General features: G+C 50.4%; 4 protein-coding genes and 1 non-coding gene across 21 annotated transcripts in view; 2 read left to right on the top strand and 3 right to left on the bottom strand.

Moving 5' to 3' along the window:
• Positions 1-943: 943 nt before the first annotated feature.
• On the bottom strand, positions 944-57,902 carry LRSAM1 (leucine rich repeat and sterile alpha motif containing 1). Of its 5 annotated transcripts, none has more exons than XM_033191703.1 (26): positions 57,721-57,902; positions 57,302-57,457; positions 53,713-53,816; positions 53,269-53,325; positions 52,704-52,748; positions 50,949-51,056; positions 48,511-48,579; positions 46,009-46,093; positions 44,988-45,109; positions 39,388-39,478; positions 32,731-32,861; positions 27,737-27,766; positions 27,189-27,311; positions 26,715-26,854; positions 25,431-25,475; positions 23,627-23,697; positions 20,510-20,609; positions 18,565-18,652; positions 16,822-16,896; positions 15,042-15,122; positions 13,443-13,538; positions 9,933-10,031; positions 9,270-9,401; positions 7,767-7,848; positions 3,604-3,737; positions 944-1,673 (listed from the first exon to the last, which is right to left on the bottom strand). In XM_033191703.1, exons 3-26 carry the CDS (start codon positions 53,782-53,784, stop codon positions 1,548-1,550), a joined length of 2,202 nt encoding a protein of 733 aa, XP_033047594.1. In that variant the 5' UTR covers positions 53,785-53,816; positions 57,302-57,457; positions 57,721-57,902; the 3' UTR covers positions 944-1,547. The 5 variants fall into 5 exon arrangements, with proteins under 5 accessions (XP_033047594.1, XP_033047601.1, XP_033047597.1 ...); XM_033191710.1 differs by having other exon boundaries at positions 50,949-51,026; XM_033191706.1 differs by having other exon boundaries at positions 57,302-57,470; positions 57,721-57,888.
• A 49-nt stretch (positions 57,903-57,951) lies between these two features.
• On the top strand, positions 57,952-61,701 carry RPL12 (ribosomal protein L12). Of its 2 annotated transcripts, XM_033191715.1 has the most exons (7): positions 57,952-58,114; positions 58,591-58,664; positions 59,641-59,739; positions 59,988-60,069; positions 60,934-61,020; positions 61,365-61,477; positions 61,649-61,701. In XM_033191715.1, exons 1-7 carry the CDS (start codon positions 58,078-58,080, stop codon positions 61,652-61,654), a joined length of 498 nt encoding a protein of 165 aa, XP_033047606.1. In that variant the 5' UTR covers positions 57,952-58,077; the 3' UTR covers positions 61,655-61,701. The 2 variants fall into 2 exon arrangements, with proteins under 2 accessions (XP_033047606.1, XP_033047605.1); XM_033191714.1 differs by having other exon boundaries at positions 61,365-61,699.
• Positions 60,727-60,856, top strand: LOC117074017. Its single transcript, XR_004433494.1, has one exon. It is a non-coding gene; the product is annotated as a small nucleolar RNA SNORA65 (small nucleolar RNA).
• Positions 61,702-64,326: 2,625 nt separating the features above from the next.
• On the bottom strand, positions 64,327-85,481 carry ZNF79 (zinc finger protein 79). Of its 8 annotated transcripts, none has more exons than XM_033191645.1 (7): positions 84,777-85,481; positions 83,624-83,719; positions 81,079-81,184; positions 80,792-80,880; positions 73,913-74,039; positions 73,136-73,231; positions 64,327-65,668 (listed from the first exon to the last, which is right to left on the bottom strand). In XM_033191645.1, the coding sequence occupies exons 3-7, from the start codon at positions 81,086-81,088 to the stop codon at positions 64,500-64,502; spliced, it is 1,491 nt and encodes a 496-aa protein (XP_033047536.1). In that variant the 5' UTR covers positions 81,089-81,184; positions 83,624-83,719; positions 84,777-85,481; the 3' UTR covers positions 64,327-64,499. The 8 variants fall into 8 exon arrangements, with proteins under 8 accessions (XP_033047536.1, XP_033047544.1, XP_033047528.1 ...); XM_033191653.1 differs by having other exon boundaries at positions 83,649-83,719; XM_033191637.1 differs by lacking the exon at positions 83,624-83,719.
• A 17,035-nt stretch (positions 85,482-102,516) lies between these two features.
• SLC2A8 (solute carrier family 2 member 8) overlaps positions 102,517-105,023 on the bottom strand; it is an 11,142-nt gene continuing 8,635 nt past the window's right edge. For 3 of the 5 annotated variants that reach the window (XM_033191586.1, XM_033191596.1, XM_033191578.1), the window contains one exon: positions 102,517-103,314. In XM_033191586.1, the coding sequence (XP_033047477.1) occupies positions 103,177-103,314 (138 nt within the window). In that variant the 3' untranslated portion in view covers positions 102,517-103,176. The remainder of the gene's footprint in view (positions 103,315-105,023) is intronic. The other 2 variants (XM_033191606.1, XM_033191617.1) reach the window with 2 other exon arrangements.

Genomic DNA, 105,023 nt, shown 5'->3' with positions numbered 1-105,023 from the left:
CCACCTGTCTCAGTCTCTCCCCTCTTGGCCAACTTGAGCCCAGGAGGGTGCTGGGAGGAGGGGGAACTGTGGGTGGGAAAAGGCCACCCAGCACCTGCCCAGGAAACGACTCAGATGACAAAGGGTGTTCGCCTGCCCCGTTCAGTGCACAGGACTGATGATCTCAGTGAGAGGGAAGCAGGCCCAGGCGTAGGGATTTTTCTGCCACCCCAGGACCTGAACTCTCCTGCCTGCTCCTGCGGGCACTGTACTTGGGGCAAGCACTCAGCGCCCCCTGGAGGCCACCAGCTGGTCAGGGCCGCATCACGTCCTGTGTTGAATGCATAGGGCAACTGAGGGCAACTGGGGCCCAAACACTGGCCACGACCACTGAGTAAGCTGGAGGCAGAGCCCAGGTGCTCCGAGCAGGCCTGCCACGAGCCCAAGGAAGAGGCTGCACCTGGCTCAACACCATCTGCCAGAAAATGTGTAATCAACGTGCACCCCTGCAGCGAGTGCAAGTGTATATGGCTCCTAGAATTTGCAGTGACCAACCTGCACAACTGCACGGGTTTGAGGGTGAGAATGCTTCTGGGCCTCAAACCCCGCATCACCATGTCCCAGTTGCAAGGCCCTGGGCATTTACCCCCAGTCAGCCTCAGCTGCCTCACTGGGATAATGAACGGAACACACAGGGCTCCTCTGCTCATGGAGGCACAGGCCGCAGCCATCACGGGCCCTGGCTGCCTCTGGGCCCCAGTTTCCACCTGTGAAGGGGGGGCGCTGGGATAACGTGACATTCAAGATGGCCCTACCTGACCGCTCCTTTCGATTGCGGTGCGGCACGCTCCTGCCTCCTTCCCCGAGAAGAGCTGCCCACTGCCCTAGCCCCATCCCCAGACCTCATCCCCTCCCCTCCCTGGGCTCCCATGAGGACCCAGCGATGACTCAGGCCAGAAGCACGCTGAAGACAGGTTTATTGACACTCCTGCTTCAGATTGAGCTATATGGGGTAAGGAGGGACAGATGTGGAGAGCAGGAGGGCCCCAGGGTCCTGGGGAGCAGCAGAGAGGGAGGCCCAGGGGTGCTGGTGCCACGATGAGTACAGGCCTGCACCGTATGCCTTCCCAGGACGGCCTCCGCTCACCCAGCCAGGCCCTCCTGCTCCCTTCCCACATGCAGAGTGGGACAGGACTGTGCATGGTCCCCAGATGAGGACCAAGCTCCTGCAGGGGTGGTGACCTTCACTCAAGACAGCTGGGAGACAGCAGATCCATGATTAGGCTGGGGCGCTGGCTCCCAGGCTCGGGACCATTAGACCAGTGGTGCAGTGGCCTCTCCAGCCCCAGCCCCCGGGACCATTTAGACCAGTGGTGTCATGGATTCGGAGCGCCTCTGCCTGGCCCAGACATGCTTGGAGCTCAGGGTGGGGGCTCCTGGGCGGTGGGGAAGGGGCCCAGGGCAGGGGGGGCCTCATACGTGTCTGGCTGGCACAAGGCTGAGCAGGAGCCCGGGGCTCACAATGGCCGAGGCAGGGCCAGGCCCAGGCCCAGGTGGGTGGGCAGCACTCAGCTGCTGTGGTAGATCCGGAGGCGCTGGGCAATGTCCTGGCGGCACAGCGGGCAGGTGCGCAGTGGCTGGCAGCACTGCTGGCAGCAGCAGACGTGGCCACAGTTGAGGAAGATCATCTGGGCCTGGGGAAGGAGAGCGGGAGTGTATGGCAGGCCCTGCTGGGTTCCAGGAGTCCCAGGCCCCGGGCCCCTTTTTTTTTTTTTTTTTTTTTTTTTTTTGAGGCGGAGTCTCGCTCTGTTGCCCGGACTGGAGTGCAGTGGCCAGATCTCAGCTCACTGCAAGCTCCGCCTCCCGGGTTTACGCCATTCTCCTGCCTCAGCCTCCCGAGTAGCTGGGACTACAGGCGCCCGCCACCTCGCCCGGCTAGTTTTTGTATTTTTAGTAGAGACGGGGTTTCACTGTGTTAGCCAGGATGGTCTCGATCTCCTGACCTCGTGATCCGCCCGTCTCGGCCTCCCAAAGTGCTGGGATTACAGGCTTGAGCCACCGCGCCCGGCCTTTTTTTTTTTTTTGAGACAGAGTCTCACTCTGTTGCCCAGGCTGGAGTGCAGCGGTGTGATCTCAGCTCACTGCAACCTTGGCCTTCCAGGTTTAAGTGATTCTCCTGCCTCAGCCTCCCAAGTAGCTGGGACTATAGGCGCGCACGACCACACCTGGCTAAATTTTTTGTATTTTTAGTAAAGACGGGGCTTCACCATGTTGGTGAGGCTGGTCTCGAACTCCTGACCCCAAGTGATCTGCCTTCCTGGGTCTCCCAAAGTGCTGGAATTACAGGAGTGAGCCACTGTGCCGGCTCCCTTCGTTATTCTTTAGCATCTTTACCATAAACACCTGAGAGTGGGGCCTTTGGGCATCTGAACGCCACAGAAACAGAACAGGCACGGCCGAAAGGGGTAACCAGGTCCTTCTGTTAGCAGTTTGCTGTCTATTTCTCTATAGTTTGTAAAAAAAATATAAATACCCATATAAATGGCCCAACTGTTTCTTTCTTAAATAAAACTGGGGATTCCATTCCTGCCCTCTGGACAGGGGACGGAGGCCTGTTCAGCCGGCCCCTGCAGGAGGGCACGCAGGGTGTTCAGGCTTCTTTCTTGTTGATGCACTTGCCCAGGCCCTGAACTCCTCAGTCTACAAATGATCCCAACCCGGAGCAGCAGCCACTGACTCAGGACCACACTTTGCCTCAGCATCTCCTGCTTTCAGGAACTGATCCAAGCTCCGCTCAAAGCTGTCTGTAATGCCAAGGGCTGCAGAACAGGGATTATATTTGGAAACAACAGGTCCATCCATATCATGGCATGAGCTGGGTCAACTGGAGACCCTGGAATCATCAAACTACAAACATGGCTGCTTTTCTAAGTAGGATCCCTCAGTGGAGGCAAAGAAGGATTTGTATTTCATTCACCGCTCTCTGTAATTTTTACAATAAGTGTTAATGAATTTTTAAAAGATGATTTCTTTTTTTTTTTTTTTTTGAGATGGAGTCTCGATCTGTCTGCCAGGCTGGAGTGCCGTGGTGGGATCTTGGCTCACTGCAATCTCTGCCTCCCAGGTTCAAGCGATTCTCCTGCCTCAGCCTCCCAAGTAGCTGGGATTACAGGTGTGCGCCACCAGGCCTGGCCGATTTTTGTATTTTTAGTAGAGATGGGGTTTTACCATGTTGGCCAGGCTGGCCTCGAACCAACCTCAGGTGATCCACCTGCCTTGGCCTCCCAAAGTGCTGGGATTACAGGCGTGAGCCACCGTCCCTGGCCAAAAGATGATTTTCTAAAGCCTCTGCAGGGTAAATCATGTTGTTGATATTTCATGATTTGGGAAATTTTTTTCCTATTAAGTAGGAACAAAAAGAAAAAAGATCTGGAAAATGATGTGAGTGCAGCTCATATTTGGGTCACGGCATCAGGCTCATTTTTATTTCCTGCATTCTTTCTAGATGAGCACAGTCTACTTAGATAACTGGAGAAAACACGTTCAGAGACAACCCTGTACCTGGAGAATTTGAGGAGGGTGGCCGCAGGCAGGGCAGGCGGGTGGGGAGGGCCCCAGACTTACCTCCCGTTCCAGGCACACGACACATTCTGAGGCCTGCACCTCCAGCTCTGCAGGGGGAGCGGATGGCCTCACAGACTCAGGAGGCTCCTGGGGGGCTGTAGGGGTGAGGACCTCACCTGTTGGTGGTTTCAGCTCTGTGGGGACCAGATGGACAGACTGAGCCACGGTCATCTCCGCTGACCCCAACCCCTAGGGGCTCATCGTGGCCGTGCCTGTCCCCATAGTGAGTGAGCTGGAGGGTGGGGGAGCCTCTGCTCTCGGATCTGAGGGAAGTGCTCTCCTTGCCAACACACTCTCTTCTTCTCTTCTCGGAGCCTCATCTCCCATCTGCAGAATGGGACTGAAGTCTCTGCAGGGATGGCCGCAGCGCCTGGTAAGTGGGTCCTCTGATCTCTAATGTCCCCAGGACCCTTCAGAGCCACCCTGCAAGTAGGGCTCGACATTTTCAGAGATGAGACATTTGAGCCTCGGCGGCGGGAAGTCACTCACCCAGGGCCACGCAGCCATCTGGTGGCGCAGCCACAGCCCTGGGGCAGGAGCTCTCAGTGAAGGGCCAGCTCTTGGCTTCTCCACCTGGTTGCCCAGGAGACAGGATGGGCTGTTGCCCATCAGGTGACCCAGGGGAGCAGAATGAGAGGCCCCCCAACACTGCTCCCCTGCCCCCAGCCCCACAGAGTCCCCAGCATGCTGGCTGCTCTGCCCTGGAGCCAGCATGCCCTGCTAGGACATCAGAAGCAGCCCTTAGAAAATGCTAAGTCTCTTTTTTTTTTTTGAGACAGAGTCTCGCTCTGTTGCCCAGGCTGGAGTGCAGTGGCGCCATCTCAGCTCACTGCTACCTCTGCCTCCCAGGTTCAAGCAATTCTCCTGCCTCAGCCTCCCGAGTAGCTGGGATTACAGGTGCCTGCCATCATGACAGGCTAATTTTTGTATTTTTAGTAGAGACGGGGTTTTACTATATTGGCCAGGCTGGTCTCAAACTTTGGACTTCAGGTGATCTGCCCATCTCGGCCTCCCAAAGTGCTGGGATTACAGGTGTGAGCCACCGCACGATGCCACTAAGTCTCTTTTTCTATCATGCAACGTGAGCCACCCACTTCTTTGATTCTATCCCTGGTTCCCTTCCTGATCACGGTTCACTTTATTTATTCTATGGCTTGAATTACAAGCATTATTTTTTACAGCAGGAAAAACACTAACAATTTTTTTTTTTTTTTTTTGAGATGGAGTTTCACTCTCGCCAGGCTGGAGTGCAGTGGCGCGATCTCAGCTCACTGCAACCTCCGCCTCCTGGGTTCAAGCAATTCTCCTGCCTCAGCCTCTTGCATATCTGGGACTACAGGCATGCACCACCGTGCCCAGCTAATTTTTGTATTTTTAGTAGAGATGGGGTTTCACCATGTTGGCCAGGATGGTCTCCGTCTCCTGACCTCGTGATCTGCCTGCCTCAGTCTCCCAAAGTGTTGGGATTACAGGCGTGAGCCACCATGCCCGGCCAAAACTAAAGATTTTTAAAAGGCTGTTACAACACTAGACCCTCTAAGGGTATCAGTGTTGCCCCCAAGCCACCATTTTTTTTTTTTTTTTTTTGAGACGGAGTCTCGCTCAGTCGCCCAGGCTGGAGTGCAGTGGCGCGATCTCGGCTCACTGCAAGCTCCGCCTCCCGGGTTCACGCCATTCTCCTGCCTCAGCCTCCCGAGTAGCTGGGACTACAGGCACCCGCCACCGCGCCTGACTAGTTTTTCACATTTTTAGTAGAGACGGAGTTTCACCGTGTTAGCCGGGATGGTGTCGATCTCCTGACCTCATGATCCGCCTGCCTCGGCCTCCCAAAGTGCTGGGATTACAGGCGTGAGCCACCGCGCCCGGCCCCCAAGCTACCATTTTGAGGGAGCTCTCATATATATATATATATGTATGTGTGTGTGTGTGTGTATGTATGTGTGTGTGTGTATGTGTGTGTGTGTGTATATATATACATTTTTTTTTTTTTCCCAGACAGGGTCTTGCTCTGTCACCCAGGCTGGAGTGTAGTGTTATGATCACAGCTCACTGCAGCCTCAACCTCCCAGGCTCAAGCAATCCTCTCACCTCAGCCTCCGGAGTAGCTGGGATGATGCCTTGCTAATTTTTTGATTTGTTTTGTTTTGTTTTGTTTTTGAGACAGTCTCACTCTTTCCCAGGCTGGAGTGCAGGGGCACAATCATGGCTCACTGCAGCCTCGACCTCCAAGCTTAAGCGATCCTACCACCTTTGCCCCCCAAGTAGCTGGAACTAAGGTGTGCACCACCGTGCCCAGCTGATTTTATTTTTTGTAGAGAAGTGGTCTCTCTATGTTGCCCAGGCTGGTCTCAAACTCTTGGGCTTGACTGATCCTCCCGCACAGGTCTCCCAAAGTGCTGGGATTACAGCCCTGAGCCACTGCACCCAGCCTCTATATTTGCTTTTTTCTTTTTCTTTTTTGTTTTTTGAGACAGAATTTCACTTTGTCACCCAGGCTGGAGTGCAATGGTGCAATTTTGGCTCACTGTAACTTCTGCATTCTGGGTTCAAGCAATTCTCCTGCCTCAGACTCCCGAGTGCTGGGACTACAGGTGTGCGTCACCACGCGCAGTTAATTTTTGTATTTTTAGTAGAGATGCGGTTTCACCATGTTGGCCAGTCTGGTCTCAAACTCCTGACCTCAGGTGATCCACCCGCCACGGCCTCCCAAAGTGCTGGGATTACAGGTGTGAGCCATTGCACCCGGCCCCAGCCTCTATAATTGATATAAAGTATACCGATTTCTGGGAGTAATAAGAGAATTGTTAGGAAATTGAGGACTTCCCTTGCCTTCTGGAACTCGGGATGGATCCCACCATGGCCCCTTCCCCAATGGGCACAAGCAGGAAGCCCTGAGCAGCCCAGGCATCCACTCTCTGCATGTGGCCACAAATCCTCACGGCTGATCTGCTATAGAGAGGAAGAACCTGCTTGTTTGCTCCAGGGATGACTCAAACAGTGAGAAGCAGCCGGTCCTGAGGACCACTAGGCTCAGAGGCACTGCACCCCGCTCAGGGTGAAGGGCACCTGTTTGTGACTCCTGCTCACGTGAGGCTTGTCTGCTAGGGGTGACCCCAACTCCTGATGGAAATCTCTTCTGATCTCCAGTCTGAGAGCTGGAGGGTCAGGAACATCCAGAAGGGGTCTATTCTGCACATAAGAAGTTTAATGACTTTTTGGGGGTTGAGTCAATGTCCCTGGAGTAAAAGTGGCTGCAAAACTGGTGCCTGAAGCTATCCTGGGGCTGCAGTCAGCCCAGCCCCCTGGAGCCCCGGGGCCTCCCCACTGAGGTCCAGTCCAGAAATCCACCTTCACCTTGGCTCCTTTGCCTCTTCCTTGGCTCTGGCTAAAAATGCCCTGCCCAGAGCCTCGCCCAGCCCAGCAGCACAAGCCTGCCCTCTCCTTCACCCCTGCTCTGGCCCCCCACCTCTTCCCCAGGGAGGCAGTGAAGCCCAGTGGTTCCACCATTTGCCAGCAGTGGGACCTGACGGGGGACATGCTAACCTCTCTCCACTTCAGTTTCCTCATCTTGAAAATGAGGACCACAACAGTGCCTCCTTGCGGGGTTGATCCGGAGGTTCCGCAACGTGGTTCATACACAGCAGTGAGTAGGTGCCAGGCCCCCGGGTTGTGCTCAGCACATGGCAGACCCCAGACTCCACACCTGCCCGTTCTCCCCATGGCCCTCACGACCTGCCTTCGCCCCTTCACAGCCTGTTGTGGACATCTCTCCACATCCACAGGTGTGCCTCAGGCCCAGCACTGGGCACACTGCAGGCCCTGGGACGGGCTATTTCTCCCTCTAGTCCAAAGTCCCTCAGTGTGTGGATCCCAGCATCTGTAGGGTGAACTGAGGGAAGGCTATGGGACAGGGAGCTGGGAGGGCCCCTCCACTGCTATGTGGAGGTCTCCTGTTCTCCCAATTTGGTGGCCAGTTTTTCCCACCTGTAAAACGGGCTCACTGATCCCTAAGCCTGCTCCTTTGGAGGGAACCTTACCGACCAGCAGGGGCTAGAACCAGCCCTCAGGACTCATCCTGAAATGTAAGCAAATGACTGTCCCCACCAGAGCCCACACATATGGCTGGGAGCCCTGTCTGGAAGAGGCCAGAGCTGTGCTGGTACCTGGCTGGATCCTGGCTGCATCCAGCAGTTTCTGGACTCTCCGGAGGATCTCATGCTGTAGGCCAGCTTCTGATACGCCCACCTGTAACAGTTCAAGGAAGTGCTAAATGGCATGAATTACCTGGCACAGGCCTAGGCCCACAGGACCGCTGGCACCTTCTGCTGGAAATGTGGAAGCCTTCCAGGGCCTGGTGGGGTCCAAGGTCAGGATGAAGCAGTGCGGCACCATAGCTGTGAGGGCAACCTCCCCAGGCCTCAGCCCAATCGGTGTGGCAGGGGTTGGGGGGAAACTGAAGCCCAAAGGGAAACCAGCACTAGCAACAGCTACAGTTTAGCAACCGTTTCCCGGTGCCAGGCTTCACCTGCACACCTCAGCCACTTCCCCATCAGGTGGGGCAGAAGAGAAGCCTGGGAGGCCAAGACACAAGGCAGCAGCAGCACATGAGCCCCACAGTCCCTCAGCCTCCAGAGCCTGAGCGGCACAGCCTGTGACCCCCAGTGCCATCCAGTCCTTTCGGACCCTGGTAGACGTCTACATCTGTCCAGGGAGGGGCAGGACAGTCTCACGGCAAAGAACACGAACTCTGGGGCCACACTGCTTTCTGCTGTGTGACCTTGGGCCAAATTTTTTTTTTTTTTTTTTTTGAGATGGAGTCTCGCTCAGTCGCCCAGGCTGGAGTGCAGTGGCATGATCTCAGCTCACTGCAAGCTCCGCCTCCCGGGTTCACGCCATTCTCCTGCCTCAGCCTCCCAAGTAGCTGGGACTACAGGTGCCTGCCGCCACGCCCGGCTAATTTTTTGCATTTTTAGTAGAGACGGGGTTTCACTGTGTTAGCCAGGATGGTCTCGATCTCCTGACCTCGTGATCCGCCCGCCTCAGCCTCCCAAAGTGCTGGGATTACAGGCGTGAGCCACTGTGCCCAGCCGGGCCAAGTTATTGCCTTACTGGGTCTCATCTGAAAGATGATGATAATGGTATGTACCCCACTAGGCTGTCAGAAGAATTCAGTGAGTTCGAATACAAAAAGTGCTTAAAATGGTGCCCAGCAGGTGCAGGTGCTACAAAGTTAGCTGGCACAGTGATGATAATTCTGTTTTGAAGAATAAGTGGATTAATGTGCTGTAAAGAGCTCAGCTTGTGCCCAGAAAGGAACAGGGGCTCAGGCAGTGCTGTGGCCACGACAGTCTGTGACACCATGGGGCAGGGCAGACGCTGGATCGGATAGTCCCCAAGGGCCTGTCTTGTCCCTCCAGTCTGAAGATCTAGTCTGAGCAGGTCAGCAGGACCCACCTCCCCAGGATTTCCCAGTGAGACAGTGTGTAGGGCACACACAGGCTGGGGCAGAAGGGCAGGTGTTCTGGCCATCTGGAAGCAAGGTGGCCCTGGGCCATTAGGTAAGGACAGGCCTCACTGAGGACTACACAAGGAGCAGGTCAACCCCCGGCTGGTCAGGACAGCGGCCTTGCGCGCCCCTCCTCTCCCTGTGGACGGCTGCTGCCTACCTTGGCCAGGTCCCCGGGGCTCATTTGGCTCAGCAGGTCCAGTGAGAGGCGGTGGTGCGCAAAGATGGGCAGGTAGTGCTCAGCTGACAGCTCCTCCAGGAGAGCCACCAGCTGGCGCTCCATGCCCTCTTCCTGCAAGAAAGAAATGTGTACCATGAGCGGGCAGGAAGAAAAGAACCCCCTGTTTACAACAGAAAATGAAGGGTTTGAATATACATAACCTAATACATAGAATGTACTCGGGATTTTTCCTACAAAAACTCATGTGTAGGCACACAGAGAAAGATAGGCCCAGGGGTTCACTGCCGCTCTGTCTGCAAACCTGAAAATAGTAAGCAACTTGAACATCCACCAAGAGGGGGCTGTTTCAACCGCCTCTCTCCCTGCAGGTGCTGGGCAGACAGTGGCTCCTGGCACAGGCTTTGCTCTACTGTGGGCAGGTCTCTGGCCCGCACAGCAGTGACCAGTGCCTTGTCACCCCCCTCACCAGAATGAACACTCCCTCGCTCTCACTTCTGTCTCCACTGGGGCTTGGCACGGGATCTGGCATGCTAGAGTCACCAGGAAGGTAACAAGAGGCAGAGCATGGTGGAGGCACCGCAGGCGCCTCTGGGAGGAGGTCCCCGGGGCTCCCTGGCCGGGGCAGGCACCAGCAGTCCTTACTTGCAGCTTCAAGGACAAGGGCTTCTGGTTCAAAAGCCGTTGATACTGAATCAGCCAGTAATTTTCCTGCCTCGTTTCACTTTTGGCTTCTAACTCCGTCTGCCAGGAATGAAGCAGGCAATGTTAGTTTCAAAACGGTAATATAACCTGTAATAACAATGATGGTGGCCGGGCATGGTGGCTCATGCCTGTAATCCCAGCACTTTGGGAGGCCGAGGTGGGAGGATCACCTGAGGTCGGGAGTTCGACACCAACCTGACCAACACGGAGAAACCCCATCTAAACTAAAAATACAAAATGAGGCTGGGCGCAGTGGCTCATGCCTGTAATCCCAGCTCTTTGGGAGGCTGAGGTGGGAAGATCACGAGGTCAGGAGATTGAGACCATCCTGGCTAAATGGTGAAACCCTGTCTCTGCTAAAAAATACAAAAAAAAAAAAAAAAAAAAAATTAGCCAGGTGTGATAGCTGGCACCTGTAGTGCCAACTACTTGGGAGGCTGAGGCAGGAGAATGGCATGAACCCGGGAGGCAGAGCTTGCAGTGAGCCGAGATTGCACCACCACTGCACTCCAGCCTGGGCGACAGAGTGAGACTCTGTCTCAAAAAAAAAAAAATTACAAAACTAGCAGGGCATGGTGGTGCATGCCTGTAATCCCAGCTACTCGGGAGATTGAGACAGGAGAATCTCTTGAACTCGGGAGGCGGAGGCTGCAGTGAGCTGAGATCGCACCACTGCACTCTAGCCTGGGCAACAAGAGCGAAACTCCGTCTCAAAAAAACAAAAACAAAAAAACAAAGAGTTATGAACTATGCTCCTCTGAGCGGGTGGACAGCACTTGGTACTTTTTTATTTTATTTCACTTCATTTCAGTTCATTTCATTTTTGAGATGGGCTCTTGCTCTGTCACCCAGGTTGAGTAGCTGGGACTACAGGTGTGCGCCACCACGCCTGGCTAATTATTGTATTTTTAGTAGAGACGGGGTTTTGCCATGTTGGCCAGGCTGGTCTCAAACTCCTGACCTCAAGTGATCCGCCCACCTCGGCCTCCCAAAGTGTTGGGATTACAGGCGTGAGCCACTGTGACTGGCTGGCACTGAGTATTTTACAGAGAACTTTCCCATCCGCTTATTGTCTATAGTTTAAACTATAGAAATGAGAAAAGCAGGAAGCATCACTCTCTCCAATTTACTGCTGAGACGATCTCAGAGAAGGTAGCTGACCTGCCCGACGCCACACACCGGGTCAGGGCGAGCGCCTCAACCTGAGCTTCTGCCACCTGGTACCACACTCTGCCATTCCCTGTGGGAGGTACTCCCTCTGTCTGCCTGTGGGAGAGCAAGCATTACCCAGCCCGGGCTGCCTCCTGGGGCCCAGGCAAGGGGGATACAGGTGCGAAGGATACCTTCAGCTTCTAGAGCGGGCTTCACTGTCTGACAGAGCTGAAAAATGATCAATGTGCTATTGATCATGATTCTTTTTTTGTTTTGAGACAGAGTTTCACTCGTCACCTGGGCTGCAGTGCAATGGCACGATCTTGGCTCACCGCAACCTCCACCTCCCGGGCTCAAGTGATTCTCCTGCCTCAGCCTCCCAAGTAGCTGGGATTACAGGCACCCGCCACCACACCTTGCTAATTTTGTATTTTTAGTAGAGACGGGGTTTCTCCATGTTGGCCAGGCTGGTCCTGAACTCCCACCTTAGGTGATCCACCTGCCTTGGCCTCCCAAAGTGCTGGGATTACAGGTGTGTGCCATCGTGCCCGGCCTGAACATGATTCTTTTATTCCGCCATTTGATAACTCTTCGTTAAGTATTGTTCTAGGTGCTGAGAATACAGCAGCGAACAAACGATGCTGATAACGACCATAGTGACAACAGGCGTAGCTGACGTGTTCACAGTACCATGTGCCAGATCATGCTGTGCACCTAAAGATGCCATTCATTAATCCTCACAACTCTGTGAAGGAGATTCTACCTCCCAGGTGAGGGAACTGAGGTTCAGGGTGATGAGTAACCTGCCCAGGGTGGGGCCAGGAATCAGATCCAGGCCTGTCTTACTCCAGAGCCCATGCTCAGAACAACGGAGCTGCTCCGTGAGGGCTGGCGTGACTGGGGAATGGGATCAGCGCAGGCGTTTCCCAATCCCTGCTGGGCCTGACTGCCCTTTGGGGGCCCCCCCGGACCTGGCCACACCCACTGCTCCCTTCCGTCTGGGCTGCAGCCCCTCTCTTCCAGCGCCCAGGAGCCAGACGGGCTGTGTTCTGCTGGGGCGGTGCTTCCTCCTTTGGTGGTGACCCCCAAGGCCTACAAGGGCAGGAGCACCAGCCACAGCCCCTGGCTGCTACGGCACAGCGCCAAGCCACCATCTGCAAAGTAACCTGATGCATAGGAGATGGCAGTAGGGCACCGTGAGGAACAGGCAGCTTCCTCTGATGGGCACAGGCTTGTTCAGGCCTCCAGAAGAAGCTGGTCTCTTCTAAACCTGCACAGGGCCCGGCCTAGGACGCAGCTCAGAGGGCGTCTGGTGCATTCACGGCGACACAGGAACGACTCGTTCTTTTCCACCCCAGATGGTGGGCCTGGCCTTTGTCCTCATTGCTTGGGTTCCCACTGGGTCTAGAGGAGACACTCTCAAGGGGGCCTCTGCCACACTGAAAATGTGCCAGTGTCAAACCCATCAGGGGACAGGGGACGGCTGGGCCACTCCTACCAAAAACTTATCAAACGGCCTGCCCTGGACACAGCGAGTCCTGTCTGGAGTGAATTCTCATGGCTGCTCCTGAATACTCGACTACAAAGGCAGTCGGAGAGCACCACCTAGAAAAGTTTAAAAACCAGAAGGAATCCACATACTCAACAATACGGGCCAAGCACAGTCTTGAAAAAGGACATCAAGGAATAGTTTAATGACTTGAAAAGAAATGTGGAGAAACAGGCTGCTCGAAAAGGGTATGTACCATGTCACGTTTAAAAGGCACACACATGAATAGCTATAAAGATGCATCACAATGTTTGGAAAATATGCATCAAAACAGCAGGAGAGGCTGGGCGTGGTGGCTCATGCCTGTAAAACCAGCACTTTTGGAGGCCAAGGCAGACAGATCATTTGAGCCTAGGAGTTGGAGACCAGCCTGGGCAACACGGCGAAACCCCATCTCTACGAAAAATAAAAAAAATTAGCCAGGCATGGTGGCATATGCCTGTAGTCCCAGCTACTCGGGAGGCTGAGGTGGGAGGATCGCTTGAGCCCAGGAAGTCAAGGCTGCAGTGAGCTGAGATTGCACCACTGCACTCCAACCTGGGCGACAGAGGGAGACCCTGTCTCAAACAAACAAACAAACAAAAAATGGCAGGAGATAACGCTTGAAATGCAATTATTTTCCTTTGTACTTTCCAGTTTTTCTTTGATGAACAACTCTTACTTGAATAACAGATGTTTCTAAAAATGGCAAGTCTGTTAAAGAAAAGTAAACGCATGTGTGACGCTGAGCACAGAAGCCAAACACATACCAGGATTTCCCGGAGCTCTTCCTCTCGCTGTTGCTTCTCTTTGAGCAGCTGCTGGAGCAGGGAGCTGAGGGCCCAGCGCTGCTCCGAGATCATCTCCTGCAAACAAGACCACACCCCACACCACCGTGAGCTGGCATCAGTGCAGGAGTCCCGCGGTGGCAGGATGCAGAAGGGCCTGGCCTCCTGCTCACCTGGTTCTCTGCCCAGCGCCTCCAGGCTGAGCTGGGGGACAAAGCTAAGAGGCCCTTCTGCCCCCCTTCCCCTAAGCCTGCATCTCTCTTCCTTGCGGGGTTGTCAGGCATGGGATCCTGGTGACTGATGGCAATGGGATGGTAAGAAACATCAAACAAAAGAAATGACAAGCCCCCAGTGCCTGCCTGGGTCTCCCAGACAACAGAGCACAGGGGCAGAAGCAAATGGCAGGGAAGGGTGTGGGGCCCCACACAAATGGAGGTGCGTGCAAACCAGAGCCTGGGGTCCCTGCTCCCCTCCCACACCTGCTCTTGGAAACCCCATGGGGGCCCCGACAGCCAGAGCCCTGCCACACTCATGGGCAGGGACTAGGGCACCCGCCAGGCACGATGGCTGCAGCTTCTCTGAGAGCAGCCCCAGTCCTCTCATCTCTGAAGATCATTTCAAGGCTCACAAAGGGCTTTCCCTTGTTAGCTCAGCCTTCTCCGATGGCCTGATGGCACAGGCTGGGCCTGGAGGACCGCTGTCATCTTACAGAGTAAGGGAAGAAGGCCTGGAGGGGCAGAGGCCTGCCTAAGGGCACACAGCACACCTGCGGTGCACCTGAGACCAGGGATCCAGACCCCAGACCCCTCACTGCACTGAGGAGTCCATGGGACAGCTTGAGACTTCTCCACTGAGAACAGACACAGGGATAGTGACAGACCGAAGGCTCTGCTCAAACTCTTGGCACGGGCACATGTCCTCACACACCACCCCATCCAGCCCTCCGTCTGCAGCTGGAGAGGCTGAGGTTCAGAGAGGGAAAGGGCTGCCCCTCCTCCCCAACCTGCCAAGGTTGCACAGCAGGGTTGCACCAGGCCACACCCGGCTCCCAGGCATCCAGTCCAGGAGGCCAGCTGCCAGTCCCCGCTGCCCTCTCATCTGTGTGGGCAGGACCCCGGGCTGGAGCCCCAGAGATGCTGCCTGCAGGGAATTACACAGATGCGGCTGGGCCCTCTCCTCCAGACATCCCGGGACACCCAAAAGCTCCAGCTCTGGAGGATGCCTGCCCAAGGGCCTAAAGCACGGCCTAGAGAGAGAGACAGGAGCTCAGCGGTGGGCCCGCACCCAGCACAGGAAACGCAGTGATGGAGATGGAGTGGGGGAGCCTTGGCAATGAAACCCTCCTTCCTCTGACCCTCCTGCCTCGCAACAGGCTGATCACCTCTAACCCTGGCCTGCGCTGGGCCTTCTGGGGCTGGGGGGTGTCCTCTGGTGTCACAGCCACAGAGGAGCTCTGCCCTCTGTCTGCTGGAGAAACCCTTGACTCCCAGGGGCTGGCGAGCAGCTGCCAGGGGCTGGGAGGGAGCACCAGGTGGGGGTCTCACCACGTGAAGGAGGGCAGGGGCAGGGAGCCCTACATACCTGGAGTGTCTCTGTGTCCAGGGACTTCCTCTTTAACTCCAGCTGTGTCAGCTGCAATAACTCAGTTTCTATTAACTTAATCTAAACAGAAGACGAGACAGGGTTTTTTTTTTACTCACATTAACCACAGTTCAGTTTTGTGCTGCTACTCTCTGGTGACCAAGTGGGGTCTAAGAAGGCTTTCTGGGGGGCTAGGGAGGCTCTGGAATGAGGTGAACCTGTAGGCCTGGGAACCTCATCAAGGGGCTTGAACAAGAATTCGTTCCTTCATGGCCTTGCGTTCCTGGGGTCATGAACGTGTTTGTCATGGCCAACACTGTTTACCAAGAGCCCAGCACAGGATCTGTCCTAGAGTGGGCACAGGATAAAGTCTTGTGCAATGGAGAGGGGGCTTTCCTTGGGATTCAGGCCAGAGTGAGGCATAGACAGAACTATCACCCAGCTTCCTGCTGGTCAAGTTCTCTTGTCCCTCTCGTCGCTGTTGCAGGGGAGAGCAGAGGGTAACGGAAGTGACTAACAATGGTAACACTAGCTGGTATGTCTGGAGCACTTGCTGTGTGTTAGGCCTGTGCTGCACACTTGATGTGTAATATTTCATCAATTCTCTGACTGTTAGGAGGTATTATTGCCTCTATTTTACAGACAAGAAAACAAAGGCTCAGAGAGGTTAAGTCACTTGCCCAAGGACACAGAGCAGGTAAGTGAGAGATCCCTTTCTCTGGGATGCCCCAGCTCAGGGTTTGAAGGGCAACAGCTGACCTGGTCGAAACCATCTGCAGTGAGGATGTGGGGGGCCCTTGCACACTCTCCAGGGTGTGTCTAGGGGATTTTAGCCCTGGGCGGTAGGGGAGGGGGAGATCAGACGCCACAGCCGGTACTTCTCTATCCTGTGCCCATGACCCAGTGACCCTCATCCCTAAGTCCCTATGACACCACCAACCCCTGGTCAGAGGAATGAGCTTCATGTCCGGCAATGTGGAATTGAAATTAAAGAGGGAAATTAAAAAGGTAAATTGGTCCAAAAAAAAAAAAAAAGAAAGAAAAATAGAGAAAGAAAGAAAAAAACCATGCAAAAATGCAAACTTCAGTGTGCTGAACATGATGCAGGAGCGCTCCCATAGCCTGACGTCCACCTCAGCCCCAGTCCCAGACCCACTCCACAGGCGGTGGCCACCAGGCCACATAGGTGGGCTTGCCCAAGGACAGCCTGAAGGTCAGCAGCCGGCCTAGGGGGGATCTTGTCACGTGAGGGAGGGTCTAGGAGGAGGACTTCCTCCTCCGGGGCCAAGGTCACTTTTCAGCAGGTGTCAGGACCACTGTGGCTCACAGCCCCACCTGCCCTCTTCTGGGGAAAATACCACATGCTCCCGAGATGCCTCTGTCGGTCTGGGCTGTAAGAGCGCCGGGGCCTGCACTGGCTGCTTTTCCTAGTGGGGAAGTCCTGCCGGGAGCACCGACAGCACAGGTAGCCGGAGTAGTCAAAGCCACACATCAGCACCGCCCTCCCTGGCCCAGGCGTGGTGGAGACCTGAACAGGCCACGCTCACTGGCAAGACCCTTGCCAGACCCCAGAATAGGAGGCCTCCAGGCACCCTCCCAGCAGCCCTGACACAAGGCTGGGAGCAAAGGGAGGTTCTGAGGGCAAGGCCTCGACCTCTTGCTGGGCTAGCAAGCCAAGGAGCTGGGGTTCAAACCGCAACTGCTATGACCTGCCGCCCTGGAGGGCTACTCTGCAAGTCTCTGAGAGGGCAGGTCCAGGGACCACGGCCCCAGCGCTCACCTGGCTCCTGATCTGCCGATGCATCAGGTCTTTCTTCACTTGGAGTGCCTCGAACGCAGCCTTCTGCATCGCACTCTGCAACACAGACCATCAGCCCTCAGCAGGGGCCGTGCCCACATCTTTCCCTGCAGCCCCATCTCTGTGAAAAGCAAAAGCTGTGTACAGAGCACCTTAATGGATGGGTTTCATCTGAGAGACAGACTTCATCTCACTTGTGTAAACCTTAAAATGATATTAGGGGCTCATTTCGGGCTGGCCTCTACTTGATGCACTTCCGGCATCACACCCTGACTTTCCACCGCAGTGGACTGTGTGGGTGCTTTTACTGCCCCGTTTCACAGATGGGGAAAGTGACACTGAGAGGCATGAATCAGCGGCGCTGGGACACACACCAAGCCTATCCAGCTCCCGAGCCCCACTTAACCACAAGGCAGATGCCTCCTCTGAGAAACGGAGAATTTTCCTCAGACAAGCTCCACAGACACTAAGTCAAACCATTTTAGAACAGAGATTAAAATTAGGCAGAAAGGAGCAGGGTGGGATGACAAACACGCAGAGGACAGGCGAGAAAGGGGAGGGAAGAAGGGAGGCAGTGGCGAGACTCCCACGAGGCTGCAGGAAAGAGCTGAACAGGCCAGTGCTCACGTCTGTAATCTCAGCACTTTGGGAGGCCGAGGCAGGAGGACTGCTTGAGCCCAGGAGTTTGAGACCAGCCTGGGCAACACAGGGAGACTCTGTCTCTACAAAAAATCAAAAAAATTAGCTGGGCATGGTGGCCCTATAGTCTCAGCTACTCAGGAGGCAAAGGTGGGAGGATTGTTTGAGCCAAGGAGTTTGAGGTTGCAGTGAACTGTGATCACATCACTTCACTCATCCTGGGCAACAGAGCAAGAACTTGTCTTTAAACAAAAGAAAAGAAAAAAAGGAAAATAAAAAGCTAAACAGGCCAGGCGTGGTGTCTCATGACTGTAAACCCAGCACTTTGGGAGGCCAAGGCGGGTGGATCAGCTGAGGTCAGGAGTTTGAGACCAGCCTGGCCAATGTGGCAAAACCCTGTCTCTACTAAAAATACAAAAATTAGTTGGGTGTGGTAGTGGGTGCCTGTAATTCTAGCTACTTGGGAGGCTGAGGCAGGAGAAGCGCTTGAACTTGGGAGACAGAGGTTGCAGTGAGCTGAGATCACGCCACTGCACTCCAACCTAGGGAACAAGAGGGAAACTCCATCTCAAAAAAAGAAAACAAAAACACTCAACAGAGTAATGTGGACACTGAAGGGGAGGAGGTCACGGGGGCCCTTCGTTGCATCCACTCAAGGGCCCTGCCAGGCACCTCCCGAGCACCGCAGAGGTGGAAGAGCAGACAGCAGCACAGCAGGTCTAGACATGAGAAGAGGCCAGAGGTCCCACAGCGTCCTCTGTGGCCTGACCTCCATGGTGTGGTCACCATCACCTCCTGCCACTTAAGTCCTTCCAATGGAGCCTTCTACACAGGATGGAGGTGGGAGCCTCCTAGGGAGCAGGTGGAGGTGCTTCTGTGGATTTTAATGACCAGAAGACCATCCCCCGGGTCCCCCCTCGGCCTCTCTCTACCCCTCACCCTGATCACTTGTACACGTCTATGGTCACAAACCTCTGGGGCCTTACACACTGTCTAGGAAGGGCTCTGTGTAGAGCTCGGTGCTCTGTCCTGGCTCCTGAACCTCCCTCCTGAGCCCCCACCCTCAGGCCCTGGGTGAGGACTCACCTCCTGCAGGATCTGGCTGATGGCTTTGTTCTGATCCATTTGCTGCCACGACAGAATCTGCTGGAATCGTTCATCCATTTCGGCCATGCTGCCAGAAAGACAAGAGATTCATTCATTCTTGGAATGTTTCCTGAGCACCTACTATGTGCCAGGCCCCTTGGAGGAGATCAAGATAACCCATTTCTTCACTGGATCATACTCATGGAGTACCTGCTGGGAGCCGGGCCCTGGGTGGGGCACAGACATGGAGTCTGTCTGAATCCCATTCCCTGGAGGGGAGGGGATCGAGTCGGGAGCTGGGAGAGAGACGCTTCCAGGTCCTCTCACCCAACCCTCCACCAGAATCCCCTCCACAGCACCCCCCGAAATGGATGCCTGGCCTCTGCCCAGCCACCTCCATGGGTGGGGAGCTCCTGACTCCCAAGGGTGGTAAGCCACCAAAGTGTGACAAAACTGTCCTTCCTGGCATTTTCACCCTGGGCAGGAAGCAGGGAGCAGCCCTTGATTTGGGCACAAGAACCTGCAGCCTCAAGTATGTCTGTGCTTTGGTACCATCTTGGTTTTTTTTTTTTTTTTTTTTTTTTTTGAGATGGAATCTTACTCTGTTACCCAGGCTGGAGTGCAGTGCAGCGGTATGATCTTGGCTCACTGCAGCCTCTACCTCCCAGGTTCAAGCAATTATCCTGCCTCAGCTCCCAAGTAACTGGGATTATAGGCGCCCACTGCCACGTTTGGTTATTTTTTTGTATTTTTAGTAGAGACGGGGTTTTACCATGTTGGCCAGGCTGCTCTCAAACTCCTGACCTCAGGTGATCCACCCACCTCGGCCTCCCAAAGTGCTGGGATTACAGGTGTGAGCCACCGCGCCCCGCCACCATCTTGGTTTTGTTTATTTCATAATAGCAATTATTTTTTTTCCAGTGAGGTCCCTGCTTCACCACAATAGCAAGTATTCATCGGACCTGTATGCACTAGACATCATGCTCATGAACACTCATCAAATTCTCCACCAACTCTACAGGTAGGTACTACGATTTATCTGATAAGGAATTGGAAGCCCAGGGAAGGAAAGAGACTCCCCTGAGGCCTCACGGTTAGTAAGGAGAAGTGGGACCTGGATCCAGGTCTGTTTGACCCCTATGCTTGCAACGCCTAAGCACAGTGTCATGTATCAGGAAACGGGCGAGAAATTCCCACATCTGCAGGGACCCAGAGGAGGCTGGCACAGTTCAGGTGCCCTGGAGGGTGGCAGCTGTGCCAGCCACCTGTATGGGAGGAGAAACAGGGCATCCAGGGCTGCTGGCCTGTCCCCGTCTGGGGATCCTGAGCACTGACTGTTTTCTCCCCGCTGGCTCTGCTGGGTGCCTGTGGAACGTCCAACAAACCCACAGCGCCACAGTGAGCACAGGGAGCCGGACCCCAGAGTGGCCATCAGCATGAAAGCAAACCCTTTGCTTATCCCTCCAGGGCATCCCAGTCCCAACCGTGGGAGTCCTCGGACACTAACGAGTGTACCCCAGTCAAGAGCACACCCCTCCCCTCTGCTGGGCTCAAATCCTGGCTCCACCGCCTGCTGGCTGTGCTTCCTTGGGTGTGTTATACAGTTTCTCAGAACCTGAGTTGCAACTGTAAAATGGGGTTAATAACAATACAGTCCATCCTAGAATCAATCAGCGAGTGCGGTTCATCGCTTAGCTGAGTGCCTGCCACACAGGAAGTGCACAAGAAATGGGAGTGACTGTTACTACTTTAACACAGCCCAATGCTGAATCATGGATCCAGCTAGAAAACTCAGGAAGAGCAGCCATCACTTGTCCCTAATGGCAGATAGGAGGCTGGGGTAGACCAGGGCGGGAGGTTTAGTTCCTAGCTCTCATCCCACGGTCTTGGGCCCTGAGCCAGCTCCCCCAACTCCCTCACCTGGGACTCCTCTTCCTTACCTTACCTGGAACAGGCCTGCTGGACCAAGTTCTGCCTCTGAGATTCATAGGCCATCTGGATGAGCCGGTTCTTACAGCTCTCAGTCAGCATCTGCTGCATGGCGGCTGCGGGAACATGAGGTGGGGACAGCTGAGTGGGGTGGCTGTTCCTGGGGCACTTGGGCAGGGATGCAGCAGGGATTTCCACGGGAACTGAGGAAGAGGCTTCCTTGAGGCCTCACCTGGTTACCTACCTGAGAGTCACCTTAAAAAAACCTTTTTTCTTTTTTCTTTTTGAGATAGAGTCTCATTCTGTCGCCCAGGCTGGGGTGCAGTGGTGCGATCTCGGCTCACTGCAAGCTCTGCCTCCTGGGTTCACCCCATTCTCCTGCCTCAGCCTCCCGAGTAGCTGGGATTACAGGGGCCCGCCACCACACCCAGCTAGTTTTTTGTATTATTAATAGAGACAGGGTTTCACCATGTTAGCCAGGATGGTCTCGATCTCTTGACCTCGTGATCCACCCACCTCGGCCTCCCAAAGTGCTGGGATTACAGGTGTGAGCCATTGCGCCCAGCCTGTTCTTTTTAATTATAAAAGCAACATATGCTTGGAAGGCTAATTGTAAAACACTGAATAGCACATACATAAAATCTGTGATCTTGTCATCCAGAAATATTACTCCATTTTGATATATATTCTTCTAGTCAATTTTTATGCATTTAGGAATTTAAAAAATTAAAATAGGCCAGGCGTGGTGGCCCATGCCTATAATCCCGGCACTTTGGGAAGCTGAGGCAGGTGGATCACTGAGGTCAGGAGTTCGAGACCAGCCTGGCCAAGATGGCAAAACTGTGTCTCTACTAAAAATACAAAAATTAGCTGGGCATGGTGGCAGGTACCTGTAATCTCAGCTACTTGGGAGTCTAAGGCAGGAGAATCGCTTGAATCCAGGAGGCAGAGGTTGTAGCGAGCTGAGATCATGCCACTGCACTCCAGCATGGGCAACAGAGTGAGACCCTATCTCAAAAAAAAGAAAAAAAAAAAAGAAAAATCAAAAAATTAAAATAAAAGAACTGAAAGAAGGGACTAGAATAGATATTTATACACACAAATTTGTAGCATTATTCATTAACAGTCAAAAAGTGGAAACAGCCCAAATACCCATTGATAGATGAATGGATAAAGAAAATGTAGAGACTGGACATGGCAGCTCACACCTGTAATCTAAGCACTTATGGGAGACCAAGGTGGGACGACTGCTTGAGCCCAGGAGTTTGAGACCGGCCTGGGCAACAGAGTGAGACCCTATCTCTTAAAAAAAAGAAAAAAATGCCGGGCGCGGTGGCTCAAGCCTGTAATCCCAGCACTTTGGGAGGCCGAGACGGGCGGATCACGAGGTCAGGAGATCGAGACCATCCTGGCTAATACGGTGAAACCCCGTCTCTACTAAAAAAAATACAAAAAACTAGCCGGGCGACGAGGCGGGCGCCTGTAGTCCCCGCTACTCGGGAGGCTGAGACAGGAGAATGGCGTGAACCCGGGAGGCGGAGCTTGCAGTGAGCTGAGAGCCGGCCACTGCACTCCAGCCTGGTGGCAGAGCAAGACTCCGTCTCAAAAAAAAAAAAAAAAAAAAAAAAAGAAAAAAATTAGCCAGGTGAGGTGTCGTGTGTCTGTAGTCCCAACTACTTGGGAAGCTGTAGTGGGAGGATTACTTGAGCCCAGGAGGTGGAGGCTGCAGTGAGCGTGTTCACACCACTGCACTCCAGCCTGGTGACAGAGCAAGGAAAAAAAAGAAAGAAAGAAAGAAAATGTGGCATATACAGGCAATGCAACATTATTTAGTATTGAAAAGGAAGAACATTTTTCCCTGGTGGGCTTGTGTTTAGAAACAAAGAAATAGAAAAAAAAAAAAGGGAAAGAAATTCAAACACATGCTACAACATGGATGAACCTGAGGACATTATGCTAAGTGAAATACGATAGACACAAAAGGAGAAATATTGTATGATTCCACATATAGGAGGTACTTATAACAGTCAAATCCATACACAGAAAGTAGAATGTTGATTCCCAGGGGCTGACGGGAGGGGGCCATGGGGAGTTAGTGTTTACTAGGGACAGTTTCAGTTGAGGAAGATGAAAAAGTTCTGGCGATAGGTGGTGCTGGCAGTTGTACAACAATAACGCCACAGAACTAATCTATTTTAAAATGAAGGCCGGGCACAGTGGCTCACGCATGTAATCCCAGCACTTCAGGAGGTCGAGGCAGGTGGATCACTTGAGGTCAGGAGTTTAAGACCAGCCTGGCCAACATGGCAAAACTCCGTCTCTACTAAAAATACAAAAATTAGCCTGGTGTGGCGGTGTGCGTCTGTGATCCCAGCTACTCAGAGGCTGAGGCAGAGAATTGCTTAAGCCTGGGAGGCGGAGGTTGCAGTGAGCCAAGATCACACCACTGTACCACTGCCTGAGCGACAGAGCGAGACTTTGTCTCAAAACATAAATAAAATAAAGTGATTAAGATGGTAAATTTTACATGATGCATATTTTACAATAAAAAAAATGAAAATGGTATCATCCCACTTCCCACTTTTTATGAACACTCCCCATGATAACATGTTAATGGGATGCTAATACCAGAGCGCCACAGCACATGGATCACCAACATTTATTTAAATAATCCTCTTTTTGGGAACATTTGGACTTTCTTTTTGTTTTTTTGAGAAACAGTCTCGCTGTGTTACCCAGGCTGAAGTGCAGTAGCGTGATCACAGCTCACTGCAGCCTTGAACTCCTGGGCTCACGTGATCCTCCAGCCTCGGCTTCCTAAAGCACTGGGATTACAGGCATGAGCCCCCACACCTGGCCCATTTCCTCCATTTTGTAGCTAAGAAAACCAAGGCTTGGAAAAGTTGGGGAGCAGTAATGTCCCTAAGGTCACATGGTGGGTGTCTGAACTGGGACTCTGAATCCACGTCTAGGCTGACTCCAGAGCCTGTGCTCCATGGCGGGACTTGACTGCCCCTCTCGAGGGCCAACACTCAGTGCCCCCTCCATGCATGGCCAACAGAGGGAGGGCCATCTACCCTGCCAGCCCAGCCAGCAGGCAGCGTGCTCACGAGCTCCCCATCCCGAAACTCACAGGCAACCTCACGTCGCCGCAGGTTCTCAGTCTCCTCCTGGGTTATGGACATCAACTGTTCCATTCTTATTCTAGAAAAAAATCCGTCCATTCATTCAGCAAATTAAACATTTCCAACAGGAAATCCCAGCAGATGAACACCACCTCCTCCAGGAAGGCCTCCTTGATTTGGCAACCTACACCTGGATGGGCTCTCTGGATGCCTAACACATCACAAGCAACCCTTGGGGCCCTGTTCGCCTTCAGCCTGTAGTTCGAGTATCTTGTGTAAAAAGATGGACACTCCCTTAGAAAATGGGCAAAAGAAACAAATAGCCAGTGCTGAAATTCAAGTGATCAATAAACATCTGGAAAGATGCTTAACATTACTGGTAACTAAAGAAAGTAAAACCTTTTCACCTACTAGGTTGGTTGAGATGAAGAAAACTGGTAACTGCTGGTGCTGGTGAAGGTGATGATGGTGGAGAAATGCGCACTTTCCTAGCCTGCTGAGAGGAGTGTCAACTGGCAGAATGTTTTTGGGAAGGTAAGCTAGCACCTAGCAAAATGTCCTTTAAATATTTCCTTCACAAATAGTCATATGGCCGGGTGCGGTGGCTCGCACCTGTAATCCCAGCACTTTGGGAGCCTGAGGCGGGCGGATGACTTGAGGTCAGGAGTTTGAGACCAGCCTGGCCAACATGGTGAAACCCCATCTCTACTAAAAATACAAAATCAGCTGGGTCTGGTGGCACCACGTCTGTAGTCCCAGCTACTCGGGATGCTGAGGCAGGAGAATCGCTTGAACTAGGGAGTTAGAGGTTGCAGTGAGCTGAGATCGTGCCACTGCACTCCAGCCTGGGCAACAAAGCGAGACTCCATCTCAAAAAAAAAAAAAAGATATACGAAAAATTCTGCTTTAAATATAGCCTGTCACTTTTTCCATTAGCAATATGTTAGGTTTTCCCTTAATGAGGAATATTATTCAATAAGACATTTAATGGCTGCAGGTTATTCCTCCATACATAATTTATGTAACTAAATAATTTTTCTTTCCAGAAATGTAGATTTCTTTTCTGAATTTTTTTTTTTTTCCTGGAACCACAGGCGCCCACCACCACTCCTGGCTAAGTTTTGATTTTTAGTAGAGACAGGGTTTTGCCATTTTGGCCAGGATGGTCTCGAACTCCTGACCTCAAGTGATCTGCCCACCTCGGTCTCCCAAAGTGCTGGATTACAGATGTGAGCCACTGCGCCTGGCCTTAACTTTTTATACTAGGAATACAGTTGGACATTATAAATATAGCCTTATTCATGTCTCTGAATGTTTTTCAGGAGTTTACATATGTTTTAATGAACTTGAAGGGAATGATTCTTTGTAATTAAATATCCTCTAAAGAGGTGAATCTCCTTATAGCTTTAGGGAAATGTCCTGGCACAATCCTCTGGAGAATCACAAGACATTCCCTCCTCAAAGCTGCCCTCCTCGGCTGGGCGCGGCGGCTCACGCCTGTAATCCCAGCACTTTGGGAGGCCGAGGAGAGCGGATCATGAGGTCAGAAGATCGAGACTATCCTGGCCAACATGGTGAAACCCCATCTCTACTAAAATACAAAAAATTAGCTGGGCGTGGTGGTGCACGCCTGTAGTCCCAGCTACTCGGGAGGCTGAGGCAGGGGAATCGCTTGGACCTGGGCAGCGGGAGTTGCAGTGAGCTGAGATTGCGCCACTGCACTCCAGCCTGGCGACAGTGCAAGACTCCATCTAAAACAAACAAACAAACAAGCAAAAAAACAAAACTGCCCTCCCCTGGAAGAACACTTACCTTTCATTTTCCAGCGATTTCAAAATCTCGGAGCTTTTCTTTTGTCTGTGGAGAAAATCATAAAAGGTCCCGGCAGTCCCCAGCAGGCCTGTTTCCTGTCTCACTGCCCTGGCTGTGCGGAGGGGTGTAGGAAATGGGCTGGGGGCACCTTAGCTCTACTAGCTGGGAGCTCTGGGTTCTTAGCCAGTTACTGAAATCACTCAAGTCCCAGGTTTCCTCACCTAAGAAATTAGAAGAATAAAAAAACCCAGCCAGGCACGATGGCTCACATCTGTAATCCCAGCACTTTGGGAGGCTGAAGTGGATAGATCACTTGAGGTCAGGAGTTCGAGACCAGCCTGGTCAACATGGAGAAACCCTGTCTCTACAAAAATTAGCCAGGTGTGGTGGCTGTGGTCTGAAGAGCAGAGCAGGAAATGGGATATCTGAGAGCTGAGCCTGTAGTCCCAGCTCCTTGGGAGGCTGAGGCAAGAGAATTCCCTGAACTGGGAGGAGGAGGTTGTAGTGAGCCGAGATCGCACCACTGCACTCCAGCCTCAGTGACAGAGTAAGACTCTGTCTCAAACAAAACAAAACACAAACAACCCAGCTTCTTGGTGAATTTGTAGAGTTAATGAGGAAATAGATGTAATAAGCTGGCACATAAGAAGCACCCAACAAGTGACCAGTTACCTGAACTCATGCAGGTACTGTGAAACTGACAGGTGATGGAGGAACAAGTGATTCAGGGTTAGAAAAAGGAGGCCTGGAAGCAGCAGGGCATATGGCTAGAGCCTGTTTCTGGAATGGTCCTGCAATGGACCCCCTCACTAGACTTCTTAGGCTTCTCTGGCACCATGTCTCCCCAGCCCCATCAAGATCTGCTCTCAGTAGCTCCTACCTTGCATAGAGTTTGTTAAGGCAAATCTCACTACAGGTGAATAGCTGACCTCAGTTCAACCGGTTACGTAGAACCCAAAATACTGGAGCAGATGTGATCCCAACTATTGAGTCAAACCCACTCACTTTATAGATGGGAAGCTTGGGACCCAGTGGGGAAGCACTTGCCTGAGGCCACAGGTCCAATCTGGTAGCAGTCTCATGCTAAGAAACCAGACTTTGTAATGCCTGGGTCAGATTCTTTTCTCTGTACGCTGGTGCCAGCTGAAGCACCCAGACTGGATCCTGACAAGGGAAGCCCAGGGCAAGAGCAGAGGTGGTGACGGAAAAACACACTCCTCCTGGCTCCTCAGGGGACTGCCTGGGGAAGGACTCTGGGGCTGGGGCCGAGGAGCAGAGCCCAACCTCTGATTCTCCTGCAGCAGCTTCTGGATCCGGCTGGAGATGTTCTGTTCTGTCTGCTTCAGCTGCTCCTGCAGCCGCTGCCGCTCTGCGTCGAGGTGGCGCTGGCGCTCACTCAGGCCCTGCTCCAGCCGGGACTGCTCCTGCAGCAGGGGGTGGGGGTCCTGAGCCCCTGGGACCCCCTCAGATGCTGTGAAGGGTACTGACTGGGGTTAGGAGGCTGTCTTTCCACCCCGCCTTGCCAGTCCTTTCTGTGTGGCTGCGGGACAGCTCCTCCTGGCAGGCCTCAGAGTGTCCATCTGCACATGGGGAGGCTGGCCTGGGTGATCCGTAAGGGCCCTCCCAGGTGCTGGGGGACAGAAGGAAGTGACAGCTTCATCCCACTGCCTTTCCACACCCCAGGGACCTCGCCCCAAGCCAGGAGGCCACTGGTGGGGGGGTGCAGCCAGGCTGGACCCCAGCAGGCAGTTCACAAACCTCCTTGACCGTCTGAAGGATCTCATCCTTCTGGCTGCTGCTCTGCTGAAGGAGCTGGGCGTGCTCCCGCTGCCCCAGTTCCAGGCGCCGTTCGAACTCGAGTTTCTCCAGCATCTTCTGTTCCTGCAAGACACAGATCCTGGTGACTGTCAGCACAGGCCCTGGGGCAGTTAGGACACAGAAGTAGGGAGAATCCACCCCTTAACACCAACAGTGCAGGTTCCAGGTCTTCATGCTGAGCAACCCCCACGCCCCTCCTTCCAGGGCCCAACTGTAATAAAATAAGCTGTTAACAGGAAGAGGCTGGTGGTCTAGAGCCTGGGGCTGGGCTCAACCCCTCGGAGCCTCAGTCTCTGCACCTGTCACATGGATGCTCTACCACCCACCCAAGGCACGTGAGGATGCAGCAGACCGTGCGTCTAAGAGGAAGGCACTACTGTGACCTCTAATTCTGAGCTGGCAAGAAGTCATTTTCTCAAATATTTTCTGAGCTGATTTGAGATCTTTAATGAGAAAAGAGTGACAGAAGGGTAAAGGCATTTTCTTACCTTCCTCTTCTCATAGTCTGAGAACCTGTTCTGGGAGGAAAAAAAGACAGTGGTCAAGAGAGGGTGGCAGCAGCGGTTCTCCCTGGCATGGGCACCAGGAACCCCTGGGTGGCCTGATGTTATACAGACTCTGGCCCACCCCAGACTACTGCCTCAGAATGGTGGGGTCAGGGGATGAGGGGATCCGTATTGATCAAGGGCATCCGGTGGTTCCAGTGGACACCTGATGAGAACCCCTGGGCTGCCACTGTGTGCGTGACACCATAGGAGAGGGCTCTTCAAGACAGTTGTGGGATGCAGCCCTGAGCAGGGATGGTGGTCTGAAGAACACAGCAGGAAATGGGGTATCTGATGCCCATGGATGTCTGCGTAACACACCTACAGTCCACCAAAATATTCACAATGCACAAAGGTGTGGGGACAACTTCATGTAGAATTATTCAAAAGAGCAAAAACACTGGAAATAACTCACACATCTATCAGCGTCTGTACGTAAGTCATGCTGCATCCATAGACTATTACACAACTGCCAATGGGGTGAATGTGTGTGATCCCTCACCTGTGTGTAGCACGATTCTACTTTTGCAAAAACATCATCAAGAAAACTCAACTTTCAGCATATGTGTGTATGTATTGAGTCAAAGGTCAGGAAGGACAGTCATTAATCAGTCAACGATGACTACCTCCAGGCAACGGGAGTGCAGGGTGGAAGGGCTGACATTCACTTGGTTTGTAATTGTCTGTATTGTTTAAATTTATTATAAGGAGCAGGTATATTGTTGGAGCAACACTTAGGAGCAATTCTATTATTGATGTTTAATTAATTATTGATGTAATTAAACATCAATACATACATACACAAGAGTTAGGTTTTTTTTTTTTGAGACGGAGTTTCGCTCTTGTTGCCCAGGCTGGAGTGCAGTGGCACAATCTTGGCTCACTGCAACCTCCACCTCCTGGGTTCAAGCAATTCTCCTGCCTCAGCCTCCTGAGTAGCTGGGAAAACAGGCACCCACCATCACACCCGGCTGATTTTTTGTATTTTTAATAGAGACCAGACTGGCCAGCATGGTGAAACCCCATCTCTACTAACAAAATGCAAAACTTATCCAGGCGTGGTGGCGGGTGCCTGTTATCCAAGCTACTCGGGAGGTTAAGGCAGGAGAATCACTTGAACCTGAGAGGCAGAGGTTGCAGTGAGCTGAGGTCATGCCACTGCACTCCAGCCTGGGCCACAGAGTGAGACTGTCTCAAAAAGAAAAAAGAAAACAATTCTATCATCCTCGAAAATTCCCTCATGCCACTTCATCATCAAATCCTCTTCCCACTCCAGCCACTGGCAACTACCTATCTGCTTCCTTTTTTTGTTTTGAGTTTTCTTTTTCTTTTTTGAGACAGGGTCTAGCTCTGTTACCCAGGGTGGGGTGCAGTGGCGTAATCTTGGCTCACTGCAAACTCCAACCTCCTGGGCTTAAGCCATCCTCCCACCTTAGTCTCCCTAGTAGCTGGGGCCACAGGCACGTGCCACCATGCCTGGCTAATTTTTAAATATTTTTTGTAGAGACAGGGTCTCGCCACATTGCCCAGGCTGGTGTTTATTGAGTTTTCTTTTTAAACATAAGAATGGAAATAGACTAGCCCATCCTGTTCTGCAATCTGCCCTTTTCACTAATCCATGCATCCCGGCGAGTCGAGGCTCAAATGCTCCATCTCATGGTGTGCACATGACCCAGGGGCAGCCTCTTCCCACCGACAAACATTTGGGGGGCATCCAATACTACAAATAAGGGTGCAATAAACACTCCTGCAAATGTCTCCTCGTGTAAGCATTTCTCTTGGGTATACATTGAGAAGCAAAACTTCTGGATCACGGGCTGTGCCCATGAAAATTTTTGACATCTGGAGGGTGTGGTGGTTCACACCTGTAATCCCAGCACTTTGGGAGGCCAAGGTGGGCAGATCACTTGAGGTCAGGAGTTTGTGACCAGCCTGGCCAACATGGTGAAACCCCGTCTCTACAAAAATACAAAATTAGCCAGGCATGGTGGTGCATGCCTGTAATACCAGCTACTTGGAAGGCTGAAGCAGGAGAATTGCTTGAACCCGGGAGGTGGAGGTTGCAGTGAGCCAAGATTGCACCACTGCACTCCAGCCTGAGCAACAGAGTGAGACTCTGTCTCAAAAAAAAAAAAAAACAAACAAACAAAAAATTTTTTTTGACATCTACCGTCAAATTATCCTCCAAAGTAGTGATATCAATTTTCACTCCCAAGAGCAGTTTATGAGGACACCTGTTTCCCACACTCTGGCCAACAGAAATTGTCATGTCAAAATGTATGCCAATCTCGAGGAAGGAAATGGTATTTCAATGTTGTTTTAACTTACATGCCTCTCCTCTGATTACCAGCAAAGCTGGCATTTTTATTTTTATTTTTTATTTTTTATTTTTTGAGACGGAGTCTCGCTCTGTCACCCAGGCTGGAGTGCAGTGGCCGGATCTCAGCTCACTGCAAGCTCTGCCTCCCAGGTTTACGCCATTCTCTAGCCTCAGCCTCCCAAGTAGCTGGGACTACAGGCGCCCGCCATCTCGCCTGGCTAATTTTTTTGTATTTTTTTAGTAGAGACGGGGTTTCACCGTGTTAACCAGGATGGTCTCGATCTCCTGACCTCGTGATCCGCCCGTCTCGGCCTCCCAAAGTGCTGGGATTACAGGCTTGAGCCACCGCGCCCGGCCAAAGTTGGCATTTTTAAATGTTTGTTTGTTGAGGTGGAGTCTCACTCTGTCACCTGGACAGGCTGGAGTGCAGTGGCGCAATCTCGACTCACTTCAACTGCTGCCTCCTGAATTCAAGTGATGCTTGTGCCTCAGCCTCCCGAGTAGCTGCGATTACATGTGCACGCCACCATGCCTGGCTAAGTTTTGCATTTTCAGTAGAGACAGGGTTTTACTACATTGACCAAGCTGGTCTCAAACTCCTGGCCTCAAGTGATCCACCTGCCTCGGCCTTCCAATATTTTTTCTATTGGGATGGTTTTCTTCTTACTGATTGGAAAGAGTTCTGGCCGGGCACGGTGGCTCAAGCCTGTAATCCCAGCACTTTGGGAGGCCGAGACGGGCGGATCACGACGTCAGGAGATCGAGACCATCCTGGCTAACACGGTGAAACCCCGTCTCTACTAAAAAATACAAAAAACTAGCCGGGCGAGGTGGCAGGCGCCTGTAGTCCCAGCTACTTGGGAGGCTGAGGCAGGAGAATGGCGTAAGCCCGGGAGGCGGAGCTTGCAGTGAGCTGAGATCCGGCCACTGTACTCCAGCCTGGGCGACAGAGCGAGACTCCGTCTCAAAAAAAAAAAAAAAAAAAAAAAAAAAAAAAAAAAAAGGAAAGAGTTCTTTCTACGTTCAATCTATGAATCCTTTAGCAAGTGACTATGTTGCAAATATTTTCTGAGAATGTGAACTGGCACAATTTTCCCATACAGCCTTCTCCTTCCTCTCTAATTCTTGTTGAACTATAAAATAATAATAATAAAATCCCAGGGCCGGGCGCGGTGGCTCAAGCCTGTAATCCCAGTACTTTGGGAGGCCGAGACGGGTGGATCACGAGGTCAGGAGATCGAGACCATCCTGGCGAACATGGTGAAACCCCCGTCTCTACTAAAAAAAATACAAAAAACTAGCCGGGCGAGGTGGCGGGCGCCTGTAGTCCCAGCTACTCGGGAGGCTGAGCCAGGAGAATGGCGTGAACCTGGGAGGCGGAGCTTGCAGTGAGCTGAGATCTGGCCACTACACTCCAGACTGGGCGACAGAGCGAGACTCTGTCTCAAAAAAAAAAAAAAATAATAATAATAATAATAATAATAAAATCCCAAAAGCATTCCCAGCAGCAGTGGAAAATGGGAAAGGGTGGCATCTAGGAACCAGAGATTAAGAGTCACTGGAAGATATGAAGCCAAATTCCTGGCAGCTGGCACTCCTGCCCGGTGATGGCCTCCCCTATCTACCATCCAGCAGAGGACCCTGGATCGTGAGCCTTGGGGATGGAGGCAGAGGGTACACCCAGGCTAATGTGGCAAACCCTTTGAGCTTCCTCCTCCATGTCATCCTGTGCTAGCTTATCGCCAGAACCTGACAGGGCCAGCCAGTCACTGGTGCTCAGACATGTGCCTGTCTGACTCCTTCACTAGACCCAGAGCATGGTGGGTGTGTGTTCCAGACAGTGAGTGGCATTTGGTTCAGAAGTATTTGCTGAGAGATAGCAATGAATATTGCAGACACAATCCCTATTCTCACAAAGCTTCATCCAGCACGGGAGACAGACATGAGACAGTTCATTTCCCAGAGTTCCTCATCAATTTAGCACTGTGATAAGTGCTACCAAAGAACCATGCAGGGCACTCTGAGAACACACAACAGGAGACCTGACCTGGACTGGAGCTTCTCAGAGGATGTAATGTTTAAACTGAGAACTGAGCATGGTGGCTCATGCCTATAATCCCAGCACTTTGGGAGTCTGAGGCGGAAGGATCACTTGAGCCCGGGAGGTTGAGGCTGCAGTGAGCTATGATCGCACCTCTGCACTCCAGCCTGGGCGACAGAGCAAGACCCTGTCTCAAAAAAAGGGGGGAAAAAAAAAAGAACTGGAGGATAAGACAAGTGAGTGAGGAGATTCCAGACAGAGGAAGCTGTTTATTCAAAGGCCCTGAAGAGGGAAGGGTCGTGGTTAGTTCAGGGAACAGAGAGCAGCAGGGAACAGCTTGTGCTTGGCAAGCTGGTGGGATGAGGCTGCCACAGCAGGCCTTGAAAAAGCAGTTCAACTTGTCGGGAGGCCAGTTCTAGTTCTATGGAGGAATCCAGGAGCTGCAGCTCTGAACCACGCAGCCCCCTTCCATTCCCAGCTCCCTCAACATGCACATGCACGCACACGCACATGCACGCACATGCACGTCCACGCACACGTACATACACATGCGTGCAGCAGGCTGGCTTGTCTTACCTGCCACTCTAATTCCTCCCTTGAGAATCTGTCCATGGGCCCATCGGGGCTGTCCCGAGAGTTCTCGGTTCCATCTTGCTCCAGAACAGGCAGCAAGTACTGAGAAGGGGGGTAGTATTCCAGCCCTGACTCTGTAAGAGAGGAGACACAAGCTGACCAGGAGGGAGGAGACAGCTGAGGTACCCGGAGACACCCGCTCCCACTGCCAGGGCAGCCGGCCCCGCCCTGACTCAGCCACTGCTCTCCTCTTCCCTAGCCTGGGCGCTCTGTGGTTTTCACCGGTCCTAGCCCTGGGCCTGGAATGTGGCAGGGGCTCAGTAAATGTCAGCAGAGTGAGTCAATGGGTACTGGCTACAGCTTCCACCCAAGTCAGAATGAGGTGATGAAAAAGCCTGAGATAAGAAGTGAAACCTGGGTCCTAGATCCAGCTCTACCAATAATTCCCTGAATGTGAGACCTTGGGCAAGATGCTTTCCTTCTCTGGCCATGTATTGTTTTGTCTGTAAAACTCCAAAGGGTTCATACCTTAGACCCACTTCCTATTTGGCTGTTTGTCTTTTTCCTATTGATTTGTAGGTGCTCTTTATATATTATAGTTAATAACCTTAGGTCTATAATATGTTGTAACTATCTTCTTCCAGGTGATAACTGGTCTTCTAACTTTGATGATGGTGTCCTTCCAGGGTAAACAAGTTGTAAGTTTTGATGTACTCAAAGTTATCATTTTCCCCTCATGGGAAGGATATAGTCAGGTCACAAGAAATGCTAAAAATGGGCAGAATACATATGAAAAATATCCACAGAATCAAGGAAGTGACATTAGAATAATAATGGGCTCTCTTGTTATCCATCCAATTAGCAGAGTCTTTAAGATAATACTGCGTGTTACGCAGGTTGTGAAGGGGGAGAAAGGTCCTCCCAGCCACTCCTCATGGGATGGACACAGGTGGGACCTCTTCCCAGGGCACCCTAGGGTGCTCATGCCCTCTCACCCACCCTAGGGGGAAGTGCACACAGTGACAGAGAGGTGTCAGTTCAAATGTTCAGAAAAGCAGGAAACTGGAAATGCCCTCCGTGTTCACCACAGGGATGGCTACGAAGCTACTGGCACCACCATATGAAATCCTGTGACCAGTTCAAGGGGATATTCAAACCATATTATGAGACCGGAAAAAACCCAAGACTTTTCTTGAGAGAAAAAAAAGCAAGGCATAGAATCACATCATATGATATCTTTCATGGTTTCTTTAATGTCTATTTTTATTTTTATTTATTTATTTTCATTTTTTGAGATGGAGTCTTGCTCTGCCACCGGGCTGGAGTGCAGTGGTGCAATATCTGCTCACTGTAACCTTCGTCTCCCGGGTTCAAGCGATTCTCCTGCCTCAGCCTCCCAAGTAGCTGGGATTATAGGCATGCACTACCACGCCCAGTTAATTTTGCATTTTTAGTAGAGACAGGGTTTTGGCATGTTGGTCAGGCTGGTCTCGAACTCCTGACCTCAGGAGATCCTCCCGTCTTGGTCTCCCAAAGTTATGGGATTACAGGCGTGAGCCACCACACCCAGCCTCTTTAATGTTTTTAAAAAGGTCAAAAAACAAATTATATATATATATACTTCTACATAGTTTAGGTAAATTGAAAAATTATTTCTTGGCCAGGCATGGTGGCTCACGCCTGTAATCCCAGCACTTTGGGAGGCTGAGGCAGGTGGATCACGAGGTCAGGAGTTCAAGACCAGCCTGACCAACATTTAGTACAATATTTTTGTACTAAAAATACAAAAATTAGCCGCGTGGTGGCACATGCCTGTATTCCCAGCTACTCAGGAGGTTGAGGCAGGAGAATCGCTTGAACTTAGGAGGCGGACGTTGCAGTGAGCCAAGATTGCGCCACTGCACTCCAGCCTGGGTGACACCGAGACTCTGTCTCAAAAAATAAAAAAATAAAAAAAATTATTTCTTGCTGGGCGTGGTGGCTCAGGCCTGTAATCCCAGCACTTTGGGAGGTCAAGGCGGGTGGATCACCTTAGGTCAAGAATACGAGACCAGCCTGGTGAACATGGCGAAACCCTGTCCCTACTAAAAATACAAAAATTAGCCAGGTGTGGTGGCAGGCGCCTGTAATCCCAGCTACTCAGAAGGCTGAGACGGGAGCATCACTTCAACCCGGAGGGACGGAGGCTGCAGTGAGCCAAGATCTTGCCGCTGCACTCCAGCCTGGGTGACAGAGTGAGACTTTATCTCAAAAAAAAAAAAAACAAAACAAAGAAAAAAGAAAAATTACTTCTCAAGCTGTGTAGTAGGTATACATACGTTCACTCCTTTATTCTTTATGACTAGCATATATCTAAATATTGCATAATTTCATTTTTTTTCTTTTTTTTGAGAAGGAGTCTCACTCTATCATCCAGGCTGGAGAGCAGTGGCGTTCATTCCACCTCCCTTGAACTCCACCTCCTGGGTTCAAGCAATTCTCCTGCCTTAGCCTCGTGAGTAGCTGGGACTATGGGTGCCCACGACCGTGCATTTTGTATCTTTAGTAGATACGGGGTTTCATGTTGCCCACGCTGGTCTGGAACTCCTGACCTCAAGTGATCCACCCGCCTGGGCCTCCCAAAGTGCTGGGATTACAGGTGTGAGCCACCACGCCTGGCCCAAAATCCTTTTTTTTTTTTTTTGTTAAACACAAGGTCTCTCTCTGTCACCCGGGCTGGAGTGCAGTGGTGTGATCTTGGCTCATTGCAATCTCCGCTTCTTAGGCTCAAGCAATCCTCCCACCTAAGCCTCCTGAGCAGCTGGCGTTACAAGTGTGCCACCAAGCTGGCCTAATTTTTGCATTTTTTGTAGAGATGAAGTTTTGCCATGTTGCCCATGTTGAACTCCTGGGCTCAAGTGATCCACCCGCCTTGGCCTCCCAAAACGTTGGGATTACAGGTGTCAGCCACCTTGTTCAGCCCCAAAATCTTTTAAAGAAAATAAAAGCTTTGGTCTAGCTAACTCAGCCATTGGCCAGGGTGTACACTGGAATCACCTATTGCTCGAAGACTCTGATTTGCATATGTGCGGGCTGGTGGCTATGACTGTAGCCACCCCCCTGCACTTTCTGTTAAAGTAAAATATAACATACATAAAGAAAAGAGCACAAAATCTTTCTCTCTTTCTCTTTTTTAAGATTAGTCAAGTGCAGCGGTGAGAAGAGGGGAACGAGTAGAACAAGGACTTAAATCTGTAATTGACTGAGCAATCAATCGAGATAACTCATCGCCTTTGGGCCAACCGAGAGCACAGAATCTTCACACAGAGCTTGATGAATGTTTAAAGGTGAACACACTCTCATGACCAGGAACCAGTGCTGGTTCAAAGCTCTGTGGAGACTGACACGAGCACGTTTTCCTTTGTGTCTGGCTCCATGCACTCCACATTGTTTGCGGACTCATCTAGGTTGTTGGAAGGAGCAGTGGCTCATTCTTTCCACTTGCTGTGTGGTATCCACACATGAGTATAAAACAGTTTAGTTATCCATTCTACTCCTGATGGACATTAAAGCTGTTTCCAGTTTGGACTGGTATAAATAGTGCTGCTAGGAACATTTTTGCACATGACTTTTGGTATTTATTCATATGCATCTCCGTTGGGCATTGATACGGTCTGGCCCTGTGTTCCCACCTAAATGTCTGACTTCTAACCCCCACGTGTTGGGGGCAGGACCTTGAGGGAGGTGATTAGATCATGGGGGCAGTTCCCCCATGCTATTCTCATGGCGATGGGTGAGTTCTCATGAGATCTGAGGATTTTATAAGGGGATTCCCTCTTCTCTTGGCACTCATTCTCTCTCCATCTGCTCTGGGAAGAGGTGCCTTCCGCCATGATTATAAGTTTCCTGAGGCCTCCCCAGCCATGTGAAACTGTGAGTCAATTAAACTTCTTTTCTTTATAAAGAATTTCTTCATAGAAATTGGGAATTTCTCCATAGCAGTGTGAGAACAGACTAATAGAGGCATGTACCTAGGAATGAACTCATGGGCCATAGGATATTTGAATGTTCAGCTTGAGTAGATATTGAGAATAATTTTTAATGCAATTTTCACTTTATCTTCCCACTTGCAGTATATGGAAGTTCCTGTTGCTCCCACATCTTTGCTAATTCTTGGTATTGCCAGGTCAATTTTGGCCATTTTATTTTATTTATTTTTTTGAGATGGAGTCTCACTCTGTCACCCAGGCTGGAGTGCAGTGGCACAATCTTGGCTCACTGCAAGCTCCGCCTCCCGGGTTCACAACATTCTCCTGCCTCAGCCTCCTGAGTAGCTGGGACTACAGGTGCCCGCCACCATGCCTGGCTAAGTTTTTTTGTATTTTCAGTAGAGACAGGGTTTCACCGTGTTAGCCAGAATGGTCTCGATCTCCTGACCTCGTGATCCGCCCGCCTCGGCCTCCCAAAGTGCTGGGATTACAGGTGTGAGCCACCGCGCCCAGCCTATTTTTTGTTTTTTATTTCTGGTTGACTTGTCAGCAGGAAGTTTGTTTTTTTTTTTTCCATTGAAAACTTTTGGCCATTTTAGTGGGTGTGTCGAAGTATCTCTCTGCAGTTTTAATTTGCATTTTCCCATTGACTAAGATGATGTTGTGTACTTTTTTCAGATACAGTTCCTTATCTGTATATCATCTCTCTCTTTTTTTTTTCTTTTTGAGATGGAGTTTTGCTCTGTCACCCAGACTGGAACACAGTGGCACAATCTCAGCTCACTGCAACCTCCACCTCCCAGGTTCAAGTGATTCTCCTGCCTCAGCCTCCTAAGTAGCTGGGATTACAGGTGCCTGCCACCATGCCCAGTTAGTTTTTGTATTTTTAGTAGAGACAGAGTTTTACCATGTTGACCAGGCTGGTCTCAAACTCCTGACCTCAGGTTATCTGCCCACCTCAGCCTCCCAAAGTGCTGGGATTACAGGTGTGAGCCACTGTGTGGACATTCTCTTGTAAAAATTCTTAGTCAAGTCTTTTGCTAATGTCTTCCTCGTGGATCTGTAGGATTTCTGTTTATAGTCCAGATCCCAGTCCTCTGTTGGACATGTACGTATTGCAAATATCATCTCTAACTTTATGCCTTTCCTTTTCTTTCCCTAAATGGTATCTTTTGAGGAAAATAAATTTTGATTTTAATTAAACCATTTTTAATTTGTTTGTTTTTGTTTTTGTTTTTGAGATAGGGTATCGCTCTGTTGGAGTCTTGCTCCAGGCTGGAGTGCAGTGGCATCATTACAGCTCAGGCTCAAGTGATCCTTCCACCTCACTCTCCCAAGTAGCTGGGAACACAGGCACATGCCACCACGCCTCGCTGATTTTTGTATTTTTTTTTGTAGAGACAGGGTTTCACCATGTTGCCTAAGCTGGTCTCAAACTCCTGGGTTCTAGATCCTCCTGCCTTGGCCTCCCATAGAGCTGGGATTACAGGCGCAAGCCACCATGTCCAGCCTTAATTAAATCGAATGTACCAATCTTTTATAATGAGTACTGCCTGTCTCCTGTTTAAGGAAGAGGTTAAAGTTCATTTTTTCCACAGGGACATCCAGTTGATCCAGAATCAGCTATTGAAAAGACCATCCTTCCCCCCTGTTTTGCAATGGCCATAAGTCAGGTTATCATAGGCATGTGTGCATGTGTGTCTTGGTTGTGTTCTGAAAGTCCCACAGGTGACCAGAACCACTAAGAACTTCCAGCCTGACAAGGCATCCTGCTCTCCTCCCGCCTCCAGCCAGTGCTGGCTCCAGGTTTTAGCTCCTTCTGCTGTGCGTCTCTCTCCTGGATGACCCGACAGCCTCCTAACTGGTCCCGTCCTGCACTCTTTCTTTCCTCCTCCAATCCCTTCTCCTCCCTGCAGCCTAATGACTGATTACATGCTCTCCCACTGGACACTGGGCCTGGGCACAGTCTTTGGCTTCCCCCATCTCTCTTCTCTCTGCTTCCTCACTCCAGCTACACTGGCCCTCTCTCTGTCAAATTTCCCATCAAGGCCCTTCCATATGCACCTGCTGGCGGAACAGCTTTATGCTTTTTTCTAAATCTTAACCATGACTCGTGTCAGTGGAGCCACACTCTCAAAGACAGGCCTTCCCCATGGCCCCAAAATATATCAGCTGCGCCACTGTACTCCCATAACCAGTCTGTAACTCTTTCCCTGTCTAATCGCTTGTTTTGCCTGCTTCCGTTGCCAGACCTCGAACTCCAAACAGGTAGGCACTGTGGCCATTTCTTTTCTTTTTTTGAGACGGAGTCTCGCTCTGTCACCCAGGCTGGAACGCAGTGGCCGGATCTCAGCTCACTGCAAGCTCCGCCTCCCGGGTTTACGCCATTCTCCTGCCTCAGCCTCCCGAGTAGCTGGGACTACAGGCGCCCGCCACCTCGCCCGGCTAGTTTTTTGTATTTTTTAATAGAGATGGGGTTTCACTGTGTTAGCCAGGATGGTCTCGATCTCCTGACCTTGTGATCCGCCTGTCTCAGCCTCCCAAAGTGCTGGGATTATAGGCTTGAGCCACCGTGCCCGGCCACTGTGGCCATTTCTTTCTGTCTCTGCTGTTCCCCAGCCTGGGCTGGCACGGGGTGGCCGTGGGGGTCATGGTTCCTCAGTGAGGGGAGGAGGCGGTGGCCTGGCTTTACCTTTACAGAGGAACTGCAGGATGGCCGCGGTGCCGGCACCACACACCTCCCGCGGCGGGTAGACCATGGCCGAGGCGTCAAGGCTCAGCATCTGCAGACACAAGGGGAACCCGCTTTACAGTGCAGTTCACTACCAGTGCAACCAGAGACCACATGGTTTCCTTATCAATTTGTGTGTCCTCTGTCGCCTTCACCCAGCAGGCATGGCCTGACAGCAGAGGTGACTGAGCTATCTTGTTACTTACAGCTGCATTGCCAGTGCCTGGGATGACTGCAGGCAGGCAGTGTGATAACCTACCTTGTTTTAACCTGAGTGACTCTCTCCTAGCAGAGAGAGAGCCAGACAGACTCCATTTTAGTTTCTTCACTTGCAGCCCCTTTTACCTCCCTCCCTTAAGGGCATAACTAGTGTAAACTGACTCAAATCACATGCAGGAATGCACCTACTGATAAGATATAGAGGCAAGCTGCACCAGCAGCTCCTGGGGAGGCCCGCGAGGTGGATGACACACAAAACCCCAGCATTTATCTCTCTGTGATAGTTTAAGCCCCTGCACCTGGAACTGTTGATGTTTTGTAACTGCTTTTGTAACCAATTAATTTTTTAACTTTTTGCCAGCTCTGCTTCTGTAAAAATTGCTTCAGCTAAACTCCCTCCTCCCCTATTTAGACCACGGTATAAAAACAAAACTAGCCCCTTCCTCGGGGCCAAGAGAATTTTGAGCGTTATCCGCCTCTTGGTAGCTGGCTAATAAAGGACTCCTTAATTTGTCTCAAATTGTGGCATTTCTCTATAACTCGCTTGGTTACAACAGAAGCAAGCACTTTTTTACATTTTTCTAAGACAAGGTCTCCCTCCCATCGCCCAGACTGGAGTGCAGTGGCACGACCACTGCAGTCTCGACCTCCCCAGGTTTAAGCGATCCTCCCACTTCAGCCTCCTGAGTAGCTGGGACTATATGCACGCAGCACCATGCCTAACTCCTGTATTTTTTGTAGAGACAAGGTCCTACTATGTTGCCCAGGCTGGTCTCAAAGTTTTGGACCCAAGCAATTCGCCTGCCTCCCAACGTGCTGGAATTACAGGTGTGAGTCATGCCCCCGGCCTCTCAGTTCACTTTGGATAAATACGTAACTGAGTGAAAAAAAGGAAGTTATAGGACAGCATATAGCATATGATTCCACTGGCTGGGTGCAGTGGCTCATGCCTGTAATCCCAGCACTTTGGGAGGCCAAGGTGGGAGGATCACTTGAGCCCAGGAGTTCGAGACCAGCCTGAGCAACACAGCGAGACCCTAACTCTATTTAAAAAAAAAAAAAAAAAAAAAAATATATATATATATATATATATATGATTCTTCCTTTGTTAGATAATACATTCATACACTTTCACATTAATATTTTATAGAAAAAAATTGGAGGAATACATATCAAACTCAAAGTGGTTTCCTCGAAAAGGAGATTCTCGGTTACTATCTACATGAAATGCTACTATTATTATTATTTTTTGAAACAAAGTCTTGCTCTGTGGCCCAGGCTGGAGTGCAGTGGTGTGATCTCGGCTCACTACAACCTCTGCCTTCCCGGTTCAAGCAATTCTCCTGCCTCAGCCTCCTGAGCAGCTGGAACTATAGGCGCGTACCACCACACCCAGCTAATTTTTGTATTTTTAGTAGAGATGGGGTTTCACCATGTTGGCCAGGCTGGTCTTGAACTCCTGACCTCAAGTGATCCACCCACCTCGTCCTCCCAAAGTGCTAGGATTACAAGTTTGAGCCACTATGCCTGGCAGAAATGTTTCTTAATATTTGCATTTTTTTTTTTTTTTTTACAATATACAGTATGAATTTTAAATTCCGTAATGACAAATGTTTATCTGCACACACATGCAGATGCTTCCGTGTTTATGAAGCCCAGGAAGCAGGGGCCTCAGCTCACAGCCACAGAACTGCTCCATCCACGGTGTGAGTTGTGTTGGACCCAGACCTCCCCCTGCCAAACTCTGACTTCCCATAGGCCCTCTGATCCCACCGAGTGCTGGCAGGCACTGATATCCTCTATGCCTGGGTATCAGGGGAGTTCTGGAAAGGGAGAAGGCCTGGGAAGCTCTGATTTTGCTGTAGCACAAGTGGCTGGGTGGGAAGGGTGGCTCAGGTGCCCCAGCCCTGGCCAGCCCAGCCCTCACATGGTGGGTGTTGAGTGAACGTGCTTTGCACAGGGGAGTGGGAGACTGCCCCAGGGAAGAGGAACTGACCGCCCAGATGCTGAGGGCCCAACAGCAGAAACCCCCATACCAGGAAGCAAATAAACCCCACATGGGTGCTCGTAGTCACCATCAGTAAAGCGAGGTGGCTTAAGGGCACGGACTCTGGGCTATACCAGGATGCTGGCTACAAGCCACGTGTGGCCATTTACGGTTACATTTTAATTAACTGAAAATAAATCTGATTTAAAGTTTGGGTCCATGGTTGGTTGCAGTCACCACATTTCAAGGGCCCAGCAGCTACAAGTAGCCAGGGTGGCCATGTTAGCTGCATAGATGATAGAGCATTCTCATAGTGGGCAGCAGGAGCAGTGACTGAACACTGCTGTGCCACAGACACCACTGTGGCTTCAGATCCTAGCCCATTGCACGCTGGCCGTGTGTTTGCTTGATCAGGACCCTCAGTGTCCCGGGGCTGTGGTCCCCTCATAGCCAAACAGGCAGTATTACCGACCCGGTGAGCTGTTTGGTTTGCGCCGTGGGTGACACCTGAAGAAGATCTTGCACACAGTACGGCCTGAACTCAGAATGGTTATCTCGCCCTAAAAGAAGGTTTGTCCGAGTTGCCACCAAGAAACTCAAAAGATCTTTTTTTTATGGAATCAAAAGAAAATGAAGTGTCGGCCGGGCGCGGTGGCTCAAGCCTGTAATCCCAGCACTTTGGGAGGCCGAGACGGGCGGATCACGAGGTCAGGAGATCGAGACCATCCTGGCTAACACCGTGAAACCCCGTCTCTACTAAAAAATACAAAAAACTAGCCGGGCAAGGTGGCGGGCGCCTGTAGTCTCAGCTACTCGGGAGGCTGAGTCAGGAGAATGGCGTGAACCCAGGAGGCGGAGCTTGCAGTGAGCTGAGAACCGGCCACTGCACTCCAGCCCGGGCGACAGAGCGAGACTCCGTCTCAAAAAAAAAAAAAAACAAACGAAGTGTCTGGGTTGGGTGCGGTGGCTCACGCCTGTAATCCCACCCACTTGGGAGGCCAGGCGGGAAGATTGCTTGAGCCCAGGACTTCGAGACCAGCCTGGGCAACATAGTGGGACCTCATCTCTACGAAAAATAAAAAAATTAGTCAAGTGTGATGGGGTACACCTGTGGTTCCAATTTCCTGGGAGGCTGAGGAGGAGGATCTCTGGAGCCCAGGAGTTTGAGGCTGCAGTGAGCTATGACTGAGTCACTGCACTTCAGCCTGGGTGACAGCATGAGGCCCTATCTCAAAGAAGAAAAACACTGAAGTGTCCAGAACTCCTACTAGATGTCGAGGATGGCTTCAGGATTGGGAACGTGCTCTGAGCTGTGTTGTCTAAAATGGGAGCCACTAAGGACCCACGGCCATTTAAGTAGAAATTAACTAAAATTCAACAAAATCAAACTTTTAGTTCCTGGCTGTACACACAAGCCACATTCCAGGTGCTCGATAGATACACATGGCCAGCAGCTGCTGCTCTGGACAGCACAGTCACTGAACATTTCCATCATTGCAGAAAGTTCTAGTGGGCAGCAGAGAGGACAAGCCATGTTGGCCCGTCTCCCCAGCCGGCCCTTCCTCAGGCAGGAGGGCCCCAGCTGCTAAGGTCAGTCCTTCCTCTGCTGTCTCTGTGCTCACCCACACACTCTGACACAGAAGCTGAGAGTGGGTCAACTCCAGGCCACTCCGGAATGCTGGCCAGACTGCGTGCCACCATGAATGGAGAAGTCCCTGTTCCAGAAGCCAAGTTGTTCAGAGGTGGGGAGCACAGGCATCAGCTTCAGATGGCCTGGTTTACAACCATCTCTGCTGTCAGTGACTGCGTGGCCCTTGCGCAAGTTTCTTAAACTGCCTGTGCCTCGGTTTCTTCATCTACAAAGTAGCACAATAGTATCTGCCTCACAAGAGTTCTATGATGATTCCAGGTTATGCCCAGTTTTAGAAAGCCCCAGATGAAGGTGAGCCACCTCATCAGCACGACTGTGAGAGCCACCTTCCCTGAGCAGCGGCCCCGTCAGTGTCTGTCATGGGCTGAACTGTGTCCCCCTCCCAAGTTCCTATGTGGAAATCCTAATCCCCCGTCCCTCAGAATGTGGCTGTATGTGGAGATAGCATCTTTAAGGAGGTAATTAAGTTAAAAGGGGATCATTAGGCTGGGCCCTAATCCAGTATGACTGGTGTGCTTCTAAGAGGAGGAAATTTGGACACGGACATGTACACAGGGAAGATGAGGTGAAGACACAGGGAGGGAAGACAGCACCTCTGAGCCAAGGAGAGAGGCCTCAGAAGTCACCAGCCCTGCCAACACCTTGATCTTGGACTTCTAGCCTGTAGAACTCCCCTGGCCTGGGTAATTCTGAAACCCCATCCCGACGGCTTCCTACCTCCTTCTCTCCCCTGCAGCTTTCTGGGCCCCGTATCACACAGGCTTAGCAGCTTCCAACCACATCACTTCCCCGCCCCTCCCTGAGACAACCTGTGTTTCCCACCACCTGCCTCCTGCACCTGGGCTGCCCCTGTTATCCAGGTCTGCTCAGAATCTTTTTTTTTTTTTTGGAGATAAAGTCTTGCTTTGTTGCCCAGGCTGGAGTGCAACTGAGCAATCTTGGCTCACTGCAATCGCCGCCTCCTGGGTTCAAGCAATTCTCCTGTCTCAGCCTCCCCCGAGTAGCTGGGATTACAGGTGTGGGCCACCATGCCTGGATAATTTTTTGTATTTTTAGTAGGGACAGGGTTTCACCATGTTGGCCAGGCTGGTCTCGAACTCCTAACCTCAAGTGATCCACCCACTTTGGCCTCTCAAAGTGCTGGGATTACAGGCCTGAGCCATGGCACCCAGCCCAGAAATCTTATTCCTCCTTCAAGGTCTGGTTTGAATATCACAACTTTTTTTTTTTTTTTCCTCCTGCAACTTTTATTTTAAGTTCAGGGGTACATGTGCAGGATGTGCAGTTTTGTTACAAAGGTAAACATGTGCCACGGTGGTTTGCTGCACAGATCATCCCATCACCCAGGTATTAAGCCCAGCATTAATTATCTTTTCTTCCTGATGGTCTGCCCACACCCCTGCTTTGACAGGCCTCAGTGTGTGTTGTTCCCCCACCAACAACTTTCTTAAAGTGTCAGGCTCTTCTGGATTCAGCTTTCTTTCTTCTTCTTTCTTAATGTACATTTTTCTGCCTCTATTATGGCAGCAAAAGTCATATAATTACGAATGTTCACATGTTGGCCTCTCTATAAGCTTCCAAGGACCATGCCTTGTGATCTCTGTGATCCTGGCACTGTGAGATCAGGGCAGGCACTCAGTAGTGTGGGAGAGGGGAGGTGGGCAGGCCAGAGAGCACCCCAGGCAAAAACAGCTCCCCCTTTACCTCCAGGGTTCGAACGTGAGCCAGCATCTGCGGCAACCTCTGGATCTCGTTTCCACTGATGTTGAGGGTACGCAGGCTTCGAAGCTCCCCCAGGGTGTCTGGAAGCTCCTTCAGCTTGTTGTCTGCAGAGACCCCAATAGCACAGCTCAACACCCCAAATCTCCATCACGAGCTTCCTGCCTGATGCCCGCTGGGAGCCACTCTGGCCCCTGGGGCACACATCAGGTCCTAGGTCCTGAGGTTTCGTAGGATCAAGAAGGTGGAGTTCCGGTTCAAGTCCCCACTCCACCAACTACTAGCCACGAGACTTTAGACAACTGGCTTTGCCTCCCTGTGCCAGTTTTCCCACTTGGAAAATGGGGACAACACTGCTACCCAGCCTTATAAGAACATGGGGAGATTGGAGGTTCAGGTAGATGATATGTGAGGGCCTCTGCACACGGCCCCTCACGCTGTAATGACTGAGCAATGGGGTGCCACTGTTGTTCTCATTACTCATATGTTACAGTCGATAAATGGAGGCACTCTGTGCAGGAAGTGCTTAAGGACAACGAGGAGAAGGGAGAGAGCTGGGTGTGGCGAGCAGAGCACGCCTGCGGGTAAGGCACCTATGCAGTAGTCTTGGCTCTGTCACCATCCCACTGGGTGCTCTTGAGCAAGTCACATTCGATTTCCTGGGCCTTGTTTTCCTCATGTGTAAACTGGGGATGGTACCACCGCCCTCAGCCTGCCCCGTGGACTCCTCGGAGGCTTGTTGTGTCGCTGGAGATAGAAGCGCTGCTCAGAACCTTACTGCAGCCACACAGCCCTGGCTCCGAGGAGCCACAGGAATGCTCCCGACAGCCTCTCTCTGGTTACCATGGAGACAGCTGACCCAGCAGGAGTCAGTCCATTTACAGCGACCCCTGGAGACTGGCTGCCTTCCCGCTCAATGGCTCCAGGGCGGGGCAGCCTGTGGATCCCGGCCAGAATGGCCCAGAGCTGATGGAGGGTCACACGGACACGGCTTCTTGGTCCTTACCTTTAACATTGAGAGTCTGGAGCTGGGTCAGGTTCCCAATGGAACGCGGGAGCTGCATCAGTTGATTCCTTTCCACGTTTAAGACCTAAGAAAAAGGAAGAGGTGGCCGGGCGCAGTGGCTCATGCCTGTAATCCCAGCACTTTGGGAGGCGGAGGCAGGTGGATCACAAGGTCAGGAGTTCAAGACCAGTCTGGCCAACATAATGAAACCCCATCTCTATTGAAAATACAAAAATTAGCTGGGCATGGTGGCACACGCCTGTAGTCCCAGCTACTCGGGAGGCTGAGGCAGGAGTATCGCCTGAACCCAGGAGACGGAGGTTGCAGTGAGCTGAGATGGTGCCATTGCACTCCGGCCTGGGCAACAGAGCGATACTCCATCTTAAAAAAAAAAAAAACAAAACAAAACTAAAGAGGAAGAGATGATGTGAGAACCCACACACAGACCACAGTGATGACCCCTGCACACCTCGCCCTGCCAGGTCAGGGCACCCAGGCACTACACGCACAAGCCCTTATCTCCCCCTGCCGGCCCTTGAGGAAGACAGAAATTCTCAAGTTTCTGCTGGAGATAGGAAAAAACTGAAGCTCAGGGTAGTGAAGTCATGTGCTCAGGACGGCACAGCCAGACCTTGAACCGCTTCTGGCTGACGTTCCAGCACTTATACCGACCACAAAATGCTCAGTAACTGTCCCACCATTAGGGAGGGAGGGAAAAGGGGACTACAGACTCCGGGATCTGGGGAGGCAGCACAGGAGGCTCTAGTTCCCCCCGCATTAAGGAAAAGGAAACCTGGCTGCCCCAAGGCTGTATGATCCACCCAAGGCCTCAGGCTGGTAGTGGTGCTGGGACTGAACCTGGGCTTGTTGGATTCCAAAGCTGTACTCCCTCCAGAAGGTAGCACCTTGAGGTGACCGAGGCCAACAGGATGAAATACTAAGTAACCATTAAAAATAGATGCAATAGGGGCTGGGCTCATGCCTGTAATCCCAGCACTTTGGGAGGCTAAGGTGGGTAGATCACGAGGTCAGGAGATCGAGACCATCCTGGCAACATGGTGAAACCCCGTCTCTACTAAAATACAAAAAATTAGCTGGGCGTGGTGGTATGTGCCTGTAATTCCAGCTACTCAGGAGGCTGAGGCAGGGGAATTGCTTGAACCCGGGAGGTGAAGATTGCAGTGAGCCAAGATCACGCCATTGCACTCCAGCCTGGTGACAGAGCAAGACTCCATCTCGGGGGAAAAAAAAAAAAAAGACGCAAGGGAAAGCTAAGTAGCCATTAAAAATAATGAGAAGATGAATATTTGATGAACCAAAGGATGTTATGAGTTACTATCAGGTATCCAAAAGCTCCAAATTAGCGAACGCAGCAATTCTATAAAAATACACCTGGCCGGGCGCGGTGGCTCAAGCCTGTAATCCCAGCACTTTGGGAGGCCGAGACGGGCGGATCACGAGGTCAGGAGATCGAGACCATCCTGGCTAACACAGCGAAACCCCGTCTCTACTAAAAAATACAAAAAACTAGCCGGGCGTGGTGGTGGGCGCCTGTAGTCCCAGCTGCTCGGGAGGCTGAGGCAGGAGAATGGCGTGAACCCGGGAGGCGGAGCTTGCAGTGAGCTGAGATCCGGCCACTGCACTCCAGCCTGGGTGACAGAGCGAGACTCCGTCTCAAAAAAAAAAAAAAAAAATACACCTACTGGCCAGGTGCAGTGGCTCACACCTGTAATTCCAGCACTTTGGGAGGCCAAGGCGGGTGGATCACCTGAGGCCAGGAGATTGAGGTCAGCCTGGCCAACATGGTGAAAACCTCTCTCTACTGAAAATACAAAAATTATCCAGGTGTGGTGGTGCATGCCTGTAATTCCAGATACTCAGGAGGCTGAGGCAGGAGAATCTCTTGAACCCGGGAGGCAGAGGTTGCAGTGAGTTGAGATGGTGCCACTGCACTCCAGCCTGGGTGACAGAGTGAGAAAAAAAAAATACACATACAAAAAGTCCTACATCAAGGTATTTATTGTGGATCAAAGTGGTAGCAATTGGTCAGGCGTGGTGGCTCACACCCATAATCCCAGCACTTTGGGAGGCCAAAGTGGGTGGATCACTTGAGGTCAGGAGTTCAAGACCAGCCAGGCCAACATAGCAAAACACCATCTCTACTAAAAATACAAAAACTAGCCAGGCGTGGTGGCACACTCCTGTAATCCCAGCTACTAGGGAGGCTGAGGCAGAAGAATCACTTAAACTCGGCAGAGAGAGGTTGCAATGAGCTGAGATGGCGCCACTGCACTCCGGCCTGGGCAATGCAGTGAGACACTGTCTCAAAAACAACAACAACAACAACAACAACAAAAACTAAAGAGCCAAGGGGAGGGTGGAGCTGGCACTGAGTGCAGCCTGCTTCCACTGGCTGGAACCCAGCCAGAACATTCCAGGCTTGAGTGACTGCCTGGTCTCACTAGGGCCATCTGAGGTGGGTTTCTGTTTCTGCAGCCTTACCTGGAGGGCAGTCAGCTGCCCCAGATCGTCAGGAAGGGCTGTCAGCTGATTATCGTGGAGATCTAGAACCTGCAGAAGGAAGACCCCTGTGAGTCTCCAAGTGAGAAAGTCCCTTGGACTCCGGGCTCCAGAGCAGCGAGGAGGGGCTGGGGCCACCTCACACCCCCAGTCCAGAAACAGAGTGCCTGCCCCTCCTTTCCCACTCTGTGTGGATAATTCCCACCTCATTTTCCTTCTCAAACCATTTTACCATTTTCTTATTTTATGTATATTTATTTTTACTGTTGATGGAAAAACTATGCTATAAAACAGTATGCCTAGATACTAATATGTTAAAAGAAACACCCCATTGTATAAATATATATTTGCACAGAAAAAAGACTTTCAAATATGCGATAAAATACTGATAGTGAGGCCGGGCGCGGTGGCTCAAGCCTGTAATCCCAGCACTTTGGGAGGCCGAGACGGGTGGATCATGAGGTCAGGAGATCGAGACCATCCTGGCTAACACAGTGAAACCCCGTCTCTACTAAAAAATACAAAAAACTAGCTGGACGAGGTGGTGGGCGCCTGTAGTCCCAGCTATTCGGGAGGCTGAGGCAGGAGAACGGCGTGAACCTGGGAGGCGGAGCTTGCGGTGAGCTGAGATCCGGCCACTGAACTCCAGCCTGGGCGATAGAGCAAGACTCCGTCTCAAAAAAAAAAAAAAAAAAAATACTGATAGTGATACTCCACAGTGTAAAATTATAGATGTTTCCCCCTTTGCTTAACTCTACTTGCTAATTACTATTTTATTTTATTTTATTTATCTTGAGACAGAGTCTCATTCTGTCGTCCAGGCTGGAGTGCAGTGGTACGATCTCAGCTCACTGCAACCTCCACCTCCTGGGTTCAAGTAATTCTCGTGCCTCAACCTCCCAAGTAGCTAGGATTACAGGCATGTGCCACCATGCTCTGCTGAAATTTCTCGTATTTTTAGTAAAGATGGAACGCCATGTTGGCCAGGCTGGTCTCAAACTCCTGACCTCAAGTGACCCACCCGTCTTAGCCTCCCAAAGTGCTAGGATTACGGGTGTGAGCCACTACAACTGACCACTAATTTTTTAAAAAGGAAAATGCACAAAAAAAGGCCTTGGAGAAATATTTATACATGTGCACACACAGCTACTCTTCACATCCATGGGTTCCATATCTATGGATTCAACCAACCTCAGGTCGAAAATATTAAGAAAAAACAAAAACAGCCGGGCGCAGTGGCTCAAGCCTGTAATCCCAGCACTTTGGGAGGCCGAGACGGGCAGATCACGAGGTCAGGAGATCGAGACCATCCTGGCTAACACAGTGAAACCCCATCTCTACTAAAAAATACAAAAAAAAAAACTAGCCGGGCGAGGTGGCGGGCGCCTGTAGTCCCAGCTACTCGGGAGGCTGAGGCAGGAGAATGGCGTAAACTCGGGAGGCGGAGCTTGCAGTGAGCTGAGTTCTGGCCACTGCACTCCAGCCCGGGCGACAGAGCGAGACTCCGTCTCAAAAAAAAAAAAACCAAACAAAAAACAAAAACAAAAAAAAAGCATCAGTAGTGAACACATACAGGCTTTTCTTTTTTTTTTTTTTTTTTTTTTTTTTGAGGCAGAGTCTCGCTCTGTCGCCCAGACTGGAGTGCAGTGGCGCAATCTCGGCTCACTGCAAGCTCCGCCTCCCGGGTTCACGCCATTCTCCTGCCTCAGCCTCCCGAGTAGCTGGGACTACAGGCGCCCGCCACCTCGCCCGGCTAGTTTTTTGTATTTTTAGTAGAGACGGGGTTTCACCATGTTAGCCAGGATGGTCTCGATCTCCTGACCTCGTGATCCGCCCGTCTCGGCCTCCCAAAGTGCTGGGATTACAGGCTTGAGCCACCGCGCCCGGCCACATACAGGCTTTTCTCTTGTCATTATTCCCTAAACAATATAGTGTAATGGATTGGGCCTGTGCTGCAGGGCTCCTCTAAAGGTGCATATCATTCTCCCAAGCTCAGGTCTGTACAGAACAACCCTGGGCTCACACCGCCCACATCTTGTGAATACCTCCCAGCCTGTCCAGGGAGGAGCTCACAGTCAGCAGGGAGTCCTTCCAGATCACCTGGGCGTCCCTCTTCTTCCTTCTTGCCTGGAAGTGTCAGTTTCCTCGCCCTCTGCTAGCTGACTCGCCATGAGTTTGTCATTTGGCTTTCCTCCTAGCATGTAAACTCCGTGGGACAGGGCCTGTGGCTGGTCATCTTTGTCACCCTATCCCACACACAGCCCACAGAAGTATCCAATAAACCATGCTGATCAAATCCCAGATTGACAGGTAGATTAGGCCCCGCTGACATACAAGAGGCGCCCCAAAGGGAGCAGGCGCTCAGCTGCTGCCTGGAACCCCATGCAGAGCCCCAACTGCCTGGGAGGAGGGCCCAGTACCTTGATGGTTGCCAGACTCAGGAGGCTGCAGGATTTGGGAAGCAGGGAAGTGAGGTGATTCGTGTGGACGATCAGCACCTGTGTGGAGAGATGTGCGGCCATGTTGGGCTGAGGAAGAGAAGCAGGCAGGGCAGGCTAAGGGCATGGAAGCCAGCCCAGTGCCCTGCTATGCCCCGCCATCTTGCTCTCCCAGACACCACGACAGGAACAGGGGATGCGGGTCAGGATCATGAACTCTCCCAATGGGGAATCTGATGCCCTTTCTTAAAATCTGGATCTTCAAGGGTGAAAGAGACCTTAGAGGTCTAAATCTTCCTTCCATTCTGAGAAGGGATGCCCCTGCAGCCATTCTGATCATAACCCTCCCAGCACCAGCATCTTCACGTGGAAAATAGAGAATAATCAAGTGCCTGCCTCCCAGGGCTGCCATGATGTTAAATACAAGCTCATGCGCAAAACATCCAGAGCTGGCACACGGGCCAGGGCTCAGTCCAGGTCATCTACTCCTATTTTTCATAGTCATTGACCACTGCCTAACACTTCCAGTACAGACTTGGCATGGTGGCTCACGCCTGTAATCCCAGCACTTTGACAGGCCAAGGTGGGTGATCACTTGAGGTCAGGAGTTCAAGACCAGCCTGACCAACATGGCAAAACCTCATCTCTACTAAAAATACAAAAATTAGTTGGGTGTGGTGGTGGGCACCTGTAATCCCAGCTACTCAGGAGGCTGAGGCAGGAGAATTGCTTGAACCCAGGAGGTGGAGGTTTCAGTAAGCTGAGATTGCGCCACTGCACTCCAGCCTGGGTGACGGAGCAGAGTGTCCGTCTTAAAAAAAAAAAAAAGGCCGGGCGCGGTGGCTCAAGCCTGTAATCCCAGCACTTTGGGAGGCCGAGACGGGTGGATCACGAGGTCAGGAGATCGAGACCATCCTGGCTAACACGGTGAAACCCCGTCTCTACTAAAAAATACAAAAAACTAGCCGGGCGAGGTGGCGGGCGCCTGTAGTCCCAGCTACTCGGGAGGCTGAGGCAGGAGAATGGCGTAAACCCAGGAGGCGGAGCTTGCAGTGAGCTGAGATCCGGCCACTGCACTTCAGCCTGGGCGGCAGAGCGAGACTCCCTCTCAAAAAAAAAAAAAAAAAAAAATTTCCAGCGCCAAGGAGCTCACTACTCTGTTAGCATGGAACGTTTTTTTTTTTTTTCTTTTGCATATTCTCATTTAGATACTTCACTTAGAGTGCTTCTACCCATCTGCATTCAAAGCTGCAATGCTCTGCTGAAAAATCATTCACTCCCCTCAGAATCTCCCCCGCGTGACCAGAATAAAAGGGGTGAGTTTCTATTATTATTAACACTGGGGTTCATAAGCCTTTACTATGTGGCAGGCATTACACTCAGTATATTTCTATCTCTATCTAACTATCTACCACTCATTTAATTCTCACAGTACCTCAGGGAGGAGAACTATGAATGTCTTCATTTCACAGGTGAAGAAATGGAGAAGTAAGAGTTTAAGGAAGTTGCCCAAGTCATGAAGCCAGTGAGAGAAGGCAGAGTCAGAATGTGACACAGGAAGGTCCAACCCCAAAGCCTACTCTCCTATCAGTGAAATCACCTGCTGCAGGCCAAAAGCGTAAGAAGCAGAGAGAAAGGGGGTGTCTATGCTGGGGAGACAGCTCCTCAAAGTCCCTTGTGGGTTCAAACAAGCAGACATGCAATAAGCAAGTCTCTGAAGATGAAGCTCCAGCTCACCTTCTTCTGCAGAACTTTGCATGTTGCAAAAGCTCCAAATGGAATCTAAGATAAGATAAAGAAAAGTAAGTGTCTCCCCTCCTGCCAGTGTTTAGCTTGTTCTCTGAGTGGCATTCACATGAGGAACAGGCAGGCAGGAGGTGAACAAGGGCAAAACGCCACAGCAGGTGGCAGTGCTGAGCCTAGGGACAAGGCTGGCGAGCAGTGGCACAGGGGATGTGGCCAGCCCTTCCCTCCGTCAGCTGGCAGGAGACTGTCCTGCCCCACCCACCCTGTCCCCATTGTGAACCCCTTCAGGGGCTGGAGAATGCCAGACCCTTCCAGCAACCTAGGAGTCTATGGGTACATTTTCTACCTAGACTCCTCGACTCTTGGAGACTATGTTATATTGAGGCCAAAGTACCATCTCAACTCTTTTGCACAAGAACAAAATCTAAGGAAACATCTTGTGACTAGAGCTTCTGGCCTTTCTAAAGCCCTAGTCCACCTCTGTTTTTCCTAGGCACACATGATCCAAGAAAATGGGACAGATCCAATTCACAGCCCAACACTATGCTCAGTTTACCTCTGAGAGTTCACATTTAGAGATGTCGAGAATGTCATCTGCCCCAGCTTCTTTTGCCTAAGGATAAAAATAATTTTTAAAAAGTATTAAGACAAAACATCTTTGCAGAGTGGACAAGCCAGGCAAACAACATACACGTAAGCGGCAGCAAAGGACCATAGACACTATCTGGTTCCACCGGTCCACTGAACCAATGACGCCTGCTTTCCAGAAGCTTGAGGCCCAGAGGGATGAGGAACCGAAAGCAGACAGTGCGCTCAGTCTACAGGGGAGAAGCACCCTTGACAGGTGGCCTCATCTGTTGGGTCTAAGTCAGCTATTTCTTCTGCAGGTGGGGGAGGCAGATGGGAGGGAGCACGGCTTGTCGGGGGCAGTGCGGAGGCCTACTCCTTGGGGACCGAGGAGGAGTTGGGATAGAGTTAGAGGAAACCCACTTTCTCTCACCAAACACATCTGGTACTCCAGGCGTTTCCGAGCCTCCTCACTGGGTTTCCGCTTCCGGAAGAAGAGTGGCATCCTTCCCCTTTCCCAGAGCGATCTTGAGGACCCTGGGGCACAGGAGAGAAGTTAGGGACTGGGGAATTTGTCACAGCCCCCAACACCCGGGATAGGTAGCGCAGGAACACAAAGTACGCAGCTGGTCTGTTGGACCATGAGTTCCATGGAGGCAGCAGCTGCGTCTTTCTAGTGAGTTCCATGGAGGCAGCGGCTGCGTCTTTCTAGTGAGTTCCAAGGGGGCAGGGGCTGTGTCTTTCTAGTGAGTTCAACAGGGACAGCGACTGCATGTTTCTAGTGAGTTCCACGGGGGCAGCGGCTGCGTCTTTCTAGTGAGTTCCACGGGGGCAGGGTCTGCATCTTTCTAGTGAGTTCCATGGGGAAGGGGCTGTGTCTTTCTAGTGAGTTCCATGGGGTCAGCGGTCACATCTTTCTAGAGAGTTCCATGGGCGCAGGGGCCGTGTCTTTCTAGCGAGTTTCATGGAGGCAGGGCCGTGTCTTTCTAGTGAGTTCCATGGGGGCAGGGGCTGTGTCTTTCTAGTGAGTTCCAGGAGGTCAGGGGTCACATTTTTGTAGTGAGTTCCATGGGTGCAGGGGCCGCATCTTTCTGGTGAGTTCCATGGGCGCAGGGGCTGCGTCTTTCTAGAGAGTTCCATGGGGGCAGGGGCCATGTCTTCCTAGTGAGTTCCATGGGGTCAGGGGTCACATCTTTCTAGCGAGTTCCATGGGGGCAGGGGCTGTGTATTCCTAGTGAGTTCCATGGGGGCAGGGGTCACATCTTTCTAGTGAGTTCCATGGGGGTAGGGGCTGGGTCTTTCTAGTGAGTTCCGTGGAGGCAATGGCTGCATCTTTCTAGTGAGTTCCACGGGGGCAACGGCTGCATCTTTCTAGTGAGTTCCACGGGGCATGGGCTGTGTCTTTCTAGTGAGTTCCATGGGGGGAGGGGCTGCGTCTTTCTAGTGAGTTCCATGGGGTCAGAGGTCACGTCTTTCTAGTGAGTTCCATGGGGGCAGGGGCCGTGTCTTCCTAGTGAGTTCCATGGGGTCACGGGTCACATCTTTCTAGCGAGTTCCATGGGGGCAGGGGCTGTGTATTCCTAGTGAGTTCCATGGGGGCAGGGGTCACATCTTTCTAGCGAGTTCCATGGGGGGAGGGGCTGGGTCTTTCTAGTGAGTTCCATGGAGGCAATGGCTGCGTCTTTCTAGTGAGTTCCACGGGGGCAATGGCTGCATCTTTCTAGTGAGTTCCACGGGGCAGGGGCTGTGTCGTTCTAGTGAGTTCCATGGGGGGAGGGGCTGCGTCTTTCTAGTGAGTTCCATGGGTGCAGGGGCTGTGTCTTTCTAGTGAGTTCCATGGGGTCAGGGGTCACATCCTTCTAATGAGTTCCATGGGCGCAGGGGCCACATCTTTCTAATGAGTTCCATGGGTGTAGGGGCTGTGTCTTTCTAGTGAGTTTTATGGAGGCAGGGGCCATGTCTTTCTAGTGAGTTCATTGGGGTCAGGAGTCACATCTATCTAGCGAGTTCCATGGGGCCAGGGGCTACGTCTTTCTAGTACTGGTTCCATGGAGGCAGGGGCTGTGTCTTTCTAGTGATTTCCATGGGGCCAGGGGCTGTCTTCCTAATGAGTTCCATGGAGCCAGGGACTGCATCTTCCTAGTTCCACGGAGTTCCATGGGGGCAGGAGCCGTGTCTTTCTAGTGAGTTCCATGGGGTCAGGGGCTGCATCTTTCCAGTGAGTTCCATGGGGTCAGGGGTTGCATCTTTCTAGTGAGTTCCATGGGGTTAGGGGATGCATCTTTCTAGTCCTTCCATCAGTGTCCTGAGCCCACAGCAGGCGCTCAGTACTTCTTGTTCTTTGTTGACTAAACATTAAGCAGCAGGATGAGGTGGAAACAAAGACAAGCCAGATGACCTGGGTTGGGGCCCACATTTGCCACCGACCTATAGGTCTTGGCATTATCCTTCTCCTGTTCTGGGGAAACTTAGAGAAGTTTCCTCAGGCGCTTTCCAAGGCTGTTCTTTGAGGACTCTAACAGACTCTGCCAATGAATCACTTCTAGCCCCCTAGACACTGTCACAGCGGGATCAGCAGGAACAAATCAGAGCCAGCCAGGACCTCGGGCAGCTCAACTACATCATGACCAAAGAGACCTCTGCGGTCCTCAGCTTACCACCCTCAGTTATTATTCCATTTTATTCTTACCATATCTATTTAAAGTGAAGAAACAGGCTGGGTGTGGTGGCTCATGCCTGTAATCCCAGCTCTTTGGGAGGCCAAGACGGGTGGGTCACTTAAGCCCAAGAGTTCGAGACCAGCCTGGGTAACATGGTGAAACCCCATCTCTACTAAAAATACACAAAGTAGCTGGGCGTGGTGACGTGCGCCTGTAGTCCCAGCTACTTGGAAGGCTGAGGTACGAGAATCACTTGAACCCAGGAGGCGGAGGTTGCAGTGAACCGAGATCATGCCACTGCACTCCAGCCAGTGACAGAGGGAGACTCTGTCTCAGAAAATAATAATAAATAAATAAATAAAGTGAAGAAGCAGATGCTTATTAAGTTCAGTGGCCTGGCTGTACAGCCTGGATTGCAGCCTGGAAGCCAGCCTGGAACCGTGGTCTCTCAAGTCCTGACCTGTGGGATTTGCCCGACTCCTTGGTGCTCACATAACTTGGCACACACGAAGTACACTGTCCTGAACTCAGAGCCAGGTGCTCACTGCCTGCCCAGGGCCTGCACAGTGTCTGTAAATATCAGAGCAGGATAAGGGATGGCAATGAGCCAGGAAGCAATCACCCAGGGAAGTGCATGGTGAGCAGCACAGGCTTTGGGATGAAAGAGAACTGGATTTGAATCTGAGATGTGCCACCCACAACTGCAGAGGTCACCTTGGTTCACCTCTCAGAGCCTCAGTTTCCTCATCTGTAAAGTTTAAGTAATCACGCTACCAACACTGGCTTCTGTGAGGATCCAATGACTTCATATATGTCAAGCGCATAATACAGGATCTGGCACATGAGCGCTCAATAAATGTGAGCCACAAAGCACCCACATGCAAGCAGCATTGATTCAGGGCCCACCAGAGGAGCTAGGGAGAAGACAGCCATGGGAGGAGACGCAGCTGAAGAAGACATACACCCAGTCCTCAGAGGGATGGGCAGAGATGGCAGCTCTGCACCCACAGGGGCGGGGCTGTCTGGGGAGGCAGCCAGGCCTGCAGAGCCAGCTCAGGCCCTTCTTGTCACCCCACCTGCCTGCAAGGATGGGGAATGGTTTGAAAACAGCCCCCTCCCATCACTCCCTGATGACCAGCACTTACCCTTCTGCTCCCCAGTCACTAACCCTCCTGCACCCCCTTCCCGATGTGCAGCCCTCCCCCCCACTTCTTCCCAACCACCATCGCTCTCCCACCCCTCCCAGAAGATCAGCTCTTTCCAGGCTGCCCCACATGCCTGTCCCTCCCTTTCCGACGTCCAGCCTAGATGCGGGGGAGGGCCACATCCATATTTCCTGGGGTGGGGTGGGCAGTGGCTGACCTGGCTTTGCGGATGGGGGGATCCCCCACGTTGGGAACCGCGGGTGCACCCGAGGGCAGGCTGATCACTCGGAAGGCTTGGTCAAGGACTCGGGGCCGCAGACCACCCGGCACGGCCCGGGCGGAGCCGGAGTCTGGTCTCCTTCAAACGCAGGTGCTGGGGACAGAAACTCAGAATCTCAGAAAGTCACGCAGACCGGGATGACGAAGTCTGAGGCTCTAGGAACCGCGGACTCTCAGAATGAAAAGCGGGACTGGATTTCCACATAAATAGACAGTTTTGATAACTAAAGTGCACACACCAAGTGCTGGAGGGGGCAGGGGTCGCTGCGGTGCTGGGGTCTCGGAATGGGACAACGGACCCCTCAGGGGAGGGGCGGGGCTCTGGGATTGGGTGTTGGGGACCAGGGTGACACTCACGATAAAGGAATATGGGAAACAGCTAGGCCTAGGATCACGGGAGCAACCCCTCTTCTCAGACGTCTCCGGAGCGAACTGCCCGATCTCCCTTTCGGAATCTCTAGCTTCAGCGCACCGCGGTGCCCAGCTCGCCAGCCGTCAGCCTCAGGCGCCTGCCCACAACAAACATGGCTACAAAAGCGTCTCTGGAAGGCTGGGCAGTGACGACAGTTCTCGCGATAGCCGGGTTTTTCCTGCCTATATCCGGCGTTGTCCGTGCGATTTCCGGCCTTTCGGCTTTCGGCTCGGAGGGGGCAAAGGTGCAACCTTCTTCGGTCGTCCCGAATCCGGGTTCATCCGACACCAGCCGCCTCCACCATGCCGCCGAAGTTCGACCCCAACGAGATCAAAGTCGGTGCGTGCTCTAGTTGTGGCCGGGGCTGCGGGACGGAGCATCACTCGGCCCCGCCGCGCGTGCAAAGCTTTCTAATATGGGGCTTTTAAAGCCGCTGCCTCCTAGAGGCCTTCCCGGTGCTGCGCCGTCCTGGCCAAGCCTCAGTCTTTCTGGGTCTTAGCTTCTCCACGTGTAGGTGGGGAGGGAGGACCGAACCAGCTGTGGCGGCTTGGGAGCCCGCAGGCCCTAGGGTAAGGCTTGTCTTCTGGCGTTTGGACCCACTGGCCTGGGTTCGCGGGCGACGGGGCTCCCTCCACGCCTCCGCGGTGTGAGGTTCGGAGCTGCCCACGCCCGAGGGAGGAGCGGGTGGCCGGCCTCACGCTCGGTGCTGTTTCGAGAAGAGGCGGAGGGTGGTGTGTCCAGCCCCGGAAAGACGCTGAGAGGGCTGTGGCTCGGGAGCTCCCTCTGCAGAGACACTAACCCTTCTTTTCCTCCAGTATACCTGAGGTGCACCGGAGGTGAAGTCGGTGCCACTTCTGCGCTGGCCCCCAAGATCGGCCCCCTGGGTCTGGTACGTCATCCCCGCCAAGGGGCATGTTTTCACTTACAGAGCAGAGTTAAGCGCCGGCTCGTGGAGTCAGACTGTGCCAGAGGTGCCCTCGTGGCTTGGATTGTCACCCTCACTAGGCCTGAGCCACTAACTAGTACTAGGTACCTTAGGAAGGTCGTGCGTGAGAAACATCGAACCTGGTGCCTTTAAATTGTAATTAGCTCCAGGTGTCTCCACTGCTGCTTTGGGGCACCTGAGGGGTGGGCCCAAGGGGGAGTTTTGAAGTTGGGAGTGGCTTAGTGACATTGGGCAGCCAATATCTGTATTTCCTTGTCAGGGAAGTGGGCATGGCATTGTTGGGAAGATTAAATGGGGTGTGGGTGAAGATCCAGTGAGTGTTGCCAGCTGTGTTGTGGATGTAAACCTAGCAGTTAATGTGACGGGCTGTGCCTTATGCCTGAGCAAGTGCTGTCTTCCCCGTCATTCTGTACCCTTGGATTTCCCTGAATTTCGTTAGGCCTTTATGTCATCCTTGCACAGGGGTCCGCTGTCCCAAATGCTCTTCCCTATTGGTCTTTCTTAACCTGTATCTTAACTACTCTTCCTTGGCCCTTAGCTGAGCTGGCGCTTAAGGGACACTTAGCAAATAATCAGACCCCCATCCAGGCAGATGGACATGGGTGGTCTGACATGGGAACCTAATATTTTGAAAGCTCCTTAGGTGATTCTAATGTCAGCAGGGCTGAAAATCCCCCTCCTTAAGCACATGGGCACTTAGGAGGGGTCTAGATTCCATTGTGGCCAAGTCTGCAGTTTACAGTCCTGGACAAGACAACCCAACCCCCAATTTATGCTATGGTGATAGCTGTGCTGATTGGGAAGGTGCCCTTAAGTACTTGAGATAGCTTCCTTTGTTGCCAAGTGAGAAGTGGTGGGCAGGTTTCAAGGCTGTGGTTCACATCTGGACACTATGTTGATTACATTCCTTTATTTCCAGTCTCCGAAAAAGGTGGGTGATGACATTGCCAAGGCAACGGGTGACTGGAAGGGCCTGAGGATTACAGTGAAACTGACCATTCAGAACAGACAGGCCCAGGTATTTACTTGTGCTTGGTTTCGGGATTGGAGGGTGGGGGGACAGAGGTAGCAACCCTCTGGGATTCCTGAATAGAGTATTTTTGCCACCAGTGGTGAGCTGAGTGATTTTACATTGTTGGGGCGGCTTTGTCAGGAGTACAGACCTAGGGCAGAGACTTGGACAGTGTGTGGCCGTGATTTCTGAAAGCCAGCATGCACGGCAGTATTCATTGGAGGCGGAGTATTAACCAAGAATCTCCTCTGCAGATTGAGGTGGTGCCTTCTGCCTCTGCCCTGATCATCAAAGCCCTCAAGGAACCACCAAGAGACAGAAAGAAACAGAAAAACAGTGAGTTGTCTTTTCCCTAGTTTGGTTTTGGTAATGGTTTGTGAGATGTTTGATATATATGGCTGTTTTACCTTAAAGGAAACCTGGGGTTGACATGGCTATTGGGTGTTGATATGGTTAAGGCTGCTAGAGCCAGGTGGTATCAAAAAGTGCCATATATGCTGGGTGGCTCACACCTGTGTAATCCCAGCACTCTGGGAGGCTGAGGCAGGCGGATCACTTGAGATCAGGAGTTTGAGACCAGCCTGGCCAACATGGTGAAACCCCCATCTCCACCAAAAAATACGAAAATTAGCCTGGTGGTGCTCACCTGTAGTCCTGGCTACTCTGATGACTGAGGCAGGAGAATCACTTGAACCCAGGAGGTGGAGGTGGTAGCAATGAGCCACATTCATGCCACTGCACTCCAGCCTGGGTGACAGTGAGACACTGTCTCAAAAAAAAAAAAAAGTGTCCATGTAGTCCCTGTGTGGGGCAGGCCCCAGTCAGTGCATGTGGGAGGAAGACGTCAGCAACAGTGACCTATAACCAGACCACATAGAGCCGGCAGGTACTGGGCAGTTTAACTGTCCCTGGCAATTTAAGCTTATCATTTCTCATCTCTAAAACAGTTTCTGCCATGGCATATTTGTGAAGGCTTGGTTTTGCCCTCAGCCACCCGCCACTGCACCTGACCAGGTCTCTGTTGGCTGGTGCAATCCAGTGGTGAGCTGATAGTAAACCCCAGCTTAGGAAACAGGGTTGTTCTTCATGTGGATGACTCTGTGCCGAAAGCATGGGAACAGCCTAGAAATGAAATGAAGGACACATGATCTGCTTTGGCTTCAGATGGTAACAAAGGTTTTGCTGTTTTCTCTTCTGCAGTTAAACACAGTGGGAATATCACTTTTGATGAGATCATCAACATTGCTCGACAGATGCGGCACCGATCCTTAGCCAGAGAACTCTCTGGTAAGAGCAGGACAACATGTAACCGGTGTAACTGTAGTTGTGTTTGCACTGAGTGATAACATTCTTCCCACTTAAAGGGTGCTCAGTGAGACCCAAGATGGGGTGTTTTCTGAGACTGAAAGAATGGATGGATCTTAAATTGGATGTGTTTAATCTGAGCATCCGGGACCTATGGAAGCTTTGCATTCAGGGTCATGGGACTAGATGGAGCTCTGCACTCTGTATTAGGGGAGCAGGAACCTCATTCCTTCCATTGCCTGCTATGAACCCCTTGAGTATTCCCCAGTATGAGGATTATGAGGGACTGAGCCAGCACCTCCAGTGCCACCATTTCTTTACTAAAGGAACCATTAAAGAGATCCTGGGGACTGCCCAGTCTGTGGGCTGTAATGTTGATGGCCGCCACCCTCATGACATCATAGATGACATCAACAGTGGTGCTGTGGAATGCCCAGCCGTAAGTGACTTTTTTGCTTCATTTTCCATTGTTACAATAGGGGCAAAAGGGGGGCCACTCAATGTATTCACAGAGATAAGCTGGGAAGTTTTGGAAATGGTTACTGGTGGGGTTCGGATAATCCTTTTAAACTTTCCCTCTTACTGATAGACTTTTTTTCCTTTCCCACAGAGTTAAGCACAAAGGAAAGTATTTCAATAAAGGATCATTTGACAACTGGTGGATTTTTGGTGTGGCGTCTTCCTTGAAGGAGCTAGCTCCTTTGTGGGGTGGTCAGTGGGGTCAAGGTGGCAGAGCCTGTGGAGAAGTAACAAGCACCTTGTAGTGGGTAACAAAACTGCCCTGTATGGGCTGGGCTGAGCTCAGAAAGGAAGCTTTTTTTTTTGAGATGGAGTTTCCGCTCTTGTTGCCCAGGCTGGAGTGCAATAGCGCCATCTCGATTCACCACAACCTCTGCCTTCCATGTTCAAGCAATTCTCCAGCCTCAGCCTCCTGAGTAGCTGGGAGTACAGACACATGATACCACACCTGGCTAATTTTTATTTTTAGTAAAGAGGGGGTTTTGCCATATTGGTTAGGCCAGTCTCGAACTCCTGACCTCGATCTGCCTGCCTTTGGCCTCCCAAAGTGTTGGGATTACAGGCGTGAGCCACCATGCCTGGCCAGGAAACACTTTTTGTAGACTATCATGAAGCCTTTCCTAAGAAAGGCTCTAACACAAAACCTGAACACATGGGGAGTGTAGCTGTCCATCCCTGACCAACTGAAGTTAGAGTGGGTTGGGGGCCCAGGACCTGTTTTGCTAGCCATTCCAGTGCACAGCCAGGGCTCAGAACCAACGATACAACAAATAAACCTGACCACTCTCCTGGACTGAGGATTAGTCCTGGACTAATCCTTTGGTTCTGTGAAAGTGAGGTTCACGTCATCTGTTTAACTGTAAACTGTTTTTCCAACCTTTTCTCTGAATTCAGGTGGCTTACAGTATTTGCTGTCTCACCTTGTCTTAAGTCTCATCTTCCCACAGTTCTGTTCCTTCTGATCAACTTTGTAGAGTCTGTGCTTATCACTCCCTTTTAAGATGAACCTTGAAGCATGAGCTGGGAGAGGATTCCGGGTACTGGAGTAAAGAAATTGATTTCCCCTTTATGACTCATTTGTTTGCACATTAGTTTTCGCCAGTGGTCTCTAGATCAGTGCTTTTGTCACCCCAGGTTGGAGAACTACCTTAAGTGGAAAGGACTACCTGGACCCCCTGAGTTAGGGAGTGGATTCTGTTTTGGATACAGTGGCTTTTGCCTGTCATCCCAGAATTTTGGGAGGCTGTGGCAGGAGCATTCCTTGAGGTCAGGAATTAAGACCAGCCTGGGCAACATAGCCAGACACTTTCTCCAGAAAGCTAGCTGGGTGTGGTAGCTTGTGTGCCTGGCTACTTGTGATGCTGAGGTGGTGCAGAAGTAGAGACTTCAGCAAGCTATGATTATACCACTGCACTCCAGCCTAGGTGAGAATGAGGGGCTGGCACAAAAGCATTCCAGTGTCCTAGAAGGGACTGCACTAAGTCACCAAGGAAACAGTAAATAAGAGAGTAAGCAGGCCAAAGGCAAAAACCTGGATCTCTAATAGGAGGGGAACACTACTGTTCTCCATGAGGGAGAAAGGAGAATCAGGAGCCTGGGGCAGTTTATGAGTCACCTGCCTCTGAGTCCAGCATGGCTGTTACACACCTCCCCATTCTGGGTGCTTCCTATTCTCCATGGAAAGGGATGTGCCTCCCAATTCATTAGCAGCGCACACTACCCTCAACACGAGTAACATGTGGTGGGCTCTCTCTTTTTTTTTTTTTTTTTTTTTTGAGAGGGAGTCTCGCTCTGTCGCCCAGGCTGGAGTGCAGTGGCGCAATCTCGGCTCACTGCAAGCTCCGTCTCCCGGGTTTACGCCATTCTCCTGCCTCAGCCTCCCGAGTAGCTGGGACTACAGGCGCCCGCCATCTCGCCCGGCTAGTTTTTTTTTTTTTTGTATTTTTTAGTAGAGACAGGGTTTCACCGTGTAGACCAGGATGGTCTCGATCTCCTGACCTCGTGATCCACCCGTCTCGGACTCCCAAAGTGGTGGGATTACAGGCTTGGGCCACCGCGCCCGGCCTGGGCTCTCTTGTTGAGATGCAGTCTCGCTCTCGCCCAGGCTGGAGTGCAGTGTTGCCATCTTGGCCCACTGCAACCTCTGCCTCCTGGGTTCAAGCGATTCTCCTGCTTCAGCCTCCTGAGTAGCTGGAATTACAGGCAGGTGCCACCATACCCCACAAGTTTTTGTATTTTTAGTGGAGATAGGGTTTCACCATGTTGGTCAGGCTGGTCTCAAAACTCCTGACCTTGTGATCTGCCTAGGTGGGCTCTTTCTGACAGCAACAAGATCTACAAAGGCTGGGCCTGGCTGTGCTTTTCTGAGCTTTGGAACATCAAGGAATGTTCCCCACCTCAAGGAGATTCTGGTATTTCATAGTTGGCTCTGGAATCCCTTTTCTCACTTGTATTTGTATTTACACCTCCTCCTGCCCCAAATTTGATGGTTTTTCAATCATTTCTGGCCAGTGCTCTGAGTTCTTTCACAACATTTCTCGTTACTTCCAGGAGAAACTGCCAGCATTGCCCAAAGACTTGGCTTTGATGTAGGAGCCAAGTTCTTTACTCATTGATTTGGTCACTTACTCCGAATAAACTCAGGTTTCTGGAATGCTTACCAAATAAAGTGCTCTGGCCCACTGAATAAAGGCAAACCTGCAACTGAATGGAGCCCTGGATCTTTTGATGCTTACAGAAAGAAGGTGTTACAGAGCTGAGCGTCCACACACAGCATGTGAAATAGTGGCTGTTTACTGAAGGTGTTTTTGCATGTGGCTCTGGGCTGCAGACTCTAAATTAGATATCTTCAGATGCTTTTGAGCCTTTAGCATTTCTCAGATCCTCACCCATCTGTCCTGAGTCGGCATGTCCAGGACTCTCCACTTCCACCATGTTCCTGGTTACTCTCTGGCGTGGAGTCTCTGATGTCTAATGAAGGCAGAGCTGCACCGGAAGGCCTTCCCACACTCGCTGCATTCATAGGGTTTCATGCCTGTGTGGATTCTCTGATGCTGACTAAGGGATGAGCTCTGGTTAAATGCTTTACCACACTCGTTACACTCATAAGGTTTTTCTCCGGTGTGGATTATGTGATGTCGAATGAGGGCTGAGCTCTCACTGAAGAATTTCCCACATTCATTACATTTGTATGGCTTCTCCCCGGTGTGGGTCTTTTGGTGGATTATGAGATTCGTACTCTGGCTGAAGGCCTTCCCACACTCGCTGCACTTGTAGGGTTTCTCCCCGGTGTGAGTCCTCTGATGGTTTGTGAGGTTTGCACTCTGGCTGAAGGCCTTCCCACACGCAGCACATCTGTAGGGCTTCTCCCCGGTGTGAATCCTCTGGTGCTGAATGAACGCTGCGCAATAACTGAAGGCCTTCCCACACTCGCTGCACTTGTAGGGCTTCTCCCCAGTGTGAGTCCTCTGGTGGTTCGTGAGGTTTGCACTGTGACGGAAGGCCTTCCCACATTCGCTGCATTCGTAGGGCTTCTCTCCGGTATGAATTCTCTGATGCTGAACAAGAGCTGAGCAGTCACTGAAGGCTTTCTCACACTCGCTGCATCTGTAGGGCTTTTCTCCGGTGTGAGTTCGCTGGTGTTTGGTGAGGTTGGCATTCTGGCTGAAGGCTCTTCCACATTCACCGCACTTGTAAGGTTTCTCTCCAGTGTGAATCCTCTGGTGCTGAATGAGAGATGAGCTCTGGCTGAAGGCCTTCCCACACTCACTGCACTCATAGGGCTTCTCTCCAGTGTGGCTCTTCTGATGCTGAGAAAGGGAAGAACAGTAACTGAAGGCTTTGCCACATTCATTACAGGCATACGGTTTCGCTCTGTGAGGTTTCATGATTCCCGAGTTCTTGAAGCTCTTGGTGTGCGTCTCACGTTTGCGAGGTCTTGCTTCCACGGGCACTCTCTGTTGCGGAGAGAGGACTGGTCTCAGACTGAAGCTCTTCTGAAGCTCACTGGTCCTGTGGTCTGAATCCCCAGGGGGCATCTCTACATGGGGGTCTTGGAATGATTCTTCAGAAAGGGCTTGCTCTGGTGGTGATTCAGACACAATCTTCCAGCCTGGGAAAAAAAAAAAAAAATGAGAAAAGCTATTGTGTTCACTTGGTGGAAGGAAAACCAAAGGCTGAGGAAGTCTGGCCAAGCTCTTACACACACAGGTTTGATGACTCACCTCCTTTCATAAGAGTGTAATGGAGCCTACTACCTACTGAATTCAAAGCCATCATAATGTTGTAGTGCAACGCATTACTCACGTTTGTGGTGATGCTGGTGTAAAAAAACCTACTGCACTGCCAGTCATATGAAAGTACAGCACATACAGTTATGCACTGTACATAATACTTAATAACTACGTTACCAGTTTACATATTTACTATACTTAATATATATTTTTAATTGAGACAGAGTCTCACTCAGGCTGGAGGGCGGTGGCATAGTCACAGCTCACTGTAGCCTCAGACTCCTGGGCTCAAGCGATCCTGCCACCTCAGTCTCCTGAATAGCTGGAACTACAGGAGCACACCACCATGCCTGGGTAATTTTGATATTTTGGAGAGACAGGGTCTCCCAACATTGGCTAGGCTGGTCTCGAACTCCTGGACTCAAGTGACCCTCCCGCCTCGGCCTCCCAAAGTGCTGGGGATTAAAGGTGTGAGCCACCACACCCAACCTATACTATGCTTTTAATAGTTATTTTACACTGTACACCTTCCACTAAAAAAAAAAAGTTATCTGTAAAACTGCCTCAGGCAGGCCCTTCAGGAGGTTTTCCAGAAGGTACTGTTATCTTAGAGATGACAGCTCCATGCTTGTTATTGCCCCTGAAGATCTTCCAGTTGGACAAGATATGGAGGTGTAGACAGTGATATGCATGATCCCATCAGGTCTGGGCTAATGTGTGAGTTTCTTAGTTTTTAACAAGTTTAAAAATAAAAATAGTACTACACACACACACACACACACACACAAACTCACATTTTGAGACAGGATCTCACTGTCGCCCAGGCTGGAGCACACTGGCACGATCATGGCTCACTGCAGCCTTGACCCCCTGGGCTCAAGTGATCCTCCCACCTCAGCCTCTGAGCAGCTGGTACTACAGGCCCGTGCTACCACATCCAGCTAGTTTTTGTATTTTTTGTTGAGATAGGGTTTTGCCAAGTTGTCTGGGCTGGTCTCAAACTCCTGGGCTCAAGTGATCCTCCTACCTCAGCCTCCCAAAGAAAAATGTGTAAAGTAAACTTAGTGTAGCCTTAGTGCACAGTATTTCTAAAGTCCATGTACAGCAATGCCCTCAGTCTTCACATCCACCCACCACTCACTCACTCACTCACCCAGAGTCCTGCAAGCTCCACTCATGGTAAGTGCCCTATACAGGTGTACCATTTTTTATCTTTTATACTGTATTTTTACCATACCTTTTCTTTCTTTTTTTTTTTTTTTTTTGAGATGGAGTTTCACTCTTGTTGCCCAGGCCGGAATGCAATGGTGTGATCTTGGCTCACTGCAACCTCCGCCTCCCAAGTTCAAGCGATTCTCCTGTCGCAGCCTCCCAAGCAGCTGGGATTATAGGCATGCACCACCACGCCTGGCTAATTTTGTATTTTTAGTAGAGACAGGGTTTCACCACGTTGGCCAGGCTGATCTTGAACTCCTGACCTCAGGTGATGCACTCACCTCAGCCTCCCAAAGTGCTGGGATTACAGGCATGAGCCACCACGCCCAGCCTGATATGGAGCTTCGCTCTTGTTGCCCAGGCTGGTGTGCAATGGTGTGATCTCAGCTCACTGCAACCCCCACCTCCTGGGTTCAAGCAATTCTCCTGCCTCAGCCTCCCAAGTAGCTGGGATTACAAGCATGCGCCACCATGCCCGGCTAATTTTGCATTTTTAGTAGAGACAGGGTTTCAACATGTTGGTCAGGCTGATCTCAACCTCCTGACCTTAGGTGATCCACCCACCTCAGCCTCCCAAAGTGCTGGGATTACAGGTGTGAGCCACCACATCTGACCTTGAATTTCTATACACAGTCTTCAGCCAGACTGCCTGGGTTCAAATCTGGGTTCCACCTCTTACGTGCTCTGTGATTTTGGGCAAACTGTGTAATCGTTTGAAACCTTGGATTTATCACATGTGAAAGCAGCTCCCTCATACAATCACTGTGAGGATTAAATGAGTTAAGACACATAAAGGACCCAGAATGGTAGCTGAGACACAGTAAGTGCTATCTGCGTGGTTGTTACTCTGGACCTTCTCCTTATAAACCATCCTAAAGCATGAAGTAGGCTTCCCTTAGAACTGCAAGTGCACACCAATGCCCCCAGTCAACCAAGAGCACAGAGGCCCCCATTGCAGGCTGAGAGCGTCTCTGTGTAACTTGGGAGTCCGATCATCTATGGGTTTGACAGTTTTTAAAAGCAGACCATCTATTTGCGTTAAAAAAAATAAGAGGAAGAGTGACAAGAAAAGAACCTAAGGGCAGAAGGGGCAATTCAGAGGACCACGTGATGCTCACAAACAGCGTGTCCCTCAGCTCACCTCTCTCGAGTGCTGGCTCCAGTAGAAGACTGATGACATCTCAGGCCTGACACACCCCAAACAGAGCTACTCATCTCCCTTTTAACCCAGCACCTTTGTTAAGCTTCCTACTTACCCAACTGTTCAGGCCAAAACCTAGGGTCATGCTTAATGCCTCCTCCTCTACGTCTCACATCCAATCCACCAGCAAGTCCTGTTGGCTTTAACACCAAAATATGTCCTGACCCCTCTCTTACAGGCCACCATCACCTCACATTCCCATGTCTGCAAGAGCCGCCTCCTAACTCACCTCCCCGCTCCCATGCCTGACCCCTGAATGTCCATTCTTTACACATACGCTGAATTCTTTTTCACCAGTGTCACTTGCCAAATGCTGAATTCTTTTAAAACATAAATCTCATCCCTTCCCTGCGTCAAAACTCTTTAATGGCTTATTTTCTTAGGTGACTAAAATCCAAACGCCTTACCATGGTTCCAGTGCCCGTGCACAATCTGTCCCCCGCACACCACTCTTCCTCGTGTTTGCTAAGCTCTGGCCACACAGGTTTTCTAATCCTTAAGCAAGCTCATTCCCACATCAAGGTCTCAACATATGCTGTGGCCCAGAATGTTCCTCTCCTAGGTCTCCTCCACACAGCTGGCTCATCCCCTTCCTTCAGATCTCGGCTCCAATGTCATCTCCAAAGATGACATTTCCTCTTCATCAGCTCTCAAACAGCTCCCTCCCCTCTATTCCCAACTCAGCCTTGTGCCCCAGTCACTAATCCCTTGTGCTGCTTTATTTTCTTCACACAACTCATCACCATAAAAAGTAGATTAGTTATTGTTTGCTCAGTTTATGTTCTTCACGAAGATGTAAGCAGAGACTATGTCCTCATCCCCGCTCAACAAAGGGGATACATTTTACCCATGGCAGCTAAAATGATGCCAGGTACATACCAAATGCTTAATGCACATTTGCTGATTGATGAATGATTCAGTGAATCAGAATTAGTACAACTGGCCAGCAGGGTCTGGGAAAGTGTTAACACCCACCACAGAAGTCCCTAAAATGAGCAGCAGGGAGAATGGCACTTTCAACTCCTGGGTCTGCCACTTGGGAGGGGTAGGGTAGAATAACCCAGGGCCCAAACCCAGCTCTCAGAGGCACAGTGGTGCCCAGGACATGCTGTGAGAGCAGAGGCCGTGCTGAGCTCCTCTAATAGCCAGAGTGGAGACTTGCCCCCGACGACTTCTGTTCACTATCACATAGCTTACATAACTCTACAGTAGGCAACTTTTTTCATATGTGTGTTAATTGGTGAAATAAAGATTTTATCATCTACATTTTTCATATATGGAAACATGACTACATAATTCAGTGGTGTGCCTGGAATCCATGTAGTTAATGCATGGCAAGCAGGGATTTTGAGTATGTGTCTTTCATACTCAATGTGATATTATAAGATATACGTGTATATGTGTGTGTGCGTGTGTTGTGTGTGCGTATGTGTGTATTTCACCCACAGTTCCTGGCTCATAACTCCCACAGCCACTGCTACAGTCTTTTTTTTTTTTTTTTTTGAGACAGAGTCTCGCTTAGTCGCCCAGGCTGGAGTGCAGTGGCACGATCTCGGCTCATGGCAGTCTCTGCCTCCCGGGTTCAAGTGATTCTTGTGCCTCAGCCTCCCAAGTAGCTGGGACTATAGGCGTGGGCCACCACACCCAGCTAATTTTTGTAATTTTAGTAGAGATGGGGTTTCCCCATGTTGGCCAGGCTGGTCTCAAACTCCTGACCTCAGGTGATCTGCCCAACTCAGCCTCCCAAAGTGCTGGGATTACAGGTGTGAGCCACTGCGCCCGGCCATTGCTACAGTCTTCTGTTAAAACGTCAGAGCACTTTAGGCCTCAGAAACAGATTCTCTCTCTCTCTGACCTCCCTCTGCCCTTCTTTCACCTGCCCAAGCAGGACTCTAATCTGACTGTGGGCCATACGACCCTCATTCCAGAGAAGATCCTGCCCCATACCCTGGAGGAAGGAATGCTGCACAGAGGCCAAGAAGAATCTGCACAGAAAGGCTCTGCTGGGTGTCCCCATGCAGTCTACTCGTGTTCAATCAGGCCCTTTCTGTCCAATCTCATCACAACATGCCGTCCGTGCTTCAATCACGCCTATCCAATGAATCAAAGGCCCAGGCAGGCAGGGTTTGGAGAGCTTCAGAGAGCTGAACACACGGAGGCTCCTGCAGGGCGGCTGTCCAGGGAAGGCATGAAAGCTCCCTGCACCTTCTCCACACCTTGTCCCATGTATCTCTTCATCTTCATCTTTTCTAAAATAAATGCTTCCCCAAGTTCTGTGTCCTTTCTCTAACAAATCAATGTAATCCAAAGAGGGGTTGTGGGAACCCCAATCTGAAGCCAGTGTAGTTCTGGAGGCCTGGACTTGCGACTGGTGGGAAGGGGCAGGGGGCACCTTGTGGGACTGAGCCCTCAACCCGTGGGATCTTTTTTTATTTTTTTTTTTTGAGACGGAGTCTCACTCTGTCGCCCAGGCTGGAGTGCAGTGGCCGGATCTCAGCTCACTGCAAGCTCCGCCTCCCGGGTTTACGTCATTCTCCTGCCTCAGCCTCCCGAGTAGCTGGGACTACAGGTGCCCGCCACCTCGCCCAGCTAGTTTTTTGTATTTTTTTTAGTAGAGACAGGGTTTCACCGTGTTCGCCAGGATGGTCTCGATCTCCTGACCTCGTGATCCGCCCGTCTCGGCCTCCCAAAGTGCTGGGATTACAGGCTTGAGCCACCGTGCCCGGCAACCCGTGGGATCTGATGCTATCTCCAGGTAGACGGTGTCTGCTCCAAAATTAATTGCTTGCTTGGTGTGTGGGGGAAAACCCCACCCCTCTCTGCTCACAGAAGTCTCCTATGTTGACTCCTGCTGTGTATAAGGGCAGAGGTGGTGGTTTTCCGCTCAGGGGCCCCCACACCCAGAGCTGCTTCTACTGCCCTACACTGCTGCCTCAGAGCACCTCCTTGGTGGAAACACCCCTTTCCAACTCCTGTTTCTAATGATGTGGTGATTTCAACCTTTGGGACCACTGTACTGGGGTGAACAGAGCCCCACATCATGTCCACCTCAAAGTACAGAATGTGTCCGTGCTTGGAAACAAAGTCTTTGTAGATGTAATCAAGCTAAAATGAGGCCATACTGGATTAGGGTGTATTATACCCTAAAAAGAAGGAAATCCGGACACAGGAGAATGCCACATGAAGACAGGGACAGAGATTGGAGTGACGCAGCTAAAAGTCAACGAAGCCGAAGATTGCTGGCAACCACCAGAAACTTGAAAGAGGCAAGGGAAGATCCTTCCCAGAGCCTGCAGAGGGAGCCCGGCCCTGCTGACACCTCGGTTTCAGACCTCTAGACTCCAGAACTGTGAGCGAATCAAATGCTATTGTTTTAGTCCACCCAGTTTGTGGTTATTTTTTATGAGAGCCCCCCAAAAAAGGAATACAGCAACCTTTTCAGGGTCTTGAACCCCTCTGAGGCTATCATGAACACTCTTCCCAGAAAAATGCAGTTGTTCCCCTTCACTAAACACTGCTCTCAATTTCTGAAGCTCCACAGAGGACTTCAGTCCTCTGTGTAGACTGTATAGAACACAGAGATGCCCAGGCAGTGGGGGCCTTGGGAGAAGAAGGCAGCAAGGCCAGGGAGGCTCCCTGCCACAGGCAGTGTCAACAAGCATGAGTGGTGCCGGGCACGCCACAAGGGTGAGGTAACATGCAACAGGCTGCTTAGAGGATGGTAAGATGGGAAGCAGAAGAGGCAGCTCCATGGAACCATGCAAAGAGTGCTCCCGGGGCTTTGTGCCGATTGCCCTGTCAGCAGCAATAACTTACAACTCAAGAAATAAAGCAACAAATAGACAGGTTGCATCTTATTTTTATTTATTTTTTTTAAGATAGAGTTTCACTCTTGTTGCCCAGGCTGGAGTGCAATGGCACGATCTCGGCTCATGGCAACCTCTGCCTCCCAGGTTCAAGTGATTCTCCTGCCTCAGCCTCCTGAAGTAGCTGGCATTACATGCACCCACCACCACGCCCAGCTAATTTTTTTGTATTTTTAGTTGAGACGGGGTTTCACCATGTTGGCCAGGCTGGTCTTGAACTCCTAACCTCAGGTGATCCACCTGCCTCGGCCTCCCCAAGTGCTGGGATTACAGGCGTGAGCCACCGTGCCCAGCCCAGGCTGCATCTTTAGAAACATGTCAAATGTTGTCACCTCAAACTGGTTTAATTCATTTGTACCTTTGATGCCTTAAGTCTCAAACATCAAAAGTGACTGGGTCCCCAGGGAAAAGCTGCTGAGGCCCTGCCAGGGGTGGCACCAGGGCAGAGGCTGAGAGAGACGAGGGGAGAGAGCGGCTGTACATGGGTGGTAAGAGAGATGCAGTGGAAACTATGATCTCTTTTCCTTCTGTTTTCCCTGAGTTTCTTAGTATTGGCCCTTTGGAAAATTCTGGCATGGCCACGCCGTGAGAAAGGAGGAGCAGAATGAATTAAGGGGCCAGATAGGGTGGCAGCAGGAGCTGTGACACCCAGTGGCATGGGTAAAGCTGGCACCTAGGATCCTCAGTGAGGGAGACCCTAAGCAAGGAATGTGTCAGCAAAGATGACTCTTGCTTCCCAACACTAAGGAAGGATACTCTTTGGAGGCCAGGGACATCACACGTGCCCCCAAACACCTCCCGGCCCTGGGAGCCTCCGTAAGGATGAGGTGAGGAAGACTGTGTTTTAGAGGCAGACAGAGCTTGCTTCAAATCCCAGCCTTGCCACTATCTAGCTGTGAAGCTTTGAACCAGTGAGCCAGCCTCTCTCAGCATCATTTCCTCATCTATAGAATGGGGTAATAGCACCTACCTCACAGTTGGTATGATCATCAAATGCACTTATGTGTGATTTAAAGGGGCTTTTGCTCCCAAGACTCCCATTGGCTAAGTGCTTGCTCACATACCTGGAGAGGGACTTTGCAGGTCTTCGCCCTCCAGCATCCATGTGCCTTCCCTTTGTTCCAACTGGGAGTTCATGCCAGGCTGGGAAACTGGAAGTCCTATTCAACGGGAAAAATAGGCTTTAGAAATTGTAAGTATGAACAGCCACCCAGAACTCAGGGGAGAGCAAGCAGGCCAGTCGGATTGTTCATTTCATTCAGACGACAAATACTTATTGAGCACTTACTTGGTGCCTGCACCAGGGGCTACAGCAGTACATAAGAGATATGGTACCAAGGTCTTTTTAAACACCCTTTTAATTTTAGAGACAGGGTTTCACTGTGTTCCTCAGGCTGGTCTCAGGTGACTGTTCCGCCTTGGCCTCCCAAAATGCTGGGATTGCAGGTGAGAGCCACCTCACCCGGCCATGCCAAGGCTGTAGAAAACATTTCTGGAAGGAGCTAGGAAACAGCCTCAAGGAGGGGTCAAGCCAGGCAGCTAAGCTAAACTCACAAGTTCCCAATTTAGGAAGATGGAAACTGACTGCACATAGAGGAAATGACCTGAGGGTTACCCCACTCCTCCTGGGAAATGAGAGGATGAGGAGGTGCAGCCTGGGGAAAGCAAAGGGAAACTGCCTATTTGCCACGTGGGCATGCAGAGACCTTCCCCAAGACAACAAGAGGAACAGACACCATCGCTCTGGTGCATCACAGCTGTCAGAAAGCCCTACAAACTGGAAAGCAAGTGCCATGGATTTTCAGAACTGAGTGAATCAAAATCTTAAACCATTTCCTTACCTAGTAGGACAAGGTTCCTGGACTTTTCTGGTATCCCCTCCTTGTACCTCTCCCTTGGAGTAGACACGAGGCACCTCCACCCTTCTTGTGCAAAAGTGACTGTCACACTGCTGAAGAATGTGGATCCCTGAAAAAACAAGCACATTTCATCTTGCCAGTGGCCTTAGGATCTAGGGTGATGGGGTGGTTCATGTTGGCAGTTTTGGGGGAGCTGGAAAAGAGTCTTTGAAAAGATTCAGGTCTCTGGGTAGTTGAAGAAAATGGCCGGCTGCAGTGGCTCACACCTGTAATCCCAGCACCTTGGGAGGCCAGGAGGCGAGGCAGGTGGGTCACTTGAGGCTAGGAGTTCAAGACCAGCCTGGCCAACATGGCAAAACCCTGTCTCTAATAAAAATACAAAAATTAGTTGGGTGTGGTGGCAGGTGCCTGTAAGTCCCAGCTTCTCAGGAGGCTGAGGCAGGAGAATTGCTTGAACCCGGGAGGCAGAGCTTGCAGTGAGCTGAGATCGTGCCATTGCACTCCAGCCTGTATGACACAGCGAGACTCCATCGCAAAAAAAAAGAGAAAGCATTTATTGATCACCAGCACTGCAGTGCCTAACACTAAGATAATCTGACATACATACACACACACACCACTGTCTCTTGTCTTCACACATTTATAATTCTAGTAGACTTTATGTATAAATAAAGTGTATGTGTGCGTGTGAAGTAACTGGGCAAAAATTAATGGGTGCTTGGGACTTGAAGAGACAATACAGAAAGAGCAAAATTAGAATGTGAGTTGATACAGTGAAGAGTCAGGTGCAAATTATCAGAGAAATGTGAAAGATGAATTTTCAGAACATTTAACAAATATTTTTGTGAACGCAGATATCACCCACTACAACAGGAGAGCCAAGTATGCACACAATCAAACGTAGCACGAGTCAAAGAAACAGACTAGTTGCCAGGAGAACAGAAAGGCGGGGAGAAAGGACCACAGAGTGAAGGCAATTACTGAGCTGGCCTTGAAGGAGAAGGTTTCCGGATGGAGCAAGAGAAGGTTATCCAAGGCAGGAGAGGCACCATGAGCAGAAGCATGGAGGCGAGACAGTCCTTGTGTGTTTAGGAAATGGCAGGCAGTTTGGGTGGGGGGATGAAGCATGGCAGAAAGGTTGTTGAGGTCAGAATGTAAAAAGCTTGAATCACTTGATAAATGTGATGCTTTTATCCCTCAGGCAACAGGGAGCCACTGGAAGGCAACTGTGTCTTGAGATGGAGGCATGGAGAGGTGGCTTTAAGAACTCCAACAGTGTCAGTGTCAAGTTGAGAGAGGATCCTGCTTGAGGAGAGGGACTAGATGCAAAGCCAGAAATGAACTTTGTGAGAGAAGAGTTGAGAATGAATCAAAGATGTTTCCTGCTTGGAAGACCAGACAGATGACAGTGTCATCACAAACAGAAGAAACATGGGAAGAAGGGGTCTGTTAACAAGGGAACTAGTTTGTTTTGGGGCCCACAGAGTTTAAGGTGGCCATAGGAAATCCAGGTGCAGATGTTCTATCACAGGTGAAAACATGGATCTGGAGTTAGGAGACTCTGGGCAGGAGCTATAAGGCACACAGGTCAGGTGAAGCTGTTCATGTAACAAAGCAGCACCCGCTCCATGTAATACATCCTTTGCTAGGTACAGGGCGTGGGGACGGGGTAGCCAGATGGAAGGGAAGAAACAAATCGGGAGATAACACAGTATTAACCTAACGCAGACATCGTCTCCTGGCCAGGCCTCACAGGAACCTCAAACTCAACTAATGCAACAGAGAGACCCATCTTCACCTGCTGTTCCTCGTCTGTTCCCAGCTCAGGCAATGGGGCCTTTGTTCACCTAGCTGGCCAAGCCAGCAACCTGGGTGTTATCCTCTCCTTTCCTGCAGCATCACTCCCTATTGATTCTTCCTCCTAATATCATGAGAATTCATCCGTTTATTTCCACTCCCCTACCACTGCCTTGCAAATCAGCAACAATTTCCATATTGGAACCAGTCTCCGGGCCTCTGATTTTACCTGCTCTTCCAATCCATTCATCACACCGAGAGGTTCTTTCAGTGGAACAAAGAGGGAGACCTTTTAAAATGAAGAAATATTTATGCAGGTGGATCACCTGAGGTCAGGAGTTCGAGACCACCCTGGCCAACATGGTGAAACCCCATCTCTATTAAAAATATAAAAAACTAAAAAATATTTAAAATCTTTGTGTAACTTTAAAATAATCAAGAAAGTAACATCCATTATAAAGATATAATGTCATGAACCAAATAACAAAGAAATACATAATATGTAAAGAAAAAGCTGCAGGAAATGCAAAGAGAAATTTAGAATATTAGGATTTTGAGAGATGTTAAAGTAACTCAGTCATTGACAGTCCAAACTGAATAAACAACAAAAAGAATAAAGACATGGAAGATGCAACAATTAAATAAGGTTGAGCTGACAGAGCTATCACACGCTACACCCTGCAATCAGACTGCGCTGGCATTTTGTGTTGACAAGAGACACAAACTCCATCCTCATAAAGCACAGACCAACCACATGGGCAGATAAAGAAATCAAAATCGGCCGGGCGCGGTGGCTCAAGCCTGTAATCCCAGCACTTTGGGAGGCCGAGACGGGCGGATCACGAGGTCAGGAGATCGAGACCCTCCTGGCTAATACAGTGAAACCCCGTCTCTACTAAAAATACAAAAACTAGCCGGGCGAGGTGGCGGGCGCCTGTAGTCCCAGCTACTCGGGAGGCTGAGGCAGGAGAATGGCGTAAACCCGGGAGGCGGAGCTTGCAGTGAGCTGAGATCCGGCCACTGCACTCCAGCCTGGGCGACAGAGCGAGACTCCGCCTCAAAAAAAAAAAAAAAAAAAAAAAAAAAAGAAATCAAAATCATAATTTTGGAATATCTAAAAAAATAAAATACATAGCCAAAAACTTTCAACGTAAACAAGGAAGGAAGAAGGGGAGTTAAGGATTCAACTCAAGAAGTTAAAAAATGAATTTTTTTTTTTTTTTTTTTTGAGACGGAATCTTGCTCTGTCGCCCAGGCTGGAGTGCAGTGGTGCGATCTCGGCTCACTGCAAGCTCCGCCTCCAGGTTTACACCATTCTCCTGCCTCAGCCTCCCGTGTAGCTGGGACTACAGGCGCCTGCCACCACGCCCGGCCAAATTTTTTTTTTTTTTTGTATTTTTAGTAGAGACGGTGTTTCACCGTGTTAGCCAGGATGGTCTTGATCTCCTGACCTCGTGATCCGCCTGTCTCGGCCTCCCAAAGTGCTGGGATTACAGGTGTGAGCCACCGCGCCCGGTCAAAAAATGAGTTTTAAAATAAACCTGAGGAAAGCAGAAGCAAAAGATTAATAAAGAAAAAATATATTAATACAGAGCAGAACTGACAAGGAAATCCAAGAGCAAATTTTAAAAATGAAAGACCTAATTACCTAGTCAAGAAAAAAGGACAGTTCCTACTCTCACAGGACTATGTGAAAGAAACAGTGTGTTAGAGAGCAGGGCACTGGCACAAAACAGACACACGGACCCAGAAAGGAGAACCCGGAAATAAAGCCGCACACCTCTAACCACCTGATCTTCAACAAAGTCGACAGAAACAAGCAATGGGAAAAAGACTCCCTACTCAATCAATGGTGCTCGGATAGCTGGCTAGCCATATGTAGAAGAGTGAAACTGGGCCCCTACCTTTCACCATCTACAAAAATTAACTCAAGATGGATTAAAGATTTAAATGTAAAACCTTCAACTGTAAAAAGCATACAAGAAAACCAAGGAAATACCCTTCTCAACCTTGGCTCTGGCAAAGAATTCTTGGCTTAAATCTTCACAAGCAATTGCAACAAAAATGAAAACTGACAAGTGAGACCTTACTAAAGAGCTTCTATACAGCAAAAGAAAACTATTAGGGCCAGGCACGGTGGCTCACACTTGTAATCTTAGCACTTTGGAAGGCCAAGGCAGGACGATCACCTGAGGTTAGGAGTTCGAGACCAGCCTAGCCAAAAAGGTAAAACCCAGTCTCTACTAAAAATACAAAAATTAGCTGGGTCTGGTGGTAATCCCAGCTACTCAGGAGGCTGAGGCATGAGGATCGCTTGAGCCTTGGGGGTGGAAGTTGCAGTGAGCTGAGATTGTGCCACTGCACTCCAGACTGGGTGACAAAGTGAGACTCTGTCTCTAAAAAAAAAAAAAAGGCCGGGCGCGGTGGCTCAAGCCTGTAATCCCAGCACTTTGGGAGGCCGAGACGGGCGGATCACGAGGTCAGGAGATCGAGACCATCCTGGCTAACACAGTGAAACCCCGTCTCTACTAAAAAATACAAAAACTAGCCGGGCGAGGTGGCGGGCGTCTGTAGTCCCAGCTACTCGGGAGGCTGAGGCAGGAGAATGGCGTAAAAAACCGGGAGGCGGAGCTTGCAGTGAGCTGAGATCCGGCCACTGCACTCCAGTCCGGGCGACAGAGCGAGACTCCGCCTCAAAAAAAAAAAAAAAAAAAAAAAAAAAAAAAAAAAAAAAAAAAAAAAAAAACTATCAACAGACTCAACACACAACTGAAAGCATGGGAAAAGATATTCAAAAATTTGCATCTGACAAAGGTCTAGTCTCCAGAATCTATAGAACTTAAAGCAACAAGCAAAAAACAACCACGTTAAAAAGCAGGAAAAGACATGAGCAGATACACTTAAAAGACATACGAGTGGCCAACAAAGAGATGAAAAAATGCTCATCATCACTAACCACCAGAGAAATGTAAATTAAAACCACGACGAGACATTCTCTCACACCAGAAATAATGGCTAATATGAAAAACAAAAATTAATAGATGCCGGTGAGGCTGCAGAGAAAAGGGAAAGGTTGTAACTGCTGATGGGAAAGTTAACTAAATTAGTTCAGTCACTCCGGAAAAACAGTTTGGATAGTTCTCAAAAAACTTAAAACAGAGCTACCATTTGACCCGGCAATCCCATTACTGTGTAAATACTCAAAGGAAAAGAAGTCATTCTACCAAAAGATGCATGCACGTGCATGTTCCTCATTGTGCTGTTCACAACAGCCAAGACATGGAGTCAACCCAGGTGCCCACCAATGCTGGTCGAGATAAAGAAAATTCCACAGGTGGAATAGGAAATACATGTGGAATACGATGCAGCCATAAAAAATGAAGTCATGTCCTTTGCAGTGACATGGATGCATCTGGAGTCCATTACCTTAAGTGAATTAATGCAGGAATAGAAAACCAAATACTACATGTTATCATTGATAAGTGGGGAAGCTAAACACCGAGTATATATGGACACAAAGATGGGAACAAAAACCACTGGGGACTACTAGAGGGAGGAGAGAGAAAAGGAGGCATCAGCTAAAAAACTACCTATGGGGTACTACGCTCCCTACCTGAGTGATGGTATCATCTGTACCCCAAACCCTGGCATCACATAATACAACCATTTAACAAGCCTGCACACATACCCCTGAATCTAAACTAGTAAGGTGAAATTATTTAAGAAAAAAAAAAAGAATGTGTTAGAAATGATTTGGTAAAATATGCAGTGAAATGGGAGAACGTTCATCGAATTCTGCTAAGTGAAATAGAAACATGACAGAGCAGAATAAACCCACTTTGAGAATATGAGCTGGGCACAGTGGCTCAAGCCTATAGTTCCAACACTTTGGGAGGCTGAGGCGGGTGGATCACTTGAGGTCAGGAGTTCCAGGTCAGCCTGGTCAACATGGTGAAACCTTATCTCTACTAAAAATACAAAAATTAGCCAGGTGTGGTAGGGCGCACCTGTAATCCCAGCTACTTGGGAGGCCGAGGCAGGAGAATCGCTTGAACCTGGGAGGTGGAGGTTTCAGTGAGCCAAGATTGCGCCACTGCACTCCAGCCTGGGCGACAGAGCAAGACTCCAAAAAAAAGAAAGAAATAAAGAAAAGAAAGAAAAGAAAGAAAGAAAGAAAGAGAAGAGAGAATATGATGGAAAGGACACAAATCAAAATGTTAGATGCCATCTTTTTGTGGGATTAAGAGTGATTTTTAACTTTTTGTGTTTTCTCTATTTTCCAGGTTTTCTGTGGTGAACATGAATTTACTTTGTTCATTGCAGAAAACTTGTAAAAAACAAAACAAAACAAAACCAACAAGCGGGTGATCGGGTGGGATGGCCCACACCTGTAATCCTAGCACTTTGGGAGGCCAAGGCTGGAGGATGGCTTGAGTCCAGGAGTTCAAGACCAGACTGGGCAACATGGCAAAACCCTGACTCTACAAAACTTAAAAAAAAAATTAGTTGGGCATGGTGGCACGAGCCTGTGGTCCCAGCTACTTGGGAGGCTGAGGTGGGAGGATCGCTTGAGCTCAGGAGGTCGAGGCTGCAGTGAGTTGTGATTGCACCACTGCACTGCACCCTAGGTGACAGACTGAGGCCTTGTCTCAAAAAAAAAATAAAACAGGCCAGGTGCGGTGGCTCACACTCGTAATCCCAGCACTTTGGTAGGCCGAGGCGGGCAGATCACTTGAGGTCAGGAGCTCGAGACCAGCCTGGCCAACATGGTGAAACCCAATCTCTACTAAAAATACAAAACAATTAGCTGGGTGTGGTGGTGCATGCCTGTAATCCCAGCTAACCAGGAGCTGAGGCCAGAGAATCGCTCGAACCCAGGAGGTGGAGGATACAGTGAGCCGAGATCATGCCGCTGCACTCCAGCCTGGGCGACAGAGTGAGACTCAGTCTCAAAAAATAAAGAAAGAAAGAAAACAAACAAATGACAACAAAAAACAAGCCAACCCTACCATTAATATTAGGGGGGAAGAAAAGGATGCCTCCCAAAGTTAATTTCCTACTTACCCGGGGCCCAGCTGTGAGGAAACCAGCAGCCATTGCTTCCTCTCCTGTGTTTTCCTCCTGGGGAAGGGCAGGGTCTGGGGAAGGCAGTACTAAAGAAAGAGAAGAAAACGAATAAAGTTAAAAGTAGTTTAGGAATTCACCAATTCTCACTGTGAAGAGGGTACATGGCAGGTACCTACAGGGCACGTGGGCTGAATCTGCAGACCTGCAGTGTGATGTAAATTTCTCCATTCCCTCCCTCCTCAGAAATTCCATCAACTCAGGCATTAGAGTGTTAACAGACTCACAAGTATCCATGATCCGCCACTCAGCAGCAGTGTGAAAATCACATAACCTCTCTAAGTCTCATTTTTCTCATCTGCAAAATGGGGATGATAATCCCTTGTAAGGTTGCTGTGGAGATTAAAGGAACATACAGATAAAGCACTTGGCAAATGCCCAGCATTTAAGTATACAGCTTAAAGAGATTATCTATTACTTAGTTCTTTGAAGAAAGTGGCTCTGCAAATTTAAGGCATTTGCTTAAATGAAGAGGTCTAGGCAGAGAGTCTCACGTCACACCATATATAAAAATTAACTCAAAAACAGATCAGAGACCTAAAGTTAAGTAGCAAAACTCTTGGCCAGGCGCAGTGGCTCACGCCTGTAATCCCAACACTTTGGGAGGCTGATGTGGGCAGACTGCTTGAGCTCAGGAGTTCAAGACCAGCCTGGGAAACATGGCGAGACTCCATCTCTATTAAAAATACAAAAATTAGCCAGGCATGGTAGTGCATGCCTATAGCCCTAGCTACTTGGGGGGCTGAGGTGAGAGGATCGCTTGAGCCAGGGAGGTCGAGGCTGTAGCAAGCTGTGATCACATCACTGCACTCCAGCCTGGTTGACAGAGACACTATTTAAAAAAAAAAAAGAAAGAAAAAAATGGGTAGAACTCTTGGAAGAAAACCATACATCTTTGAGAGTTTGGATTAGGCAATGAGTTCTTACATATGACACCAAAAGCACAAGCAGCAAAAGAAAAAATAGGTAAGTTGGATTTCTTCAAAATTAAAAACTTTGTGCTCCAAAAGGCCCTGTCAAGAAAGTGAAGAGGCTGGAGCCCAAGAGTTCGAGATCAGCCTGGGCAACATAGTGAAACCCCGTCTCTACTAAAAATACAAAAATTAGCCATGGTAGTACACATCTGCAGGCCCAGCTACCTGGGGGCCTGAGGTGGAAAGATGGCTTGAGCCCAGGAGGCAGAGGTTGCAGTGACCTGAGATCACATCATTACGCTCCAGCCTGGGCAACAAAGCAAGACGCTGCCTCAAAAAAAGAAAAAAGAAAAAATTAGTTATTGACTGAGTACAGTGGCTCACACTTCTAATCCCAGCACTTTTGGAGGCCAAAATGCTGGCTTAGCACATCACTTTCTGTGTGTGTGTGTGTTTTTTTTTTGAGATGGAGTTTCCCTCTTGTTGCCCAGGCTGGAGTGCAATGGCACAATCTCGGCTCACTGCAACCTCCAACTCCCGAGTTCAAGCGATTCTCCTACCTCAGCCTCCCGAGTAGCTGGGATTACAGGCACGCACCACCATGCCTGGCTAATTTTTTTTTTTTTTTTTAAGTAGATGGGGTTTCACCACATTGGCCAGGCTGGTCTTGAACTCCTGACCTCAAGTGATCTGCTTGCCTAGACCTCCCAAAGTGCTAGGATTACAGGTGTGAGCCACTGCATCTGGCCCTACTAAATTCTTAAATGGGCAAAATATTTGAATAGCTATTTCTCCAAGCAAGAGATACAAATAGCCACTCCACACATGAAACTGAACATCATTAGTCATTGGGGAAAAGCAAATGAAAACCACAATGAGAGAACACATCACACCTACTAACATGACTATAATAAACAAGATGGAGAATAACAAGTGTTGATGAGGATGTGAGGAAACTGGAAACTTCATACACTGCTGAGAATAGAAAATGATGCTGCCACAGTGGAAAAAGTTCAGCAGTTCCTATGAAAGTTAAACAGGGTTGTATGACACAGTAATTCCACTTCTAGGTATATGCCCAAGAGAAATAAAACATACACGAAACTTCACTGAAGAATGGATACACAAAATGTGATCTCTCTGTACAATGGAGTATTATTCTACCATAAAAAGGGTGAAGTACTGACACATGGTATAACCTGGATGAACCTTGAAAATGATGTGCTGAGCGAGACACAAAAGGTCACATATTGGCAGGGCGCAGTGGCTCACGCCTATAATCCCAGCACTTTGGAAGGCCGAGGCAGGTGGATCGCCTGAGGTCAGGAGTTGAAGACCAGCCTGGCCAACATAGTGAAATCCTGTCTCTACTAAAAATACAAAAACTTAGCTGGGTGTGGTGGCAGGTGCCTGTAATCCAACTACTCGGGAGGCTGAGGCAGGAGAATCACTTGAACTCGGCAGGCGGAGGCTGCAGTGAGCCGAGACTGCACCATTGCACTCCAGCCTGGGCAACAAGAGCAAAACTCCATCTCAAAAAAAACAAAAAAACAACAAAAAAGTCACATATTATGAGTCTACTTATTTAAAATGTCCTAGGCAAATCCATAGTGACAGAAAGTAGATTCGTGGTTGCCAGGAACTTGTGGAGAAATGAGGGACTGGGGAGTGACTGCTAAAGGCTACGGGGTTTCTTCTTCAGTTAACAAAAATGTTCTGGAATTAAATAGTGATGGCTGCAAGACTGTGAAAATACTAAAAATCACCGAATTGTTCACTTTAAAAGGATGAATATTATGGTATGTGAATATCTGAATAAAACAAACAAATAGATGTGGATTCCGATCTTAGGACAGACCTTTTGTTACTGAGAGTTATCTAACCTGACAGCACTTCCTTTCCTTTTTTGTAGTATGGGGAAGATGATGACCATCTGCTCTGCTTTCTCAGGTCTCTGGGGAAGATAAAACAAAATGCTGGATGTGAAATCGCACTCTCTACTCCTCAAGTGCAAGACCAAATATAAGGACCTCTTGGCCAGGAGCAGAGGCTCACGCCTGTGATCCCAGCACTTTGGGAGGCCAAAGCCAGCGGATCACTTGAGGTCGGGAGTTTGAGACCAGCTTGGCCAACATCGTGAAACCCCATCTCTACTAAAAATACAAAAATTAGCCGGACGTGGTGTCGGGCACCTGGAGTCCCATCTACTCAGGAGGCTGAGGCAGGAGAATCACTTGAACCTGGGAGGCAGAGGTTGCAGTCAGCCGAGATTGCGCCACTGCACTCCAGCCTCAGCGACAGAGCGAGACTCCGTCTCAAAAACAAAACAAAACAAATCAAAAACAAATATAAGGACCTCTTGATCTTGGAGACAGCACCAAATTCTGGATGTAAAATTGCACTTACAATACTGTAGAGTAACAGACCAAATACAGTTGATCTAGGGGGTGAACAGCACAGGTGTTGGTGGTTAAGACTTAAAAGAGGTTGCCTGCTTACACATTTGTTCTGTACCACATTCAGGGTGCTTTCAAAAGTGTTATTTCATTTGAGGATTCGCAGAGGTAAACAAAGTAGTTAACGTTATTTTGTACTTTCTTCCATGGAGAAATACGGGTTAAGAGACCTGGCTGGTACCTCACAGCTTTCAAGAACCTGTGCCTTCTAACTGCAAATTTCCCCGTCCTCCACAACTTCACAATCCTACTGGGCTGGCCTGTCCTCAAACTTTCCCAGCCAGGCATCCCTGGCTGCTTCGAGAAGGGCTAGAAGAAGAAAAGCGACAAAGGAGTCCTCCGAAACCCACTTCTCCCTACTCTCCACTGTCATTGGTCCATCAGGCAGACTAGGGTACGTAGTACAATACTCAGAAATCACGCAGGTATGAGGTCCTCAAACTTTTTTGACCCCCGAATTCTTTACTCAAAAAAGGACTGTAGGGGTACATGTTCTCAGGATCTCCTGGGGCTGTGTCACGGGCAAAGAAAGAAAAAAGGATTGTCTCCAACTACCTGTAGGAGAGATAAAAAGAGTTCTGATGCGGCTCACACAGCGGCAGTCGTGGGCAAACGAAGCAGCAGCCGATCTCTTGACGATCGCTCCCTCTACCACTCCTCACCTCCTTCCTCCAGCATTTGAGTTCCACCTGGCGCCACAGCCTCCCAGCAGTTCTCTGGGAGTCAGGGTCTATCTACAGCAGCCCCCACCCCGTTCTGCAGGGCTGCTCCGACGGCTCCCAGGTGGGACTCTTCCTCTCCAGCCACTCCCCGTAGAGGCACGGTTTGATCCTGCGGTGCTGGGTCGCGGGAGATCGGACTGGGCCTGCCCAGCTGGGAGTTCCACCCCGTCTCCCGAGTCACAGCCACTCTTTGGCTCGGCCTCAAGCAGAACCTGGTGAAAAAGCCGCTGCCGGCTTTCCGAAAACGACTGGCACCTGGCAACTGTCAACAATGGACCGGCAACCGCTAGAGCTCAAGAACCGCTGTCCAGGTACTGCCCAACACCAGGCCCCGGCTCCGGCGCCAGAGGGTCGCGCCGGAGTGGCGCCACTTCCGGTCATGCGCACACGCCCAGCGGCGGCCTCACCGGACTCCATTTCCCAGAAGTCGCCGCGGGGCTCTGTTTCTGGCCAGTCTTTTTCATTCCTGCCGCCAGGTTTGTGATACACACACGCTCAGGGATTGTACTTCCCAGAGACGCTTCTGCCTGTGCTTGCTCCCAGAATATATTATCCATCGTGCTTTTTTGTTGCATACGTCTTTAAAGTCCACCAGAATCCAACGATACGGAGCTTCGGGGACGGGAAGCGACTTAGCCGCGAGGGATCCTGGGAACGCTGGGTTTTCGCAGGCGCCTATCTTCGCTGGCTCTAGGCACCAGGTTTCCCCTGCGCGGTTCGCTGCGCGCGGTACGCCTGTCCCTCCTTGGCTTCCATTCAGGGCAGTCCCCAGCCACCCTCAGGGTCCTCTTGAGCCGTACTAAAAGTCTGGGAAGACTAAAGGAAACGAGATGTCCCTCAGTCTGAACAGGACAGCCGTGGGTGGGTGGCCTGGGGCCCTCGAAGTATAAAACCTATGGGCCGGCGGGAACCGCTTCAGTCATTTCAGGGGCAGTGTTTGATCAGCGCTTTTGCGGGAGGAGGTTCCTGAATACTGTGTCCCTTAAGGACTTCCCTGCTGTAGGCTGGGGATGTTTCAGTGGGCTTTCCCTCGAGGCCATTGGAAATCACTTCTCAAGCAATTTTCCGACGATCAACTCCTTTTTTATAGGCATTTTGTCCTTAAGGGGAGGGGACTGGGTTACCCAGGAAATAAGTGAGTATGGGGATTCTAAGGCCCCTTTTCATTTTGTCTTGTCTCTGTCCCTTTCAGTCACAGCTGGTGGCATTTTTGCCAGTGTAAGTTTCTTAATTTTGTGGGTCTTCCTATGAATCTTACTGGGATTCGCTCCATCGGACAAGCCACAGTCACAAATGTCTTTGAGCTAGCCCTTCTCTACCTTGGGCAGCTGTAGTTTGGGGCTTACAGTTTTGTAAGAAGTCTGAAGTGGGTCTTGCCATGCACGTCTGTGTGAAGAGACCACCAGACAGGCTTTGTGTGAGCAATAAAGCTTTTTAATCACCTGGGTGCAGGCGGGCTGAGTCCCAAGAGTGAGACAGGGGTGGGGCTGTTTTACAGGAATTGGGTAGGTAGTGGAAAATTACAGTCACAGGGGATTGTTCTCTGGCGGGCAGGGATGGGGGTTAGCAAGGTGCTCAGTGGGGAAGCTTTTGAGCCAGGGCGAGCCAGGAAAAGGAATTTCACAAGGTAATGTCATCAGTTAAGGCAGGAACAGGCCATTTTCACTTCTTTTGTGGTGGAATGTCATCAGGTACGGCAGGAACGGCAGGAACCGGCCATCTGAATGTGTACGTGCAGGTCACAGGGGATATGATGGCTTAGCTTTGGCTCAGAGGCCTGACAGGTCTCACTGGGCTAAAATCAAGGTGTCCACAGTGCTGCATTCCTTCTGGAGGTTCCAGGGGAGAATCTTTTCTTGCCTCTTCCAACTTCTAGAGGCTGCCTGCATCCTTGACTCGCAGCCCCTTCTTCCAACTTCAAAGTAGCAACCTTAGCCAGAGTCAGTCCTTGCTGCCCTCTGGTTCTCTCTCCTCCTCTGCCCTCTTCCACTTTTAAGGACCCTCATGGTTAACACTGGGTTCACCCAGCTAATTGAGGAGAATCTTTAAGGCCAGCTGATTAGCAACCTTAATTCTATTTGCAATTTTATTCCCTTTTGTCATGTAACCTAACATATTCAGAAGTTCTGGGGATTAGGACATGGATATCTTTGCGGGGTGGTATTCTGCTGACCACAGTGGGATTAGAAAACCAGATGGAAGTGAATGGATACCAGGAATCTAGGATCCAGCTGGCTGTGAGGCTGGCAGATGTATCCCAGACCTGTCAACTCTCAGGAAAGCTGCATTCAGAGTGCTTTTTGGATCACTGCGGGGATACCTGACCTCACTCTAGACTCACTACCTTGGTCATTTCAGGATTGAATCCGTGATCAGGAAATGTTCCCAGTGTTGCTGATGTACTCCTCCCATGCTTGAGAGTCCTGGATTCCATCTCCTGAGGAGAGGAATTGGGCTTAAGTGACTAGAGAGAAGTTTCTTGTCAGAGAAATCTTGTTACCTTGAGGAGAAGAAGCATAACTAGACTGGGATGGATATTACACTTAGGGAAGAGGAAGTGTTTCATATCCCTGGACCAGGAGGCCAGAATGAGGCAAACTTGCCCCTCTGTCTGGCCTTCTGTGTTGAGGAGGCCTGAGGTGGCAGAAGGAAGATGGGAGAAGAGCCCCCAAGGAAGCTCTGGCCAGCCTCAGGCTGTCCTCACCCCACCCTGCTGATATAGCACATGTAGAGATAAGGAAGCACCCAGGAGCCAGTGCCACCCCTCCCCTCCCAACAGCAACCAAAAGGGTCATGGCCCTGGCTGCCCTAACTTGGCCGTTGTGTGTCCTGAAGCACAGACACACTGCTTAAAGAGATTCTCCTGGTCATGGTGGCTCACACCTGTAATCGCAGCACTTTGGGAGGCCGAGGTGGGTGGATCACGAGGTCAGGAGTTCGAGACCAGCCTGACCAACATGGTGAAGTCCTGCCTCTACTAAAAATACAAAAATTAGCTGGGCGTGGTGGCACGCACCTGTAATCCCAGCTGCTCAGGGAACTGGAGCAGGAGAATCGCTTGAACCTGGAGGCAGAGGTTGCAGTGAGCCAAGATTATTGTACCACTGCGCTCCAGCCTGGGCAACAAAGCAAGACTCCATCTCAAAAAAAAAAAAAAGTGATTCTCCTTTGTCTTGCCCCTCAGCTGTCATAAGCAATCAGTGTCCTGTCCCCTTAATAAGGTGGTGGTTCTCAAAGTGGGATCCCCAGGCCAGCAGCAGCAGCATCGCCCTTAAAAGTTGTTAGAAAAGCAAATTCTGGGGTCCCCCTCCACACCTATAAAACAAATTCTGAGGTCAGGGCTTAGCAGCTTCTGTTTTGACAATCCTTCTAGTTGACACGCTGTAAAGTTTGAGAATCACTGACTCAGAGGAAATAGCTTTGTGGAGAAAATGAGCTAAGGCCAGGTGCAGTGGCTCACGCCTGTAATTCCAGCACTTTGGAAGGCTGAGGCAAGTGTATCACCTGAGGTCAGGAGTTTTAGACCAGCCTGGCCAACATGGTGAAAACCCATCTCTACTAAAAATCTAAAAAAATAGCTGGGCGTGGTGGCACACACCTGTAATCCCAGCTACTCAGGAGGCTGAGGCGGGACAATCACTCGAACCCGGCAGGCAGAGGTTGCAGTGAGTTGAGAGCTCACTGGGAGACAAAGTGAGACTGTCTCAAGAAAAAAAAAAAAAAAGGAAAGAAAATAAATGAGCCATAGGAAAGGCCACAAGACAGCTACTTCCTTCCACAAGCACATGCTAGAGCTCCCTGCCTCTGCTTTTGCTCAGAGCCACAGTGCCTCTTAATGGCTTCAGGAGGTCACACCAGCCTCCGTCCTGCCGCACAACCTTTGCACTTGCGGGGCTGTGACCAGCAGCACTCAGCAAGGCTGGCTGCTTCTCATGCATGATGTCTGAGCATACGTCTCAGGAGGGGCCTTCACTTAGTACCCTGTACAGTGACAGCCCTTGCCGCTCCCATGGTGACTTTTTATTTCCTTTTAGCATTTTCCACTTCTGAATAAGTTCGCATCGATTGGTTTATTTATTTATTTATTTCTTAATTTAGACACAGTGTCTTGCTCTGTCACCCACGCTGGAGTGCAGTGGCACGCCACTCATACAGCTCACTGCAACCTTGGACTTCTGAGCTCAAGCAGTCCTCTTGCCTCAGCCTTCTGAGTATCTGGGATTACAGGTCTGCACCACCACAACTGGCTAATTTTTTTTTTTTTTCTGAGACAGAGTTTCTCTCTTGTTGCCCAGGCTGGAGTGCAATGGCACAATCTTAGCTCACTGCAACCTCCACCTCCTGGGTTCAAGCAATTCTTCTGCCTCAGCCTCCCGAGTAGCTGGGATTACAGGCGTGCGCCACCATGCCCAGCTAATTTTTTGTACTTTTAGTAGAGACAGGGTTTCTCCATGTTGGTCAGGCTGGTCTTGAACTCCTGACCTCAGGTGATCAGCCCGCCTCGGCCTCCTAAAATGCTGGGATTACAGGTATAAACTACCATGCCCAGCCTATACATATATATATGTGTGTGTGTGTGGTGTGTGTGTGTGTGTGTGTGTATTATATATATATGTGTGTGTATATTATATATATATATATATATATATATTTTTTTTTTTTTTTTGAGATGGAGTCTCACTCTGATGCCCAGGCTGGAGTGCAGTGGCGTGATCTCGGCTCACTGCAGTCTCCACCTCCTGGGTTCAAGCGATTTTCCTGCCTCAGCCTCCCAAGTAGCTGGGATTACAGATGCACACCACCACACCCAGCTAGTTTTTGTATTTTTAGTAGAGGTGGGGTCTTACCATGTTGGCTAGGCTGGTCTCGAACTCCTGATCTCAGGTGATCTGCCCACTTTGGCCTCTCAAAGTGCTGGGATCATAGGCATGAGCCCACACCCCAGGCCAGACCTGGCTAATTTTTTAAAAACTCCCAAAGCACTGGGCTGACAGGTGTGAGCTATTTGTTTACTTCTTTTGTTTCTTTACTTCTTATTGTCTGCATCTCTTCAGAAGCTAATTCCCATTAGAGCAGGTGCTATATTCTTTGCCGCCACCATATCACCAGTGTCTACAACTGCCTGACACAGGGTAGGTAGTCAGATGCTGAAAGAGTGAATAAATGATGTTCCCCGAGGGCAGGCACAGGTTCTCCAAGTGCCTGTTTCAATACTCCTCCCATGCCACCACCCCTAGACCCAAGCTTGGCATTCCTTTTTTCCTGAGTGATCAGGAAGGCACAGCCACTGTCCTTGGCCTAGTGTGTGATGTCTGTAACTAAGAAAAAGGCTCCATCTTTGCCTCAGCTCTGAGGGGCGGGGCCTCAAAGATAAGGAGGACCCTACCCTTGTGTCACTGGCCCTTCCTTTCAGCATGTCAGACGAATTTGTAATTTCAACCCCAGCCTTTACCTGTCTTAGCCATAGTTGCTAAGGCAACAATTGGGCCTCAATTTCCTGATGACCAGAGTCCACCAATGGCTGCCATCATCCTGTTATCTCCTGGCCAGCTATTCGTGGCACCATCTCAGCCATGCCCCAGTCTGGCCAATGCAGAGGAGGTCACCAGGGAGGCTGGGAGGAGGAGCCTCAAGTTTTCCAGAAACTGTACAGAGCACCTGCTGTGTCACACCTCATATGTGCTGTTCCCTTCCTTTGGGTGCCTCTTTTGTCTCCTGGCCTGCTCTTCTGTCATCAAAGCTGGCCTCGAAGCCTTCTCTGGGAAGCCCCTGTGGATGCTTCAGGCACAACAATCCCTTCTGTGCAAGCCTTTCCTGTCTCACTGCTCAGTAACTGACCTGTCCTAAGTTTTTTTCTGCTAGAATTGCTTCCCAAAGACCAAGGAGGGTCTTGATCATTTCATCTAGTGTTAAGCAAGGTGTGCCTCGGTCTCCCAGTGAGAGCCCGTGCATAGCAGGTGTTCCAACAGCGGGGCCTCTGGGACATCGACAGAATCCTAATGAGCCAGGGACTGAGACCCATCATCTCGTGGGTGGTCAGGACAGCAGGACTGAGGCCGTGACTCAGCTATAGCAGAGGAAGCCAGACCAGACCCTATTGGGTGTCTCCCCTAACACAGGGTCCCATGTGAGACTGCAGGGCCCATGCCACCACCGCAAGTGTCCTTGAGGGCGAGCTGAGTTCTCCTTCCAGAGGCCATTAGTGCTTGTCACAGCAGCATGTTGGGAAATGGAGTCTGAGGGCCATGATCTGTGCTCCCTCTGGGAATGTGGTCTGGAAGGGACAAAGGAAAGAGAAGCAGAAGCAGCCAGAAACTGAGCAGAAAACCAGGCACGGTGGCTCACGCCTGGAATCCCAGCACTTTGGGAGGCCGAGGCAGGTGGATCACCTGAAGTCAGGAGTTTGAGACCAGCCTTGTCAACATGGTGAAACCCATCTCTACTAAAAACACAAAAAATTAGCTGGGCGTTGTGGTGCACGCCTGTAATCCCAGCTACTCGGTTGGCTGAGGCAGGAGAATTGCTTGCACCATGGAGGTGGACATTGCAGTGAGCCGAGATCACGCCACTGCACTCCAGCCTGGGCGATAGAGCGATACTCTGTCTCAAAACAAACAAACAAACAAATGAAACCAAGCAGAAGCAGGTTTCACCCCCTTCGGCTCATTCTGCTTTGTCCAGCAGGCTGAATGAGCTTTGGAGCCATAATCAATCACTCTCCACCCTGTTGGGGACCAGAGGCAGTGTCATCCTGCCCAGGCTACAAGGCAGCAGCAGAGAGCGTCACACCTCAGCTGGTGCGGTTCTGCCCACAGCCCCACGCTCAGTAGGTGCCAACCCCAATGGCCACTACAGGTTTGCTGGTTTAGCCCTGGGATCCCGCACATGCCCACTGGGAGGTAGCTGAGTGTGTCTCACTCCAGCTGATGCACTTCCACCCCTGGTCCCTGCGGGGCGTCAGGGACAAGTCTCTCCTCCGGTTTGCAGAAGCCAAGTTACTCTGGGGCAGGGGCCGGGATGGTATAAGGGGATAGTGGGCGTCCGTGGTCCGTGCAGATTTCGGCCCTGGGCTGGGTAAAGCAACCTTATGCTGCACCTGTCCCCTGGGGCTGTTCCATCCAGTTCTCCTCTCCATAATCCTTTCCTGATGGCGCCAGGCTGAGCTTAAGGGGCCCCTACAGGACAGTCAATGGGGGCTGGCTCTGGGTCCCCGAAGCGTTTTGTGCTCTGATGGGAAGGCTTAAAGGGAAATGAAGGGACTTCTGAAGAGTATGAATCCCGTTATTGGCACCGGTAAGTGGGTGCTGGTAGCAACAGCAGGTGGTGTGGGTAGGAGTTGCCAAGAGGGCGAGGTAGAAAATAGAAGATGAGGAAAAAAATGATTGAAGATCTCAAATGTCCCTTTATTTTTTATTTTTATTTTTTTACTTTTGAGACGGAGTCTTGCTCAGTCGCCCAGGCTGGAGTGCAGTGGCGTGATCTCGGCTCACGGCAAGCCTCACCTCCCGGGTTCCCGCCATTCTCCTGCCTCAGCCTCCCGAGTAGCTGGGACCACAGGCGCCCGCCACTGTGCCCGGCTAATTGTTTTGTATTTTTAGTAGAGACGGGGTTTCACCGTGGTCTTGATCCCCTGACCTTGTGATCCGCCTGCCTTGGCCTTCCAAAGTGCTGGGATTACAGGCGTGAGCCACCGCGCCCGGCCTCAAATGTCCCTTTATTAGCCCCCCTGGGGCCTCCCACCTGCCTAGCACAGCTCCCCATCTTCACCACGACCCCCCTCACTCGCACTCTCACCAGTAACAACAGCGGCCATTGCCTGAGCACTTACGCTGTCCCATTATGTAAAGCACCCAGGTTCAGGTGCTTTACATAATTCTCACCTTTCATCCTCACAACAACTCCATGAGGGAGGTAGTGCCATGATGCCCATTTTACAGATGAAGAAACAGAGGCTGAGAGGGGTCAGGTGACTTGTCCAGATCACATAGGCAGTGAGTGGAACAACCAGAATTGGAACTAAGCACACTGACTGTTACCCTCCATGCAGCCATGCAGAAAGCAGAGGAGAGAGGCTGAGAAGACTTTGAAGCCACAGTAACATGTTCCTTGCCCACATGTTTACCATCTGTCTTGTAGTCTGGGGGTTGACACATCCTCCTGCCTTCCCTCTGGGTTTTTTTTTTTTTTTTTTTTTTGCAAACCTTGGTTTGCAGAGGCTGGAGAACAGCCAAGCCAGAGCTGGGAGCAGCCTCTGACCTGAAGCCCCCGTTGGAGAAGTCATCCAGGACAAAGACCAGTCTTCTGTGAGGTGACTGAGAGTGGGTGTCCTGAGCAGAGGCTGTAGTAGTTTAGGGAGGTTAGGCCACTTGCCCAAGCCCCGTGTGTCCTGAGGCATCAAGCAAAACAGCTGTCCCAGTCATTAGACACCTAATGTGTACATGAACCTGTCTCGGGTCCTCTTCCTTGGTCCTTGGCGCGAACTCCCTGAGAACAGATTTGGAGATGAGGGAGTAGGTCCCTCTCAGACACAGCCCATGTGTAACCTTCTGGGGTGTAATAGTTTTGACAACGTACACCCCTTGGCCAGCAATGACACCTCTAATGCTCTAATGTTCCCTCTTATGGAAGCTTCTGTTCCGTTAGGCACAGTCTCCTCCTTTTTTTTTTTTTTTTTTTTTTTTTTTTGAGATGGAGTCTCCCTCTGCTGCCCGGGCTGGAGTGCAGTGGCTGGTTCTCAGCTCACTGCAAGCTCCGCCTCCCGGGTTTACGCCATTCTCCTGCCTCAGCCTCCGAGTAGCTGGGACTACAGGCACCCGCCACCTCGCCCGGCTAGTTTTTTGTATTTTTTAGTAGAGACGGGGTTTCACCGTGTTAGCCAGGATGGTCTCGATCTCCTGACCTCGTGATCCGCCCGTCTCGGCCTCCCAAAGTGCTGGGATTACAGGCTTGAGCCACCATGCCCGGCCTCCTCTTTTTTTTTTTGAGACAGAGTCTTGCTGTGTCGCCAGGCTGGAGTGTAGTGGTGCGATCTTGGCTCACTGCAACCTCTACCTTCCAGGTTCAAGTGATTCTCCTACCTCAGCCTCCCAAGTTGCTGGGACTACAGCCATGTGCCACCACGCCCAGCTAATGTTTTGTTTTTTTGTAGAGATGGGGTTTCACCATGTTGGCCAGAATGGTCTCAATCTCTTGACCTCGTGATCCACCTGCCGCGGCCTCCCAAAGTGCTGGGATTACAGGCATGAGCCAGCACACCCAGCTGGCACAGGTCTAAGTCTAGTTATACCATCTCTATCTCCAACTCCATCATCTCCCTTTTCCCCACCATCACCATCACCTCTGTCTCCATCTCCACTACTCATCTCCATCATCTCTCTTTTCTTATGTGCCATTGCTGTCCGCTGTCTCCTCTCTGATGCTGCTATTGTGTCTCTCATCTTCCTCTAAATTTATATAATAGCAAAATTAGCAATAAGCAGAAAACTGGAAACACTGTAAATGTGGAGCAATTGGAGTTAAGTTCTGATGTATTTAATATGGGGTTGACTTCAGTTCTGATATATTTATATGATGAAATAATCCTACATTCAACATATTTGAGTACCTATCTTTGCCAGGCACCATGACTCCAAAGGCAAACAAATACTAAGTAATTATTAAAAGGATGCAGAAAGTTTAGTTCAAGATGGTGAATTAAACTTATACATTTACCTCCTTTTCTCCCTTGCCAAATCCCACTGAAATGACATTCGAGATGTATAGAAATGAACACATCCATAACAGAGCATAGAATGGTAGAGAGGTGGGGGAGGGGGAGGGCTTATACCAGCTACTGCAGTTAAGCTGCCTAGTTCTTTATTCCTAAATATGGACAACCAAAGCTCACCAGATAATTTGAGATAAACTAGCAGCATAAAAGAGATGGCCCAATATAAATAAGCAGATCAACTGATCGCAGAGGAAATCAGAAAACACAAGACAACTTTGAAAAAGCTAAAGCATGTAAGTAGCTGTATTTCTCATAGTGAATGCCAGATTTGGTGTGGTGGAGGATGTGAGCAGCTAGAACTCTCCTACACTGCTGGTGGGAATGCAGAATGGTGCAACCACTTTGGAAAACAGTTTGGCAGCTTCTTAAACATACCACAGGACCCAGCGAGTCCACTCCACACAAAGACGTGTATGCAAATATTTATAGTGGCTTTATTTATATAGCCCCAAGTTGGAAATAGCTGCACCACCATGCTGTTATATAGGCTGAAAGAGGTTTCCTCACAACACAGGGGTCCTCCATCATGAATGCCTCTTTAATGAAAACTCTTCTCAAGGCTGCTTTACTTCCAAAGGAAGCTAGAGTCATTCACTGCAAAGGCCATCAAAAGGCCTCACACTCCATTGCTTAAGGCAACAGTGATGCTGATAAGACAGAAAAAGAAGCAGCCACTATTCCTACTTCTGTCCCCCATGGCCAGTTTTTCTCCTCCTCATCAGTCACTCCTACTTACTCTCTCACTGAAGTTTCCACCTATCAATCCCTCCCCACTCAAGGCAAATGGTTCTTAGACCAAGGAAATACCTCCTTTAAGCCTCATGGTCTCATTCCATTCTGTCTTCCTTTCATAACCTCTTCCATGTGGGTTACAAGCCACTAGCCAGCCTCGTAGAACCTCTCATTTCCTTTAAGACATTTGCCCTGCATTTCACTCCATCTTTGGCTACCTTCCCCCTGTAAGCTGGACCGGGTGTGAGGAGGGGAGATGATAGAAGGATTACCGTGTTGGGTAGTGGAGGGTGAGGAAGGATTGGGACCTGGCTCAGCCTGGCAAGGAGCAGCCTGGGGAGGAGGGGAGAGGAGGGGAGAGCTCAGATAGGTCTATAGAAAAGGAGGATTCAAAGGACTTAGAGCTTGAGGTGGAGACTGAAGGAACAGACAAAAGAGAAAGAAGAAAGATTTGGGACGAGTCACATTGGGAGCAGAGACTAGGGAGGGACCAATGTATAAAAGAATACCTGGACGTCAGGCACCTCAGACCATTTGCCCATTTTACGACAAAAATTATCTAAATCTTGTAGGATGGAGAAATTGAAAGTGCCATTTTCTGGCTATATAGAACCACTATTGAGTTTGTATTGGGGCCAAGTGGTGTTGCAGAAGAAAATAAGATGCTTAGGTTTTAGTTCAGGCGAGAGTTGAAGAGGTTTTACGTTTTTGAGAACAGAGGCTAAGGGAGAAGAAGGGGGAATGGAGGGTGGAAGGCTGCCTACAGTGAAGGAAGCAAGCCCAGAGAAAAGAGAGGGTAGAGACACCGAGGTGGGGGCGGGTACTTGCCACCCATGGGGAGATGGTACTTGCCACCCGGGGGCGGGGGTAGTACTTGCCACCAAGGTAAAAGATCAAGGCAGGCATCCCTGTGGTGATCAGACACCTCTAGAATGTGGGTGAATAATCAGGCAGGCATCCCTGCAGTGATTAAACACCAAGGGAAGACTGTCTTCCTGAGTCCGTGACTGGCACCGGCGTTTTTGGTTCATGGATAAAATGTGTCTCTGTCTCTACCGGAAAAGGAAAGGAACTGAAATTAAGGGAAGGGAGAGATTGAAGGGTGGCACTGAAATTGAAAGGAGAATGAGGTTGAGGGATAATGAGAGAGGTTGGAGAAGAGAGTAAAAAGAGGCCGCTTACCCGATTTAAAATTGGTGAGGTGTTTCTTGGGCTGGTCTGAGGACCGGAGGTTGTAGGTGGATTTTTCTCATGGAGGAAAGAGCAGGAGGACAGGGGATTGATCTCCCAAGGGAGGTCCCCCGATCTGAGTTACGGCACCAAATATCACACACATCCTTGTGAAGAGACCACTAACAGGCTTTGTGTGAGCAATAAAGCTTTTTAATCACCTGGGTGCAGGAGGGCTGAGTCTGAAAAAGGAGTCAGCAAAAGGAGATAGGGGTGGGGCAGTTTTATGGGATTTGGGTGGGTAGTGGAAAATTATAGTCAAAGAGGGTTGTTCTCTTGCGGGCAGGGGCGGGGATCACAAGGTGCTCAGTGAAGGAGCTTCTGAGCCAGGAGAAGGAATTTCAGAAGGTAATGTCATCAGTTAAGGCAGGAACTGACCATTTTCACTACTTTTGTGATTCTTCAGTTGCTTCAGGCTATCTGGATGTATACATGCAGGCTTGGGCTCAGAGGCCTGACAGTTACATGACTGTATACATTTGTCATAAGTCATTAGATTTTATACTTACAATTATTGAATTTTACTTAAGTAAATAATGCCTCAAAGCTGATTTTTTTTTTTGAGACAGCGTCGTCCTCTGTCACCCAGGCTGGAGTATAGTGGTGCGGTCTCAGCTGACTGCAACCTCCTCCTTCCAGGTTCAAGCAATTCTCCTGCCTTAGCCTCCCAAGTAGCTGGAATTAGAGGTGTGCACCACCACGCTTGACTAATTCTTGTATTTTTAGTAGAGACAAGGATTTGCCATGTTGGCCAGGCTGGTCTCAAACTCCTGACCTCAAATGATCCACCCACCTTGGCCTCCCAAAGTGTTGGGATTGCAGGTGTGAGCCACTGTGCCCAGCCTAAAGCTGATATTTAAAAAGTGAAAATATGTATCCTTAGAGAAAGTCAAACAGGCAAGCCATTAAAAAGAAGAGCACAGGATGCTACAAAAAAGGCACAGGTTTAGAAGATACCAAGGAAACCAGGAAAATTAAAAAAATAATGATGAAATAAAAAGGCACAGGGAATAAGACAGTATTAGAAATTACTGCCAAAACAGGGTGGCGATTTTCACATCAGACAGGGTCAGACCTCAGAACAAGGGGCAGTACCAGGGACAAAGGGGGCCATTTCCTAAAGATAATGAATGCAGCAATCAGGAGAACTATAAAATCCTAAATGCACAGGTGCCTAAGAACAGAGCTCCAAAGTACCTGACAAAGGCCAACGAACTACAGAGCTGGACTATGCACATGCAGAGGTGAGATTCCAACACCCTCTCTCAGTAATCGACAGAACCAGTGGACAGAAAACCTGGATTTAGAAGACGTGATAGTTAATTTTATGTGTCAACCTGACAGGTCAGTTATTATTCTGGGTGTTTCTGTAAAGGTGTTTGTGGATGAAATTAACATTTGAATCAGTAGACTGAGTGAAGCGGATTGCCCTCCTCAATGTACGTGGGCCTCATCAATCCCTTGGAGGCCTGAATAGAATGAAAGTAAGGGGAGACGCTTCGTGACTATCTCGAGTGAGGATGAGAGTCTTTTCCTGCCTTCAGATTTGAACTGCGATATTGGTTCTTCCTGCATCTCCAGCCTGCTGGCCTTTAGATTGAAACTGCACCATCAGCTCTCCTGGGCCTCCAGCTGCTAACTCACCCTGCAGACCTTGTGACCTCCATAATCATGTGAACTGATTGCTTTTCTTTCCTTTTTTTTTTTTTTTTGAGATGGAGTCTCTGTTGCCCAGGCTGGAGTGCAGTGGTGCGATCTTGGCTCACTGCAGCCTCTGCCTCCCAAGTTCAAGCGATTCTCCTGCCTCAGCCTCCCAAGTAGCTGGGATTATAGGAGTGTACCACTATGCCCAGCTAAATTTTTTGTATTTTTAGTAGAGACAGGGTTTCACCATGTTGGCCATGCTGGTCTCGAACTCCTGACCTCGAATGATCTGCCTGCCTTGGCCTTGTGCTGGGATTACAGGCGTGAGCCACTGGGCCTGGCCATTATGTGAGCTGATTTCTTATTTCTCTCTCTATATATATCTGTATCTCTCTCTCTACCTACACATACACCCCCCCACCCATACACACACACCCCATTAGTTTAATCTCTGGAGAACCCTGATTAATAAAGACCAGAAGCAGACTATTAAACAACTTGACCTAAGTGACATTTATAGAACACTCCACCCAGCAACAGCGCAGTACATATTCTTTTCAATTGCACGTGGAACATTCACCAAGATAGGCCTCAATACATTTAAAAGGATCAAAATTACGTGAAAACATGATTAACAGAACATTTTGTAGAAGAGCTAGAGGATAAAGTAAAAAAAATTCCTAGAATACAAAGACACTAAAAGAGTATATAAGTGAAAAATTGAGGGAGGATACTGTGCCAGGAAGTACAATGTCTACTAGAAGTTTCAGAAAGAGGAAACAGAGAAAATCAGGGGCTGGGATGCGGGAATGAAGAAGTAAGAGAACAAGTTTCCAGAAGAAAGTATCGAGACTCAAAATCTCATGGTATCAGAGGTGTTTGAACCAGAGCAACTTCATCTTGAGTAGGGGCGGGGTAAAATGAGGCTGAGACCTACTGGAATGCACTGCCAGACGGTGAAGGCATTCTAAGTCCCAGGATGAGATAGGAGCTCATCACAAGATACAAGTCCTAAAGACCTTGCTGATAAAACAGGTTGCAGTAAAGACTTAGCTGCCCAAACCCACCCAAACCAAGATGGCGATGAGAGTGACCTTGGTCGTCCTCACTGCTTCACTCCCACCAGCGCCATGATAGTTTACACATGCTATGGCAACATCAGGAAGTTACTTTATATGGTCTGAAAAAGAGTGGCATGAATAATCCACCTCTTGTTTAGCATATAATCAAGAAATAACCATAAAAATGGGCAACCAGCAGCCCTCGGGGCTGCTCTGTCTATGGAGTAGCCTTTCTTTATGCCTTTACTGTGCTAATAAACTTGCTTTCACTTTACCCTATGGACTCACCCTGTCACTGCAAAAAAGAAATTTAAAAAAGTGACAGTAAAATAAAGGCCTTTTAGGCATGCAGAAACTCGCTCCCTCTGTACCTGTCCTGAAGAAATGACTGGTGTCAGACATGGTAGCCCTGTGAAGGTATAGCCCTGCAAATTGAAATGGAATCCAAAGAGCAAGGTGTGGAACCTACGAAGCAGAGAAATTAACCCAGGAATTCAATGAAAAGAAGACCTAAGATAACAGCTTTGCAGCAGGTCCCCCAAAACAAGAGGTCAGCAAGGAGAATTCAGCAATGGATTCCATGCAACAGCTAGCCTATTACAAAGGAGAAAGACCTCAGTCATATGGTGAAGAAAATGACATGTTTCTTAAGAAGGAAAAAAAAAAAAAAACAAAAACTCTAGGAAAAAAAGAAATCTAATATGTCTTAAATAAGGTACAACCCCAAATCTCGCATTATTTTAATTAACTAATGTCATATAAGAGAAAATCCATTTTATATTGTTACTTAGAATATTCCTTTTTGAGTAACACAGGCTGACTGACAGGATCGTGTCTTTAAGTCCATTTCATTAGGTTTACAGTAATGATGTTTATATAACCATAATGTTGTGAATACTTCCTCCCCACACTCATAAAGAAGGTCTGGGTTTTTTATATTACTAACCAAAGCCATGTATCAGTGGCTTTGCTTGGCAAAGGGTAATTTGGACCCAGAAAGCTTATTCTCAAGGCAGCTTTCAAAAAGTCAAGTGGCAGGGCAGCACTGTTCACATTTTGATGTGGACCTCCCTATCCTCTCTCCCCCACCTCCCCATCACATCCCCTCACCTCCCATCACCTCCCCCCACCTCCCCATTATCTCCCCCCACCCCACATCCATAACCTCCAGGCACAAGGCTGGTGGAAAGAGAACATATCTCGAATGATTTTCATTTTACGTAAGTATGTATGTATGTATGTATGTATGTTTTTTTTTTTTTTTTTTTTGGGGCGGAGTCTCGCTCTGTTGCCCGGACTGGAGGGCGGTGGCCAGATCTCAGCTCACTGCACGCTCCGCCTCCCGGGTTTACGCCATTCTCCTGCCTCAGCCTCCCGAGTAGCTGGGACTACAGGCGCCCGCCACCTCACCCGGCTAGTTTTTGTATTTTTAGTAGAGACGGGGTTTCACCGTGTTAGCCAGGATGGTCTCGATCTCCTGACCTCGTGATCCGCCCGTCTCGGCCTCCCAAAGTGCTGGGATTACAGGCTTGAGCCACCGCGCCCGGCGTATGTATTTTTGAGACAGAGTCTCGCTCTGTTCCCCCAGGCTGGAGTGCAGTGGCGCGATCTTGGCTCACTGCTACCTCTGCCTCCTGGGTTCCAGGGATTCTCCCACCTTAGCCTCAGCGATTCTCCTGCCTCAGCCTCCTGAGTAGCTGGGATTACAGGCGTGCACCACCACATCCGGCTAATTTTGTATTTTTAGTAGAGACGAGGGTTTCACCGTGTTAGTCAGGCTGACTCCACCCGCCCTGGTCTCCCAAAGCATTGGAATTACAGGCGTGAGCCACTGTGCCCGCTTCCCCTTTGTATTTTACTTTTGTTGTTAAATGGTTTACAAAAGCACGTACAATTTTATACCAGTCTGGAAAAAAAAGTGCTTGACAAATTGCTACTATGACTTCACTGAGATGCAAAAAGCAATATGGTTCTCACCCGATCAGTGGACTGCCACGCAAGCACTGGTACTGTGGATGCCGAGGTGCGGCCATTGTCACGGGAGATGCCCCTGCACAGAGACAGGACTCTGCTTCTGGAAGGCCTGTGGGGAAACTGGATTTGCTATAGCTAAGAGTTGTCCAGAGTCCTGGGCATGGTTCCACACATTTCACTGAAATCAGAGTAGCTGCTGCCTATCTTCTGGAAGTGATCTGATCCAGCACCTTGCTCTGCCTGGTCCATGCTGTACTTCGAGTCTCCTCAAAAACAGGCCCCTGCTCTCTGCCCTCATTATGTGACTCAGTGGGAGATGCCAAGGTGGGCAGGTGCCGGGGCTGCAGGTCTGGGAACTGGGCAAAGCAGCCGTGAGATGGGAAGAATGGTCCCCTCTGCTTAGCGTTGCTGGACAGCATGAGTGTTGGAAGTGAGATCTTTCTTTTTTTTTTTTTTTTTTTGAGACGGAGTCTCGCTCTGTCACCCAGGCTGGAGTGCAGTGGCCGGATCTCAGCTCACTGCAAGCTCCGCCTCCCGGGTTCCCGCCATTCTCCTGCCTCAGCCTCCGGAGTAGCTGGGACTACAGGCGCCCGCCACCTCGCCCGGCTAGTTTTTTGTATTTTTTAGTAGAGACAGGGTTTTACCGTGTTAGCCAGGATGGTCTCAATCTCCCGACCTCGTGATCCGCCCGTCTCGGCCTCCCAAATTGCTGCGATTACAGGCTTGAGCCACCGCGCCCGGCCTGGAAGTGAGATCTTTCAAGATAGAACTGAAATCTTTTTTTTTGGGGGGGTCTTGTTCTGTCTCCCAGGCTGGAGTACAGTGGTACAGCCTCGAATTCCTGGGCTCAAGAGATCCTCCCGCCTCAGCCTCCCAAAGCCCTGGGATTATAGGTGTGAGCCACCATGCCTGGCAGAACAAAATCTCAACAGGGATGTTATCTCTGGAAAGGGGTGGCTGTAAATAGTTTTATTTGTTTATCCAAATAAATGAGTGAATATTTGTAAAGTGCCTAGGACAGTGCCGAGCAGCTGGTGAACAGTTATAAAAATGACATGAAATCTGTTTTTTAATTTCCCTACAATGAACACACATTACTTAGATAATTAATAATAAAATTATAAAAGACTTCTGGCTCCATTAAAGTCAACAGAACAAAAGGTTTTTGTTTGTTTATTTCTGTTTATTTTTTAAACTCAACAAGATTTGATGGCTGATGACCCAGGGAACCGAGCCCAAGGAAGGAGCCAGAAATGACTTCTCAGTGCCAAGGGTAGGCTTGGCTGACCATGAGCAAGTAAAGCCACAGGGTGTCCTGGGCAGCATCTAGTCCTGGAAGTGGTGGGAATAAACCCTCTTCAAACTGAGCTTGTACAAAGCCCAGAGACACTGACCTGATTGTCTGTGTCAATCTTTATTTGGCAAACAAAGTTCCTTCCCGATAAGGCAGCCGCATGAGAGGAGCGACCGGGTGCCCAGCACCCAACCTCCAAAAGCACCTCCAGCCTGAAGACAAAGATCCCAGAGGCCCACCTCCCCTTGCACTGCTTTAGTGTTGCGCATGGAGGGCTGACTGCAGGTCTGCAAAGCTCTAAGGTGTGCCCGAGTCCGCAGAGCAGCAGCCGGAGCTGGAACAGGAGGCGAGTGAGCCTCCTAGCCCCGGGTCGTGGGCTGGAGGGAGCATGCCAGAAAGGAAGGACCCTGCAGACCAAGGCTCCGAGGGGCTGTGCTCCTGGATTCTGGCTCCCCTGGGGCAGGCAGGGGCTCTGGGCTTGGGTCCAGCTCGGAGTCACAGGCTTGCTCCGTCCCCTAGTGAGTGGCTGTCATCGCCCCTCAAAATGGGCTGTGATTTGTTCCAGAGTCTTTCCTTTGGTTTCAGGGACACAGAACAAGGTGAAAAGGACACTGAAGATGCAGAAAGCGGAGGCAAGCCAGAAGGCTCCGTAGGGCCTGAGGACCTCCTGCAGAGAGATGAAAGGCCATGGGTGGACATGGGGAGAGATCAGGAGGCCCCACGCAATCACTGAGGCAGCTCCGCCACCAGGGGGTCCAGTCCCCTGACCCCAGCCTGCCCTGTACAAGTCCGCAGCCATTTTGTCTCCACCCAGCTCTGGGACATGGAGGATAGTCTGGCATCCAGTCTGATGGCTTGGGCCGGGCACTGTCCCAAGATACTGAGGTTGTATGGCTGGGGAAACTGAGGCTCACAGCAATGAAGTGACTGCCTCAAGGCCAGAGACCTGCTATCCAGTGACAGCTGAGAGCCTGCTCCAGGTCTGACTCCAGGGTCCACAGACCCACCCTCCACTCTCAGCTTTGGCCCCACGCTGAGGCCGCCGGGGGTTCTTTCATAGTGCAGTGGAAATGGGTGAGACAGGGCAGAGTGAGCATGGCCCCAGGAGCACATGGGGACTCTTGGGGCTAGTGGCATGGAGGCAGGAGTGAGCCATCCCCTTCAGTCAGAGCCCGTGCCCACCACCCCCCACCGCTGTGACCTCCCACATGCCAGAACTAAAAAGGTGCTTCTCAGCTCCTGGTCCTCTGGGACCTGGTGATCTCTCCCTCCTTGAAGGCCTTCTCTTGGCCTCTTGGACATTATCTCTCCTAACAGGACTGTTAGGTCCTTTGTCACCTCCTTCTTGGCTGCTTTTCCTCCTTCCTTTGCTGTCCATCCCCTCCCAGCTGCAGCAAGTAATCTCCACCCCCAGGCATCGGCCCAGCTCCCCAATGTGCTCCCCGAGCAGCCCTGCCTAACTGGGTCCCAGGCCCTGCACAGAATCCAGGCTGGCCCCTCACTGACCCGCCCTACCACATCCTAACCCACCCCACTGGTTCATTCTGCCACCACTGCCACAGCCTTTCCTGCCCCTGTCATAAGGGAGACCATGTCCATCTTTTTTTTTTTTTTTTTTTTTTTTTTTTTTTTTTTGAGACGGAGTCTTGCTCTGTCACCCAGGCTGGAGTGCAGTGGCCGGATCTCAGCTCACTGCATGCTCTGCCTCCCAGGTTTACGCCCTTCTCCTGCCTCAGCCTCCCAAGTAGCTGGGACTACAGGCGCCCGCCACCTCGCCCGGCTAGTTTTTTGTATTTTTTAGTAGAGACGGGGTTTCACCGTGTTAGCCAGGATAGTCTCGATCTCCTGACCTCTTGATCCGCCCGTCTCGGCCTCCCAAAGTGCTGGGATTACAGGCTTGAGCCACCGCGCCCGGCCGGACCATGTCCATCTTGTTCATTGCTCTCCCTGGCGCCTTGAATGGGCCTGAAGATGGCACATGCCAGGAGACCTGGAGGGCACAAATGACTGAACAAATGACCAGATCATCTGCCCGAGAACTGTCTCTGTGTTGGCTGGGAAGCCAACTGGGACAGGGTCCACGCCTGTGCCAGTCCATCCGTGAGAAGGCAGCAGCAGGATGAACTGAGTTAATGCTCCCATCAGCCTTAACAGAACGCTGCTGTTACTCTCCTCCAGTTTCAGCTAAGGAAGCAGGCTCAGAGAAGGTAAGCGTCATACCCAAGGTCACACAGCAAGGAAGTAGCCAGGGTGGGGCTGCAGCCCAGTCCTGTCAACTCTTCCCACGTAGACCTTAGGCTCAAGGCCCACGTTCCTGACGTTCACTAAGGGGAGAGGCCAGCTGTGCTGTCTGACTGCCAAGACAGGCGGAGGACT

This window comes from Trachypithecus francoisi, unplaced genomic scaffold, assembly GCF_009764315.1.
Source record: "Trachypithecus francoisi isolate TF-2019V2 unplaced genomic scaffold, Tfra_2.0 Contig01585, whole genome shotgun sequence".
NCBI lineage: Eukaryota > Metazoa > Chordata > Mammalia > Primates > Cercopithecidae > Trachypithecus > Trachypithecus francoisi.
The sequence above is the reverse complement of the archived record's forward strand: the minus strand, read 5'-3'. Positions and strand labels throughout refer to the sequence as shown.

What these genes read in the sequence shown, in the direction of transcription:
- ZNF79 (XM_033191628.1), bottom strand. An exon ending in CAGGAACCTTGTCCTACTAG is followed by an intron (nt 73,232 to 73,912) that starts GTAAGGAAATGG and finishes CCCGTTGAATAG; the next exon opens with GACTTCCAGTTTCCCAGCCT. An exon ending in CCTGCAAAGTCCCTCTCCAG is followed by an intron (nt 65,669 to 73,135) that starts GTATGTGAGCAA and finishes TTTTTTTCCCAG; the next exon opens with GCTGGAAGATTGTGTCTGAA.
- LRSAM1 (XM_033191703.1), bottom strand. Translation starts at nt 53,784, where the DNA reads ATGCCACTCTTCTTCCGGAAGCGGAAACCCAGTGAGGAGGCTCGGAAA. An exon ending in CCTGCAGTTCCTCTGTAAAG is followed by an intron (nt 32,862 to 39,387) that starts GTAAAGCCAGGC and finishes CCTCTCTTACAG; the next exon opens with AGTCAGGGCTGGAATACTAC. An exon ending in AAATCGCTGGAAAATGAAAG is followed by an intron (nt 23,698 to 25,430) that starts GTAAGTGTTCTT and finishes ATTTTTTTCTAG; the next exon opens with AATAAGAATGGAACAGTTGA.
- RPL12 (XM_033191714.1), top strand. Translation starts at nt 58,078, where the DNA reads ATGCCGCCGAAGTTCGACCCCAACGAGATCAAAGTCG. An exon ending in CCCCAACGAGATCAAAGTCG is followed by an intron (nt 58,115 to 58,590) that starts GTGCGTGCTCTA and finishes CTTTTCCTCCAG; the next exon opens with TATACCTGAGGTGCACCGGA. An exon ending in CTTAGCCAGAGAACTCTCTG is followed by an intron (nt 61,021 to 61,364) that starts GTAAGAGCAGGA and finishes TCTTTACTAAAG; the next exon opens with GAACCATTAAAGAGATCCTG.